The sequence below is a fragment of the Phaseolus vulgaris genome, chromosome 9 (assembly GCF_000499845.2).
Source record: "Phaseolus vulgaris cultivar G19833 chromosome 9, P. vulgaris v2.0, whole genome shotgun sequence".
Lineage (NCBI taxonomy): Eukaryota > Viridiplantae > Streptophyta > Magnoliopsida > Fabales > Fabaceae > Phaseolus > Phaseolus vulgaris.
In genome coordinates this window covers 24174780-24318958 of record NC_023751.2, presented here as the reverse complement: position 1 = coordinate 24318958, position 144179 = coordinate 24174780, and the positions used below count along the sequence as shown (strand labels likewise).

The following is a 144179-nucleotide window of genomic DNA, read 5'->3' as shown; positions in this document are numbered from 1 at the left end:
GTAAGTTATCAGGATCACACTTAAGTCCTCTCTAGTAAAGAAAAAAAAATTAAGATAAATAAAGAGTCAAAATAAAATAAAATAAAAGTTAAAATATTTAATTAAAAAATAAATATAGATAGTGTTCTCTCATTATCAAACAAAATAATTAAACTAAATATATATATATGTTATATTTATTATAAGGATTGAGAAAAAATAACTTTAGAATATAAGTGGTGTAATTTAAATGACACCTAAATATTTTATTATTAAAATAGAAATATTATAAATAGAAAATTTAGTTATTTATGATTCATTTTAAGAAAAATTATTATTTTTTAAAAATTTATTTTTTCCTTCACTCTCCTTTATCTTTAAGATTATGACCTTCTCGCTCATTACTTTGATTACCAGAGTATGTAATTAGACTCTAGTAGCAAAGACTACAAGATTGCTCAATCAGAATCCTGATAGAGTAAGTTTATTTTTGTTCTTCTATTTTAGTCAAATTTTGAACTTCTTAGATTTTTCTAATCTAGGTTTTTTCACTAGTGCAAATAATGCTTTCTACAACGACATATTAGATTGGTTGAATGAGAATCGGTGTAAAAACAAAAACGCAATGATATTTTTGTAAATATTGGAAATGTGGTTGTCACATGGTTGCACCTCAATGGAGAGAAATTATTTCCACTCATAAGCCACCACTTCCAATTATAGATATGAGTGGAGAGTATTTTCATATTTTTGACATCATTTAGGTTATAAATAGATGTGCTCAACCCATATATTTTCCAGCTTTGATTAACTAATGAATTGCTCCACAAATTCAGTCCAATTTATCTTTTAACTCCCTCCCAGTTAGTACTTTTTGAGTGTTTTAACAAAGATCCTCTTACAAATTTGTCTCACATCTTCTAAACATTTTTCTTCTACTTCATTTCACCTTCGTCCCCGATTTAAATTCATCTATAGAAGTCATAAATTTGCTTCATCTTCCATGACAGAACTAAAACAAAAGAAACAATACAAATCAAACTAGAAGTGTATCGCAAATAGTTTGGATGTGATTGACTAATACTCCAAGGATTAAGTCTAGCTTTTCATTACACGTATCCTTAATTTAGCTTGAAAAACTTCTAAATTTAAGTTTTCTTTATAGATGAATAGTATCTCCACCACCGAAAACATTCTTATTTTAGTAAATAAAATCAGGAAGCAACAAAGTCATGTCTTTGAGTATTTAAGTGACTACTAGTCATGTGAAAACAGTCTTTCTCAAACACTAGTGTAATTAACTTAGTTTAAATACATGGAACATAATAATAAATATAATGAGAAGTTATACATAGAGTAAGGAATGACTAAAAGGAAGACATATGATCGTAGAGTACTTACCAGGTTCAAATATAAGTTTTATCATATTATTATACCTTCTATGTCTCACTAGATAAAAAATATTGTACATACTTATTCCAATACCTATCAAGTACTCATTAAAAAAATTGCAAGTAGTTGTAAATATCATAAGTAATAAAAATAATTACTTTAACCAAAATTTACACCCTTTCTCTCTTAGTGGGTAGGATTTTTCTTTTTCAAAAAATAAATAAAATTATTGACAAATTGTTAAAAGAACACTATTTTAATATAAATTCAAATAAAACTATAATATATATATTATACTACACTACAACAAAATAATTAAATAACAACTAATTTTAAAGACAAAAAAATAATTAATTATTATATTGACTAAGTTAGATGTTATTTTATAAATTACAAAATTATTGATATATAAAGTAGTTTTTATTATTAATAAAAAATTATAAATTAATTTTTAAATTGATATCTAATATTAACTATCAAAGTTTTAGATACTAATTACTTTATATTCTAAATTAATCTTGACTAATTTAGAATATAAGGTAGTTAATTGTTAAAATCCTGTTAGTTAGTAGTAGATACTAATTCAGAAATTAATTTATTAATTTTTATTAATAATAGAGATTACTTTAGATTAACATTTTAGTTTATAAAATAATATCTAATTTAGTCAATATAGTAACTAATTATTAATTTTTTTTAAATTAGTAAATTAGTTATTATTTAATTATTTTCTTACAGTGATCTAACAAATACTTACTTTAATTTTTAATTAAATGCTAAGAAATCATGGTTTATTTATTAATTATGTGAGCATATTAGTGTCAAAGCTCCTCTTTATTATTTTAAGTTCAACCTACTTGTTCTAAGAATACAAAATATTTTTCTAAAATATAAATTCAAATAAAATTATGATCTAAAAGTGTAAATATATATATATAATATTGTAAAATAATAATTATTTTATTTATTAATTATGAAAAAGTCATCAGTCTCGAAGTCTTTTAGGTTTAATAGACTGATCTTCATATGGATTTTATATGTCTTAAAGATGAATCATCATCTGTCATCTTAATTGTATAATTTATAATTAAAGGAGTTAAAAGTTAATGTATTAGATCTGTTTGTTTTAAATGTTTTAAAAAATAAATATTTCTAAAGTTTTGGCGTATTTAAAAAAACCTCTAAATAGGAGGAGAAAATGTAATACCCCAATACTCAAAAGTAATATAGATTATCTCCAAATAAAATAATAATGTTATTGCATAGTGATGTCTAACACAAAAATTTTATAAAAAAATAATATAGATTATCTATTCAAAATTTCTACAATAATAATATTATTTAAGACCATTTTTATGGCTCTAAGTAAATCATTAAATAAACTAATGGTCATTTAGTACAGGAAGCAACTAAAAAAAGAAGCTTATGCAAAATGAAAACAAAAACCAAAAAAAGACAAGTCATAAGGACATGTCTTTTAGCATGAGGTATAAAAGGAAGTAAAAAAACACAAAAAGATGTGTTTTTTTTACTATTGAACATTACTATAAACCTTCAAGGGTATATATGTTCTAGAAGAATAAATACAATTTTTGATTTTTTTTTCTATTTTTAATCATATTTTTTTAATTAAGGGAGTTGAATTGTTAGTGGAAAGATTGAAAATCACAAAAAGAAGTGGATCATTCTTCTTTTCATGGTGTGAAATAATGACAGTTATAATGGGAATTATAATGGGAATGAATAGAAGTAAAAATTAGAAACTTAGTAGCCATTGTTTAGAGTGTCAAATAATGTAAATTTAGCCTATAAGGTGTATGTGTAATGTAACTATATATATATATATATACATGAATTTTAAAAGAAAATTAAAATGAATATGATCATAATTAGAAAATAAACTCATAATTAAATTTACTCCTTCTATATTATAACTCATGTCTAAGAAAAGATTGATATGCTATTTTATAAATAAAAAATGAACTTAATTCATTATCATCCTCGCCCTTGTTTATGAAAGAGTACAAAAAAGATTCAAATTATTTACAGAAATAGATTTTTTCTTGTCATTGTTGGTATCTACACAAAAAGAACATAATATGAAATTATTATTTATTATTGTGACATATAAAAATATGGAAAATTGGTTAAAGTGGGTTTTAATCCATACAATGAAGGTTCTTTAAAGTATTAATAAAAGAGTAAATTGAATGATATTTTAAAGGAAAACTAGAATTGATAGTGGAGAGAGAGAGAGAGCTTGATCAAAGTTTGCCTTAAAAAAAGCTCAAAAAATCAAAGTAATTTTCTCAGTATTAACTCTCTCTCAAAAAATGAATTCTCAAAATGATTTTTACTCTCTTTTTTAGTTACGAAAGCAGGAAAGATATCTATAGAATCTGAAGCTCATCTATTTCAATTTATTAAACTACTTTAATCAATCAAAATAAAACCTTTAAGTTTTAACAAACCAAACTATCGATTTAATAGTTAAAATAACTTGTAAGTGATCAATTAATTCATAGTTTTAATCAATTAAAAATAATGATTAAAAGAAGGATTGAGTCTTTAAAGATAGATGAAGTATTGAAGACAAAATGTAGAAAAGCTTTCTAAATGTAAAACAAGATCAAATTAAAAATACTTCACGTCTAGAGAAATTATTTTTCTTGGTAAAATCTTCAATAAAAAAATTGACTCATAAAATAATATGATCATTTATTCAAGAAGGAATACATTAAAGAAAAAGATGTAAGATGAAACCATGAAAAATAACATTATTCACATTATTTATTTTATATAATTTAATCATAATTTTTTTATTGAGCGTGCATAAATATTAAGGTTTAAGTATTTTTTTTCACCTATGAAATATTGTTATATTTTTAATTCCTAATTTTTTTTCCTGTTTTTATCCTTGTAAATTTTATTTTTTAGTTGGTCCTAATTATTTTGCTTTAGTCCTTTAAATATTATATATATATATATATATAATTTTTTAATCCTCTAAGTTCCTGTTATTTGGAGAAAAAAACATTTCATAAGGATTTAAAACAAATTATCGAGAACAAAATAAAAAGATAAACACATTAGACAGATTAAAACAAAACAAAGAGAAAAAAACTCTTTTAACTTTTATGCGAATAGAAACTATGTGTGGGTAGATAATTGGATCAAATCATTCTTATATCATTATTTACGAATATTACTTACAAAAATCCGTAGATAAATTCAGCAATACTTACAAAATAATACCATGAATCTAAATTTGTAAATAAATTCAATATTACTTACAAATTATTAGTCATGAATCTTTATCCATATGTCAATTTTACATTATCTACAAATTTTACTCAGGGGTCTATGTAGGTAAATTTAATATGATTATTAATATAAATATTTTTATTAACATTATTAATAATATTAATATTTATATTTATATTATTATTATAATATTAATAATATTACAAATATTAATATTATTAATAATTTTGACAATATTAGTAATATTAAGAATATAAATAATCTTAATAATATTAATTATATGCATAATATTAATAATATTATTATAATATCAATAATTACAAATAATAATCATAACTAATATTCATAAATAATAATAATAAATAATAATTGTAAATAATAAGAAAAGATAAAAATTAATGAAAAATAAAATGAAAAAAAAATAAAGAAAGATATGCAATATTATCTCTGGATTTATCAATGGACTAGAGTTGGTAGGTATTACCTACAGACTCAAGTGGATGGATATTACTTACAAATCTTAGTTGGTAGGTAATACCTACACACTGAAGTTAGTGGATATTACCTACGGACAAGAATTAGTAATTATTACCTATAGACTAAAATTAGTGAATATTATCTACGGACTATAGTTGGTAAGTATACATAATATTAACATTATAAAATTAATAATATTAATATAATAATATGAATAATATTATTAAGATTAGTAATATTATTTCTATCAGTTTGTTATATACAGTTTGTTTTTAACATTAATAATAATTATGATAACATGTAAAATAATTATAAATATATATATATTAATATTAATATTACATACGTCCACGTTACTTATGGAAAAAAATCCAATTCTTCTTGTAGTTTATTAAAATTTCAATTCTATATCACTTCTAAAATTTAATTTGATTCTGCAATAATTTAGTTCATGTAATTTTTCTAATTATACTTAGTTTAATATATACTATTTTTGTCCTATAGTAAAATAATAATGAAAACATTAAGTTAACTTTATAAACCCAATTCATATTCTATGTATAGACACGGTTCAAATAAAACGACAAATTTTTCATTCATCTTCGTATTTTCTCTTACACCTTCATATTTTAAAATTAACAAAACGTCTAATCTTCATTGACTTTCTTTTAATAAAAATATAAATAAATAAAAAAGACTAAAAACTCAAGATGTATCAAATAAAGTTTCTTATGAAAAACGAAGTTAGTAAAATATCATGTTTAAATTGATTCATTTTTATTTTAAAAAATCTATTTGATGTTGTATATTTTTAAATGCTAAGAAAAGCTAAATAAGAGTATTAAATTATTTGAGTTAATTTGTATAGTAAGAATATAAGTTAACAATGATTAAATTATTTTCCTTTGAATAATGAAAAAATTGATTTAAAGAAAAACTAATTTGTATTGTAAAAATATAAGTTAACAATGATTAAATTATTTCCCTTTGAATAATGAAAAATTTGAATCAAAGAAAACACAAAGATATTTAAAAAATATGTTTACTTTTATTTTATTATTAGTGAGTGAAAACAACATTTTTTCTTTTTCTAGTTTTTTAGTCATTCTTCCAAAAGCTACAAACCCCAGATAAAAAACAGTGAGGTGCAAGGATTACAAAACTCAAAAAAAAGAAGAAGAAAATTTCGCACTAGAGAACGTTGAATACAACAAATCTTCTCGTTAATCCTTTGACACATATTCAAATGATGTAACTGTTCTCTTAAACGTTGCGATTGGAGAAAAATGAAAGTGTTGTGGCTGGAAAAGAGGTATGCGGATGCGGGATGCAACTAAGGTTATTTAAAAAGGTGAGGTTATGTTTCATTTAAGATTATTTAAATTTTTTAAAATGGTTAAAATCGATTTTTCACTGTAAGAAGAAGATACGAGGTTGAGGGAGAATTTGCCAATAAAATACTCCACAAATTTAAATTGAAGTAAGACAAACCAACTAATTTTGAGCTTTTTACATTTGAAATAAGGTTTTTGCTTCTTGCATCCAACAAAATTTGAACCTCCATCCTACAGTAACATGAAATGACAAAAGTGTCCTGTTTAGTTTTTGAATAAGAGTAAGGATGCATGTCAAAATGTATTATGAATTTGGTATTCTAAAATACATTTCTTAATTTTGGTTTCTTGAACACTTTTTCAAATTAAGCTTTCCAAAACAGTTTTTTGGAATAACCTTTTCGAAATATGTTTTTGATTTTTGTTTTTTGAAATCTCTTTTCTGAAATATGTTTATGAATTTTGTTTTCTGGAATCTCTTTTCCAAAATGTATTATTTGTATTATGGATTTACTTTTTCAAAAAAATGGGATTTTGATTTTCCAATTTTATTTTGGAATTTCATTTTCAGAACACAAAATCTATTCCAGATTTATTTTTTCAAAATGTAATGAAGGGCATTTATGAAATCTCAAAAATTTATTGGGTGCATGTTAGAATTGGTTGGGTGCAGGAAGCAAAAGCCTTGACATAAAATGTAGAGTCTGCCCATTTTACTAAAACTATTCAAACTACAATTATTTCCAGTACTAGAGAATTTCAATGCAACCCAATATGTTTGTTTCAAATGTTGGTAAACAAATTTAAAAGCTTGTTAAGGATATAAGAAAATATGCGTTTTCTTTTATCAGCTATAGTAAGATTTTATGATCAGCTATATGCGTATAGTAAGATTTTATCTTATCTAATTTTTAATGAATTACATATATCTCTATAAATAGAAACAAATTTCACTAATGATGAAATTATTCTTATAAGATTCATGGTAAAAGTGGAGGTGATTTTAGTAGTTGTGAGTTACAATGTAATGTTAACATTCACAAAAATAAAAATAAATTATAGTATTCATGTCAATGTGATATCCATAGCATCAATAGTGAGGAAGACAATAATGCTGAAAATGTTGGTAATATCATACTAATCGCACTTAACAACTCACAGGGATTCAATTAACTGATAGATTCCATTGATATCTTCTTACTAATTTTGGATAGAGAGAGTTGGAACAGAGAAGATAAATGAAAAGAAACACAAGGAGAAAATCAACCAGTCCTTTCATGTCCAATAGTTGTTTCAATATTAACTATTTCCTAAGCATAAAGTTTTAGCCATAGAACCTGAAGCCTACTATTGTGCCATCTGAATGTGATGAAAAGTAGTAGGAGAGCATAAGCACACTCATGAAGGGTAAAAAAAAGTAGTACCTTGAATCAAATATGAACAGCTACAATACAAATTTACAAATTATTAGTTACATGGAGGCAAATGGCCCCAAAATAGAAAGAAATGAATTGTATGTGTACAATATGTACAACTACATATATACAAAAACCGTTGTGAGGGACAGAGGCATTTCAGCAGCTGATGTCGAAGTATTTTGGATTAGAAGGGAAGTGATATTCCACATGTAACTGCACACGAAATAGTTATTCGATGAGTCAGAAAGAGAAATGGAAAACCAGTAAGTGCCAAACTTTCAATAACTGATGCTTCTATACCTATATAATATATTCGAAAGCGTATTAATGTTCTTGAAGCGCAAGACTGTTAATTTAACGTGCATTAGTGAAGACATAGCAAGTATTTAACTACTCATTAAGCTTGCACATTGTTAAGTTCCACACTGAGTAGGATGAACAACTTAAAGCCTTGAGGTTTTCTCACCTAATGGACTAGATGAATTGAACTCTACTCTTGTAATTAAGCCTTGACAATTCTCATGATTAGAGTTATAAAGCAATATCTTGTCCACTCAGTCAAGGACAACATATTAAGCCACTCATGCAATGATCACTAGTTGAATCACAAATGTATATAGTTTTACCAGACTATAACACAAGCTCAAAACATAATTAAATAACCAATGTTTCTAATACAAGATCAGAGGTTCAATTACCCGTTTACAATACATATACAGCATACAGTTATACTAAAAAAAGTCAAAGTTGTGTCAAATTTAGGCCTTCTTTCTTCATCAAATAAGTGTGAAGCTTGCACTTTTTCTTGCTTCATTTAATATTTTGCTCTTCTTTTAGTTTTTGTTTTCAATTGTATTTTTCTTTCATTATAGGCAATATAATGACCAGCCCCAGTTCAACAGTGAAGTTGCAGTTAACCTGTTGGTCATGGATTTGAATCCAAAAATGATCTCTTTAAATGAGAGAGTAGAGTTGCGTACAATGACTCTCCTCCATACTTTTTGCATTGCGAGAAGCCTTCTAAGAATGGGATGCATAGGCTTTTTAATGAGCAAAATGCAGTAATTTCAAGTTCTTTTTTCTTTTTAATAGGGAAGACATGTTTAGTGACATGGTTACCCAAGAGGGATTTCTAAGGACACGAACATGTCCCATGAGGCACATACTTCCCAAGCTATTAGTGCACGAATGTATAAAAAAAACTTCAAATATATATATTTGCATACCTTGCCCTCATCAGAATCTGAATGACGATGAGGAAACACTACCCTCATGTCATCATACAAGTAGAAGCTTCTTTCAGGTTCAATGTCCACAATATTTCTCACTTCTGCGGAGAGAGTGTCAGATTTGCATTTATGAACAGACCTTGAACGCCTTTTTGGGAAAGGGCACATAAAGCGAAGGTGAAGAGCATAAAGCAAAATGCCTGTGTTAATAATAGCATTGTCAATGACCATGGAAGAAACATGTAAAAATTTGTCTTCATTAATGAGGAATGTGATTGAACTAAAGTATTCTTTCTTACCAGCCTTTGAACATGTAAGACTATCAAACTCTCCACATTTTGAGGTGAGAAGATCTTTATCTCTGTGACTGGCGACTGTGATCATCGGAGAGTTGGCATCAGCTCTGATATCAGAATCCTTTTGGCTTTCCTTACCAATCACAGACTTTGATCCAGACGCATTTAAAGTGACCTTTTGCCTCAAGAATGTCTACTTTAGAGGAATACAAGCAAAGCTCATTAAGCAAGGAATTGGTAAAATTTTTGGTATAAAACAGTGTATTGGAAGGGGAAGAAATAATGTGCGCATATTGTTCATATTTAACTACAACTCTACTTTCATACTTAAGCCCAAAAGATTTTGCAGGCTGACCATGCAAGGCATGATAAGGGCAGGTACATTTAATTTACTAAATCACACAGTCCATATAAGAACTTGTTCATCTCCATTCAGTATAGGAGGAGACACAAACAAAATTTATGCAATTACTTTCTGATATACATCCAAGCACACATTGAGGCCCTGGTATAATGCAGTCTAGTTACATCAAGTTGGAACAATTGGCCATTATACTCCTTATAACTCAGATTGTATCCCATATCATTTGCATCACTGTTTTCATTATGATTATACATCTCTGTTTCTATATAAAAGTACTTTTAAGAAGGTAATTATATATGAAGACAAGAAGGTCTGTTACATCAATATTCCAAGCTAAATATACATCTTTTTAATGTTCAGCTTAAAATTCTTAATAAAGTGTTGATATGTTGACAACAATGCACCAGATTACAATTGAAAAGAGAAACAAGTTTTTTTTGAAATAGAACAATTTTCAACGTCAAATCATAATTGTAAATTGGAGCATTTTAATTTGTAGTTATCAAAAGTAACATTTTTCTTTTTTAGTAAACACTGTCATGAACCAATTCTCCCAAAAAGCTTGACATAATCTCTTACACAAGAGTCATTAGGGCCTAAAGTATGCACAACCGTCCCCGTCCTAATATTCAATTTTTATTAGAGCAGGGTAGAAAGGATTGAACTGGATACCCTTTGATTAGATAGAGACTAGGATACCATAACATGAACCAAATAGTTTAAGATGTTGGGTGAGAATACATGAACAATCTTTTGTTTTTTATTTCTCTAAGCATATTAAGTAAAACTTGCAAGATGAAGATTATATAACATGCAAATCGATGGCTGCGTGGAGACAAAACTTTGAATGTGTTATATTCTAATGATCCTACCTTGGTACCAGCTGGCATGTCACTCAAATCATAATTGCAGAAGAAGGTATGGATAGGTGTCCTCTCTGGATTGCTGAGAACCTGCATTTGGGTCAGTAAATTTGTCACAAACAATTTGGTAAAATCATGTAGAATTCCACACGTTACATCTAGTTGTTTCCGCACAGCACCATGGCTATGAAACTCATGTTAAGCAAAGACCAAATTTTTGATTTACCACCATATCACCCTTTCTCAGGCAATTATGATCCTAGCTTAGAAACCATGAGTAGGTTACAGTATAAACCCAGAGTTCCGAGGGTACGAATTTAGTTTGGTTATTAGTATTTAGGAAGTGAATTGAGATGGCCAAATGATACTGTAACAATTAGCTACTAACTAATGATGCATCCAGAATCAGATCAAGGTGGCACTGGCGATGGCAAAGTCACTTTCATTCTGAAATCATTAATGACAAAAGTCACAATATATATTTTTATTACACACTGGTTTTTCTTGGTGTATATAGCTTATAATAAAATTTTCAACTTTATCATGTATCAGATGTGAATATAATTTAACATCAATCCAAGATTTGTGGTACACTAGTTACACTTACCTCTAAACACCATGTGTCAAGTAGTCCCTTCTTTTAATATCCAAATCAGAAAATGTATTTACCTTCAAAAGTCTAACTGATAAGTGGTATGATCATATAATGCTACCTTGTCATGTTTTATAACAGTATAAAAAATATTGAATAGATGATAGAGTATTCAAAACATTAATTAATGCATTAAGTCTTCAACGATCTGCATTACCATTTTCGTGTTACATATACATATAAATGCTTTCACAGAAAGAAGGAAGGGAATTTCGTTAACAACTAGAAAGGTCTAATAGTGAATTACCAGTTGAATACGTCCTTTCATAGGTATACGTATGCGGGGCTTTTCAGATCGTGATTCATCCATGCTAAGAGTTCTCTGAAATTTGGCAACTCTAGTCTTGCTTGATAATAGCTTTCCTAAAAGATTTATTGATGAATAATAAAGTAAGTACTTGTCACCATCCACGCTGGTTACTGCAAATGGTATTTTTTGTGACTGACGTGAGAAATTGCCTCCAGTTACATTAAGCATGGCAAGAAAGCCTTCAATTTTCTGCAAACAGAAAACACAAGAATTCATATAAAATAACAGAAAGGGAAGAAAAATTGTGCCAACTTCATTAGGAAATTAATTCATATAGTAGAGGCCTATATCTGAGAATAATACCAACCTGACTAAGTTTCCCAGATAGTAGGCGACCAGATAACAAAGATTCCTCAAATGAACCAACCAGGGACCTTCTAACTGGCACTCTACTCCCAGTTCCACATAATTTGGTATCCTGAGGAGGAAAGCTACCAGGATGAGTCCAATACTCCTTCAAATCTATTATGTTATCAGGAGTAAACAGGTCAGACTTTTGCTGCATATTGTTGGAATTGAGCTGTGATTTTCTTGGTATCTCCATTGCAGATAAACTGCCTTGACTAGTTCTATCAACCGATTGTTCCAAATTTTTAATAGGCAAATTGTCATCATCCAAGATAATATCAATATTTCTGCATCCCCCCAAATTTATATTTTTAGAAGATTTTTTACCTAGAGGAGACAAAGGGAAGGGAGGTGATGACACATTTTTTTGTGGTATAGACATTGCAGCTGTTTGAGACCTTGTTTTAATTGTTTCTTTAGAAACATTACGTACTGGAGATGATTTGAACTGCTTATAAGACCATGGTTCTGCATGTTCACAATGTGAATGGCGATTACTACTAGATACAATATGGTTTATACTAGAGTCATTACACGATGACTTAGTAAATTCCTGAAAACATGATGTAGACCAGATCATGGAGGGGATAAGATTGTTGTTTCCAATATGAACCTTCGTATAATCATGTGAACCAACAGAATTATCATCACCAACCGAACGAATTTGATAAATACCACCTCCAATGTCTAGTGTATCACCTTTAAAATGATCCGTAAGCAGCATCCCATTCAAAGGTGACAATAACCGCTTTCTGACTTGTGACTCAGAAGCTTCAGTTGCATCACTGGTGACATTAAACACAGTTGACGAATATCCATTTCCATCATAACCATTAACACCAGGTGTTGATGCTCTTATTTGAAAACCTACAGTCCTAGGTATAGGTTTCTGCATAGTTTCCCTTACATTAACAGATAACCTGCCAATTTGTTCTATGGGATTAATCTTCAACTTAGCATCTTTACACATACTTGAAATGTGTGATTCTTTTGAAAGCTCTGAGTCATTTTTTCTTTCAGATTTAAGCACATCAATGTGCATGCAATTACCCAGGTCTTCTCCAGTCAACAAGTTCACCCCATAGTTGCTCATGCAATAACCGCTTTCTGACTTGTGACTCAGAAGCTTCAGTTGCATCACTGGTGACATTAAACACAGTTGACGAATATCCATTTCCATCATAACCATTAACACCAGGTGTTGATGCTCTTATTTGAAAACCTACAGTCCTAGGTATAGGTTTCTGCATAGTTTCCCTTACATCAACAGATAACCTGCCAATTTGTTCTATGGGATTAATCTTCAACTTAGCATCTTTACACATACTTGAAATGTGTGATTCTTTTGAAAGCTCTGAGTCATTTTTTCTTTCAGATTTAAGCACATCAATGTGCATGCAATTACCCAGGTCTTCTCCAGTCAACAAGTTCACCCCATAGTTGCTCATGCTGGTTACTCTAGGCACAGTTTGCACAAATGTGCCTAGGGATAAGGCCACTTCCTCAGCAGTGCAGCCTGAAGACACCTGTGGCAACCCCATTTTTATTTTTCAGTCAGAGTTCTCCTAAATTTTCCAAAATGATTCACTTCTTCAATTACTATCTTTCATTCATCATCACCTTCTTCTAAGTGTATTCATGCATCAGCAATGGTACATTTATGTTTCAACTGTATTCTAAAACAACACAGCCAGTGCAGTTATATCTAAATTGATTTCCTCCAACGAAAAGTTCAAATCTTATAGATCAGACATTACAGCGTCATCACACTAGAAGGCACTCTCCTGTAGAAATAAAGTAATTATTGGTAAGTTCCTACAGATAACACAATGCATACACTTGCACTCACCTTAACACATTTCTTACAACTTTTTTTTTCTCAGGTATTAAAACTGCTGAAGCTTAGCCATAAATTAATCTCTGTTAGACAACAACAACAAGGAATATTAATTCAACACACCCTTTAAAACCCAATGATTCCCACTTTTCCCATAAACCCAGACAACCAATCTGATAGCAAGGGGGAAGATCACCAGTCCACAAGTATTATTTGCATGATCAGGATTAAAAATCACTAGACCTGAAGCACATAATTGTATTTATCCTTAAAACCAGACACGCAAAACACGGAATCCCCAAATGCAAGACCCTCATATGTTTCTCTAAGCCATCAAGAGTTTAAAGTACCAAAACAAGGAGCTGTGGGGTATGGGGAAAAGACCCACCACAACGTGCGGTTCAAACAACAATCAGAAAATCCATACGAATGCTCAAAATTCAATCTTGCTTCCACAATTCACTAACGGAACCAATGAAAGGAAGAAAATTAAGCAAACCCCACAACCTTAAAGGACTAATATGTCTAAGAATGTCCTTCTTCTTCATCATCCTTGAAGAGAGTTGGGTTGTTGAAACTGGGAGGCATTAGCATGTCTCACGTAAAAGGGGGTTGGGTGTTAGGCGTTGGTGGATGATGATACGATATGGATCATAGCAAGCGTTGGTAGAGCAAACAATTTGTGGGGCATGGCTTAGCCAGAATTTTCTGGCTGTCTGTGTTTGTACTTTGAAAACCACAACTTGCAAAAGGGAAACCTCAAGTTGGGTTTGGGAGTTTGAGTCAAGTTGCGGTTCTCTTTTTTTTTCTTTCTTTGTATCGCATCTCTGCCCGTGACATGTGTCAAACCATGTCAACAAATGCAAGAGCATATTTATATTTTTAGGACGATTTACCTTCATACCAACCCACATTCTTTGATAAAAATATATGCAACAATGTTTCTCATTATCAACTATATCTGCTGGCGTTACGTATTTAGCTTGGAAACGAACTTTATCCATTTGCTTATTATAACATCTTCATTTCGATTTCTCCATTTGGGATGTACCCGTGCCTTTCATTTCTTGAGATCAATTAATTCATTAACTTTAGCCCTTATCCTGCTCCTGCACGTAAATAAAAATTACAGAACTTAATGATGGGTAATCGGTATCCTTTCCAATGTACAACACTTTTCTCCATTTAACAATTCTCCTTCAAAATGCCTTTTATTTATTAATTCATTTTGTAGTCAATAAATACTAAATAGTAATATTAATTAATAAGAGAATTAATCCTCTCATAATTATGTCTAACATGAGTTTTATATAAAAAAAATACTAATTCTCTCTCTACTCACCTTAAACAATGAAAAATAATTGTGTAAATTATGAAATGATAAATCACAATAAATTTAAATATAGTTCTAGAAAAACAGCAAAATTTTACACTTGTAGAAAAGAAAAAAAATGTTTTTTTTAATTAAAATTAACTTGTGCGATAAAATTTTAGAAAAAATATATTAAATTTTAAATTAGTTCATATGTGGACAAGTTTATTTCATTTTATCTTATTTTGTCTTCTTAAGAAGATGTTTATAAAAAATGAAATTATATTTACCGGGACAAATTTATGTCCTTTGATCTTATTTTTCTCTCCTTAAGATACTTACAAAGAAACTTGTCTGCTTAGACCTTAACCAAAGCATCTTATACAGGGACGGAAATTTGAGTACTTGTCAAAAAAAATTTACTAGCTAAGTCGAAACATTTCGAAAGGTCCTGAAAAAGTCCTCCCAGAAACTGTACAGCAGAGAATTTAATCCTCTAAATATACAAATGTAGGGATCCCCGTTGTAATGTTGATTATACAACAACTTTATGCCAAATGAAATACAAAAAATAGGAGCGACGCGAAAAAAATTGAAAACCATAGCGATATGCAAAAAAGATGTATCAGGGCCTAAGTCATTGCTATCCTCACTCTAGGAAGCCAAAATCAAAAGAAACTGATTATTTGCTCCTAAATAACAAATCCATAGAAAGTCCAACTGTTGATGGCTTAAATGGACGCATAAATTTCCATGATGACGCCATCTGGGACTCTTCTTTTTTGGCTTTCCTCCCTCTGTGATGTCCTGCACCAGCATGACTTCTAACAGGTCCAGAAGGTTTTGAATTAAATATCCCTGAGGAAAACGAGGAGTCGGGGGCGCCAAACGAAACAGGCCCTTTGTTTGATGCATCCTGTGGATATCCAACAGCTCCATCTTGATGAGGAGGAGGAAATTTCTCACTCTTGCTTTTTGCATTTGCATGGGTCACAACTCTCCACCTCTGAAATTCAGTGAGAAACACATGTAATGTTGCTCAATGGAGCATGTAAGACACTAAGTGAGAAGCTCAATTTACCATTTTATCATCGAATCAAACAAAAGTTTCACAAAGTTTCATGTTCTCAAGGAATATAAAATATAATCACCAAAAACATTTTAAATAACAGGGTAGACATGATCAGAGAATCCCAAGTAAGAAAATGCTAAAGAATCTAGACAGCATTAGAATTTGAAAATATAACCCACCGCGCAAATGACAAGGTTTCATGAAAATATTATGTCAGCTTCAGTATGTAAAGGAAAAATATGGGAAGCTTAGGCCTAAAATAGTCATTAGTCTAAGAGTAGAGTACCTATGATATTTCAACTATTCACGGATGTGTATGACACATAAGAACAAACTTGGGTTTGAAGGAATAGGAAATTAAAACAAACACAGCAGAACCAAGTGCTGCGAAGAGGATATCAAACACAACTACTTATCTGACTTACATCTAAGTTTGTTTGGATCTCTGCATTCGCTTCAGGGGCTGGAACAGCCCGGCTGCGCTCGCGTGCTCTGCCTTTTTTGACACCATCAACTGTACCAGCTTTTCCAGTTAGAGCCTTTTGCCTGAGGATGAATAGAAAATCATCAGCAAAAAACTGGACAAAGACAGTTGAGAAGTTGATTATGAAACATGAGAAGAGAAGAAGGGAACCTTCTTGCTTCTTCATCTCTCAGCTTTACATCCAATTCTTTGCTGGGAGGATACTTTGGCAAACTCGATGGTTCACAAGCATAGGGCTCTGTGGTAAAGAACTGCAGATAGAAAACATATGAAATTTGTTACATCATTATTCATGAATGTAAGGTTAATTAACATGCGGTGGTCACTAACTTCAGTATTTAGTGCTGCTGAGGCAGTTCCACGATCATCAGGATCTATTGCAAGAAGAGTTTCAATTAAAGGTAGAGAAGATGGACGAAAGTCTTTGAATGTTTCTGAGATGCAACGTTTATATGGCTGCTGAGGCTTAAAGATTGTAGCATTTGGCAATCTATACTTTCTCCAATATTCCTCAGATGGAGAGCCACACAACTTAAATATTTTGTGCAGCTGTTCAACCTAGCCCCAAGCAACCCAAAAGTCAGTCATGTATCATCCTGAAAATGCTCATTTCAAAAGCCATGAAAGAGAGGATATTGGGATGCACAAAAAGATACATTATGTGAAAGTGAAATAGGTTGAATCAACTTCAAAACATTAGTACTATACTGCAAAGGCCACAAAGGATACAATTTTCACACAGAAAGGATACCTAAACTAAATACTCTGACCTTTCAGATGATAAACTAAAGTACTAAACGGTTCTCATTTTCTGTTGTTTCCCTTTCATCTAGCTTTTGTCCTTTAAGAAAGTTTTTGCTTTTAGTTGATATTCTATATCTGCTCCATCAAGATGGTAGATTATTGCCATAAACAAACAAACTAAAAGTTGATGACACTGTCAAACACAAGCCCTTTATCTTACCCAACTTGGGTATGTCCAAGAGAACTTCCCAATAAATTTGCCAGTACAAAAGGATGCTGCCAGTACACAAAGCCTCAAAAGTGACTCTGGGTAAGGGGCAAGATGAATTACAAACTACAGACCGGTACTAAAATATTTATTAACAGATTAGAAGCATCACAATGAGTATACAAAAATCAGAAGTTTACAGAACAGAACCTGTAAACAAGATGAAGAGCAATACCTCTGTTCGGCCAGGCATTATTGGCTTTCCAGCAAGCAGCTCTGCCAAGATGCAACCAGCACTCCAAAGGTCAATACCCACACCATATACTGTAGCTCCAAGAAGGAGCTCGGGAGGACGATACCAAAGGGTCACCACTCTGCTTGTCATTGCCTGTTTTATCTTAGGATCAAAAAAGGTAGCCAGTCCAAAATCTGCAATTCTAAGGATTCCTTCATTGTCTATAAGCAGGTTAGAACCCTTGATATCACGGTGCAACACACCTCGACTGTGGCAATGCTCAAGACCAGAGAGTAATTGCTTCATAAAGCATTTAACCTGTCATAGAGAATATACTGAGAGACAAATCAGCCTTTCAGTAAGAGTTTTCGTTTTGCTTTTGCTTTTTAATATGAATGAGTCTATCCTCCTCCTAGTCCGTCACTAATTAAAAAAGCACCACTGCTTCATACAACTCCACCAAGCACTAAATTCGACAATCACCATGAATCCAGAAATAAGCCTTTAGTGATTTAACAATCAGATTGCAACAGTTTGCAATTTTAACTGTTAATCCACCCATCTTATGTAACATGAAAACTCTGTTTTACATTTAAACTAGGGCTAGACTTCTAATAAAAATTATGATGTCTTCGTAATAATAAAATAATAAACTAGACATTTCTAAACATGCACAAATTTAACAATAGACTTTCTTCCTAAAAGTAAGATTTCTTTCCATAAGATGGAAAGCAAAAATATTCCTAATTAAACAATAACTTTACTTTATAGAGAGACAATAAATGAATTTTCAAAAACACCAACATCAAAAAAGGGTGAAATAAACAAGAAAGCAAACATGCTTAAAATTGTACACGAGACTCAGCATCACCTACAAAGCTATTGGACGAAGACCAAAGACCCAACTTTTGCTTTTAACCATAGAAAGGCCAAACAGAAAGCAATGTCTTGAAACAAAACACAAATCAAAATCAACAGCACCCAAGGTCGCAAACCCAGTTAAATCTCTCGTGCCCAACTTTTATCACAACAAAAGCACGTGCAAAAATGCATCTAACCAGTAGCAAACGGCAGCTTAAAATTGTGGTACCTGAGGTTCAGTGAACTTGACCCCTTGGCCAGCTGCAAGCCCTGCAAGATCATGCTCCATATACTCAAACACCAAATATAAACTGCACGACATTCTAGAAGTAACCAAACCCTCAAGCTTCACTACATTGGGGTGATCAAGCCTCCTCAAAACAAGTATCTCCCTCGCCATGAACTTCACACTCTCCGGCTCCAAATTATCAAATCTCACTTTCTTCAATGCCACAATCTTCCCCGTAACAAGGTCCCTAGCCTTATACACATTACTATACGTCCCTTGTCCAATCTGAACAACACATCACAAAAAATAACACACAAAACAACATTTACTAAAATAGATCCATTTTTCCTTGTTTTTATTATCTAATAAAACAAAACAAAAAATCACTTAACGCAAAGAGAAAAATAAAAATTAACAGTTTCGAAGAACCTTTGCGAGCTTCTCGAAAGTGTTGGCGCGACGAGGAGTCCAATCGCCGATTGCTTCGCCGGCGACGGCCATCAACCACGATGGCCATCCCTGCTGCGTGACAGCGCACGGATCGAGTCTAGGTTTGCGGCGCTCTGGCGCCGGAAGATTCCCCGGAAAATCGCCGGTGTGCCGGTTCCTCTCCTTATCTCGAACCCTAACGGCATTATTACCTTCGTCGGTAGCGACTTCCCGCTGCTCTCTCCGGCGACGGCGCTGATCTTCGGCACGGGCCGGCGTCCCGAGCACGCAACCCATCCCTCACGTGAGGCAGCTTACGGCGGCGGCAGAGCACGGAAAACGCATGGAATAAAAAAAAACAAACAAATAAATAAGCAGCGGAAATCCACGTGGCGATCGGCGGCGAGCTACGGCGGTTTCTTGGAAGAGCGAAAAGTGGGAAACGGAGAAGAAGGTTTAAGCTGGGTTGAAGTGTGTTGCGTTGATGTGTGTGTCGTTGGTGTGCGTGTGATGAAGGAGTAGTGAATAGGGTGCAGGCGAAGGGGTTTGATTGTGTGGAACGCATGCAGGTTGAATAAACGACACGGCGCGTGGAAGAAATAACGGAAATGCCACTTCGTCTGAAAGTCTGAGCTGGTATTGTCAGTTAAATGGTGGCTATGGAAGGAAGAGGCAGAAAGTCCAAAACGACACATCCTTGTGACGTCACTTATTTGGGACCGAAAAGGTCAAGGAGCTGCCATAAAAGTAAAAGGGGAAGAAATTTTTGCCATTCTCTACCGTGGAAAACAAGTTCCTCTTTTATTATCTTTTTCATTTCACTATTTTTTTTTTTTTTGCAGTTCTCATTATTTGACTTTCTGGTTGGGACCAGTTATTGCCATGTTTGAATTGATCTAAATTCCCAATTCAGATTTTAGGTGCAATGATTTGATGGCCTACAACCAATGGATGGTGGAGTTATTGGTTTCAATTCAATTCTCAATTTGAATTTTTTTGTCAAATCTTCTGACAAATGAAGTTACTTCCACCCACCCTGCCCAACGTAATAAATTGTGCCCTCGCATTCATTACACCAAACAGAGAAACAGAGAGAAAGAGGTAGAAAGAGGACCTGGTTCAAGAAATCAAGTGAAAGTTAAAATATAATTATGAATTAGTCAATATTTTAATATAATAATAATAATAATAATAGATTATTAAAGTAAATATTTTGAAATGTTTCCATTGTCTTTGACATTTTTAGTTCATATTGACACTTTCAATTTGCAGAACACGACTCCACGTACACAAGTAATTGCGTATCACTTTTCGGGGAACTAACTAATCACAATGCACTTTCTCTTTATTTTTGTTACTTCTCTTATACATTATTATAGGTGAAATGCATGATGTTAATAAATGTCTTTAAGAACTTTATTAAACCATAATTAATATGTCTAATTAAATATTATCATTTATTTGAAGATGTAGTTTTGTGTGTGAGAGCAACAAAAGTACATTGGAGCAATTTTTACAGGTTTCTTGCACTGGAAAGGAACACAAGTACATCACTACAATTAGCCACTTCGCTTAAAATATGCGTTTTGGTTATCTATTACAATTAAGAATGGTCAGGTAGAATAATTTAATGATCAAAGTTTAAATATATTTTTTATTTTATAAATATTAAAAAAATATTTTTATTTTTATTTTTCTCGTGCCTCAACTTTTTAAAATTCTTTTGTTTTAGTTTTATCATTAATCCACCTCTTTTAAGTGTTTATCTGGCCAACGAAATGTTATTATAACATCATTGTGACAGTATCTGTTTGAAGTGTAATTAGTTAAATCACTTGCTATAAAAAATGCAAGTATCAAATTTAAATTTTATGAATAAAAATAATGATGAAAAGCTCATTAATAATATGTTTGTTATTTAAGAAACTCACGGTAAAGAGGAAATTTTCCTCTTTTAGAATAGAAGAATGGTGAAGATAATTTTTAAAAATGTGTAAGTTTCACACTAAAATGCGAATAAAAATGTGGAAATCTTACTCTTAAACAGTAGATTAACTTTGATTTATTCTACGGTAAAATTAATTGTAAAAATACATGTGTCTGGTTGATTATAAATATTTATTGGTCATAAAAAACTTATTATTTTTTTGTTTTGTTTTTCATTTCATTTTAATTAAATATATTATTTTTCTTTTATTTCTATTCTCTTATCTTCCCTATCACTTCATTTGTTCTTTCACTATTTTCTATCAATTTTGAAGTATTAATACGAAAATGTCTTTTAAATTTTTCTCAATTTTATATTTGCTTCAAATAAGTTCTATCACTTAGAAGATAAGAATTTATAAACAATTAGTATTTGATTTGAATTTCATTTTTACTCTAAAGTCTATCTTTTATTCTCACTTTTCTATAAATGTTTTAAAGTTTTAAATGTATAATTAGTTGACAGAATTACTATCTCAAGTGGTTCAACTTCTTGTAAGTGTTTTAGTAGATTAGGTAATATTTTCTTAGATTCTTAGGGTTTTTTTTTATGTATCTCGACTCATTTTCAACCTTAGGATTGTTATTACTCTTTAAACAAGAAATCTTCAAGTAGGTAAAGTTGGACTAAGTTTATGATGCTTTTTAAGTTTTTTTTTTTATTGAAATTATATATGAATGCTTGAATAAATAAATTTTGGTATGGTGCTTGATTTCGAAAGAATGAGTATGTTTTACTAAATTTGAATGTTGAATATACATATAAGCAATGAATGGTATAGTTGTGGTGTTGATCATTTGTATTGGTTGTATATGAGATTTAAAATTTGGTAGAATGGATAAAAATTATTGAATTGGTATTGAAATATGTTTTGAAACTCAAGCGTAATGTTTGTGTTTCCTTTAACATTCCTTGTATGATATATGAATTATCCCAAATTGTTTAATTTAATTATTGATTAACCATTGTTTATATTTATGTTCTGAAGTGATTTAAAATGATCAAGGCGTGATGTTTGTAAGTAATAACTAAAGTGGTATTATTGTGATTAATATATATATATATATATATATATATATATATATATATATATATATATATATATGAGTTATGGATGTGGATCAAGGAATAATTTTTTCGTTATGATCAAGGAAAAATGGTTATGGATCTTAAGATGTACCATGAAACTGATAGTACTAATCAAGTTAAGGATTTCTCTATGAGTAGAGATGATATTCTAAGGTTTAAAGGCATTATATATACATGTAGTAAGGCACAATGAGTTGAAGAAATTTATTCTAAAAGAAAGGTACATAAGTATATTTAGTTTGCATCATAGCATGATTACGATGTATTCAGACTTAAAGAAGTCATTCTAATGGTCTATAATGAAAAGAGATATATATGAGTTAGCTTATAGCTTCCTGCTTGACTTGTCAGAAATCTAAAATTGAATATCAAAGACTTTTAGGAACGTTTTAACATAGTTATAGATTTTGTCACTCATCAACCTAAAACTTTAAAAGGTCATGACTTAGTGGGGGTTATTGAGGATCATTTGATGAAGGGTGTTCAATTCTTACTTGTGAATCTAAGGATATTTATGTAGAAATATGCTCGATTATACATCAAAGATACGACTACATGGTAACCTTCTAGTATAGTCTCCAAAAAAATATCCTAGACTCACCTCAAGGTTTTGAGAAACAATATAAAAGGCTTTAAGGGCTATGAATTCAAATTATCACTCTGATGTAAATGGTCAATCTAAAAGGATGATCTAGTCCTTGGAATATTTGTTGAGGGTGATAGTTATCATTTTGCAATCAAATTAAAAAGATTCCATTGTATACCGTCTAACATAGTGATGGATCGTTTAATGTCAAAGGGATAGTATAGACAAGTAAAATGATCCCAAGTCATCTTTCAACGAATCTAATAATGAGTCTAGTGAGCAGAATTTAAAACCTATCTGCAAGAAATAAAAATTAGTTAAAGTAAAGGGTGATGGAGATCAAGCCCAAGAGGACATGGAGGCCAATCAACAAGATCAAGAGGAGGTGGAGGCACAAATAGAAGACGCCCATGGAGGTCAAAGTCCACCTCAAAGGATTACAAGAAGCATGTTCAAAGCTTTGGGAGCTAGAGGACATTTATTTTCTCTTTTTGTAATTTCTTTAGTTGAAGGTGCTTAGAGGGAAACATTAGAAACCTCTTTTGTTTTAGCATCTTTTAGTCTTTAGTTAGGAGTCTTAGGGTGTGTGTGTTAGTAGATAGGTGTAGGAGTAGAAAAGGAGGTGCCAAAGTGAAGGAAGAGGTCACACCTTCCTCATGCTTTGTTTTAGGCGCAAATTTTCTAGAAGCTTTTCGGGAGGGAGTTTTTGAATTTGTGTAGCTTATATTTCAGCACCTTAGGCTATAAATAGAGGTGCTCTCTTTGTATTTTTCAGATTGGAATTAATCTAAGAAAACTCTACTCAAATTTTGAGTGAACTTTGGAGAGCTTTTGGAGCCTTCTTCTCTAGTCTTATCTTGATGGATCATTGGAGTCCTCAAGTGGCGGCATCACTCTCATCTAGGAGCATTCCACACTTCTAGTGGCGAGATCATCTAACATTCTTCCATCTTCATGAGCATTCTCTTCTCCTTCCTTTCTTCTCTTTCAATTGTTCATGTTGTCTTGTGTTCTTGAGTTGTTTGGTTCGGTTTTTCTGTTTTTCCAACACTTATATTCTGTTCTTGTCTTTTAATTTCACTTTTGTTCGGTTCATATGTTTGCTTAATCAATTCTGTTCGGTCCTTTCAATTTTACCTCTCTTTGTTGATTCAATTTGACAATATGTCGAGCATCCAAATGAGTTTGGGATTTGGTACTAGTTTTTGGTGAGTTCTTGTCTTAGAACAATGATCCAACTCTAAGAAAAGTGTCTCTATAATGTCCAGCTCAAGGTGATTCCTAAGAATGTCAAGAATCATTCTCTATATGGCTAGTGGAATCACATCATGTGGTATCATGAGTCTTAGGTTCATTCTTGTTTAATTGTTGAGCTGTGTGCACTTTATTTCAAGAGCTCTTTAATTTCTTGCAATTTAAGTTTCTGTTTTAGAATTTTAATTGAGTATTCTTGCTGTTTTTCTTTTACACCAAGTGCTTGTGAAAAGGTTTATGACACTCATAATTTTTATGAGTATGGTTGCTCTTTTGGAATGGCATTATCCTTCCTAAAGTTTACCTTAAGCTTCCTTTCACTTGTTGTTAAAATTTGTGATGTGTCTTTTAATTTTGTAATCATGTCAAGTTTTGTCTTAGTCATGTTATTCCATATTTGTCATTACTTCTAGTAGTACTTTTATTGTTTTGATTGTTTCTTGCTTTGGTGTCATATAATTTTCTGAATTGATGTTGATCCTTTGTGCATTTTCTTTTTAGAATTGAGATCATACTTGTATTCTAGACCTATACAAGTTCCAATACATCATTTTCTATTATGTCTTTGCTAGTTCATCATCCTGTTTTTTATTCCTATTAGGATTCCTCTGTTTCTGAAAAAAAGTGCTTACTGTTTTTCCTTATTGCAATTGATTTACTTACTGGAAAATTCTGAAATTCTGGATTTGAGATATTCAAAGTGTTAGAAAAGAATAGAAAAAAGAATCATTCAAAAATACGAAGTACACAAAAAATGATAAATAAAATAAAAAAAGTGTACAATTCTGCCGAAAAAAATACGGTAATCTGGCAGCGATTTTGAAAAATTTATTTCTCTCAATTGGCTTACTGTTTTTAATTGATTCCAGTGCCATTATTGAGTTAACATCTTGAAGTTTCTGTGGTTTAAATTTCATAATCCAGTTCGCTCTACATCATTCCAGTTAAATCAGTGAATATCAAGCACAATTTGCATTAAAAAAAAAATTAAAAAATTCCAGTAGCTAAATTTTTGTTTTCTTCATCTACTCTAGTGCTTTTCCTTAAGTATTCTTTTGTGTGCCTACTTTCTCATTGAGTTCTTTATTTTCTTGATTGTCTTTCATTCCTTACTCTTTGAGTTTGTCTTACATATAGTATTCCTTTTGCAAATACCTTTCTTTGCTTATACCTTTTCTTGTTTGTCTTTATTGATTCTTTGGTTTTGTGGTGGTTGCTTTTGAGATTGGTGTGCTTGCTTTGACATCTTTCATTTGAGGATTCCAAGGCCTCAAGATCAGATTGGTGCAAGAACATTATTTCTTTGAGAGTGACCTCTTTTTCTACCTCATTTCACTTCGGCAGTTTCAATTGCCAAACTCACTGTTTTTGCTAATTTTTTAACTTGTTTGCTGTTTTGTGTGTTTGCTGTTTTTAATTCCAAATGGCTGGATTTTCAAGTGATGCATCCTACAAGCAGAATTCTCCTTCCAAAGCTTCAATTCTTGGTGAATTACATGAAGCTCAAAGAACAATTAGACGGTTGGAGGAGAAAATGCAAAAGATGGAGGTCCAACAAGCTAGACCATCTCCTTCTATCCATGATGGACATCATTCTCATAAACCATCTTCAAGAGCTTCTTCAAATGATGTTGGCCGTGAAGATGAGCATAGGAGAAGGAGACCTCCACCCCAAGTCCATGGACAAAGACATCATCACCAAGGGGAAAGAATTCACTACGGCAATGGCTTCTATCATGATGCAAAGTCCAAGCTTCCTTCGGTCAAGCTACCTTGTTTTAATGGTTCTAGTGATCCAAATGTATATTTAGATTGGGAGGCTAAGTGTGAAAAAATTTTTGAGATCCATGAGATCCAAGATGAGCATAAGCTCAAGCTAGCCACCCTAGAGTTTAGTGATTATGCCATGAAATGGTGGCATGGAATTGTAAAGGACATTATCTATCACAAGGGTCCTCCCGTGGACTCTTGGAACTCTTTAAAGGATCATATGCGCGCTAGGTTTGTGCCCCCACATTTTAGGAAAGACCTCATGTTGAGACTCCAACGGTTTCAACAAGGCACGCTAAATGTGGATGAATATTATAAGGAGCTTGAGATGCTTGTGCTTAAAATTGAATTAGAAGAAAGTGAAGAAGCCATGGTTGCTAGGTTTGTAAGTGGTCTTAGGAAGGATATTCAAGACATTGTTGAGTTACAAGAGTATACATCATTGGGCTCTTTAGTTCATCTTGCAATGAAGGTGGAAGCCCAACTTGCTAAGAAAAACTCTTTTAAAAATGCTTCCAATGATGGATACTACTCCAAGTCTTGGAGAAACAAAACTTCTTTTTCTAAACATCCTTCCAAAGATTCTTCTTTCAAACCCAAGGAATCTAAGCCATCTACTTCTAGGCCTAAATCTCCCACTAGAACGTCTAATACTAAATGCTTTAAATGTATGGGTTATGGTCATATTGCTGCAAATTGTCCTTCCAAACGAAGTATGTACATGCATGAGGGCATTGTAGTTAGTGAGCATGATTTGGATTCTCCTAAGCATTCATTGCATTCTCATGCATCTAGTGAGGAAGAGAGTGAATGTCCACTTGAAGGGGACTTGTTAGTTGTGAGAAGACTTCTTGGACAAGTTTCACAACCTTTTGATGAAAGTCAAAGGGAAAATATTTTCCATACAAGATGTCTTATTCAAAACAACATTTGTTCCTTGATAGTGGATGGGGGTAGTTGTGCAAATGTGGCTAGTACAAGAGTAGTAGATAAGCTTTGATTGCCTACTATCTCTCATACAAAGCCCTACAAATTACAATGGCTTAGTGAAGTAGGAGAAATAATTGTTAATAAACAAGTCCTCATCCATTTCTCCATTGGAAAATACAAAGATGAGGTATTATGTGATGTTGTGCCCATGGAAGCCACTCATGTTCTTTTGGGAAGGCCTTGGCAATTTGATAGAAAAGTTTTACATAATGGCTTTACCAACAAACTATCTTTTAAATTCCATGGTCACAAGGTTATTTTAAAATCTCTCTCTCCAAGAGAAGTTCATGAGGACCAAGTTATTATGAAGAAAAAGAGGGAGAGTGAAAAAGATAAAAAAGATAAAAAAGATAAAAAAGATAAGAGTTCTAAGCTTATACTCCTTGTGTCTAGGCGTGACATTGAAAGGGAAATAGTGGCTCATCATCCTCTTTTCTTAGCCATCCCTAGAACTCTTAGAGTAGAATCACTTGTTAATAGTCCTCATTGCTTGGAAAATTTGGTAGAAGAGTTCCAAGATGTGTTTCAAGATCCTCCAAATGGACTTCCACCTTTGAGAGGGATTGAGCACCAAATTGATTTGATACCGGGCTCTTCTTTACCAAACCGTCCAGCATATAGGACCAATCCAAGTGAAACCAAGGAAATTCGCCAACAAGTTGAGGCTTTGATTGAGAAAGGGTGGGTGCAAGATAGCATGAGTCCTTGTGCTATGCCTATCATCTTAGTGCCAAAAAAGGATGGCACATGGCGAATGTGTTCGGATTGTAGGGCCATAAATAACATAACCATTAAGTATAGGCATCCCATACCTAGACTAGATGATTTGTTGGATGAATTACATGGTTCTAAAATTTTTTCAAAGATTGATCTTAAAAGCGGCTACAATCAAATCCGTATCAAACCGGGTGATGAATGGAAGACGGCTTTTAAGACCAACTTTGGTTTATATGAGTGGTTAGTTATGCCTTTTGGTTTAACTAATGCACCAAGTACCTTCATGCGCCTCATGCATCATGTTCTTAGACCTTTCATTGGTAAGTTTGTTGTGGTTTACTTTGATGACATTCTCATTTATAGCTTATCTTTGAATGACCATAGGTTGCATGTTAGGCAAGTTTTAGAAAACCCTTAGGAAGGAACATTTGTATGCTAACCTTGCTAAATGTATGTTTGCTCTTGATCATATAGAATTCCTAGGGTTTGTGGTGAGTTGTAAAGGGGTCCATGTGGACAAAACAAAGGTAGTGGCCATTCAAAATTGGCCTACACCGAAATCTTTGAATGAGGTCCAAAGTTTTCATGGACTTGCTTCTTTCTATAGAAGATTTGTCCCAAACTTTGGTACCATTGCCGCACCACTCAATGACATAGTGAAAAAGGATGTGGTCTTTCATTGGGGAGAAGCACAACAAAATGCTTTTGACACTTTGAAAGAAAAATTGACTAATGCTCCCATCTTGGCCCTTCCTAATTTCACTATGACATTTGAGATTGAGTGTGATGCTTCAAGCATAGGTATTGGGGCTGTTCTCCTTCAAGAGGGCCACCCCATAGCCTATTTTAGTGAGAAATTGAAGGGAAGTCATCTCAACTATTCCACCTATGATAAGGAATTATATGCACTTGTTAGGGCTTTGTTTACTTGACAACACTATCTTTTTCCCAAAAAGTTTGTGATACATAGTGATCATGAATCTCTTAAATATTTGAAAAGCCAAAACAAACTTAACAAGAGGCATGCTAAGTGGGTGAAATTCATTGAGCAATTTCCTTATGTGATCAAACACAAGCAAGGCAAAATAAATATTGTGGCGGATGCTCTTTCTAGAAGATACACCTTGCTAAATCTTTTAACCTCTCAATATCTTGGTTTTGATCACATTAAGGAACTTTATCATGATGACCTTGATTTTTCTCTCCTCTATCAAGAGTGTCTTAAGGGAGGACACAAAGACTTTTTTTATTCAAGATGGCTTTCTTTTTAAGGGAAAACGTCTTTGTGTTCCCCAATGCTCTATTAGATTATCTCTTGTTAGAGAAGCTCATGAGGGGGGTTTAATGGGACATTTTGGGGTTGCTAAAACTTTGGATGTGTTGCATGAACATTTCTTTTGGCCTCATATGCATAAACATGTTCATAGTTTGTGTGATAAATGCATAGCTTGCCGCAAAGCTAAGTCTAAGATGCATCCCCATGGTCTATATACTCCTCTTCCTATCCCTTCAATGCCTTGGGTAGATATATCTATGGATTTCATCTTAGGCTTACCCAAGACATCAAAGGGAAAGGACTCCATTTTTGTGGTAGTGGATCGTTTTTCAAAGATGGCTCACTTTATTCCTTGCCACAAAGTGGATGATGCATGCCACATTGCAAACCTCTTCTTCCAAGAAGTGGTTTGCTTACATGGGATTCCTAGGTCTATAGTGTCCGATAGAGATCCTAAATTCTTGAGTCACTTTTGGAAGACCTTGTGGGGCAAGCTTGGGACTAAGCTTTTATTTTCTACCACTTGCCACCCACAAATTGATGGTCAAACCGAGGTGGTGAATAGAACTTTAGGACAACTATTGAGATGTTTTATTTCGGGGAATCCTAGAGTGTGGGAGAATTTACTACCCCATGTTGAGTTTGCATATAATCGTGTAGTAAATTCTACCACCTCCCATTCTCCTTTTGAGGTGGTCTATGGGTTTAATCCCCTAACACCTCTTGATCTTCTTCCTATTCCCCTTCTTGGAGATGTCTTGTGCAAAGATGGAGATGAAAAAGCTTCTTTTGTGAAAACTTTGCATAAAGACATCAAGAAGAGAATTGAGAAGAAGGTTGGCAAGTATGCTGAACTTGCCAATAAAAGGAGAAAAGCATTGTTGTTTGATGAGGGCGATTGGGTTTGGCTTCACTTGAGGAAGGATCGTTTTCCTACTCAAAGGAAGTCCAAACTAATGCCTCGAGGGGATGGACCTTTCTAAGTCCTCAAGAGGATTAATGACAATGCTTATGAGTTAGATATGCCTGATACATTCTTAGGTAGTCATACTTTTAATGTCAGCGATCTAACTCCTTTTTCTGTAGGTCTCCAGAATTCGTGGTCGAATTCTCTCCAACTCGGGGAGTATGATGGAGATCAAGCCCAAGAGGACATGGAGGCCAATCAACAAGATCAAGAGGAGGTGGAGACACAAATAGAAGACGCCCATGGAGGTCAAAGTCCACCTCAAAGGATTACAAGAAGCATGTTCAAAGCTTTGGGAGCTAGAGGACATTTATTTTCTCTTTTTATAATTTCTTTAGTTGAAGGTGCTTAGAGGGAAACATTAGAAACCTCTTTTGTTTTAGCATCTTTTAGTCTTTAGTTAGGAGTCTTAGGGGGGGTGTGTTAGTAGATAGGTGTAGGAGTAGAAAAGGAGGTGCCAAAGTGAAGGAAGAGGTCACACCTTCCTCATGCTTTGTTTTAGGCGCAAATTCTAGAAGCTTTTTGGGAGGGAGTTTTTGAATTTGTGTAGCTTATATTTCAGCACCTTAGGCTATAAATAGAGGTGCTCTCTTTGTATTTTTCAGATTGGAATTAATCTAAGAAAACTCTACTCAAATTTTGAGTGAACTTTGGAGAGCTTTTGGAGCCTTCTTCTCTAGTCTTATCTTGATGGATCATTGGAGTCCTCAAGTGGCGGCATCACTCTCATCTAGGAGCATTCCACACTTCTAGTGGCAAGATCATCCAACATTCTTCCATCTTCATGAGCATTCTCTTCTCCTTCCTTTCTTCTCTTTCAATTGTTCATGTTGTCTTGTGTTCTTGAGTTGTTTGGTTCGGTTTTTCTGTTTTTCCAGCACTTATATTCTGTTCTTGTCTTTTAATTTCACTTTTGTTCGGTTCATATGTTTGCTTAATCAATTCTGTTCGGTCCTTTCAATTTTACCTCTCTTTGTTGATTCAATTTGACAATATGTCGAGCATCCAAATGAGTTTGGGATTTGGTACTAGTTTTTGGGGAGTTCTTGTCTTAGAACAATGATCCAACTCTAAGAAAAGTGCCTCTATAATGTCCAGCTCAAGGTGATTCCTAAGAATGTCAAGAATCATTCTCTATATGGCTAGTGGAATCACATCAAAGGGGGTTTGTGATTGTTTAGTAAGAAAATATAATAGAATATAAGATTAATGAAAAGCATGTGACTCCCAAGTTCTTCCACCGATAAATTCTTCACAAGTTATCTAAATATTATCATCCTTCAATTCTCACACAGGGTTAAATTAAATCAAACATGTGTTAATCCAATTCAACTAAATCTTGTCTGCAAAGTATGTGTCTACTAATGTATTCAATACCCCACTTATATCCATGTGTGTACTAATACCTCTTGAATCATGCGCACAAGAGATTAATTAGAACAATGTGAACTAACTAAGAAATCTAAATTAGAGAAAAGAATTGAACCTCAAACTATGTTCAAGAAAACGTTTCACAAAAACCATATTTCTAATAGAGGTTAAAACAAACTGCTACATATAATTGAAAAATGAAGCTTTTATTGATTAGAACATTAGAACTCAATGGGGAATTACAAGGGAATCAACCCATCAGGTTTAGCCTTCCATGCAGAAGACGAAAGTAAAAGAAAAATAAATTGAGGTCTAACAGTGTTATTTGGCTATGAAAACTCCATGCAAACACAATGAAATACCCTGAAATGCGATGTCATGTTCTTCCTTAGAAGTCACTTCTATAATCTTATTTTCTTTGCACAAAATCAAAACCAAAATCTGCCTCAGGATATTGTTTTTATAAGTATCAAATGTTTCCTTTCTCTATTTTTAATTATCAAGTAGATATCTTCTTTTTTTATTAGTTCTCATATCTCGTTTTCGCTTCTCTTCCAAATATTTTGTTTCTTCATATTTGTGCATTGATTATAATTAAACATAGCAGTGTTGTGAGAGATATTTGAAGAAGATTTACTTGAACAATATATTTGAAGGAGATTTACTCTATTTTTGGTGCATTTAACAAGGGATTTTTAATTTCCCAAATTCGATAGAATTCCCTATAAAGATTTCCAATTTGTTTATGACATATTGCATATTTAACTCTCTAATTCTTTAACTCAGATTTCGTTTCCCATTTTTTATTAAAAAAGAATCAATTTGAACTTTCGTATGATTCGACCCATTCGTAGTGGTAGACACTTTATTCAAATTGTTTAGTTAAATGCTTCTATCAGATCATCTGCAAAAATAAACTCAATTAGATGAATCTCAATTAAAAAAGTGAATTTATTTATGACTATAGTCCAAGAATCTATGATTAAAGCTTTAAAATGTCAATGAAATTATGCTCATCAAATACCCCCACACTTATCCTTTTGCACTCCTAGGAAAAATACTTTATTGTCTCACAACAAATCAAAGGAACAAAGTACAAGTGAATGAAAAAATTTACAGCAAATCCTATGAATGCATAATGGCTAGCATGAATGTAAGAAATCAAAGAATAAAAAAAACGTGAATGGAAATTCCTACATTTTAATACACAAACAGGTAATTGAAATTAAAGGTTGAATAAAAAATGTTAGACATGCAGACAAACACTACCACATGCTTAGTAAGACTATAATATTCACAAAAATCCAAAAACATGCAATAAGATATCAAGAGGACTCCATAAAGAATGCAATGAGGCCAAGGTAAAGGTAGGTAAAATAGGGGAAAATGCTTAAAAATCATAGAAAAACAAAGGAGCTATGAGGAATAGATCTAGAAACAAGTGTAATTATAATTGCAATTCAAATCCTTGATAGAACTATTAGTTGTGTCCAATCTCAATATAAAACCAAGTTCCCTCCATTGTAATATAGAGCCAACCTAGGTTGAACCCTCAAATAGATATGTGTAGCAATTGCAATTAGTTGTGTAAAATATTATGTATACAAATTAAAGGGGAAATTGGAATTGACATAAGAAATGTGAAAATGAAATAGATGCAAAATGTAACTACAATAGATCATCTAATATGCGATCGCGAATCAGATCCTCTAATGGAGTTTATGCATAATAAGTTATGCAAAAATTCTATAAATAAAAACGATAGATCATTTAGTATTCAATCACACTAGAATGTCTAATGAAATTGATGCATATGGATTAAGGATATTGATTTGCAATCTCTTAAAGATATAAAGAAATTTGATAAACTTTCTTTCTTTATTCTTCCTTGATGGAACATGTGGATTAGGTAAATCCAGAATTTGAACACTCTTTTTTAGTTTCTCGAGTTTTCTCTCTTTTTTTTTTCTTTTTTATATTTACACTTTTTTTCTTTTTCCTCCAAAATCTTATTCTTAACTTCCTCAATCTTATTTTTCTCTTCCTTAGTCTCACCTTTTCTTACTTCATCAGCAACTAAACTATCATTAATCCCCTTTCCTACTACTATACCACTTCTAGTGGTAATTACATTGCAATGTTTCTTGAGGTTGGTTTGTGTGTTAGCTGAAAACTAACTAATATGTCGTTCTGCCAACAATTTAGCAATTTATCCCACCTGTGTTTCTAAATTTCTGATTAACGTTTCATTCTTCTTTTGATTGTCCAGAGAAGTTTGCATTAATTTCTCCAAGGTGTCCTCAAATTTGCTTAGTCTTTCTTGAATTGAAAGATATAATGTTTGTTGTTAAAAAGAAACTTGCCTATTGGATGAACCAACATCTTGTTGCCATCAAAAATTTGATTCTAATTACTTCTCCAACCTTGAGACATATTATATTGATAATTATTATTATTGGATAAACCACCTTGTCTTTCTTGATTGCTCATGTAATTGACCTCTTATTCAAATGAATTATTATAAAAAGAACAATGACCATTTGGATGATGACCTCCACAAAAGTCACACTTCATGGATTGAGTATGGCTCTAATAAGTATGCACAACTTGTAATTGTTGCGACATCTTAGACATTTGCTTTTCCTGCCAATGAGAAAGGAAACAAACACAAATAAAGAGTTTCAATATCACCTGATTGAAAGCCGATTGTTTCCACCAATTCATAGAATGTAGATAAATGTGTATATGGATCCTCATGGTCCATTGCTTTAAATTGATGGGTACTAATTAGATTGAGGAATGTAGGTTTCATATTCAAGGTCTTAGTGGTAGCAAGTATTGCAATACTAGAAAAATGCCTTGGTTCCTGCTACATAATCTCTAAGTGTTCTTCTAGGTTTTGGTGGTTGCTCTTCAGCCGCAATGCTTTCTTGAAAAATTTCAATGGGAATGGGAGAAATAGTTGAAGATTCTTTCTAATTCTCCTTGATTTTCTTTTCTCTTCTTAACCCTATTATTCCAAGCTGCATTTTCAATCTCTGATTCAAATTGCAATTGGTCTTTGAAAACTTGTCCTCTTCATATCATATAAGACAACTCACTCAAGGATTAACACAAGGAGTAACTACAAAAAAAAAATAAAAAAATTTGAAATTATAAATTAAAAAAAAAATGAAAATAAAATAAAATTAAAAAATAAACGATTAAAATATTCACAATATTTAGGAATTTGTACTCTAAAATTAAAATTGTTCCCCGACAACGGTGCCAAAAACTTGTATCGTGTTAAAAGTAATAAATTGTCACTAAGGACGGATGTTGAACCCACAAGAAATAGATAAATTTTCAAGTATATTATTCACTAAAGATAAGACAATATGTAAAGAATAATTGAAACATTGTGTGTATGATGAATTTGTAAGAAATTACACAAAGCAAAGTAAATGATTTACATGAGTCAATTGGGAAAATTGAGATTGGGGTTCATCATTCTCACTTGTTTGTATTTTTAAAAGCATATAATATTTCATCTTGATTGATATTGATGCACATATAAATATCATTCAAATCTAAGGATCAAAATCATGAATAGTTCAAGCTTTGAGAATAAAATGACAATACCAATAATCAATCAAGAACAAAATATTATAGATAAATATCACCTCAATACATAAGAGTCTGAATATATTACTCCAATCCCAAAGGGAAGAATTAGCCACTCATGTTGGCCATTACAAGTAAGAAAAGAAGATTCAAGATGTTTTCCTTGACGGCTGCCTCCTCTAGAGTTTTCTATCTCTCTCTATTCTCCGAATGATGTATAAGGTTATGTCTCGCGTCCAAGCGAGTTATTGCTTGCATAAGCGAGTTTGACGAGAAAAAACCCAATTTCACTGGACTGAACTCGCTTGGACGAGCCTTGGGTGAGTTTTGGGAGAGTTCCTCTAAAGTGATCTTGCTTGAGCGGGTTTTGGGAGAGTTTCCAATGTTCCAAATTTCCCTTTTCATCTTGTTCATTCTTCTTTAACACTTTTATCTCTATATTCTCCTAGAATCCTGAAATTAAGACAAATTTAAGAATAAATTGTTCACATTCATCTTATAATAAAAAATATATAAAAAGTTTCAAATTCCTAAATTAGGGGTTGAATTATAAGTATTTTATCAATTAAAATCCATAAGTGTCTATCTTTATATATGTAATATTACTGAATTACGACACTTATCAGCAACCCACTTTTGTTGTAATCTCACTTCATTTTGAAAGTTATTACAACATTGGTAGTCTTTAGTCCCTATGGATACGAAAAACCTCAATTGCACTACAATTGACTTGGTCTACTTGTTGAGAAAAAGATTTAAATCCACCCCCATCAATCATGAAGACATCAACCATTGTAGTTCACATGTAATGGTGGCCAAAACACAATATTCTACTTTGGAGGAAGACTGAGATTCACTATATTTTTTTCTTGAATTTCTAATATATAAGATATGAGCCAAGAAAGATATGATATCTAGTAGTAGAACGAAAAGTTTCAGCACAAGCGGTCCAGACATAATCATTGAATCTTGTAAGTTGAATAATGGAGGTAGAAGAAAAAAATAAACCTTATGTAGGAGTGGATTTGATATATTTGTGAATCCATTGGAAGACATGAGGATGATGAATGGTAGGATGTAGAAACTAACTAAGGAATTGGACAACAAAACAAATATTAGGGTACGTGTTGGTGAGATATAAGAGATGTCTAGTAAGCCTTCGATAAGATTAAGCATCATGAGGGGATCATTTATGTTAGTTGATTTTAGCTTTGCACATGTTTTAAAGATTTTTAGTTGAATTAAGATTGTGATTGACAATAATAGATGAAACTCAATGAAGATTGCCATTGGACACGTACTTAATCAAATGGTTAAGTAAGTGTGAAATTTCTCTTCAAAAGATCAAAGGGAAAAACACAAGTATTGTAATGATGATGAGAAGGAATTAAAGACAAGATAACAAAGGGTGAAATTTAAAGAAACATAACCAAATAATGGAATGAAATATGTGAAAAGGGAAGGAAGAATAAAGGAAAGATTAAGATGAGAGGAAGCTTATGGATATGACGAAAGTGGAGGTGAATTATATCACTTGGGGAAGGGATCTCCAAGATGGTCCTTTGGGCTTGTGGTCATATTCTTGTAAAGTTAGGTCATATCAAGCATCAAAGAGGAGTTTCTTATTCCTATCCATGCGACTACTGTAGGGTTTTGCAACAAGCATCCCAAAGTTAGCAAGGATGTCCAAAGTATATTTCCTCTAACAAACGTGAATTTTTGCTCTGTGAACGAGCAATTTTGAGACCAAGAAAAAACTTCAAATGTCCAAGATCTTTTATGTGAAAATTGCTATCAAGGTATTCTTTTAATTTTTTTAATATCAATTAAGGAATCACATGCAAGGACAATATCATTAACATATACAAGCAAAACAATGAAACTAGATAAAGTTTTCTTGGTAAAAAATGTCAAATCGAGATTTAATTAATCCAAGAGATTGAAGAGAAGTAGAAAACTTAGAAAACCATTGTTTGCGAGCTTGTTTCAAACCATATAGGAACTTGGTGAATCTACACACTTGATTTGGTTTCGCATTTGTGAAACCATGAGGTAACATCTTATAGACCTCCTCATTCAAGTCTCCATGAAGAAATGCATTATGAACATCAAGTTGATGAAGGTGCCAGTTTTGAATAGTAACAAGTGAAAGAAGAAGATGTACGTTATTAAGTTTGTCAACAAGAGAAAAAGTATCAAGATAATCAACATTTTGCAATAAGGAGAGCTTTATGCCTTTCAATTCTCCCATAAGCTCTATATTTGATCTTATATACCCATTTGCACCCAATGGGTTTCTTATAAGGGGAAAGGTGTTTCGATACGTCTAATACAGTTTCACATCGCTTAGGAGTCGAGATCAAGGACAATTTAAATACACCTTCCTCCCTTAACCCATTGAGGCGCCTTTTAAGGACAAAATCGTGATGGAGCTTTGAGCTTCAAAGTGGACAACTCCTCGAATGCGGTGATTGACCCTAGCAAAGCTATCTCAACAAACTTGAGGTCGGAACATTGGTGCCGTCTGTGGGAACGAATGAGGTTCCAAAGATGAACTCGCGTTCTCTTAGCCCCTTAACTAGGGGGAATCCATTCCTCTTAGACCTCAATTGGGGGGCCTATTCTGGTATATGCCCAATATAGTTTCACGTCGCTTAAGAGTCAAGTTGAAAGGCAGTTTAAATACACTTTCCTCCCTTAACCCACCGAGACGTCTTTTTAAGATAAAACCGTGACGGAGTTCAAAAGTAGACAATACCTTGAATGCAGTGATTGACCCTACCGATAGTATCTTAACAGACTTGAGGTCGAAACATTGATGCCATCTGTGAGAACTAAATGAGGTTCCAAAGACGAACCCTCGTTCTCTTAGCCCCTCAACTAGGGGGAATCCGTTTCCCTTAGACCTTAACTGGGGGCTTATTTCGGTACGCCCAATATAGTCCCACGTCGCTTAGGAGTCAAGGTCAATGACAGTTTAAATATACCTTCCTCCCTTAACCTACCGAGGTGCCTTTTAAGGACAAAACTGACAGATCTATGAGCTCCAAAGCGGACAATACCCCAGATGCAGTGATTAACCCTAGCGATATTATCTCAACGAACTTGAGGTCGAAACAATCGGTTTATATACCCATTTGCACTCAATGGGTTTCTTGATGGCTAAGGCCCCAACTCAGGACCCATCACTAGAGTTATGACAAGAGGATACAAGAAGCTTGAGACTCTGCTATTGATGGCAAAGACACCCTTTTATATATGTTAAAAAATGTCATAACCTAGTGTAACTTTTTCCATAGTAGAATTTATTTTCTTGCTTTAAGTAGAGTAGGAAATTTACTTGTAAGTTTTCTTTAAGTGAATTAGGATTAAGATTAGGCATCTAAAACCTACATAGGGTATAATTAGGGCTTAATTACAACTCACATTTACCCTAGGCTGGTCATTTAGACCTAATTAGGTCACATGGAGCACACTTGATAATGCTTGCTACGTGACTTTAATTGGCGCCTAATTTCAAACATAATAGCATTTGAATTTCCCTATCATTTTTTGTAAGCAATGATCGACCCATAGACCTATAAATTGGGGTGCTTAACTCATGTTTTTCAAGATCAATTTTATGAGTGTTATGCTGCCAAATTTCTAGCCTAAGCATTCCCTTGTTTAAACCTCTCTAGGATAGAAATTTTTGGTCTTCTTCTTCACCTCTCCAAGTGATATGGTTGAACCAATCACTCTCCATACTCTTCATGCACCTACAAGGAAACCATAGCTTAATTGGAGCTTTCCTTGATCCATCTTTTCCACAAAGCTTCTGCAAATTTCATCCAAAATTCCAAGAGAAAGATGCAACTGGTTAGAAGGCACCTATCATTTCTTGTAAGGGGAAAGGTAAGTGAGGTACCAAGTGTTGTTATCTTGAAGAGCATCGAGTTCATTTTACATGGCTTGAGTTCGTTCAGGTGACCAAATACCTTTATTGTAGGATTAAGGTTCAATATGAGAGGAAATGTTGAGAGCGTAATGTAGATGCTTTGGTGACAAACTTTTATATAACATAAACAAACGATATGGGAAAATTTGTATTGATATAATTAAAATCAGTGTCGGTTTGTGTAGTAGTAGCAACTTAATGATGAAAGTCCTTTCAAAAAATAGGAGTCCTAGGAGTTCTAGTTTACCTTTGAAGACATTAATTTTCATTTATTATCTCACCTTCATTGTTATTATTGTGTTGAAGGATAGTATCATTATTTTGACAAAAAGAATCAAGATGAAAGAAGTCTTCTTAATGGGAAAATGATTTCATCTTGCACAATGTTAGAAGCCTTATATGAAAAAATATTTTCATAAAAAAATAATATTTCTTGACACAAATATTTCTTTGTTTGACATATAAAAATGATATAACTTTTAGTTCCAACTTTATATCGAAGGAAAACACATTTCCGGACTCTTGCATCAAGTTTAGATCCATTGTTCTCAATGGTAAAAGGAAAACAAAGAGAACCAAACACATGAAAATCATTCAGATTGGAAGACTGATCGTATAGCATTTTAAAGAAGTTTTATTATTCAAAATAGGTGTAGGCAGTCTATTTATAAGATAATCAACACGAGTAACAACATAAGACCAAAAAAATTTAGATATCTTAGACTGAAAAATCAAACTATGAGTGGTAGTGAGAGTGTGTTATTATTTTCTTTCAACAATAGAGTTTTATTGAGGGGTTTCAATACAAGTAGTTTACTAGTAGTGATTGTGTTTTTGTTTACTTATTATACAATCCAAAAATCACAAAACTCAAAAAAAGGTACAAAATGGAATAATCAACTAAAAAAAAATCTTAGAAGAAACTTTTGGTTTTAGGGGGTTCACAATTTCCTTTGGGTTGCAATAATCATGTAATTCATGGAACTATTACAAGTACAACAATAATTATATTCTTGATAGAATTTCTATGATGTTTGTCCAAAAAAAAATTTATAACTATATGAGACCCAAATCCTCAACTGTAGATTTATTTTATAGAGTAAATTAAAATATGTCAAATGATAAAACTACTCTCTCAAATATTACAGTTGGAGAAAAATGAAAGTGAAAGATATGATTATACAAGGGTCTAGGTGAAATCATTTAAAAAGGTAGGATTATAATTTATTTAGAAATATTTACATTTTCTAAAAAGATTAAAACTAACTTTTTATAATTAATATGAAAATGAATGAAGAAAATATGGAAGTAGATGGAGAATTTTCCTTCAAATTATATATTAGTGTGATCTAGATATAGAATAAAATTAAAAATAAAATAAAAATCAATGAGACACATATTGCCATGATTGTTATAAATAAGGGTGGGGATGGATTGGATCTTAAATCCAAATCCAAATAAATGGATTGGATTTAAAATCTATATTCACTTTAACTATATCAAATATATTTGAATTTTTTTTAAATCCATTTAAAGTGGATTGAATCTAGATTAAATCCACTTTGTTAATTATATGAAATTTACTTTGTCAATTACATTAAATTCATTTTGATATCGAGAGAGACTAACTTGACTCGAACTGGGCCTAAGCCGACTCAACCTTGATGCAGACCAACTCGGCTCTACATCGACCCAGACTCAGACGGCTTGACATCGACCTGGGCCCGGACAACTCAACATCGGTCCGGGCCCGAACGACTCGACATCGACCCATGCCCGAACGACTCGACATCGGCCCGGGCCAGCTCTGCTCAACATCGGCTCGAGCCCACTCAACTCGACATCAACCCGGGCCTGCTCGGCTCAACATCGGCTCAATCCCGCTAGCTTGACATCGACCCAGGCCCGCTCGGCTCAAAATCAGTCCGGGCCCGCTCGGCTCGACATCGGCCCGGGCCTGAACGACTCAAAATCGGCCCGGGTCCGCCCGAGTCAACATCGACCCGAGCCCGAATGGCTAGACATCGACCCAGGCCAGCTCGGCTCGACATCGACTCAGGCCCGCTTGGCTTGACATCAGTCCGGGGTCGCTCGGCTCGACATCGACCCGGCCTGAACGACTCGACATCGGCCCGAGTCCGCTCGGCTCGACATCGAACCGGGCCCGCTTGACTCGACATCAACTCGGGCCCGCTCGTCTCGACATCAATCTGGGCTCGCTCGACTCGATATAGGCCCAGGCGACTCGACATCGGCCTAGGCCTGGACGACTCGACATCGTCCCGACTTTGCTTGGCTTGACTTTTGCCCGGGCCTGCTCGGCTCGACATCGGCCCGGGCCCACTCAACTCGACATGGGCTCGGACCCACTCGACTCGACATCTGCCCGGGTCTGCTCGACATCTGCCCGGGCCCACTCAACATGACATCTGCTCGGGCCCACTCGACTCGACGTTAGCCCTGGTCCGGTCGTCTCGATATCGGCCCGTGTCCGCTCGACTCAATATCAGACCTGAAAGACTCAGCTCGACATGGGCCTGGATTGGCTCGACCAGACATTGGCATGGACTAACTCAGCTTAATATCGACCCGACCGACTCTGCTCAACTTGGCCCAGGGTTGACTCGGCTCGACTTTGGCCCGAAATGACTTGGCTCAACTTTGGTCCATATCGACTCAATTCAACTTGGGCCCGAACGACTCAGCTCGACGTTGACTTGGGTTGACTTTGCTCAACCTGGGCCTGAATTGTCTTGTCTCAACCTAGATCGGGCCAAGTCAAAATCCAACCCAAAATACAATTTGGATAATTCAAAAATGTATCCAATCTATATCTAATCCATATCCAATTAAATGGATTGGATTTAAAATCCAAAATTATGGATTTGGATTTGAGATAAATCCATTTAAATGGATCAAAACTAATATGGATTTGGAAAATTATGGATTGGATTTTGTAATTTGGATTTTTTTCCCACCCTTAGTTATAAAGAACAAATTAGTCATTTTTAAAAAGTGGGATGATGCAGTAAGAAATCAGAAGAGTGCAGGAAGCAAGTACGTTTTGTTACGGTATTGGGCCTTTGCCAACAATAATTTAATTGTGAAATGGGTTCCAATTCGTAAATCGTCAACACAGTAATTAAATAACTCTCCTATGAAGCAGAAACCTTTGCCAACAAGGTATGTAATTTCATTACTGATATATAATCATAAGAGATAGTCGAGAAGCGAAGTTTCCAAGGAAAAAAGAAGTCAAAAGGTGAACAAAAGGACTATACGATACGTCAAGTATAAATTTATAAGACTCTATAACCTTTTTGTCTATATGGTTCCATCATCTTATGTCACCATGTCATCCTAAACTTCACCATGACAGAACGCTTTAGAAGATACTTCAAACTTGGGACTACAGCAACCTTTCAAGAGCCAAGTTTTCATCACCACCAACAGCTTCCAGAATGTTCCTTACTTGAGCTTCTGGAAATCCCATCTCAACCAGTTTCTGTACCTGTACCAAATTAAAAAGAAATTGCAAGCGTTATAAAATTACCATATACAAGTATTGTCATAATAGATTCATTAACAATGGATATGAAAATAATTACCTAAGTAGCTTAGATATCATTATTTTGCACTATCCATGTGAAAAACACGTCTATATTCTTAAACAGGTTATACATGTAAAAAAAAAACAAGTAAATAATATAATAAAGTGAAGTATATATACATGAAAGTATATGCTTTTGTAAAACAATAAACTACACCACCAATTTATCCAAAACAAATCCATATAAGAAAGTAATAAAGAATGTCCTGCATATGAATGTTAAGACAATGTCACACGGTGGTCAGGACATGTAAATACGCTCAATAATGTGCATCCATATTCCAACAATAAAAAGGGACAACAAGCTTAGTACCTTGTCTTCAATCCCGCGTGTTGATGCCTTGGCAAAACTTTCAGTCCAGTAGCGGGCAGTGCTAACAAATGTCTGATAGTCTTTCAGATACTACATTATCCATAGATAGACAGGATTACAATCACAAAAGTTTATCTAGCATAACTACACATGCATATAATATTCAATATACTGTGCTATAGCATTTCACATAAGCAGAGACACAGCTTCACTACAGAATGAGTCATACCTGCTGTGCCACCACAGCATCTTGAGGATCATCAGGCTGAGGGGCGGAGAGAAGTGCTTGCACAGAAAGAAGTGCAGTCTTCAGAGTGAGTGCCGGGCTCCACTGGTCCTTCAAGATGTCCAGGCAAATAGCTCCACTTTGGCTGCTGATATTAGGGTGCCTTCAATGTTTAACAGAGACAATAAAATCCACACATTAATCAACCAAACATACTGTTTTCTGATAGTAATCCATTTAATGCTATATTTGCATAGCAAAAGAAATAGCTCATTTTATAGAGGCTGAGAGAAAAAATAAACTCAAAATATCAAAAGCTTCTTCGGAACTCCTGATGTGGGGCAACTTAAAACTCGAGTTTGCAACAAAACTTGTGGGGAACTCACTATTCTCCAAATTTGAATGAACACCAAAACAAGTGAGGTATATATTTTGTCAGTTTAAGAATCAATGAGAGAAGTCCGTTTATGTATCATAGCTGGTCTGGTCCCAAGCCCGGTTAATGGAGGAGGGTTGTGTTAGACCCTCGGCAGCCAACACATAAAACTCGTCAATTTACCTAACATAATAACATGAATCACTCACAACAGAAACTTAGCTTATATACACATGATGAAATACAGAACACATCATATCAAAAGATTGAGAGACAAAAAGTATCACACTACCATACTCTATCCTATGAAGAGGATCAGCCTATTGAGCTTCTCTAGTGGGTTAAAATGAACCTCAAGCACCATCAATGACAAAATCGAATCAGGAGGAACCCTAGCACAAAACCACACGACAATTACCTATATCGTCCATGAATATATATGACAACACATTGGTCTAGGAAAAGCTCACCTTCCAGTCCAAACCCCAAGCACATTCTTATATTACATTACAAACTATCAATTTCGCAAACAACAACCCACTTTTTCCCCTTTTCCATACCCACAGAGAGTTGCACATAGATGAAAACAAAAAATTTAACAATATCAGTTTCTTTAAGGACTCAATGCTCCACACCCCTAACATCAAATTTCAGCCCAAAAAAGAAGGATTTAAAAAAAAAGAAAACAGAACAGTAAATAACAATTTATTTTCGTACTGGAAGATGGTTTTGAACTGCATCATTGCATTAAATTAAAAATTGTCAATATATCCCAAACAACAAAGTGTAATAACTTTCCAAACTAGACCAAAACACTTTCTCCCCTTTCCCCTACCCATGGAGAGTTGCATATTTAACAATATCAGTTTGGTTAAGGACTCCGTGCTCCACACACTCACATCAAATTTCGCGAAAAAAAGAAAGAAAACAGAACAGTAAATAACAATTCATTCTCGTACCAAACTTTGGTCTTGAACTGCATCTTGGGGGGTTCAAACGGGTATCCCTCTGTAACGAAAGCAACGAAGCAATAATAAAAAGGCGAAGCGAAAGAAGGAGCCCAACAATTGAGGGGAATTGAAACCCTAGGACTAGGGAAAAACAAAAGACAATTTAGGGTAATGAAAGAAACAGGCAAAAGAAATAAGAAATTTTCGTACCTGGCAATGTGATATCAATCTGAAAAATGCCTCCTTCATAGGGTGTTCCAACAGGACCCGGAATGGTGCCGAATAACTGGACAAGATCGTCGCTTTTCGGACTCACTTTGATGCCCGATCCCTCTGAGTCCTTGCTGCATTCCACCAGCTCCTTCTGCACGCGCGCAAAGTCTATCATCTTCACTCTGTCACCACCAATAACAAAACCCTAGACAGTGAGTCACAGACGGGGAGAACCCAAAAACTCCTCTTATCACGGAAAACAAGAAGAAGAAGAAGAAGTGTACAGAAGAAGCGAGGGGAATAAAGGTCGTGTGGCTTTTTCACTAGCGAGCGAGTGAGTGAGTGAGTGATATATTTTTCCTTTCTCTTTCTTTTTATATATACTACTGTTTTCGGTGGTTACGGAAAACGCCGTTACAATTTCCTTTGGCCGTGCCGGACCGGTGCGGTGAACGAGGGGAGTGACGCGTATTCTCGTAATCTGGTTTTCTTTTAACACTTACATTTAATGTCGAAAAACATGACACCACTCTGAAATTTGTTACCGAACCAAGTGTTTGATTTGAAGGCCCCGTGAATTTCCATGGAATTTCTGTTCAACACTGCGACAAATAATTTTCTACTTAAAAATATTATTTCCATCTTATTCAAAAAATTATTTATTCAATCCATCTTAAACCAAATAAATCATGAGATATAATTCGATAATAAAGAATTCGTACCAATATAATAAATAAAAAATAGTGGTGGGTGGACTTTTTTTTTTTAATTTCTTGCAATGTTTTGTTAGACACTCTTTATAATATCTACTTTTCTCTACAAATACGTATAGAAAATTTGAATATTTTTTCTACAACAATAAATACTGTAACCTAATTTTTCGTATATCCATTGGATCTAATGCAATTTTATCTTAAAATTAAAAGACTCTCTATTAATAATCTTTAATTATTACATACATTTTAATGTACTAGTTAATATTAGTTAGTGTAGATATAAAAAGTATTTTTTAAACAATTTTAAGTATTGTATTTACGAAACCTAATAAATTATGAAATTAATAATTGAAATGTGAATTTATGTATCACTTTTCGTTAGAATCTCTATATATAAATATATTATCACATACAAAATAATATTTAAAAGCTTGATTCGTGTACATGTATATATATTGCAGTAATAATACATATTTTAAAACTAAAAGATGAAAGTAAAAGTCAAACATCAATTAATGAATAATATAAAATATTAATATTATATTAATACTTGTATTAAATTAGTTATTTAAAATATATTTTAAAAATATTTATATTATATGTAAGAATATATTTTTGAGTATTGGAAAATAAGATTTTGTTTAATGTTTGATGTTATGTATCACTATGACTCAGTAAGTATTATTAAAAGAAAAAAAATAAAGAGAATGCAAACTAGTATGGGTACTAGGCTAAGACCTATACTTAGTGAAGAAAAGAATCAAATTACATCAAGCAGAGAACTAGGAAATTTACACTTATTATGAAAAAATTCTAAAAAAAATGCTAGGAGGCAAGGTATTATGCCACACCTGTTCCTGTTCCTGGTGATGAATAGACCCTAGCAGTGGTGGTGGGTGAGTGTTGCTGAGGGGTTGGCACCGCTTGGTGCTTTGTGGGTTGGAAGACTCCGCTTGGCTAGGTGCTGCTGTGCGATTCACTCCTTCATTTGTTTGGGACGTGCAACTCTTGGATTCCAAGTGGCTCCATTATTGGAAGGTAGTGTTCTTTTGCTCTCCATAATCTTGTTGTCCATGATTTGGTATTGAGTTACGTTACATCCACGTTTGGGTTCTTGAGTGCGGGAGGTGTGTAGCCAAGGGTGTAGTTGGATTGCACCGCTGCTAGTGGGCCATTCACGTTAACAGGTGCGTGACCAAGGGTGCACTTGGTTTGAACCTTTGCTAGTGGGTCACATTTGCAGTTGGAGTCCCGTGTGATTCGCTTGGTGCGTGTAGAAAAATGGGGCTGGAGTTGGTGCCTGATCTACTGGGCAAAGGCTTTTTGGTGTTTAGCGTGGCCAAGATTCTTTCCAAGAATTGCTTGGTTTCTGTTCTTGTTGATCACGTTTTCTGGTGCAGAGTTGGTAGGCATGCTGTTGGTCAATTCTAAAGCGGTGGTGGGCTCCGCTTTCTTTTTGGTGCAACATGGCGGAGGAATCAACTGGTTTTCAGATACCATGGAGCTGTTTGAAAGAAAAAGAATTTGTGCCCAATATCAAAAGTCTAATTGCTGAAGAAGTTTACTCGGCCTATCTCGAAGAATGTAAGAATCACCTGAATGGTAGAGTGGTGTTTTCCAAAGGAGATCAACCCTTGACTCATCTCGAATTCACCAAGAAATTGTAAATAATATGGAAAGCAATTGGTTTGGTTGAGTTTGAATTTGCTTCTTTGGAAGAGATGAGGAGAGTTCTTGTTGTTGGCTTCTTGTGGTTGTTTAATCTACAATGAAAATACCAAAACTCAAGCATGGTTAGGTTTCATGGTTTGCCTCTTGAATATTGGCAACAATGGCTATCTTCTCTATTGCTAGAAGAATTGGTACACCCTTAGCTTTAGATGATTGTACTATGAAGAAAACCCGTGGCTTTTATGCTAGAGTTCTCATAGATATTGATTTACTCTCCTCTTTGCCTAATCAGCTATTGGTAGAAAGGCCTAGTTATGCTTTCATTGCTGTAGTATGAAAGATTGCCTCTTTTCTGCAAACATTGCAAGATGATAGGTCAAGACATTGGTAAGTGTAGAACTTTGCAGGTACAGAATTCAGCTGCTACTGCTAATGTTGTTGAATCTGTTATTCCATCTACGGATAAGACTACAGCAGAATCACAAACTCTTGAAGTGGTTGATATCATTGAAAAGGATAATCCTAACTTTGAAATTACTCCTATTATGAGCACTGATTTCTCTACAGAAAGGGTTGTTGTTGTTGCTACTAAGAGCAATGTTGTCTCTGTAGAAAAGAACTCTTCAACAAACCCTTCTACTACTGTCTCTATAGAAAAAATATCTACAACAAACTCTGTTGCTTCTGCCAACAAAAGAGTTGATGAAGCTGCTACAATAACCATGTCTCCAACCAGTTTTGCAGTGGACTCCTTAGCGAGAATGCCTTCTCTAGAAAGCATTGATCATCTTGATGAATCCCAGCAAAAAGTGGCAGATGTTGCTGATCTGATATTGGATCATGCCACTGCTACTTCATAGCAGCAAGTGCAAGACCAGTCTGCTGAAAATCTCTAGGTTCCTAAAAATATAATACCTTTACATAATCAATTTTCTTCTTTAGCAGGTATGGAAAATGAAGAAGCAGCAGAGGCTTTTTCTCCTCTTGGTCTGAATGCTGATACACAAAACTTCATTGAGGAAAGCAAATTGGCTTCTAAATTCTGGTCTAATCAGATTGAGGCAAAGGAAAAAGCTAGTGATAATGGGGATGATATTGTGTAGACCATAAGAAGACCTGGGCACCCTTCTAAGGTTGGTAACAAATGAAACAAAAAGACTCCTAAGGCAGTCTCAACTAAGAAGAAATGATGATGGTCCCTTGCTTTTTCTGGAATGGGGCTTGTTAATAAAAAATAAATGGATATGTTGTTTAATCTACTTGAACAACATAAGCCTATTCTTCGTTTTCAGTGATGAACCTATGATTGTCTACATCGATTCTCTTTTTAAAGTTGTGAACTTACAGTTGGTTGCTCACTCTCAAATCATGAATAAAGTAGCTAAGTTATTGTATTTTGTTGCCAACAACTTATTTCAAAGTTTCAAGGTTGGATCTCAATTCATTACTGTAAATTGCCTTTTGCATCTTAAAAGTTTCAATTTTGCAGGTGTTTATGGGCCAACACCTATACGGCCATAAAAACCTTATGGAGTGATCTTAATTGTCTTATTGTCCCTGATGCATCCTTAGTGATTTCAATGTTGTTCTTTCTAATGACGATTGTAAAGGTGGGATTTCCCTAATCAAGTATCTTGTATTGAGTTTCTTGATTGAATTAATTCTAATAATTTGTTAAACATGCCTTTTTCTGGTCCTTGTTTCACCTAGAGTAATGTCAAGGTCAGAATAAGATTGATAGAAGGTTGGATAGAGTCCTTTACAACCTTGATTGTCTTGATCAGTGGGTTTCTTGCAAGTACAAGGTGTTGTTTAAAAGTTGTTCATATCACTCTCCTCTTCTTGCTTGTCTCTCCTCTTCTACTGAGTAACTCAAGACTGCTTCTTTTTGGTTCTTCAAAATGTGGCTTGAAAACCCCAGTTGCTTGGAAACGGTTAAAAATTATTAGGATGAATAGATCAAAGGTGGTTGCCCTATGTTGACCCTCCACCTCAAGCTCAAAAGATTGAAAGTTTTGCTCAAAGGATGGAACAAAACTGTGTTTGGGAACATTCATTTTGTGGTGATTGAGAAACAACAATCCCTCCTGCCATGTAGAAAAACTTGGAAGATGCTACTAGAAGGAATAAAGAGTCTCTTACTGCTCAGGAATCTAAATCTCGTGAGAATTTAGACCATGTTCTTCACCGTGAAGACTTATTTTGGCAAGAAAAAGCTAGAATATTATAGTTTAAAGATGGACGATAGAAATACTTCTTTCTTTCATAATGTGGTGAAACGTAAGAATAATAATACTAAGATTAATAGACTAAGAGTAAATAATTCCTTTTTAATGACCCGCATATTGAGTATGGGTGTCATGAACTCAATTTTTCAAAATCCAATCTAATCCAATAAAATTAATTGGATTTAGAATCCATATCCATTTTAACTAGATTAAATTTATATGGATTTTTTCCAATCCATTTTAAATGGATTAAATCTAGATTAAATTCACTTTGTTAATTAGATTAAATTCACTTTGTCAATTAGATTAAATCCACTTTGTTAATTAGATTAAATCTATCTATATATGGGTCCTGACCGACTTAGCTTGAAAAGTTCTGGGTCCAATTGTCTCGACATGTACTTTGACCCACTCGACTCGACAAGGACTTTGGCCCACTCGACTCGACATGGAAACTATCTGACTCAATTTTACAATGACCAAGCCCGACTCGACCTGGGCCTAGCCCCACTCAGCCTTGGTCAACTTGACTCTATATGGGTTCGTTGGTGACTCAACTCGACATCGGCCCGGACCGGCTCTGGTCGACATCTGCCCGGGCGACTCTGATCGACATCAACCTAGGTTGACTCTGCTCGACATTGACCTGTGTTGACTCTGCTCGACATCGACCTAAGTTGACTCCCCTCAACATCACCCCAGGCTGACTCCGCTCGACATCGCCCTGGGCCGATTCCGCACGACATCGACAAATCCGAAAATCGACCTGAGCCGACACTGGTCGACTTTGGCCCAGGCCGACTACGCTCGACATCGGCCCGTGTCAACTACGCTCGACATCAACCCTAGCCGACTCCCCTCAACATCGGCCCAAGTCGACTCCGGTTGAAATTTGCTCGGGTCGACTTTGCTCGACATCGGCCTAGGCCGACATTGGTCGACTTCAGCCCGCGCCAACTCTTCTAGACATCGGCTTGTGCCGACTCCGCTCGAAACTGACCTGGGCCGACTCCACTCGAAACTGACCCTGACCGACTTCGCTCGACATCTTCTCGGGCTGACTCCGCTCGATAACGGCCCCGACCGACTCCGCTCGACATCGGCCTGTGCCGACTCTGTTCGAAACTGACCTGGATCGACTCTGCTCGACATCGGCCCAGACCGACTCCGATCGACATCGGCCCGGACCGACTCCGCTCGACATTGGTTCGGGCTGACTCTGCTAACCAACGGCCTAGGCCGACTCCGCTCGACATTAGCCCGGGCCAACTCTGCTTGACATCGACCAGGGCCAACTCCGATCAACATCTGCTTGTGCTGACTCCGCTCGACATCGACCTAGACCGACTCCAAAAATCGTCCTGGGTCGACGCTGGTCGATTTCGTCCCAGACCGTCTCTGGTCAATATTGTTTCCTGTCGACTTCGGTCAACATCAACCCGGGTCGACTTCGATTGACATCTGCCCAGGTCGATTGCGGTTGACATGGGTTCGCTCGGGCCATCTCAGCTCGGCATCGACCCAGGCCAACTCCCCTTAACATCGACCTGGGCCGAGTCCGTTCGACATCGACCTGGACCGACTTCGCTCGACATCTACCTGGGCCGACTCCGTTCTACATTGGCTCGGGCCGACTCTACTCGACATCGACTCAAGCCTACTCTGATCGACATCGGCCTAGATCCATTTCGCTCGACCTTAGTCGGTCTGGGCCGACTTTGCTCGACATTGGCCTAGGTTGATTCCACTTGAAATCGAACTGGGTCGACTCTGCTCGACATCGGTCAGGGCCGACCCCGTTCGACATCGATCCGGGCTGACTCTGCTTGACATCAGTCCGGGTCGACGATGCTTGACATTGTCCCGGGTCGATGTCGAACCAAGTCGGCCCGGGCCGACATCGCTCGACATGGGCTCTGATTGGCACTGCTTGACATGGACCTGGGTCGACGAGGCTCGACATTATTCTGGGTCAATGCTGCTCGACATCGGCCCCAACCGACTCACCTCGATATCGGTTTGGTCTGACTTGACCCTGACCAAATCGGCTCAACACCAGCCTTGGCCGACTCGGCTCGGCATTGTCCCTGGCTTACTCTGATCGACATCGGATCATGTTGAGCTAGCCTGGCAACAGCCTGGGCCGACGTAGCTCGACATCGCCTTGCTTGATTTGACTCGGCATCATCCCGGGTGGAGTTGGCTTGACAGGGACTTAGTCTGACTCGTCTCAGTATCAGATATGGGCCCGGGTTGACTTTGATTTGGGCCTACTCGATTCGACATGAGTTCAAGCCGACTTAGCTCAACATGGGCCCGTATTGACTCTGCTCAACCTGGGCTTGGGCCAAGTCAAAATCCAATTTGGATAATCTAAAAATGTATTCAATCTATATCTAATCCATATCCAATTAAATAGATTAGACTTAAATTCCAAAAATATAGATTTGGATTTGAGATAAATCCATTTAAATGGATTAAAAGTAATATGGATTTGGATCAATTATGGATTGGAATTTCCAATTTGGATTTTTTGCCCCCCCCTTAATATTGAGGATTATATTTTGGTTTTAGGGTTTAGGGTTTAATTCTTCTCCTACAGGGAACATGGAGGAGTTTATCAAATTTTATATTCCTACTGTTATTTCTACTGCAAATAATAATATGCTTATTAAATGCCTTGATGATGAGGATATCAAGGAAGTTGTTTTTAGTCTTAAGTCCAACAGTGTTTCTAGTCCTAATGGTTTTGGGGTACTTTCCATCACTCTAGTTGGGATATTTTTAATATTGATGTTCAGAGTTGTTTGTCAATTTTCTATACAGAATTGGATTCTCTCTCGTATGAACAATAATGTGGTCTCCTTGATTCCTAAAATTAATGAGGCTGACTCCATCAAAGACTTAAGACCTATTTGTTGTGGCCAACTTTATATTCAAATTCATTTATAAGGTCCTTAATGATAGGCTTGTGGTGGTTATTTCTGATATTGTTTATCCTAATCAGCTTGAGTTTGTTAAAAGGAGACATATACATAATTGTATCAACACTGCTCTTGAAGTTGTTAATCTTCTTTCCAGAAAGGCTAGAGGTGTGAATGTGACTTACAAAATTGATATCTATAAGGCTTTTCATACCCTCCTTTGGTCCTTTCTCTTGCAAAGTCTTGAAAGGATTTGGTTTTCACCATTCTTTTATTACTTGGATCCATGTTGAAGGAGGACCATCCAACACCATTCACATATCTAACTCGGGCTATGATTAGAAGAATAGAGAAAGGTGACAATAGTCAGAAGACTCTCCTTATGTGCTCCATTATATGTCATAGTCATACAATTAGATAAGTAATAGAATATACTTGTATATTAATTTATTAATATTATTTATATTATTAATGTTATTATTACAAGTATTATTTATTTTATTATATTAATAATATTACTAATATTATTATTATTATTAATATTATTCATATTATTAATAATATTATTTATATTATTAATTTTATAATATTAATAAAATGTATTATTAGTTATGATTATTATTATTTTAAAAATATTAGTTATGATTTTATAATTATTTATATTATAATAATATTTTTAATATTATGTATATAATTATTATGACGATAGTAGATAGGTAATAAAGATTCGTGGATAATAGTTTGTCGGTAATAATTAGTAGGTAATAAAGATTTGTAGGTAAATAATTGGTAGGTAACAAAGATCCATGGGTAATAGCTGGTAGGTAACAAAGATCTGTGGGTAATAGTTGGAAGGTAATAGAGATCCGTGAGTAAAAGTTGGTAGGTAATAAGATCTGTGGGTAATAGTTGGCAGGTAATGCTGAATTTACCTACGGATTCAGATTTGTGGGTAATATCCGTAGGTAATATTGTCCATGGGTAATATCTGTAGGTAATGTTTTTCGTGGGTAATATCCGTAAGTAAAGCTGAATTTTCCTACAAATTCAAATCCTTGGGTAAAAATTCGTAGATAATACTGATTTTTTTTGTAGTGATAGCACCACTCATGCCGACCATATTCACCATCTTTGCCCATGTTTTTTCCTTACTTCGCGAGCATCATCTTTTTGCTAATCTCAATAAATGTACGTTTTGTCAAGATACTTTCATTTTTCTCGTTTTCCTTATCAGGAAAAATGGGGTTCAAGTTGACCCCACCAAAATCCAAGCCATCCAGGATTGGACCACTCCACAAACAAGTCAATGATATTTAAAGTTTTCACGGTTTCATTGGGTTTTATCACTGTTTTGTTCCTAATTTCTTTACCATTGTTGCTCCCCTTAACAATATTGTCAAAAAGGATGTTCCTTTTCAATGGGGACCTAAATAAGACGCTGCCTTCCAAACTCTCAAAACTTGCTTAACTCAAGCACTTGTTTTAGCTCTCCCTGATTTTTCCTCTACCGTAGAAATCAAATGTGATGCTTCCATTATCGGAATCGATGTTGTCTTAACTCAGCATGGTCATCCTAAAAATTCAAAGGTGCAACTTTGAGTTATCCTACATATGATAAAGAACTATATGCGTTTATCCATGCTCTTCATACTTAGCACCATTACTTAGTCACCAAAGAGTTCATTATCCATACCGACCATGAATCTTCAAAATATCTTCGGGGTCAGCATACACTCAATAAAAGACATGCCAAATGGGTCAAATTTTTGGAACAATTTCATGTCATTAAACACAAACAAAGCTCCCAAAATATCATGGTTGATACTTTGTCTCGCCATCATTTATTACTCAATGTCCTCGGGGCTCAAGTTTTAGGCTTTGATCACATTAAGAAATTATACCATTCTGATGACCATTTTTCTGTCATCTTTTCTAAATGTCTTCAGAAACCATTTGATGGTTTCTCTCTCTCCAATGGGTATCTCCTTTCCAAAGGAATCCTCTGTATTCCTAATAGCTCCATTCGTCGGTTACTAGTTACAATGAGTCAATAAGGTGGTTTGATGGGTCACCATGAGGTTGATAAAACGCTCTCCATTTTAATTTTATTTTTTTTTTGGCCTCATATGCTGGTTGATGTTTAAAAACATTGTTCTAAATGCATTGCTTGTTTACAAGTTAAATCTAAACTCAAACCCTATGGCCTTTACATTCTTTTACCCATTGGGAAGATATTAGTATGGACTTCATCCTCGGTTTACCTCACACACCTCAGGGTTTTGATTCTAATTTTATCGTCGTTGATCGTTTTAGCAAAATAGCTCATATTATTGCATGTCATAAGGTTGATGATCCTAGCTTCTTTTGGAAAAATCTTCTTCAAAGAAATTATTTGATTGCATGGTTTACCCAAAACCATTGTGTTTGACCATGATGTTAAATTCCTTAGTCACTTTTGGAAAACCTAATGGTCTAGAGTCAGCACAAAGCTAGATTTCTCCACCATTTGTCGTCTCTAAACTGATGGACAAGCTGAGGTGGTTAATCGTTCTCTCTCTACCTTGTTACGAGCCCTTTTACATGATCAAAAAACCACCTGGGATGACCTTCTTTCTCACGTTGAATTTGCATACAACTATGTTATCCATCACACCACTAATCTTTCTCATTTTCAAGTTGTGTATGAGTTTAATCCTCGCACACCCCTCAATATCCTCTCTTTGCCAGATACTCAGTCTTTTCTACACACTAACGGTATTTCCAAAGCTGAGTTCATAAAACAATGTCATGCCAAGGTTAAGCGTCGTATTGAGGAACAAACACAAAAATATGAGATATACCATAATAAAGGCCACAAGAAAATCTTTTTTGAAGAAGATGATTGGGTTTGGCTACACTTATGGAAATATTGTTTTCCCTCCCAACGCTAATCCAAACTTAGTCCCAAAGGAGATGGTCCCTTTCAAGTTTTGAAACGCATCAATGACAATGCTTACCAGTTGGATCTTCCCGATACTTATGGTGTTTGTCCTACTTTTAATATTACTGATCTTTCTCCTTTTTCAGGTGACATTCCCACAAATCATTAACCGGATCTGAGGATAGATCCTTTTCAAGGGGGAGAGCCTGATGGAGGACCATCCAACACCATTTACATATGACCTCTAACTCGGACTATGACTAGAAGAATAAAGAAAGGTGACAATAGTTAGAAAACTCTTCTCGTTATATCTCCTAGTCATACAATTATATAAATACTAGAATATACTTGTGTAGGATTTACATTTCACTTTTCCTTAGAGTATTTTATAGATGAAATAAGGATACTCTAGAAACCTTAACTTGTCACACAAGTAAGGGCTTCTAGAGCACCTTAAAAGAATGCATAGGGCTTTCTTAAGCCACCATACTCACCATAGTTAACTCTACTTAACTAGAGTTATGGTAGCTTAAGGAACAAGTCACCTTCATCTATAAACACTCTAAGATTCATACATGTATTCAAATTTGCAATTAATTGAATTAAGTATTCTGAAATGAAGCTCATTCTCTCTCAAATCTCTCTTTGCTAGTGAGTCTTTTATGGCCTAGCCATCCTTAAAAGGTTGGCCAAACCTCATTTCCCTTCATTGCACCTTCAACCACCGAAAGCCTAACACCTTCATTGCCATTCGGTGCTCCTCTCTTTAAATCCTTTCGCTGCATTGCTCCATTCAATCCCACAATCAAGAACTTGGATTGCATCACATGTTATCCTTCATTCAACTATGCTCTCCATTAGGATTAATGGAAACCTAGTTGGTCTCTTCCCTTGTAACTGTGTATATGTTAAAATGTTCATAATTAAAGTCTTAAAGGACAACAGTCTTAAAGGACCACAATCTTAAAGGAGAACATTCTTAAAGGACTGTAATCTTAAAAGAACGCAATGAATATTTTAATCGATTAAATTATCGAATTAATTTGTTAAAATTACTTTAAACCTTAAGTAAATATGTCTAAGTGTTTCTAGTTTGTTAAATGATATTTTAAATAGATTGAAATTACTTATGTTATTAGAATGTTTTATCAATCTGTTTTTAACAAGTTGAAATAATGATTTGATTTGTTGATTTCACTAGTAAGTGAATTTAACAAATTATTTTGAAGTTTTAATATATTTAAACTGACATCATAACTCTCATTTATGAAACATTTAAAAAGAGAGGAGAAATTTTGAGCGAAAAGTGAGAGAATAAATTTTACATCTAAGAGTTATATATTTTGAGATCAAAATTGTGTTATTGAGAATTCTTTGCAAGTCTTGAGATCATCTTGAATAAGTGAATTCGTTTTATTGTATTTGTTTGTGAGTTAATTACAAGATGTTTTGCTGAATAGGGTGCTCAGTTTTGAAGAACTGTAATAGAGTTTTATAGGGTCTCTTTATAATATGTTCTTAAGGTGCAAGAAGTAATTCTTGATCACATGTAATCTAAATTTTGTTGAATTTAATCTGAACTATGAACCAATATAAATATGTTGTATCTTTCTTCCTCCTTTGTTACATTCGTTGTTTTACATTACTGTTAATTGTTCAAAAAAATGAATCTGTTAAAATGACATACTATATAATCCTTTACTATGTTGATTTAACATAATTTTCAACTGACCAAAAGATTCTTTGTTTTACATTACTGTTAATTGTTCAAAAAATGAATCTGTTAAAATGACATACTATATAATCCTTTACTATGTTGATTTAACATAATTTTCAACTAACCAGAAGAGGTTTCACAAGTTCCCCCTTCCTTAAACTTGGTCATATTTTATTGGTTTCTTCGGTTAAGCTTTAGTAGGTGAGTTGGAGAGTATATTGTGACTAAAAATCCAAGATTAACAATAATAACATATGAAGTCCAAATAAACTTAATTAAATGAACTTAAAATAGTAAATTTATTCATAATTATAGTTAAAGAAAACTATGATTAAAATTTTTATAAGTATAAATAAAATTTTCATTAGGTTTTGGCTATTGATGTCTCATCTTCCCTCCTCGCCAAAAATCCAAACAAAATAGTTGGAAATATATCAAGTTTCATTTGATTCATAGCTTATCTTTGTTGACCTCATTCTTTTCTAAGCCTGCAGTTTGATCATGTGTTTTTCTTTACAAAGGAATTGCTCTCCAGCATTGGAATGCTAAGTAAATATTTGGGAACCCATAGATTGTGTTTGATTCAGTTTTTGTTTAGTAGATTTTAAGAACACCTTTATAAGTCAAAATTTTAAAGCTAAAGTTTAGAAAATGAAAATAACTAAAATTGATTTACACACGAGTAGTAATATCATTATACAGACCTGAGAAAAAACTTAAAGTAAAAAAGAAATTAATTAACACACCGGACATTAGTCACATAGATGAATAAACTAAAGAAACAGATATTATTACGTGGTACTTTTCAGAGGCAGGCAGGTATATCACCTATCAGTATATGATGATTAATAAGAACTTAAGAACATTCAACAGCCCAAGAAAAAAAAAAAAAAACATAGGTATTATAAATAAATTTTAATTTTTGTTTTCACCTAAGTGCAGTAATCATTAATCATTAATTACTAATTAGTGATATGTAAGAAGATGTCTTCCGTCAACAGTGCCTGTGCAAACCAACACTGGTGGCTTCTTTCGGTTCATATGCTTAACGTAGAGTAGATTCTTCTTCATTGCCTGTTTCATTTTTCCTTTTCTACTCGAAGCTGATTTGATCTTAACAATCTGAAGCATCTAATAATGAGAGACTCTCAGATTAAACTCAAATTAATGGTTTTACAATTATGTTAATACAACTACACTAATTAGATAACCAATTCACAAAATACTGAAAACAGCTTATATATATACCTCGTTGGAGTTTCCTGTGTTCCCAGCTGAAACCAATACTAAGTTTTCCATACTATTACTGAGTGACTTTTGGAGTTGGTTCTCATCATCAGCTGCATTTGACAAAATGAAAGAAAATTATAACAGAGTTGGAGATCATTATGTTTATGATCTTTTCATTGTTTTTCCATATATAACTAAGTATTTTTAATAAAAAAACTAGACTATTTGTCACATACAAATTGACCAGCAACATAATGCACACAACATGCAATAGTTTCTTTTAATAAAAGTTGTTAAATGAAAACGTAGCACCGATCCATTTCAAAAGAAACGGTCAAAAACATAATAAAAAAGATGATGTTAACAACCTATAAGATTAGAATTAGAAAGATAAACAACATTTTACTGAAATATATATAGAACAATTTTGAAATTCTCAAATCACAATTATAAAATGATAGTTTTTAAAAATTATACCTAGATCCTTTGACTCAGGAAATTCTTCCTCCTTCTTGTTCTTGGATTCTATGCAATAAATTTTGAAACTGGGAGATGATGGACCTATATTTCTTCCACTTTCAATGTCGTCGTCATCTTCATCTTCGTCCTCTTCGTCATCACTGCCATACGTTGCATTCCCTTGCTGCAGCCATGCACTCTTCACGTTCTCATCCTTCTTTCCAACATCTCTCCCTTTTTCTTCATTGTATAACTCATTATGCTGTTTCCCGGGTTCAGAAACTGGCACTGGAACCACTTTGGAGACTCTTTCAACATGTTTGTCTTTTCTAATGTCATTCAGAGAACCCTTATTACTGTCGCCACCATAATTTTCTTCATAATATTGAGACTTTCCACCATCTACACTACCATCAAAATTCAGCTCCTTCTTTTCACTCCTGCGTCTCAACTCTTCAATTCTGCTACGGACCCTAGCAGGCAACACCTCCCCTCCTTTTCCATTCAACCTTGAATTGTTGGACCCCATTTGGATCAGAAGAATTAATTCTGATCTGCCACGGTTCACACTTGGAACAAGGTGAAGGATTATGAGGGCGTTGTGTGCATGTTGCAATTGAATAACAACATACAGTCTGTGTATACAGTTGTTAATTTATTGGTGATCAAATATAGTACAAAAAACGATTGGATATTGTGCATCTACGTTGTCTGTCGCATAGCATTATATGATAAGGCACACACACACTAACGTAACCTCAACATACTAACGTTACGGATTTGAAACATAAAACCTGGATCTTCAAACTGGGTTCTGTGGCGTAACTGGTTCTGCTATTTTTGATCAACACAATCATACTTTCTAAACGTGGAAATTCAGGACAAGACAACTTTTGGGCACACACAAAAATCTCATGTAAAAATTGAATTTCTATTTCAACTTCCTACTATATATATTTAACCTTTATATACAAATAGTTTTATTTAACTATTTTTTAACTTCGAGTGCCTATAAATTTTAAATTTTTATCATCACAAAATGATTTTTTAATGCTGGAACCATGGCAAATTCTATCACATAATCACTAAGTGGGGATAAAAACGTTTTTTTAAAATAAAATTTATCAAAATGAAATTATTATTTAACGTTTTTAATCATTGGTTTTTTTAACTGAAATCTCCAATATTTTATTTTTAATTATTTGATATAATAAGAAGCTATTTATTTGATCCCATTCTAATTCTAATGGTTTATTTTGGAGTAATGATACCTCCATTCACAAATAACAACTGTATACACTCAAGTCAGCATCTAACCTTAATTTTATTCATTAATTTTTGCATTCTCTTTCAATTGAAATAATCTTGTACCTGTGTCACCCAACGAGTCAAATTACTCGATTACGGTAGAATTATTCAATTACGGTGACCGACCGATCGTAAAACATTTAAAGTAGTTAGAGTTAAAATAATTGTAAAGACTCTTTGAGAATCAGAGACACGTCCCATCAAATCTGGGTAATGCCTCAAAAAATCAGGAAATTCCCTTAAAAATAAGCTAACATTCATATATGATTGATTCATTCCATTACAACAAATAGTCCATGATCAAACACTATAAATAAATTCTCTTTAGAGGACTAAGGTACACTTTGAATCAGTTCTTAATATATACTCTAAATACTGAGTACTTACTTGATCGTCGGAGTACCTTTTGCAAGTCAACCCTGACCGAGCACCAAAAAATTAAGGAAAAAGACTTAGAGTGAGGAGTCAACAATTGAATAGTTAGTTCCAGGTACTATCTAAACCCACTTTGTCTACACAAGTACAAATCTTTTATAGAATCACTATAAAGATAATGAGGTTTAGTTGTCATGCACATGCATTGGACATGCCCCACGTTAATAATTTTTAAAAATAACAAAGTAATATTAATTAATTTGTATCGACCAAATAAACACTAAATAAAATAGTAAATTTATGGAGGATGCATTTGATCATGATAGATTCTCGTCTCGACAAAATTTGTCAAACACCCTTTTTGACCATGCCTAGGTTTTAGAATAGCCTATTGCAGAAGATTATCCGCTTTCACAGGTTGCTACGACTGCTATTGATAAGGTTCCTGCTTTCCAATCTGTTTTGTTGTTGTTCCATCTCCGCCAAGGAAGAGTTCTCCTATGAATGAAAAATCACTTGTTGTTGCCAAAACTCTACTTCCTAATAATAGTATGTTGGCTCTGCAAAATCCTTTTTCATCCTTTGTTGGTTTAGAAATTGCAGATGCGACAGGTGGCCCGAATACTGGAAAGCCAATTATCCCGACTCCAATTGTTGATTTACATCATAGTGAGCAAATAACTGTAGAAAAACATGTGGCATCTAAATTTTTGGTTTATGATAGTGAGGCTGAGGAAAATGTTAGTGATAATAGGGAGGATATTGTACGCACCACTAGGAAACCAGGGAGACCGCCCTAAAGGGGCTAGTAAATAAATAAAAAAAGGTGTTAAGACAGTTCCATCCAAAAAGTTGCAATGAAGTTTTCTTGTTTTTTTTAATGCCAAAGGCCTGACAAACCAAAAAACTGTGGAGATGTTGTTTAATTTACTTAAACAACATAAACATCTTCTTGTTTTTATTGTTGAACTCATGACGTCTTACACTAATGCTTTGGATGTTCTTTTCTGTACCGCCCTGGTAGTCGGAAGTGATGACGTGGCATCCAGCTACAGTATAGGCGTGTTGACAAGGCGCCAGGTTGGCAGAAGGGAAGGAAGTCGGGGGGCTCGTGAAGTCGCCAGTTATTAAGTTGGCGTGTTCCGATCTCCAGCATACCAGAATCGGCGATCACCGGGTTAAAGATGAAGTCGCCAGATGTAAACTCAGGCGACCTAGTGATTGGAGATCGGAAGAGCAAGCACATCGCCAGAGATGAAGGTGGTGCAGATTATGAAGGCGGCCGGCGAGACCACAGGGAAGGTGTACGAAGGCACCCTAACTCGCCAATTCCAGTAGAGATCGCACTCCCAAGTTAGCTATGCACTGGGCAGTACCATGCATAAATAACTTAGCCAAAATGAGAGTAGAAGCAGCGCCCAAGTCAAGGAGGCTCCAGATGATGGCACGTGTACAGTTGGATGCGAGCCACGTGTCTAAATCTGTAAGTACCAGGAGAGAGAAAGTGACCAAGTATATAAGAGTTCTCAACGAACTTTCTGGGGTACGCACGTTCAGATTATACTCTTTACGCTTGCGAGTTCTAGAGCACACTGTGAGAGAGAACATTGCACGGTTCCTTGAGATTTTTGGAGCGTTCTTGCTCTCAGTATTCTGTGGTTCGGTCACTGACTTGGGCGTTGGAGTGCGATCGGCCGCAGGGGCGCCGCTCTGTTCTTTTGCAGGTTCTTGAGGTGGATCTTGGAGAAGGACGGACGTTTGAAGCGGTGCGCAAGTCGATCCTTTGACGAGGCAGGTTTCAACGCTCTGGTCAACAGGCAGGATCATCAGGCGCCCACCGTGGGGCCGTGTAAAACTTGTTCCCATCCGCAGCGAGAGTCTTGGAGGTTTTCGTAGCTTTCTGTGTGGTTGTGTGCTGGTGCAACTGTTGTTCGCTGTTCATCTAGCTTTTGTTCAGTGTTTCTCACGTTTTCCACCGTTCGTTTGAGGTTTTGTTCGGTGAAGTGAGGTTTTCTGCTGTTTACGCGTGATTTGTTCGGTGGAATTCGAGCTCTTCGATTTGTTCGATTTTTTTTTTCGTGGAAGAAGCGGTGGTTTCTGGTGGAGTTCCAAGTTTTTTTGAAGGTTTGCGGTGTTCTTGAGTTTTCTTGCGGAGTTTCGCACAGTTTCTTCCGATTGATCGCTGAATCAATCGTAGCTGAAGTAAGTGTTGTTCGCTGCATTCTGTGATTCGCTAAGTTCATGAGAAAAATGAGAAGCAATCGTTCAAGCCCCGTGGCGCCTGTCGCTGCTGAAGGCGACGCCGCCATGACCATGGCGCAGATGGTAGATATTATGCGCTCCACGAAGTGCACGAGAATCATGGCGAGAAGTGCACGAGAATCATGGCGGAGCTCCACGAAGGTATATGCGGAAGCCACGTCGGGGGTCGAGCTCTGGCCGCGAGGACTCTCCGTGCAGGCTACTACTGGCCAACGATGAGAGAAGACTGCAAGAAGTATGCGCAGTGTTGCAAACAGTGCCAACAGCACACCGATTGGCACAAGGCGCCTCCCGAGGAGTTGAAGTCGATTTACAGCCCTTGGCCGTTTCATACGTGGGGAATCGACATCCTGGGACCTTTCCCGCTGGCGATCAGGCAGATGAAGTACTTGGTGGTGGCAATTGAGTATTTCACCAAGTGGATCGAAGCAGAACCAGTGGCCCAGATCACCGCACACAAGATCGAAGGTTTCGTGTGGAAGAACATTGTGTGCCGGTTTGGTGTGCCCAAGCGCCTGGTGTCGGACAATGGGATTCAGTTTGCAAGTCACCTGTTGAAGAAGCTTTGCGAAGGGGTGGGAATTCAACAAGTGTTTGCATCCGTCGAGCACCCTCAGACGAATGGCCAGGTGGAGTCAGCCAATCGAGTGTTGCTGAGAGGATTGAAGAGGAGGCTCGGGAAAGCCAAGGGAAGCTGGGCTGAGGAGGTACCCCGTATAGTCTGGGCGTACCACACCACTGAATAGTCAGGAACCCATGAGACCCCGTTCAGCTTGGTCTATGGGTGTGATGCAATGATTCCAGTGGAGATCTAGGAAAGTTCGCCGAGATTCCAGAACTTCGTAGAGGAAGACTCGAATGAAGAGAGAAGGCTGAACCTGGATCTACTGGATGAGGTCAGGGAAGAGGCGAGACTAAAAGCTGAGGCGGTGAAGAGAAGGATTGAACGAAGGTACAACTCGAAGGTGATGTCAAGGCAGTTCAGAGAAGGCGACCTGGTGATGAGGAAAGCCCACCAGTACGAGATGGAGAATAAGCTGTCGCCTAAGTGGACGGGACCGTTCAGAATAACCGAGGCGCTCGGGAACGGCGCCTACCGCTTAGAGACGCTGGAAGGAGGGGTGATTCCTCGCACCTGGAACGCCACGCACCTGAAGTTGTACTATAGTTAAGAGCTTTGTAAGTAAAGACAAACACAAAAGTTATATTACAATGTCTCTGATAAAACAGTTTGAAGGGGGGCACTCTTTTTTTCCTAAGGAGGGTTTTTAATGAGGCCACCCAATAAAAGAAGAGTTTTCGAAGTATAAGGCGTTCTCAGATTGCATGCTTGCTGTTTTCCAAAAAGTTTTGAAGAAAGACCTTGTCACTTATACGTGATTTAAGGCAAGTAAAGATATATTGCATGCTTTCTAAAAAAGTTTTAAGCCCTCATCGTCCTTCGGCGATCGGAGGCACCAGTTAAAGCTAAAGTCCTCATCGTCTTTCGGCGATCGGAGGCACCAGTTAAAAGACCTCAACGCCCGCGCGCGTTCCGAGGCAGGTTGAAGACCTCCTCGCCGTCGAGCGAGTGCAGGCGAGTAAAAGTCCTCAGTGTTTCTGGGGGCGAGAAGATGTAACCCCTGGGGCAATGTAGAGGCACCAGTAAAAGTCCTCAGTGTTTCTGGGGGCGAGAAGATGTAACCCCTGGGGCAGTGTAGAGGCACCAGTGAAAAGTACTCAGTGTTTCTGGGGGGGGGAGGAGATGTAACCCCTGGGGCAATGTAGAGGCACGATTTAAAGACCTTCTCGCCTATGAGCGAGTTCAGACGAGTTAAAGACCTTCTCGCCTATGAGCGAGTTCAGGAGTTCAGGCGAGTTAAAGACCTTCTCGCCTATGAGCGAGTTCAGGCAAGATAAAATCCTTCTCGTCTCGAACGAGTTCAGGTATGGTGTAGAGGGTGGAAGAAGTTCTGAGGATGGCTAAGGTAGGTTCGAAGAGAACGCCTAGCCAACCGGTCTCTTACTCTGAAGCACAAGGAGGTAGAGAAGGATCCGAAAGGCGCCTCTACCCCCAGATGAAAGAGCAATGGCCAAGTTGTGAAGGCAGGAAGAAGCTGGTGTTGCCAAGAGTCTCTGGCGACCAGGAAACGTTCAAGCAATGGCGAGAAGTCAAGGACCCATTTTGATGAAGCAGATCGGGTGTAGCGACGTTATAAAGCCAGGGGTTGAGTTAAAGTCCATTGCTTGAAGTATCATTTTATGCTAAGGTTCATTGCCTTAAGTTTACGAGTTGATAAATGTGATTATTATTCGGAGTTGAGATGGTTCGAAACAGCTAAGTACAAGATCGTGCCTACGAGATTACTAAGTTATTTCTTTGAAGTAAATCACGCAAGGAAAGTTAAAGATAGACGAAGAGGTTACAAGAAGAAATGCAAAAGTAATTTCATTAAGTAAAGTATTAGCTCAAAAATACATGTACAAGAAAATACGAGTTCATTACAGAATTATGTACAAGGGAAAGGCACAAAGGTAGCAGATGGAGAGAATCGATTAGTCTTCAGCGGGAACCACTTTTCCATCCACTACCTCGTTATCAAGAGACACCATGCTGAAGTCCAGGTCGGGGAACAAGCAGGCAAATTGTTCCCGCGCAGCTTCGAATCCAGCAGCCAGAATTTGAGCAGAATTCAGCTTGAGTTCTTCAATCTGCTTCTGAAGTTCCTCAATCCGTTTCTTGAGATCTTCAGTTTGTTCTTTCAGCTCCTTATTCTGCTGCTCCAGCTCTTCAACTTGCTTCTTGAGTTGTTCATTGGTTTCTTGAGCCTGGAGAAGGTCTTCAGCAACCTTCTTGGATTCTGCTTGCACTTGTCCCAATTCGGCAGCGAGCTCTCCTTTTTCCTTGTTGGCTTCGGCGAGCTCAGCCATGGCGTCATCCCTCGCCTTTTCCACCTTTCCAAGGAGGGTCTCTCGGTCGGCTGACCTTTGCTCCAATTTCTTCACCTTGGCGGCGTCAGTTTTTATGAGAGCCTCCAGGTCAGCCACCTTGACGCGATAAGGCACAATCTTGCTCTCCAGTTCAATCTTTTCTTGAGCCAATTGCTGCACCTTATGGCGGAGATCAGTGGCCTCCTTGCGCGCCAATCTGAGCTCGGTGCTCATTGCGTCTTCTACTCGGGAGTGTTCAATCTCCGCGAGTGTCAAGTTGAAGGACAACTTCTCCACCTCAACCTTCATGGTGCTGTTCTCTGTTTTAAGGTTGAAGAGGTCGTCCTGGAGCTTCCTGGTGGAGCTCTGCACCGCCCTAGTTATGATGGCAGGGATGTTTTCTGCTATCGTCTTCAGCTTAGCAGATAAAGGCTCCCACATCCTCGTGACCTCAAGAGGGAGGTTTGCTGCTTGGAGAGGCGCTGGTGGGGCCTGTTGTTGGTTTCCGTCGCCACCCTCTTTAGTTGGTTCTTCAGGGTGCTTTTGCTCGTGGTGGCGACATCGGGGACTCTCGGTGATCAGAATCGGAGAGGTGTGGGCAACCTCATCCCCGATTGGAGCGACATCTGCGACTGAGGCGTTAGAAGGAGGACCCCCTCCAGCTGATACATATGGCGTGGAGGCGTTTGGGGGGTCCTCCAAGAAATTGTCTTCGACGGCCTCGACCGCAGGTGGCGCAGTTGCCAATGGAATGGCTTGGATTGGGGAAGCGGGAGCTAGTGGAGATGGCATTGTTGGAGGCGGAGCAGGCGTGGATGGCGGTGTTGAGATTGGAAGAGGGGGTGGGGCAGGTGGTGAAGAAGGTGCCACCCTCTTCCTCTTTGTAACGAGGCCATCTTCGGTGACCTCGTCATCTTCTTCCTCCTCCTCGTGTACTATCTGGGGAGCTTTCCCCTTGGGCCTTTTGAGGACAAGTTTTTTACGCTGGGCGGCGGGTTGGACGTCGGAGGGAGCTGGGCCCTTAGGTGGCGATCGGCCCTGAGTGGCGGCGATCTCCACCACGGAATTTGGCACTGTTTGAGAGCCCGTCGCCAACCCGTGGGTTCGGGCGAGCGCCCTCAATTCAGCGAGCATGCCCTTGCCCAGCATGTTATCTGCATAAGAGCGAAAATGCATGGGTTAACTCAGAGAGAAAATAAGTGCATAAGGCAGGATGCAGCAAAGCAGATGATCGGTGGGCTTAAATAAAACCAAAGTCTTGCGCATAACGCACAAGACGCTCAGAAACAGTTAAACGGAGGCAGTACTAAAACAACAGTTTAAACGTTCTAACCTATTCGAATTTCGAGTTGGTCCTCGTAGAACTCGAAGCAGATCAATGTGGTGGTGAGGAAAGTGATGTTGGCATCCGCCACCCTTTTCCAAAAGAGGCAGAGATCTCTGTCCAACACTCCCATGCTATCAGGACTTCTGGGTCTCCTGAAGCAGCTCTTGGACTCTTCTTTCCCCTTGTCCACCCAGTACAAGGGGAAGCCGTCGAGAAGGGAGACGTCTTTGTCGTTAGGGCGCACTTGGACGAACTTCCCTTTCCAGTCTTTATAAGACTGCTGGAAGATGGAGAAGATCGACCTCCCAGCAATCCCATTCAAGCTAACCCACAGGCGGTCTCCTGGGTGCTTGGCTTCGAAGAGAAACAGAAATACATCTACGGATGCGGGCAACCCCAGATGGTCGCACATCACTTGGAACGCTCACACAAACGCCCAGCTGTTGGGATGGAGCTGGGCGGCGGCGATGTTGAGCTCGGTAAGGAGCTCCCTTTCGAAACGGGTGAAAGGAAACTTGAGCTTCACCTTCTTGAATAAGGTTGTGTAGACGAAGCAGAAGGGCTCGTCAGCGCTCACCTTATCGTCGGCACAAACGGGCAGATCGGGGGGGCAAGGTAGCACTATCATCTTTTCATCGTGCTCCTTATGAAATGTTTGGTGAGGCTCATCCCCCTTAGTCAATCGCAAGACTGCTCCAGCAGTGTTCACGGAAGACGTTTCCCTCAACAGGGTCGAGTTGGCCCAGGGGTAGAGTTTTTCGAAGTCTGGCAGGGGAACGGGGGTTCCTCCGGCGATAGGTGGAGTCGCTTGGGCCAGGTTGGGGCGGGAAGGTGCAGGCCTCTCAGCCTGGGAAGATGAAGCACCGCGTGCTCGCGGTGGGATGAGTGCTTGAGAAGAGGGGTGTCGCGATGAAAGAGGAGGATTCGGGGTGATCTTTGAGCGGGTCATTCTCGAAGCTGCAAAGGAAGAAGAAAAGGAAAAATGATCAGGGTTCGCAGAGGCTGACTCGATCGTGGGAGAAGGGTGAAAAGCGAACGAACGAAGGTTCGTTGCGACGATTAACGAAGCCCTAAGTTGCGTAGAAGGAGAAATGGAAAAAGCAACCCACAGCGTATGCACCAGACAGTTACAGGATGATGCGAATCGGTTAAAATGCAAGAAAAACCAGCAGGAGAAGGAAAGTAGGTACCTTTTGATGATCAGGAAGACGATGAAGGATGATGGTGATTCAGAATGTTGGAGAGCGCTGAGAGGTTTTTGCAGGAGGGAGTTAGAGCGTTTGTGAATACGAAGAAAAGTGATGGAACAGTGTGGAGTGAAGATGGGTTTAAGAGTTTTTTCGAAATGGGTTTGGGAAGCGCAAACGGTAACTGAAGGTAACCGTTGATGAAGCCACGTGTCGAGTGATGGGCGAGGGGTTTGGTGGAGCGTCAGAGAAGCAGAAGGTACAACCGCTTGGAATTCTGCGTCAGTGCCACGTAGACCGGTATTGACGTGACTCTTCTAGTCTTTTCGCTGGACAAGTCTTCGCTTAAGACTGGGGGGCTTGTGTACCGCCCTGGTAGTCGGAAGTGATGACGTGGCATCCAGCTACAGTATAGGCGTGTTGACAAGGCGCCAGGTTGGCAGAAGGGAAGGAAGTCGGGGGGCTCGTGAAGTCACCAGTTATTAAGTTGGCGTGTTCCGATCTCCAGCATACCAGAATCGGCGATCACCGGGTTAAAGATGAAGTCGCCAGATGTAAACTCAGGCGACCTAGTGATTGGAGATCGGAAGAGCAAGCACATCGCCAGAGATGAAGGTGGTGCAGATTATGAAGGCGGCCGGCGAGACCACAGGGAAGGTGTACGAAGGCACCCTAACTCGCCAATTCCAGTAGAGATCGCGCTCCCAAGTTAGCTATGCACTGGGCAGTACCATGCATAAATAACTTAGCCAAAATGAGAGTAGAAGCAGCTCCCAAGTCAAGGAGGCTCCAGATGATGGCACGTGTACAGTTGGATGCGAGCCACGTGTCTAAATCTGTAACTGCCAGGAAAGAGAAAGTGACCAGGTATATAAGAGTTCTCAACGAACTTTCTGGGGTACGCACGTTCAGATTATACTCTTTACGCTTGCGAGTTCTAGAGCACACTGTGAGAGAGAACATTGCACGGTTCCTTGAGATTTCTGGAGCGTTCTTGCTCTCAGTATTCGGTGGTTCAGTCACTGACTTGGGCGTTGGAGTGCGATCGGCCGCAGGGGCGTCGCTCTGTTCTTTTGCAGGTTCTTGAGGTGGATCTTGGAGAAGGACGGACGTTTGAAGCGGTGCGCAAGTCGATCCTTTGACGAGGCAGGTTTCAACGCTCTGGTCAACAGGCAGGATCATTTTCAAAACCATTAATCTACATTTGGTTGTTAATTCTCCTATCGTTAATAAAGTTGCTAAGCTTTGGTGTTTGGCAGTCCCAAATCTTGTCCAAAATTCCTTGGTTAGTTCTTAGTTTATTTTTTTAAATTGTCTTTTTCATGATAAATGCTTTAGCTTTGCAAGGGTTTATGGAGCTAACACATACTCGGTTAGAAGACTTTTGTGGAGGGATCTTAGCTTCTTCACTAGTCTGTCATCGTCTGGTGAGTTCGACCCCGAAAACAAGGTGTTTGAGGGTCAGATCTTGCTAAGGGCCGAGGTGAGGGCCTTGGAGAGCATCAACCGAAGGTGTTCAAGTCGATGATCAGTAAGTTTTAGGTTTAAATTTCTTGCTTCCTTCGACCAGGATGTGGCATTTTACTGCTTTACATTCGAGGTCGGGGTGTGGCCTCCTTCTTGCTTTCTTCATTTATGAAATGGTCGTTTCTTCGTATATTGTAGCCTTATTTGAACAAGTTAAGTTCCTTGATCGTAATTGAACAAGTTAAGTTCATTAGTCGGATAACTTAGTTGAACAAAGAAAATTGAACTAGTTAAGTTCATTAGTCAGTTGAATGAAGAAAAATGAACAAGTTAAGTAATCGATCCGATTGTGCTTGTAATGCGTTTTAAGATTTCAGTAGGGTATGCCAGTTAAGGCTTCATCTAGGCCAAACGTGAGTCTTTTGGGTGTCAATAGGGTAAGTCGGTTAAGGTTACGTCCTTGATTGCATCCAACTTTTACGGTATCGGCAGGGTATGCCGATTAAGGCTTCGTCTAGACCGACACTAGGTTTTGCAATATCAATAGGGTATGCCTATTAGGGCTTCATCTAGACCGATCTAGGGTTTTACGGTATCAGTAGGGTATGCTGATTAAGGCTTCATCCAGACCGATCCGAGGATTTTGTAGTATCGGCAGGGTATGTCGATTAAGGCTTCATCCAAACCGATCCGAGGATTTTGCGATATCGACAAGGTATGTCGGTTAAGGCTTCATCCAGACTAAACCGAGCGCAGAAAGATGCGTGAACTTGACTTTAAATGGCAAACAATTAGAGAGAAACGCCTCGTTAAAATCCGCATGACCGAAAACCCTCCTTAAGGAAAAAATGGTTGGATGAGGAAAGAGTGCATAAAGTTTATTAATTAACCATAATAAAATTTTAGATACGTGGCATTCCACGTCCTCTTGCCCTTGGAGGGGAGTAGTTCCTTCGCTTCGCGGGCTCGTCCCGCCTAGGGGATCTTCTTATGCCTTAGCCACCTTGGACGAATCGTTGCAGGTGCCCAGCCTAGATAAGTTTCTCTATCTTATCCTTGAGGGCCTAAGATTCCTTGGTGGAATGTTCACTGTTCTTGTGATACCGACACCGTTTCCTACGGTCGACATTCTTTGGGCTTGATGCTTTCCTGGATGGAGGGATCAACTCAGCACTAAGAGGGGTCTAGGATCCTCCCCCTCTCGGTCGTCAAGGAGGTATATCTTGAGAACCAGCTGCTATGGTAATCCCTGCGCGAGTCTCCCCGATTGGCCGATCAGCCCTGATGTTCCTTCTCCTCCTTCCCTTCTCGTTGATGGCCTCCGCCCAGGTTTGGTTATGGAACTCTCTTAGTTCCTCCAATTGCATATACTTGGCAGCTCTCTTCCTGATCTTGTCCAAGCTATTGGTCGGCTGCTTGCAGAGGCTGTCGGCAAATGGTCCCGGCCGTAAGGCCGTCAGCATGTGATGCATGGTCACATCTGGGCTGAGGTTCTGAATGCTCATTGCTACCTTGCCGAATCTATCGAAAGAGGTCCTCAAGGACTCTCCCTTCTCCTAGCGGATGCCAACCAGGGCAATGGAGGTCAGGTGGTGCGGTCGGCTTGTGGCAAACTGCGTCTCAAACTTGGACATCAATGTCGTGAAGATGTCGACAGAGTTGGGAGAGAGCTTTGTGAACCGGTTGAAAGTTCCTCCCTTCAACAACGTCAGAAACACTCAGCACAAGACCGCATCGTCTGAGGTGTATAGGCTCATGCGCGTAGAGTACGCATCCATGTGTTCATCTGGATTGGTCGTGCCATCATAGCAATCCCTGTTGAAGCCTTTCCACTTGTCCGGTAGTGGAACTCCGATGATAGAATCGGTGAAAGGGTGTCGAAGCACTGAATCCATGGTACCGATCGTGCGGACTGACTTGTTAGGACAAGATTCACCATCCATCTCTTGAGTGGGGGCCTTGTCCTGGGGAGGTGAATGACCTACCGACAAGGTTAGTCGGCACAATGGATGGTCCTCCCTCGACCAACTTCTTCTTCATATCTTCGTTCTCCCTACGAAGAGCTTGGATCTCCTGCTCGTTCTTCCTGCTCACTTCTTCATTTCTCCTCCTTAGCTTAGCCATCTCCTCTCTGTAGAGACAATAACAACGTCATCTGGTCAACTTTGGTCATCCTCTCACTTGTCATGTTGCGGGTTGATACCATCTACTAGCATTCTTTACTCAATTTCTCTCGATCCCACGGTGCGTGCCAATTGTTCTTGTATGAGGGTTGGGGCCTAGAGAACTATTTAAAGGGTCGGTTGTCTATCCTTTAGCTCCCTTCCTTCCAGGCCTCAATCTTCTCGTAATCCAGACTCAGAGGGTACCTGCAGAAGGCACTCCGATGCTAAAGTCAGCAAAGACGTTCAGTACTCGATTCTCAGAGCACTGTATATGATGATGTACCTGATTCTTGGAATATGCGCTATTTATATTATCTTTGGTGACCTTCCTTATTGTGTCAGGTTAAAAAGTTGGACCGCGTTTATGACTGCATTACCTAGTTCTTAATCGCGGATTAGCTTTATTGATTGAGCGTAATTGGACTTTTGTAATCGGTCGGTCCTACGGACGTGAACCTTTACTTCGATCGGCCAGTGATAAGAGCCGAGCCGTGACATTAGTCGTACGATCCTCCCCAAGACAATATTGTATTTTCATTTGCATTTGAAACAAATTAATTTGAAGATTTGTTTGGCATTATAATTGTTAACAAATTTTCATTTCTCATTCATGTTCTAATTTCTTGATGTTATCAATTTCCTAGGATTTGCATTGAAATTGAACATAAATTTTATAAGCAAATCTTAATTTTATAATTGCATATTCGAGTCAAATTGGAATTTGAATTAAAAAAATTGAATTAGTTATAAATCGGTGTTGTTATAAATTTATTTGTACTAATCAATTGCCAAGTCTTTTATTCAATTTCAAATTATAATTTCTTGTAATGAGTATGATTAGTGAATAATATTTATTCTTTCTTTGTAAGTAATGCATAAAAGGTTCTTGAAACTTATTTTATCTGTTTAAAAAACAATAACTCAGTTACCTTTACGGCCCTATCAACTTTTGCTTTCTAAAAGCAGCGATTCTTTTATTCCTCGTCACTGTTTTGTCTACATTATGGAATTACAAAGAAAAAATATTATGGAATTACAAGATAAAATTGGACTTATTATACAATACACATTTTTGCTTAGTAAAAAATAACCTTAGATGTTTGAACCGATTACAAAATATCTATTATTTTCCGTTAATTATTATAGATTTTAATAAATTAGTCATTAAATTTAAAAAGTTTATCTGTTACAAAAATACTAAGACAAATTAGTAGATGCTGTGATTAAATGATAAGATTCATTTTGCAATTCTCTCTTCTTTCTTTCTCTCTCTCTTTATATAATATATATATATATATATATATATAACTTATTCAATAAGAAATTTTAATCCCACAGTTAAATTATTAAGATTTAATACTAATATTTGATCTGTACTTTGACTATAGCTAACGTTTCAGTAGTGAGACCATTCATTAAGATAGGAATTTTTTTAAACGTAATTAGGAGAAGGAATTTAGTTTATAAAGATACTCTATGACTTTTAAAATAATTAGCATATATATAACTTATATATATATATATAAACCTTAAAATTTTGAAGCGAATAATTATTAGATAGACAATCTAAAAATTAATATTGTTTATACTTTGATTCTTTTCTACATAACTTATAACTCAAAAAATTTATTATAATATTAAAATATAATATTTTATTAAAAAATAGATGGATGTAATTTTCAGCAATGGTGTGAAAGAATATTTATTAAAATTAACATTTAACAAATAATAAAAATATAAAAAAAGTTAGTTTGACAATAAAAGAGCAAACTACACTCACTTCACAACCCTTACTATATTGAGTGTTAAAGTACTATATCATCCTAAAAATATATAGTGTTAATGTATTTTTTTTTTTAATTTAAGTCAATCATTCCTGCTGGTGAGACACCTCCAATAATGTGTTCCTTTAGCTCTTTAGCTCCAAATCAGCGTGAATATTCTCTTTAATAATTTTCCTTAATGAAAATTTGCAAATGAGCATTGCATTTTTAAAGGAAAATGTTATTTTGAGAATAACAAATAAAAGACAATATTTTATAATTATAATGTGGTACAATTTTAACATTATTCCATTTTGAAAAAAAAATTATTTCTCTCTCCAACTATATATGCATTACAGAATTATCAACGAGCTCATTTATAAATTAGCCTAGTCGCTTGTTTGTTCGTGGTTAGGAGAAGAGACCTCTTCAACGTTATTGGAACTTGAACAAGATGAGAGTGTAGAAGAATGTATAGGAGCGGGAACTGAATTGTGATGAACACTAAAAAACTCAAAGAATCTTGGCTCAGCCACCTCAACATTATTCGTCACTGCATTCTTCTGTCTGGGAGGAGTAGTGTTGTTATCACTTTCTATGCTTCTTTTCTTGATGAATATGCGACACAGAACCCAATCCCCTATCTCCTGTGAATAGTTATGAACCCCAAAGCAGTTAACAAATAGATATAATTTGTCATAAGCAATACTGGTGTTTTTTTTTTTTTCTTCCAATGGTTTTTAGATAATAAACATACTTGGATTGGTTTGGAAGCACTAGTTTCCACACTGAGGAGTCGATATTCATGCATGAGCCATTCAGTTCTGGAGCCGTTTGGAGATTTTCCTTCATAAAATACAAGAGTCTTTCTTAACCCGGAAATGCCATTATTTATTGACGATGAAACCTTTTTGTCTGATCCCGTTGCCTTCCAATAGCCAGAGTTTGTGGTTCGGTTCATACGATTTCCATTTCGGTACTTGGCCTCCTTGGAGCTGAAAAAGTACCTCTCTTTTTCATCATCACAATTTCCTAATTAAATACATAAACAAGATTGGAACAGTTAAGTTATAATCATGCACTAATCTACTATTGTAATAAGCTCATTTTCGTTGATTAGGTCTTGCATGCTGATGATTCATTTTCTATTTCGTTTGGTTTTTCTTTATTTGTATTTTTTTTTAGCTGGCTTAATACTTTAATTAACTTGATACTTATTGTACTACTGGATGGCCGAGAGGCTGAAAGGTCGATAAGGTTGAATAAACTTAATAACATGCAATAAACTTGTGATTATCTGTAATTAAACCCTATAAATTATGATTAAGACATAATTAGGCTCCATCTAAATCCAAGAGTAGGCCCATGATAGTTGAGGTTCATTCCAAAGATATAAATATCAGAGGAGACCTAGCGTCAGGTAATCTTTTACTCTTAACTCACCTGCATATTGTACTTGGACTAACTTGAGCGTTGGAGCGCCTTCATAGGTACCCACCCCGCTCATCTCAGAGAAAGGAAGTACACACTAAGCCTAGAAGTCGTGAGGACGAGAAGACAAAGACAAAGGAGTCACTCTAAGAGAATCTCGACCTTGTAAGAACATTTTTTGCGTCCACCGTGGGGTCGAGGAGGCTCCTTAGTGGGAATCTACTTCCGTTAGACCTCAACTGGGGGCTTGTTCCCGTACGTCAATATAGTCCCACATCACTCAAGAGTCGAGACCAATGACAATTTATATACTTCCTCATCCTTCAACCCATCGATACGCTTTTTAAGAACAAAACCGTGACGGAACACCGACCTCCAAAGCGGACAATATCAAATTTGCTAACTTGAGATCGAAATACTTATGTATAATTAATATAAAATTATTTTATAGTATGAACTAAACAGAAATATAATACATGAATATTGTGACTGGACTAGACTGAAAAACTTGATAGTCTGTGTACTCTACTTTAATCCCATATCATGAGTCAGCCATGTTTTGTTAAAACTTAGACGTTAAGTAAAAGAAGTATAAACTTAGATTTTGTTAGCTGCACTGCTTTTTGTGTTCTGTTTTGTAGTTACGAACTTATGTAGCCAATTGTTTTAGCATTAGTTGTCAATTTTATGTAAGTTAGGGTTTTTTTTTGGCTCTGTTGCAGTTGTTGTACAAGGTTAGAATTAACTTTTATGAATGTATGGGGGAATGTTTTCCTTTTATTCATATTATATTCTTTGCTGATATGATAAAAAAAATAAAAAGTATAAACGATTTTGTGGTACACCTTTAGAATCTTGTTCATTGGTAGAAAAAAATAAGCACGTATAGAAGAAGAAATTGGTTGTACCTGGCAAATCCCAGGGATCATACTTGCTGACATTGATCTCAGGAATGATTGAAGCAGGCAACTGGCAGGAGAAGATCTTACATTTCAAGTACTGAAACACAAGTTCTTCATCTGTTGGCTGGAAACGAAAACCTGGAGGCAAACTACTCACTCCATTTTTTATAAAATTTAGCCTTTCCATTGGGTTAAGTTTTCTGTATGAAGTGGTGATGGTGGTGGCAAGCACATGAATGAATGAATGCTTGCGTACGTATTATATAGCCTCTGCGTGGGAATGAGAAAGCAAACAAAGGTGATTGTTGACGAGGGAAGAGGCGAGAAGAAAGATGTAAAACCCCATGATACTTAACTAACTAACTTTATGCTAAACAAAAGTTCTTATCAGTGTTAGAACATCTTTTTCTTTGCCTTTTCTATCAATATATGCCTAACCTTTCTACATCTTGATAAACTGATTATCCATCTGTCTTTTTTTCTTTTTTTAACTTTAAATTCACTCTGTTTAAATCAGAGTACCAAGCTAGATTGTGATAATTGTAAAATAATTATAATAATAATAATAATAGTGATAACCTTAGTGATATTCATTGTGATAGCATAAAAAAAATACGGTTTAATAAATAAAAAATAGTAATAACTATTTTTCTCTTTTAAATATTTATACATGAAATAAAATAAATTGTACCATTTAATTAAGAGTTATGATTTTTTTTTTCAAATCAAACGTGTAAAAATACCATTTACTTTTCAACAAATTATAGGAAGCTGAGTGAGATTTCTTTATTGTAAAAAAAATTGTGAAATTTTCTTGACATGGGATTGAATAAGTTATGTTATTTTCAACTTATTTGTTTTGCTTTATTTTTATTTTTTATAAAAGGCATCACTCTATAAAGTTATAAAGTTATTTTTCTCTTTTAAATATTTTATACATGAAATAAAAAAAATTGTACCATTTAATTAAGAGTTATGATTTTTTTTTCAAATCAAACGTCTAAAAATACCATTTACTTTTCAACAAATTATAGGAAGCTGAGTGAGATTTCTTGATTGTAAAAAAAAATTGCGAAATTTTCTTGACATGGGATTGAATAAGTTATGTTATTTTCAACTTATTTGTTTTGCTTTATTTTTATTTTTTATAAAAGGCTTCACTCTATAAAGTTATAACTACAATATTATGAATTACAATTAGACTATCACTTCATATTTCAACAATAATTTACTTTCTAGAAAATAAGAATATTTAAAAAGAAAAAATAAATCATATAAACCCAACAAAAACCAATGATAATTAAAAAAAAATCTATAATTTTGCAAACCAAACCTATTATGAAAAAAAAATCAAAACTTATTAACCGTGTAAAAAGAAAGAACCATACATTGTTTTAATTAATCAACATTGAAACCATAGTTCACAACAAAACAACAAGAAATCTAATTCTATTTACTTTTTACTAGTAATATAATATTGATTGTGTCAGTCAATGAGGTTTGGAAACATAAAATTAAAAACATAAAAATAGTGTAATCTTTTAGGGGGTGTAGTTGATGTTTTGGAAGTGTTTGTCTTGGTTCAATTAAAGGCTTGATCTTGAGTTACGTTTAAGTTACATTCTGTGTATTTCTCCTTTTCAGATTGATGTCTTCATCCTCTGGTTGTATGAGGATGATGTAAGGTTGTACTCTATTAGGTGTTCAATCAAAGTATCTTAGGTGTTTGTATTCTGGATTCTATTGGAAGTGGTCTTTATAGATATATGTGGGTGTATGTCTAGAGGGGCTTGCTAAGGAGGAATTTCTTTATAAGGGTTAGACCACCCCTAAAGTGGTTCACATTTATTCATTTTTTATTGTCGATAAAAAAAAGTAATATAAAGACTTTGTTTAATTAAAAATAATTGTTAATATATGTGTCTAGAACTTATGGATAAATCTGATTCAAGGTCAAAAAATAAATTTTATAATAGATTAAAAAATTGGATTCAAAGGACATTCGAGTTAAATCCATGATGGATCAGGTTGACAACAATCTACCTAAAAATACCTCTAAAACAATGTTAAATTAAAGTAATTTTTTAATTCATTATGTATTAAGTTTTGTTAAATATATACAAAATAAATAAATAAATATTCGTGTTTTCCTACTTAAAAGGAACTATATAAAATTTAGGCAAATCGACATATTTAACTTACCAATTTGTTGTGGGTGAAGTCGGAATGATAAGTTGAGTCAAGGTAAATTAGATTTCATAAACCAAATTATAAATTATTAAATTTAGTTTAATATATATCAAAAACAAAATAACAAAAAGAAATGTAAAACCACTAGTGTAAATAATATTTTTTACAACGACATATTAGGCCAGTTAAATGAGAACCGGTGTAAACAAAAATATGATGATATTTTTGTAAAATTTAGCACATATTGCACCTCTTGGACTATCCAACCGGTGTAATATGTGATGCTCAGAGCAAAAAGAAAGGGCTTTAAAAATTTTATCTCTGGGATTACATATAACACCGATTGGATAGAGGAACCAGTGTTATATGCCATTCCTAGATTAAAAAAAATTAAAAGTTTTTAAAAATGACCATAACACTGATTCCTCTATACAATCAATGTTATATGTCATTCCTAGAGTTTAAAAACAAATTGAAAAATTTAATTCTAGGCACTACATATAACACCGATTGGATAGAGTAACTGGTTTATATGTAATTTTCAAATTAAAAAAAAAAGCTTTTAAAGTTTTAAAAATTACATATAACACCGTTTGGGCTACACAACCGGTATTATATGTCATCTCAGAGTAAAAAACAAGTTTGTTAATAAAAAGGTATATTACACCGGTTATTACTCATAATCGGTGTAATATATGTTTTTACCTTATTTTCTTGCTTCGTACCCTCACTCTCCATTCGCGCTATTCTAAGTTTTCTTACTCAAGAGTTCATTTTGCTTTTGCTAAAATTGCTGCCTCCACTGCTCCCCCCGCTCACCCCCCCCCCCCCCCCCCCCCCCCCGCTGCTTCTCTCTTATGATGTATTATGTTTGAAATATAATGTATTATATTTTACTTTTTAAATTGTTGTTTTGATTTTTATATATTGAACACTTTGGTATTGGGTTTAGGGTTTGTATGTGACTCTAGAGCACATATAACACCGATTGGGAGACACAATCGGTGTTATATATGCCTTCTAGAGTACATATATTTTTTAATATTTTATTCAGATTTTGGTACATATTACATCAGTTTTTACAATCGGTGTTATATGTAATTGATATTTTACATCGCTAAGATCTAAATCGATAATGGAACCAGTGTTATATATCTCATAGAACCAATGTTATAAGTGTTTTCTGCACTAATGGACACTCAATTTGTTCAATGTGGAGATATATCACCTGCAACACCATCTGCTCACATGCACTACAAGAAATTAATTATTTACTGATAGAAAATTATTAATGACTTTGTGTCAATCAGTAATTTTTTAATTAACAAGAAATTTTAAAGACAAATTTTTATCAACCGAAATAAAAGTTTGTTTATAATTGAGCGTTATTCAATATTTGTTGTCAATAATTGAGTGCGAAATAGTATCCATCGATAATATCTATCGCCAAAATCCGTCAATAATTAAGTGCGAAATAGTATCCATCGATAATATCTATTGGTATCTAGATGCAAATATTATTTGTCGGTAAAATCCATTAGTATATTTCACAATATAAATATATTTGTTATAATTTTCTTTTGTAAAAAATGTTAGGCATCATTATGCAACTTGGCATCTTAGCTTAGCTGACACTTCAAGTAACAACAATCATCTTCCATCACATGAAAAAGTTATTAAAAAAAGAAAAAAGAAAGAAAATACAAAAGAAAAATATGGAAGGACTAGACCAAAACTCATATGTTAACAAAAACGATACATAGGTATACTATACCTATTCATAAAGAATTCTAAGAACAAACTAGATGGAAGCCTATTATATCAATGAAATGATTCTCTATAAATAAATCCTAAATTAGCCAACTTATCACCACACGCATTCCCATGAGTAACCCTAAACCTGATTTTCCCACAGTAATTAAGACAAGTATTTCATCGATTAGGAAGCATCCACTGAACATTAGTCCTAGCAATAAATGCAGCACAAACCAAGACAAAATCATATTCAAGTCATACATTAGTAATCCCCATCTTTTGAGCTTCCTTCATAGCATATATAACTCCATAAAACTCAACAATCATAGCAGTTTGAACTTCAAGAAACGCAAAGAAAGCGCTAATAAACTCCCATACCTCCACAAGTATCAAGACCAGGATATCCCCTAGCAGCCCCATCAGTGTTAATTTTAACCCAGCCTGGTGAAGGGAACTCCTATCTAACAGGAAGAGGATGAATAACTTTACCAGTACAAGTATTAATACCAAAAAACTTAATCACGTTGGAATCCAACATATCTTCTTTATTGAAGCTTTAGACGAATTTCCCACTAGACAAGTTAAATCTCTAATTACCGAAATACCCTTAAAACATCAATCTTATCCTAAAATCTAACCTAATTTCTCATATGTCATATCATCCAAATAGAAAAAGTTATCACAACAAGCTTAATCAATTTAAGCAAAGGACTACCATCACTCTTAATAAAAGAAAGAAGATCATCCTTATTAGAGAAACGAGAAGTAAGAAAAATCTGTTGAACCCAACTCCAAATATACAAAGCATTAGAACATTCAAAAAATAAATGTTGAATAGATTTCTCATGCTTTTCACAAAGCATACACATAGAAATTATATGCAAACCTTTATGATGAATATGTTGATATGTAGGAAGCCGCCATGAATAACTTTCCAGAGTACTAGAGTTTTGGAAGGCAGAATATATGAAGACCAAATGAGTTTACCCCAACCATAGAGAAGTTTTGATTCCAAGAAAAAAGTCCTAGCTGATTTAAGAGTGAAACGACCAGACTCATCTAGAATCCAATTAGGGAGATATTGTTCCACCTAACCATGATATGATTAAAAAAATATTTGTTATAATATTTTTAATTAGGGTTAGTAAAAATAAAAATAATTATTCTAATAATAATTATAATTTTCTTATGATAATTTTTATAATAGTAATACAAATGATTTTATTTTATAAGTATATATAAAAAAAATGAAAATATTAAATTAATAAATAGATGTAATAATTTAAAATATAATAATAACAACAACAACAAAAATGTAATAATAATAATATTAAAAATAATTATGATAATGATTATATTAATAATAATATTAATAATAATTTTGGTAATTGTGATGTAAATAATTTTATTTTATATTAAAATATAATAAATTAATAAATTAATTTAATAATTTATAGTAATAAAGATAATAATAATGAAGATAATAATTCATTACTAGAAAATCATTAAATAGAAACCAATTTTAGGGAACAAAAATAATTACTTGCTATATTGACTAAATTAGATAGTATTTTAGAGACTAAAAGTATTATTTATATCCAAATTAGTTTGTATTATAGATAATTTTTTATAAATTGATATTTAATTAGTTACAAAGATTTTAGCTACCAAGTATTTAGATTTTAAAGTTGATAGTTAAAATATTGGTAGCTAATTAGATATCAATTTAAAAAATATTTATCAATAGTAGAAATTAATTTGCATACCAATAATTTTTTAGTCTATAAAGTAATATCTAACTTAGTCCATATAGCAATTAATTATTTTTTTGTCTCTAAAATTGATTTATATTTAATGATTTTTGTTCTCACCGGTTGACTTGCTTGCCTGTTGAATGGGGTGACCAACTCCAGCGTTGTTTGTCTCTTGTTGTTCTGAAACGTAGCTCCGTTGAAACAGAGGGGTCCTACCTGTTGATTGCACTCCGATGATCAAGTTAGTACAAGGCTTATAAGAGTTTAAGAAGTAGTAAGTTTCAGTCTTAGAAACAGCGTACCTTAACCCAGGGTCTCAAGCCCCTTTCTCTCACGAGAATCTAATCTCAACTGAAAGCATACTCAACAGGAAAATATTTTGTTCAAGAGCACACTCTTTCGGTGTTGCAACAGAATGAAATCTTTCCTCTAGGGAGTGCATAAAATAATAACAAAATAACCACCAGGGCACCAACTCATGTACCAACATCAGGAGTCCATTCTGCTTACATAGGCACCCTACTCATGTTTCGTTATACATGCAACCTAACCACTATGTGCCCTAAAACACATGGGTTTATGTTAAAAGAAAACATTTACATGACCTAGACAGCACATGTACTAAACGTACCCCTAGCTTCACAAATACCCTCTACTAGTAGTCTTATGCTTACCTATAAAAGGTTATTTCAATTATGTCAAGATGGGTTTACTGACCAAACTGGGCCCAACCACATGGCTCATTTTACTGGCCCAACAGCCTAGCTGACCTGTCTTCGCCATGCACCGAGATCCGACCCCCCGAACACTGAGCCCTAAGCACTTTGTCCAATACAATTTTTTTTTAGTGATTATGATAATAATATAAGAAAAATAATTATGATAATAAATACAATAATAATAACATTAATAATTTAATAAAAATAATAATGATATTATTATTATTAAAAATAAATATCATAATAATTATAATACTATTAGTAATTTTCTTATTATTCACAATAATGATATTAATACTTATCAATAATAATTATTATAATATTAATAATAGTATTAGTAATAATAATATTAGTTATAACAATAATAATGTTAATATTAATAATAATAAGATTAATAATAAAAATATTAATTATAATAATGACATTAATAATAAAAATATTAATTATAATAATAATAACATAATAAAAATAATATCAACCATGGCATGACCATTAAATAATATTGGTTTGGTTACATATTCCCATGTGTACATAGTGGACCTCTAAGGACGTAGAAAATAGCTTTAGAATAAAAGTGATATAAATGACACATGAATATTGAATTACTAAAGTAAAAACGTATATAAATAGAAAAATAAGTTATTCAGGTTTCGTTTTAAAAGAACCATCATCTCTCTAAACTTTTCATTTTTCCTTCCTCTGCCTTCTCTTTAACTTTCTGAACCCCTCTGTCATCAGAATGACGATCAGAGTCCACCATTGGATTCCTAGCAGCAAATACTACAAGATTACTCAATCAGAATCTCTGATGGAGTAAGTTCATTTTTACTATTATCTTTGAGTCAAATTTTGAACTTGTTATAGGTAGGTTTGCTTTGCATGTATCACTTTTAGCTTCAGGGTTAGTTCATGTTAGCTTAGAGTCCTATTGATATAATTAGATTCTTAATCAAGATTATGTGGTTCAAGTTAAGTTTTCCTTAGGCCCTGTAGGAGTTGGAACTCTTAGTGAGCACTTGCTCAAACTCAGGTAAGGGAAACTAGTTTAAATTTTTAATGGAATCCTAGATTAGAAGATTTGGATGTCGGGATGATATGATCACCAGTTCCAAACTTGACCTTACAGGATTGTTTGATTTCGAGTAAAGTAGTGTTTTGGTTGAACTTAAACTATGAAATAGTTAATTTTGTATAGTATATGTTGTTTTTTATAAGAGTAAATATTGAATGTGTTTTGTTTGGTATTGTTCTCACCGGTGACTTCACTACAAGAAAATCATGAAATAGAAACCAATTTGTAGAAACCAAAATAATTAGTTGCAATAGTAACTAAATTAGAGACCATTTTAGAAACTAAAAATAAATTTGGTTTCTAAATTAGTTTCTATTATTTTTTATTATTGTTAAATAGTTTCTAAATTGGTATCTAATTAGCAACCAAACTTTTTGCTACCAAATTTAGAAACTAAATAATTGGTAGTTAAAACATTAGTTGCTAATTAGATACCAATTTAGAAACTATTTAACCATAATAGAAAATAATTTAGAAACCATTTTTTTTAGTTTCTAAAATGGTCTCTATTTTAGTTCCTATTGTAACTAATTATTTTGGTCTCTACAAATTGGTTTCTATTTCATGATTTTCTTGTAGTGCTTGGTTGAACGCCTTCTCTTGGATCTGCCAAAGTTGAGTATTGACTTGTGTCTCTCTGTTGAACTAAAACGTGACTTCGTTATGATAGAGGGCGCCCTACCTATTGATTGCACTCTGACCCTCAAGTCAGTAAGGGCTCACAAAAAGTAAACGGTTTTCAGTCTAGTATGCAAAAACAACGTACCTTCATCTAGGGTCTTAGGCCCCTTTTATAACCGCACATGCAACAGTTTCTCGCTTGAGAAAATAAAATCTTAACTGAAAATATACTAAGCACATTAGTCTTTGATCTCTAACAGAAAAATCACCTGCCACGGGCACCAATGATCTTCAGGTGCTAAACCGCAGGCCAACATTCTGCTTTAACTGCACGTCCCTATCTTTTAGGGTTAACAACAACTATCAATAGGTATTTTACATGTGCACCATTATTCTCGGGTGCTCCTCTTTCATTCTCAACAACTATTAATTATTATGCAACTAACATGCATATTATCACAAGAGATAACAATTATATCTTTTATCTATAGAATAATATCATAGGAGATAAAATATATCTTTATCTTTTATCTATAGAATAATATCACAACATATAAAATATCTCTTTATATTTTATCTTCAGAATAATATGATAATAACAATTATATAGTTTATCTTAATTACCTTTTCTGGGTTGACCAACATCTAAGCCAAACTCGTGACCCACCCTTTGGGCCTAATAGCGAGGTCTCGAGCCCTCGAGCACTCTTATCCAGTATAGGTATTAAGAGTAAGAGTAAGAGTAAATTGAATTGTATGATGATATAAGTGATGTGCAAGCAATATTAATTTTTAGTTGTTTGTGAATGATTTTGATTTAGAGATGTTAAATATATATAGGTATTATGGATTTAAAGAGTAACTATCCAATTGTAGCAAGGAATTACTTCTTTAGTTTGATATGTTTGTAATATATCAAATTCTAAAAACTGGTTTCTGCATATCTCGCTCAGATGACATAATTCTCGCTCTAGCAAGAATATAGTGAAAAATAGGGTGCTCTAAGGTCTATTTTCGCTCAAGCTAAATCAAGACTAAATTTTTGTTTGGCCTACAGAAGCCTGATTTATTATATTTTTCTTTTATTGTATAATTTTTTTATTTAATTATATGATAAAAAGTAAGTATTTATGCATTTATGTGAGATTTGTGATATATATTGAATTGTTTATAAATTTAAACTTTGATGTGATTTAATGGTATATTGATATGTTAAATGAAGTATGCAATGAACTAAAAATGTGATTTATTACTTTCTACACATTACTATATGCAGTTGCAGTTGAAAAGAAAAACGAGCTATATGATTTATATACGATCAAACACATATCTAAAGTTTTCAATACATTACAGTTTTATCACATAGTTTTTATGGAATGAAGCTTCATCCAAGGTTGCCACCCTTTTTATATGAAAATCTTGACTGGACAAAGGGTTTTGAACTAAGTGTCCACGTGTTATAATTTTCTTGTTTAGTTTATTTAAGGGGAAAACAATTTCTTATAGTCTATAGTCATATAAATTTTGTCTTTATTACAATTTTTGAAAGTTATCTATTATAATGATATATATATATATATATATATTAGTTTTTAACCGTCTAAAAATAAAAAATTTAAAATAACATCTAATATAAATAAACATGATTTTTTTCTTTTTAATAAATTATTTAATATGGTTATATTTTTTTAAGTCTGATACATGATATCTAACATGAATTTTATATAAAAGAAAATTAAATTTAAAATAATAGTTTTAAATATAGAATTAAAAGCAAGGTTTGTTTAATTATAAAGCATAAAACAAATAATTAATTTTATACATTTCGAAAGAAACACAATACAAAGGTTAGTGATAATATCTTGTGTGATTATGTCCAGGAATCTGTGTAGAACTGACTCAGCTTTTTCTTGTTTTTCCTTGACATGTGGGGCTACAAAGCTTCATAACCAAGAACAAATTAAATCATTACATTGATTTGCATTTTGAAAAAAAAAAATGAAATTCGAAATTTACTAGTTATAAAGTTATCTTAGTGACAAGGAGGATTTGATATTTAAGTTTAATTTTTATTTACGAATTTTAATTATTGGTGGATAGATGAGTCATCCACTCAGACTTTATGTCCCCTGCAGGTGTTTCTAAAGAAAAATTTCTTTATTTCCTTTTTAATAGTTTTCTTCACCAAGATTTAGTTTAATTAATTTGGCTCGGTATATGAGGTTAATTTGTCGTTTGCAAAGTTTTTGGAGAATCTAAGTTAGACATACAAAGAATGGAAAATCAAAGAAGGGCCAATCTTTGAGTAAAGAAAGCAAAGCCACAACTGGCAGAGTCAACTACACTAGAAAGGTATATAATAAAACACAAGATTGGTACTGTGAGTATGCTAAAGATTGGTACTTTACTTCACTGAGAAGATGTTGCTTACATGTACTTGCTTTGAATAGTTAACCTTTTTCCACGTAGCTAAAGATTTAGTAAGATTGAGTCCCAGGGTAGAAAAATGTAAAGAAAATAAAAGCCCCTATGGCATATTTGGAAGGTTGAATCCCTTTGCACACAGCAGCATCAAAGCAATGCACTTTGTGTAGGTGATAACCCTTTAAACCCTTTAGAAGCAGTGTCTTTTAGTGGGGTCTAACTTCTTTTTTTAATGCAACTTTTTGAATAATGTTATTCATCGTATGAAGATTTTATTTAAGAAAAATGCTCTATTTAGAGTAACCACTTATCACTTTTTTGTTGATATATTTAAACAATGATTATTTCCATTTGAACTGGTTTTGCAGTTTCCTTTTGTGTGCGTGCGTAAGTGGAGTCTCCAACCAATAATTAATCATGTGTTGCATGATCTCCTCCTAAATGTAGCACAAAAGGCAAGTTATGCTTAACGCATAAGAAACTTGGCTAGTCTATTTCCCATGGTACGTACTTCATATGGCCAACTAAATTTGAGAGTGCACTCATTATATAGACCCATCAGAAGAAGCATAATGAACTTGGAAATTATCTGAGGGAAACACCTAACACCTAACACCAAACATATATTATTCAACGTTTGATTATATATTCATTGTAAGATAAAGTTCATGACTGAAAAAACGTTTCTAATATTTAAACATGATCAAAGATTATATAAAAAAACACATTCAAATTATATAAATGTGGAAGTTAAAAAGAAATTAACCTCTCCTCATTGTCATTGTAACTAATTGCTTCTACGTTTTGAACTCTTACTCTCTATATACGATAATGTTGTATAATAAAGAGGAGAGTAAGCTCACTAAAGTGTAGAGCAAAGGCAGTTCTATCTATCATAGAGTTTTGACCGTTTTCGAAATAATGCAAAAGGCATGTATCAAATAATCCACAAGATATTTGATAATGGATTGAATAAGTATTCTAAAAAAAATAATTTACGAAGATTTGCTAACATTCTCTCACTTGGTCCATTTATTTAATTATCAATAAAAAAAACTAAATACATGTTGTTTCTATAATTAATTTCCTATAATTGTCTTTCTAGTGTCGGGTTATGTTCATTAAGTTTACCATGAACACTAGACTGGTGAGATGGATCACTAATTGTTGAATTCGAAAAGAGAAAATAGTTTTCACAAAAGGTTTGAATCCAACTTTGAGTGATAAAATTTTTACAAAAATAATTTTGTTTTGGTGAAGTTAATCCAAGATATTGTATTTGGAGAGGTTAGAATACTCGGTGCACCTAGAGATGTTAGAACACTTGGAGAACCTATAGAGGTTGAGAATACTAGGAGAACCTAAAGAGGTCGATAATACTTGTGTAACCTAATAAGGTGTAAGAATACTATGATAGGGAAAAACTATTGAGTGAGTTGCTCAATGGGACTAGACGTATGGTGGTCACATTCTTCTGATTATTCTCCTTCATTGTTGGTAAAATATTTCTAGGCTTTACTAAACTCTTTGTCATGTCCATAAGCATAAACTTCTCATTAGCTATTAACCTACCAACATATGGATAACCTACCAATGTATCTGTCAAGTCATGGTTATAAGACCCACAAAGTAATTCTACCATCCATCCTTCATTACCTTTAACCGATTTCTCACACAATCTAAAAGGACAATCAAATTTCTTAATTCCACTTCGAGTAACCTCTAAGTCCTTTTATATCATTTGTATTTATCTCCTCTCTCACAACTTAATAATTCATACATATTTTTTTCTCATTGGTCATTCCATGTATTTGATCTTAATATAACAATAACAAAACCAAAATCATAGACAACCTTTCTGACTCACTTCAACATGTCATCCGACTACCAAATACCTATAAAAGTTATCACAACTTCATATTTAATTCACCAAATAATACATAATATCAAAATACTTTTCTACCTTGACCTTAACCCCACATATACGGACATCAACCTCCTGGATAACCATGTGTAAATCCTAGGATATTCATCATACTCCTGCAACAATTAAATACACATTAAACATAAAAAAAACATGTTAAAATTCTCAAGCCAACTCTCATTCTACCTTCCAAAATAACAAATCTAAGAAGAGGAAAAAACATTTTAGTATTCATGCAAATTGTTTAATAGAATGCATATAAAACAATTCCAAAATTTCCCTCCGTGAATATAATATTCAAACGAAATAAAGTTTTCAAATTACCTATTCGGGAACGTACCACTCAATTATAGAAATTCAAGTATGGAATGCAAATACAACACCTCAAACACATTTTACATTACCTATCTTGAAAGTGTTTTCTCGACTCCGAATTTAGGAAAGCCAATTTTCACCATTTCACCTAAAATCACTACAAAACAACCCATTCTTACCTAAATCACTAACCAAAAGTTCTAAACACCACCACGATCTCAGCCGAGCTCAACCTTGCCAGCAGTACCTCCATAAGCCACCAACACTGAACATGCTGCTATGGAAGCAGCGTGTTTGAAATAAAAGGCTCAAGGACAATTTCGGAATTCGGAAGAATGATGAGGTGCATTTTCAAATTAATTGGGTGCAGGAAGCAAAAGCCTACCAATTATTGGATTGGGCCTTGAAAACGATTGTTTGGTTCATCTATCATTTCGGCTGTGCTAAGGGTTTTGAAAAGGTTTGCGACCAAAGGCCAAGGGTTTTACTGTTTTAGGTTTAAGTTGAAATCCCAGTTTGGTTCGCTTGTGGCATTAGGGTTTTTGTGAGATTTGGTTGAAGAGTTCTCTCTACTATCGCCATGGATCTTTCAGACCTTAACACAGCTGAAATGCAGAAATTCTACTCTGTAAGTTTAATTTCTTCAAACCTCTTGTTAGAATACTGTGATTTTACGGTTTTTTATTTCTTTAAATGAACATATCCACTCCGATTTAAGCAAATATTCGTTGATATCGGTACACACGTATATTCGTCTTTTATACTTGTTAATTATGAATTATGCGAAGGTTGATTCTGTTGTTTTAGCTATAAAAGTCATCTGAATTGTTATGCTAGCTACGAAATAAAAAATGTCTACCTTATATTGATTAGTGGAAGCATGTATTACGTTTTGCAATGTGTGATGATGTTTTGGCAGTGCTATTTAATGATTCGTTAGTTTTCAGTATTTGAGGAAGTACAGGTGTGTCGATTTTCTTTTCTGACTGAGTTTTGGGAAGTTATGCTTGACTTTACTTTCAGTTGCTTAAATCTTACTTTTACCTATCATCATATTCTTCGAATACAGTCTAAAGAAATCGGAAGATGGATGAGAAAAGCTGCATTTATAAGCTACACATATCTGTTTGTGTTCTGTTCTGTGTTCAATTATATTTTAGCGATTGTTGTATGTATACCTGACAATGAGGAAAGTTGTGAATCGAGTAAGAGTGGATCTAATCACTAGATACACTGTCACAAATAAACCAGAGATGTGACTAAAATACAAAAGATAAACTTAGATTATAAGAGTGATATGAAAAATAATTTTAGTTTGTAAATTAAGTAGTTTAAGTGTGTAACCTTGCTGTTACTGTTTCAAGCCATATTCTGAGATGGTTTTTGTTCTTCTATGCTTCTTTTTGTATGCTGTTATTGTGAGGATTATGATACTTAAGTATCATTAGTTGGCCACATTCCGTTATTTATTGCTTGGAGAATGTTAATGGTACTCCAGGATGTACTACTACTTATAAGTAGGCTATCCCTTCTCTTTTAGTATTTTTTTTGTATCTGCCTTCAGTATCAGAATAAACACAAGTTTTGCCTATGCAATTCATTAAAGTAGTATGCCCTTAACTATCCCTCTAAATTCAGGAAGAACAGCAAAGAGCCATGGTTAATGAAATGGTGGCAAAGCTAACGAGTGAATGCTGGGACAAATGCATCACAGGTACACCTGGGAATAAATTCAGTTCCAGTGAATCTAATTGTCTTTCAAACTGTGCACACCGTTACTTGGAGATGAGCATGCTTATCATGAAAAGGTTTCAGAGTATGCAATGAAGATCAAGTGTTATCATGGTGAAATTTCTCTTTTGCATGATCATCAATATTGGAGTCTTATTATCTGGCAGCTATGTTTCTTTGGATTAATTTATATTTGTTGAGAGTGTTGTGTCCAAATATCTAGTTTACATTTTGGCGTTCCTGAAATTTATAGAGGGAAACAAACTCGGCCTATTTGTGAATTACATATAGCTTGCGTGACTGATTATAAACGATTTGCTAATTCAAAACAGATAAGCATGTACGAAAAATTATATGATTTGTTAATGTCTGGAACCTTTAAATTAAGAGTTTGCATAGAACAACAGTATATAGTAATCTTAGCGGGGTCTTACTGGAGGCATTTCTTTGATTAAAACAATATATCTGTTTGGACAAGAAATCTTAATAGATCAGATTTACAATCGTAGCATCCTATCCTCTATACATCCCAGGAGAGCCAACTCAACGCTCAGCCCGATCATATGGCTTCAAAGTCTTCCCACTTTGTTTTCTCTTCACCCATTTTCATGATTTTAGGTATCCATGTATTTGAACTAACCCACGTCATGTAGATAACATCTAATAACCACAATAAAATACTAATGGAAACTAAATAATGTATAAATATAAATGTATAGTAAATTATCATTCTCTTTGATAAATTAATCCTCATATATTAATATAAAAGATAGAAAGTTGTAATTTTTCTATATGCAAACAATAAAATACATTATGAAATAAAATTTTAGTAACTGCTTTTAATTTAACCATAAGAATATAAAAGTTATTTTAAAACCACTTTAGATGCACTTTTAATTTGATATTTTAATATTTTAAAGTTATTTTAGATGACATTAAAATTTTGCTACCTACAAATATGTTTCTTACAAAAGAACTAAGCATTTTTGTTTCTCCATTGTACCTGGAGATATGTAAGAGCAGGACACCATCTCTATCAAGCCAAAATAATAAAAATAATATTACTCTTTAATAATAATAATAATAATTTTAAAATTTTATCGGCAAAAGAACTATACTAAATAAATGATAAATCATCATTTCATTTGTTTTAGGGGTAAAATAAATATTTTTAAGTTAGGTAAATATCCACATTTAATTAGAGACAATCATCTTTTTATTCTAAAGTTTTTCCTACATATATATTTTTGTGGTTCCGTATTAACCCCAATTGCGATAATTTATATGATGATGCAATTTAAATTAGACAATCTTATCTGATTTCTATTGATATCTTATTGCTTCACAGAAGCCTTATCTTAAATGAGGAGCTTGTAATGGTTCCTCAAATGCAATCATGATATGTTTTTCCTTATCAAACATTGGGTTGAATTGTAGTTGATGATACCTGTGAAATAGGAAATTAGTATTTTTAATCAGTCTTACGTTTCTTGTCTTTTTGATGAAGGGACGAAAGGTCCTGATAAAACTTCAAGTTTGTTGGCAAGAGTGAATGTGTGGCGAAGTCTTGATTTGGTTTTTTTGAACTTGGAGAATGATTGAAAGGATGCAGTTTGATAAGAGGTAGCCATAAATGGTTGATATTAATAATGTTGTATGGTTAAGGCATGGGTTCGGTTGGTTAACTTTCGTTGGAAATAGACTATACCACAAATACGAGGGAGACCAAGGGTGTGTGTCCAATATGTTGTTTGGAAGAATGGGCTGTTGATTATGTGATTGGATTGTTTGTTGAGGGTGCTAAAACGTGGAAGCACTTCTGGAGGGAGGCGAAGAAAGATTTCGAAGAGGGCATCATTGCACAGTTCCACGGATGCAGAGGCACAGGGACAAGATGTTCGATGGAAGGATTGCATGAATTTCACAATCCATTTCAAGCATTTGGATAATGTCATTTTCCTCTGCTATTCTATTGCTCAATTGGAGGATTCTCTGCTACAACTACAAAAATCTTGGACGTCAATCTCAATATTCTCCAAAAACATTTCATCTTATTACTTTCTATATTATACAACAATGTCATACGTTTGGTACAGAGACTAATAAGGCACGCCTTTTAATTTGTAGCGTCACAAAAAAAATCTCTTAATTTTTTGTTCTCTTCTTAATAAGGTCACAATGACCTACAATGGCTCAAATTCATGGACATATCACCTATTCCATTACCCTCAAATTTCCACGTCATTGGCAAACTCATCTGCATAATCGCTGTCCTCCTCCTCAACTTCATTCTACAAAGAAGGGTTGCATAGAAAACAAAGATGTAGTAGAACCTGTAATTTCGCTGCCGCCATATATGTTAAAGCAAAGAAGCAACAAAAAAATCCGGACGGACTTAACAAGTGGCCAAAATAATCCAAATTCTCAAATCCAATTTATAATCATCCAAATTCATATTACTTTTAATCCATTTAAATGGATTTATCTCAAATTCAAATCCATATTTTTGGATTTTAAGTTCAATCCATTTAATTGGATATGGATTATATATAAATTGGATACATTTTTGGATTATCCAAAATGAATTTTGGGTTAGATTTTGACTTGGTTCGGGCTGAGGTTAAGTCGAGTCAATCTGGGACGATGTCGAGCTAAGTCAGCCCGAACCCATGTCGAATTGAGGCGGCCTGGGTCCAACTCGACTCAACTCAATCCGGGTCAAAGTCGAGCTAAGTCAGTCTGGGCCAAAGTCGAGTTGAGTCGATTCGGGCCCAAGTCGAACCGAGTCGGCTCAAACCAAAGTTGAGCCGAGTTAACCCGAACCCAAGTCAAGTCGAATCAATCCAGGCCAAAGTCAAGTAGACTGAGCCAGAGCCCAAGTTGAGTCGACACTTGAACAAGGTCGAGTCCACGTTGGGCCCATGTCAAACTAAGTCGGCCCAAGCCAAGTCCGTCTGGTCCAGGTCGAGACGAGTCAGTCTAAGCCCATATCAATCTAACTCGACCCACATCCATGTTGAGTCAGATCGGCCTAGGCCTGTGTCGATTCAAGTTGACCCGGGCCCATGTCGAGCAAAGTTGGCCCAGGTCCATGTCGATTCGAGTAGGCCCGGGACCATGTCGAGCAAAGTTGGCCCGGGACCATGTCGATACGAGTCATATTGGGTCAATGTCGAGCTGAGTCAACCTGGACCCCTATCGAGGCCTGAGACAACGACGAACCGAGTCGGCCCGGGCCCGTGTCAAGCGAAGTTGGATCGAGCTGACGTAGAGCCAAGTCGGCCCAGGCCCATGTCGAGTCAGATCGGGCCCATGTCGAGCCGAGTCGATCCAGACCCATGTCAAGCGGAGTTGGATCGGGACGATGTCGAGCCGAGTCGGCTTGGGCCTACATTGAGCTGAATCGGCCCAGGTTGATATGTTAACCTGGGTCAATGTCTTGTCGATGTTGAGCCGAGTAGACCCAGGCTGATGTCGACCCGAGTTGGCCCGTGCCGATGTCTAACCGAGTCGATCAGGGCAATTGTTTAGCCGAGTCGGTCTGGGCCCATGTCGAGCCAAGCTATCCCGGACCCATGTCGAGCAGAGTCAACCCAGGACGATGTCGACCTGGTCCCATGTCGAGCTGATGTCGAACGAAGTTGGGTCGGGCTGATGTCGAGCGGAGTCAGCCTGAGCCGATGTCGGATTGAGTCAGCCTGAATCGATGTCGGATCGAGTAAGCCTGGGTCGGTGTCGAGCCGAGTCGACCTGGGTCGATGTCGAGTCTACCCAGACCCATGTCGATGAAGTAGACCCGAGACTATGTCGATACGAGTCAACCAAACTGATGTCGAGTGGAATCGGCCCAGGTCGATGTCGAGCCGAGTCGGCCTGGGATGATGTCGAGCCGAGTCAGCTTGGGACGATGTCGAGTCGAGTCATCAAATCTTACAATATTAAGCCCAAATTCATATTCCAATTATTCTACACTACTTTTTCTAATAAATGGTCTTATGAAATCCTAATGTACACTATACAATTAATCAAACTAAAGCATGGTTCAAAATGATGACTTGAGCTTGCTGAAACCAACTAAGTCTCGGTCTTCTTGGAATATGTTGTTCAATGCTCTAGTTATTCTTCTATGGTGTGAAGATCTTCTTGGATATACTCTATACATGTTTTCATCCTAGAGGTTTTCTCTTTATTGGACCTAAAAATGATAAATAAAGCCCAAATTTAAAATCTAAATAATTGGTAACAAAAATCTTGGTTGCTAATTTGACACTAATTTAGAAACCATTTAACAATAATAGAAACTAATTTAGAAAGCAAAATTTTTTTTAGTATCTAAAATAGTCTCTAATTTAGTCACTATAGCAACTAACTATTTTTTGTTTCTAAAAATTGGTTTTTATTTCATAATTTTCTTGTAGTTGTAGTTTTCTTCTACATGTAGTGTAATAAAAGAAAACAATCAGAAAAAATTTCTATATTGCAATGCTAGATGCAACCAAGAGCGCAAGTTTCCAAGATAATGTTGAATACTGGTCAGCGGGTTTGTATATAATTTTTTCTAGTACATTTATGCATCTAAAATTTGAATCACAAGTAGCCAAGACACAAAGGAATGAGTGTGCCAAATTTTAGGTCCTGACCAAATTTTAACAATAACAAAACAAAGAACAATTTGTCTACGGTGGTCACCAAACGCTTAGCGAAAGGATGTGAACTTGTAAAATTTGTCAAAAATTGTGTAGTTGGAATTTGAGTCCCAATTTTTTTCATCACAAATGCGCAAGACAATAAGGAAGAGTTAGTCAAAGTTTTAGGTAAAAATGTGCACTAAAAAATTTAAACAATTAGTAAACTGAGAGCATACAACTCAATCGTGCACTGAACACAATCATACTAAGCATCAAGCTTTTACAAATTATATTTTTTTTTAGAATGAATTTTGATGTGCCTTTTTAACGCAGTGTTACTAATATCATGAAGAATTGTGTTCAAAATTTCGCAACAAAATTCAATGTAACTTGACCTAGACAAATTTTTCAAATCAGCATACTTACAACTCTAGGTTTCAAGAAAGAAAGTCTAAGGAATCCAATCAATTAGAGAGTAGGACTTGCCAGACAAATAGAATTTATGAAATTTGAGAACTTTCTATGATCTAAAATAAGTTAGAAGTGAAAGCACACAAAACACAATAGGCACCATTATAAAAAACACAAAACCCAAAATAAATAAATAAACAAACACTTATTATTATATAATGTTATTATTTAGGGTTTACTTAAACTACCTTTAATAATTAACTGATTAAGTTCTTATAAAGAAACATAAGCATATAGTTTGTATATTTAATTAGAGAGTACACTATAACTAATATAAGATAATTAATTAATTCAACACAATAATTCAAACACAATTTATCTTCTCATTATTTTCTTTCACTCAGTGACACATTATAGAAAAAAAAAATATTAACTCGATAGATTTATATAATGATTAAATATTTTATGTTCACACGTTAATTTCAAAATCACAAGTGAATGAAAAGGGGTAAATATTATAATAATTTTATTTTTAATTTATACATCATATTCAAGGTTTAAATATTTGTTCATGTCACTTTTTTATTCGTAAGTAATATTAAGATTTTCAAGTTTGATAATATGAACTAAAAATATAAAAAAATATGGACGAAAAATATATCTAAGTTAAATAAATTATTGATTTTACTATTTTATTAGTTACTTTAAAAGAAATAAAAAATGAAAATGAAAATAATTGTACTAGTTTTTAAAATTTTACGAATTTAAATTATTCCTGAAAGTAATTTTAATCATCGCAGTTTTAAAGATACAAAAAAAATATTTGAAAATAAAATCTGTATCTAGGATCACCTTCTGTATTTTGTATTTTGCTTCAATAAATAAAGGTTTATTTTCTTCTGTGAAATCTATGATTTTTTTTTTCATATTTTCTATAAGAAGTAATTTTGTTCAAACAAAAAGTACTAAAAAACCCCAACAACCTTTTAGTATAAATTTATTTAATATAAATTTTATTTTTTGAAAACTGCAAACATAAATTTGCATTGAATTTCAAGGATATTGGAGCAATTAAATATTTTTGTTGTTGTTGTTGGGCCAACAGATGTGGATAGAAGGCTGAGAAGGGAACAAGAAATGAAAAAGAGAAAAATGGCCCACGAAATGACCCAGTTACAACGATCTCAACAACCCTAACTCGAAAATGAAAACGAAATCCATGCAAAATTTGAGAATGCAGATAACGTAAACGTTTCTGGAATTCTCATACGGATCTAAAATATAAGATTAAAAGATAAGAAAATGAAATGGAAGTATGTAATCATGGTGGAACTGCGACTGAAAGAAAAGAAAAGAAAATGTGAAGAAATTGTCTGGATTCAGAGTTTGCCATTATTATGCCGGAAGTCTACAGTGACATGGAATTTTCTTGTTCTGAAATTTCAAGGCTGAGCTAGCCACGAAAACCATGAGACACGAGTCTTTGTGGTTTGAAGTTCATTACGTTTTGTTGCCTCGTCAGGTACACGATAATTAGATAAGACCTAATAAAATTTCACCATCTTTGCGCACATGGCATGACAGGTTCATGGGACCTTCATTAATTTTGTTCAATCTGAATGATGCTCTCACGAACTTCCATTACCTATGTGCAAGAAAAAGAGTCCACAATAGCTGCAGGAGATCTTGTTATGTCGTGGCCAAGATCCAAAAACAATGTGTCACTTAAATGACTTGGTTTCAAGTGGATGAATTAGAGGTTATAGTAAATTGCCTTAGCCTTCCGCCAAAGTAATCTATTTCATAGCCTCACGTTTAGGGCATTAACGCCACCAACACTCTCGCTCCAACAACACCACATTAACTCACTCATAAAAGCACCTAGCCAACCCAATTAACTCTATAATAATAACAATAATAATAATAATACAAAACTTTCCTTTCGCCATTTTAGTAGTAAAGACTACTAATACAATAGTCCATTGGTTTTCAATGGTGAATGATTACACTTTAATTAGAATAGGTTTTGGTTAATATTAACTCATGAAAGAATATTTTCTTTAAGATTTTATATCAACTAGAAATGTAAATTGTGTTTATAAAGTTGATTTCAACTTAAATTTAATATACTTTATTAGCTTAACTGACAACATATTGATTCTGCAGAACCAACGTCCACACCAGTTTAAGTTGCTGATCCCCGAATTTGCGAAGTGGCACCATGTGAATGGTTTTGGTAGCTTCCAATTACTTCATGACATTGAAGTGTTACCAAGAATCATGTTTAGGAATAGTTATGCTTGAAGCCAGGTTAATTATCTCAAATGCAAGTGAATGTAAACTCAAACTGCTAATAATTTAATGAAAATATTTTGTGGGTGTAACTGTAAACTATTTCTAATTATTTTAACCCTATTAAAAGAAATCATTCAAACATAATCATCAATTTTTATTTTCAATAACTTATTTTTATTTCACGTTTATTTTTAACTGTGGTTAGTAAAATTAATTAATTTGATATACATTTGAATAGAGAGAAAATGTGAGTACTGGGATTGGCAGAAGACTGATAAAATGTGACAGGTGTGTAACAGACTTTGACTGGTAGGAGACAAGACTTATTCTCTGGGCCTGCTAGAAGGAAATGACATTACTTCAAACTGGTTTGTAACATTAATATTGTTATTCGATCCAATAATGAAACTGAAAAGATTATGAGACTAATTTCTTGTCAAATTGGTCCAACAATCCGATTGAGCCTTGTTAAATAAAAACACTGGTATTATCAGTAAATCCGAAAAAAAAAGTATATAAAAAAACACTTTTACTTTATTAATGTGTTAATTAAAGGGTACTTATCAGTGTTAAATATTAATTTAATTCGTAACTGATATATTTATTATCTGTCATTTTTGTGAAAACAAAAAAAAAAACATAAAAATTAATATAGAAGTGATGGATCCTATTATTATTATTTCTAAGATGGATATCTTAAAATAAGAAAAATCCACCTCAGTCCTACGTGTAGTTGACAATAACATTTCCAGGATATGATTAGGTAATGACTGCCATCCGCATACAAATTAGTTTTTTTTATAAGACTGTGATATATAAATTAATAAACATTAATTCTGTGTGTTTGATTACTGAATTTAAGTTGTTTGTCAACTATTTTTGTTTTTATTTAATTAATTTAAATTTATGTATTTATTATACAATATAAATAAAAGGAATAAAATAAGAAATATTGTAACTATTTTATTAGGATTCAATTTTTATATATTTTTTATTTGCACATAAAAGCCTGAAAAGGTAGATAGAAGAGAAGGAATACTCTACTTATCCTATTTACAATAAACAAATTAGATCTCCTGCTTCTTCTTTTGATATAAAAATCATGTCTCAAAATCTAATAATCTAATAAGCAGAATACTTTAATGTCTTTAATTCAAGAATATAATTTTGTTTGTAGTGGATACGGATTACAAGGAAAATGCACGTTTGATTATCTCATCTATATTTTTTTCCAAGTATAAATTTACGTATACATTCTTATACTTAATTGGTATGAATTTTTTTTGTCTTATCCTTATTTTTATGAAAGAATGGGTATATTTATATTAATGTTTGTATTTTTTTTATTATTTTAAATATTAATTAAATAATTTTATTAAGTATTCAATGTTAAAAATGATACACATTTTTTCCTTCAATATCAAATATCAAGAAAGAAATTATAGTTATATAAATATTAAATAAGACTATGAAATAAGAATTAGATAAAGATCAAATAATTATAAAAAAAATAAAAATAATCAAATATATGACATCTATAAAAAGAAAGACGGGTATAAATTTTTAAAATAAAATACAATATTTTTTAGTTACTATTGTCATAAATTATTTTGTAAATTTTCATACATTTTAACTAGTAACAATAATGAATAAAAGTGAATAATGATATCAAATAAGAAGAAATAAAAAGTTTATTGACTCATATTTTGTTAATGTTTTTATTAGCTTATTTTCTTAGTCATATTTACACTTTTGTTTTTCATAATTTGGTGTGGTTAAGGATGGAAGGGAGTGGATTTTAAGTAACCTTTTATTTTCACATTAATGTGTGAAGAGATGAGATAAGAAGATGAAGGAAGTTGACACAGACTCCATTTTCACATGTTAAAAACAGAAGAAAGACAAATTACATGAGTGGAAAGGCTTGTCCATTCATTCCTTCATCAAATGTCACCTTTTAAGTTAAATATGTGCTAAAATTATCACTTAATCATAAACTATTATGAAGGTTAGAACTGGTTAAATATGAACCTATTTGGTGCCTTACGTACATTTTTTAATTCACGTAATATTTCATTATAAAAACATTTTGGTTGTTTACAAAAAATTCAACTCTCATATCTTATATTCTCTCAAATTAATCACATAAATTTATAAAATATTTCACTTGTTTATCTTTTTTATAATATTTTACAGACACAATGCATTAGAATTACATTATTTATAAATATTTTTTAAGACTTAAATAAAAATAATAATAATAAGTATAAATTTTAAAATAAATAATAAAAATAAAATATATTAATTTTAAAGGGAAAATAATAATAATAATAATAATAATAATAATAAGTATTACTTTTAAAATAATAATAATTATTATTAATTAATTTTAAAATAATAAATAAAAATAACAATAGAAATTATGAATTGAATAATAATAATAATAATAGTAATAAAAAATTAAAAAATATATTTTACTATTTTTAAATATTTTTAAAAAATATTTAAAAATAAATAAATTTAACGACAAATTTTTATTCACATATCTGAATCCGTTGATAAATTTAACATTACCTACACATATTATCCACGAAATTGTATCTGTAGGTAAATTCAACATTACCTACATAGTATTACCCACAGTAAATTTTACATTGTTCACAAATTTTACCCATGAATCTATATTCATAAGTAAATTCAATATTATTATTAATATAAGTTATTCGTAAGTAAGCAAGATTACTTCTGAATTTATCCACGAACTAGAGTGGGTACCTACAGACTCAAGTTGGTGAGTATTATCTACGGACTCAAGTTGGTCGGTATTACCTACGGACCCCAGTTAATAGAAAATATTTACACACTAAAGTTGGTGGTATTACCTACGGACTAGAGTTAGTGGATATTACCTACAAACTGAAATTGATACATATTAATTATTTACAAACTAGAGTTGTCGGTGTAAGCATAATATTAACATTATAAATTAATTAATAAAATTAAAAATAAAAAAAATATTAATAATAATAATATAAATAATATTATTTTTAATAATATTAATAGTATTAATGGTATTGATAATATTAATAGTATTAATGATATTGATAATATCAATAATATTGAAAATACTAGTAATATATGAAAATATCACATAGATGGAGGCTCCCAATTATCTCAACTCATTGTCATCACTACAGTGATGAAGGTCTGTATTGTGAGCTGATGGAAGTCTGTATTGTAAATGCAAAGAGCTATTTTTAAAGAGTCACCTCCTAGGTTAGGATCAATGCAAGTTACAAGTAGTAGATATGAAGTCAAACAACTTGTGCTACGGATGATGTTTAATGTTCTTATTATGAAGGAGATGGTATTTTTTTCCTTCGCTAAGTCTTTTTATATATCATAGGTATTTAATCTTGGGTGACTTTATTGTTACCTTATATGTTTGATATTACATGAATAAAATGTGACGGAGAAGTTTGTAGGTTTATGGTGATATTGGATGGATTTTTTGGTGTGATTTGTGTATAAATTGACTATTTGTAGATAGATTGGGATACCTCAAGTACTCTTTTATTTATTTATATATATATTTTTTTCTGATAAAAAAACTGTCATTGCTGTAGTTTTCAAAAAACCAATTAGAATACTAACGTTTAGTTATCATTTGTATTCACACTAACATTCATAATAGATATGGATACTCTGATCATTCTAGAAAAATCTATTGTGGTTACTTTTTGTGTGCCGCCAACTCTTCATATTAATCCTTTAATATCATTGCGAAATAACATAATAATATTATAAAAAAATATATATATATATATAAATAAAACTCTTCATTTTTCCTTAAGAAATAATAAAATAAATATGTAAAATAGGAGAAAAAAATCCAATATAAAAATTGTAACATATATACATATATAATCTATTCATAAGATCGATTATATTAATATGTTAAAAAATATTAAAAAAATTACAATTTTACTATTTTCTCTAATTCTTTTTCTTTTATTTTTCAGTCTCCCATTTTCCGTGTCTCAACTAATGCCCATTAAAAAAAATTAAAAAACAGAAAGGGCTAGGATTTTAAAACAAAAAGTTAAAACAGTATTAAGGAGAGGGAGCAGGCAAAGATGATGCAATTAATTGTATGAAAGGCATTTGCGTGGTTGACATTTGAGATGAGGTTTGTTCCATTTCATGTACAGCTTCTCCTCTGCTGGGTCCCTCTCCCATCATTGAGGAAACAGAGATAGATTCCGAACTCATCATATTCACATCTCATCTAACCTAATACTTATATAACACTAATAATAATCATCATCATCATCAAATCTAACCTCAATACAAAATTCAGATGATTTAAACTCTAGTACTCTGTTTTCGTTAGTGAAAAAAAGACCAATGACATCTTTGACGGCCAAATTTCAACGTGAGTCACACGACAGCAATGGGTAAACCCTACGTTTAGAAATTTCCATATGCAAAATATTTTGATTTTGGAGAAAGGTGATATGATAGGATGGAACTAGTCTTTTATCTTTTGACCCAAAAAATTATTTATTAAAATTTTATGTATTTTTTATCAGCATTAAAATTTTATGTATGTTCATTCTAATTCCTAACCGATGTTGTGAGTTACCATATTTTATGGAAAAAAAATTAGATTTGACAATTGATAATAATTATTATGGTGACCCTTAATTTTAAATATTTTGAAGCTCTCTATCCAAACATAAAATAAAATAAATCTACTAAAATAAAACTCATGGCTACTGCAAATGACACTTTATGACATTGGTTATTATCATATTAGTGATGACATTATTTTCCTCTGAAGGTCAATGAGTAAATTCAGGAGCTTATGTTTAACTAATGAATATTAAAATAATTTATTTTAAATGATTATTTAATTAAGATTTAATTCAAGTTATTAATAAATTTGAATATTTTTAATTTGGTTTTTTTATTAAAAAAAATGTTTATTGTGTACTTAAAAAATTTTATATTTTTCAATCATATTTTTGTATTTATTTTTATGTTAGTTGAATGACGTGATTATTATCTGCTTCATTACTATACTTATTTTTTTATCAGTAAAAAATAAAATAGAATAAAAGAGATACTTAGTTGTTTCTACATATTATTTTATGTTATTAAATAATACAGTTTTGTTGTTAACATAAAATGTGATTTTTATTGTTGATTAAGATAAACGAAAATAAAAACAAAAATCTAAATATGATGTTGAAAAACTATAACATAAGTTATATGACATATAGTTTTGTATCCTTTTATTTTGTTTTAACAATGTTCCCCAAATTACAGTGACATAAGTTACTCTTTCAGTGTTACTCAAATAATTATGACTTTGGATGTTAATTGAAGCATTGTGATTTTTATTATGTCCAAATTTCAAGCTTGTTGATTATTGAATCATGTGGTTAAGAAATAAGTTAATGAGTGGGTATTTGGACTTATGATCAAGTACCCTTATTGTTCTGTTATTTTTTATGACATGTCTTATTTGGATTTCTTCTTTTAAAAATTACACAAAATAATGTGTAATGTGACATGGGAAAGTGATTAGAGTGCATGATGAGAAACATAAAAATGATGAGTTACCTTGAATAAAAACTTAGGACATTTATTATTCACCTAATCTTATCTTCCATTTTCCATTTCACTTTCGATTTGTATTTATGGTGTTATTTTATTTTATTTTTTCGAAAGAAATTGTTTGATGTTTGGATGAATTTTAGTACTTCGTCATAACTTTTAGAAAAACAAAATGTAACAGAGAAATTATATAAATGGAACTTTAATACAACCCAACATTTAGCTTTTTGTGCTACATGTTTAAGGATCGATGTATGTGATTTTTTTTTAGATAATATCTTAGTATGACTTTGTGGAAGATGTTGAATTGAAATGTTTTGGGAGATACACGAACAAATGTATATGTTTTGATACATATGCATTAAACTTGCATTTTGTGAGGGGGCAAGTATGAGAATTAAATTCAAAACTTATATATATATATATATATATATATATATATATATATATATATATATATATGTGTGTGTGTGTGTATCGTAGATGTGTTATAGAATACCTCAAGTGTTCTGCTTTATTTATAATCTGAATTCATCTCATCCTTTAAAAAATTATCAAATTTAAATTTTTTGAGTAATAACTTAATTTATTTTATAAAAAAAAATATCTTAGTACACCTTTATCTTATTAACTAAAACTAGAAGCGTTATAAAATCATTAAAGAAAAGTTAATATTTATTTATACAGAAACACAAGCTAATAATTGTTTCTTTTATTATTTGAAAGAAAAGTAATAAAGCATTAAATATTCACAATAATTAACTTGTATTTTTTTTTTCAATCTCAAAGGTAAATAATAATGTAAAATTTGGAAGATTTTTCATATTTTTTGGGTGAAATTCTCTCCTTTTGATTTTGTTATGATGAGGAAGAGAGAAAAATGATTAGGTGAATTTTGTTTGCATGTTTTGAATTGGGAAGGAAAAATGAGAACACTTTTTATAGGTTATTTACCTAACTTGTTTATTTCTGATTTCCTTGTCGAATTCAATGATTTAAGGTGGCATAGGTGGGCGAATCTGAACTAGGAACGTGAAGTGATTAGTTGATAGAGAAAGAAAAAAAATCTGAGTATATATGCATGGCCTCCATTGCTTTTTCCCCTGATCTGTCTCCATACGTGCACAAGCTTCCAAAAATAATTAATCTAATTTTGCTTGCATTCATCTTCAAGGAAGTGTCTCATTCTTGCAATATATTCCAAAACAAAACACGATGCATGCAGGAGAAGAGAAGTTACGATAGTTCGAGTATTAGCTAGCACCATGGCATTGGTCAATCTTCAATTCAATCAACTCATCATCAGTAATTTCCAGCTTCTTCCAGGTGTCCCTCCACGTACACCCACCTACCATCACCCACACAAAAGAACCTTTATTAGCCACACAATCACAAAAGCCAAAATCATTACCACAATTATATATTCACTTCTACATACACACAAAAATCAATCAATCATATATATCTTCTCTAACGCAAAAATGATACAACCACCTTATAAGCCACATAACCATGTACACGTATGAATTTTAATCATAAATTATTTCGTCAGGTAATGTATCACTTACAAAAATAAGGACCCTACCAAACTCCTTTCTTCAAGCAGTTCATGTTTTGTGGCCAAACCCTCCCCAGTGCATGATTGGTTGGTAGACGTACATTTTACTCATCATAAATTTATTAATATCTAATTTGCATCACTAAACACATCAAGTTTATTTGCAAAATCTGAAATTTTTATCAAATCAATTTGTAGATATTTCATCAAAATTAGTATGTTATTGAAAATCAAGTTGCGCATTGTGGTTTGAGTTGAATAAACACGTAGGTGGTGGTTGGCGTAAGGAATCAAAATTTTCCGTACGAATTAGAACACGTGCATGCACTTGACGATGAAACAATGCCGCAAATGTCGATTATGAAATACACACACACACACACATATATATATATATATATATATATATATATATATTACGTCTGATATTTGTTCTTTATAAACATGGAACACTACACTAAAGACTACTTAAGATGTGGAACACTTCTCTAAGCATAATATATCTATGTAGAGGTTTTAGGCTGAAAGGATAATTCCTTTAATAAACTCAAACATCAGACAAAAAATTATCTAATTTCACTCATTCTAATCAATTAAATGATGGATATACTAGTAAGTAAGTTGATGTTAAAGACATTTTAAATAATTATATACTATGGTGGGTTTGCCTAAAAAAAATTATGGTGAATATGAGTGCTGAAAAACTTAGTGTATATCCATATATATATATATATATATATATATATATATATGAGTACGATCTGTTTGACAAACCTATTTTAACCTATCTTAGTATGAAATTTTTTTGAGATCAGAAGAGATTGATATTGTAATATATGATGACTATTCTATGTATAACGATTGATAATATACATATTGTTTTAGTAATAATAAATATTTAAAAAAAGTATACTTAGAATTTATCATTAAACGGAAACTTCTTTATTTGTGGCTGTAACGCACTTTTAACCTTTCAACTTTGTCAACTTTCAAAAGTGGACGATGTTGAATCCAGCTTAGTCACACTGTTAATCAATAATTGCTTTCAATTAATCTATTCTAATCGCGAAGCCCAAATGTATGTTAGTAACATTTTTTTTTTTATCAGCAAAAATTACTAACATTACTTATATACCCATGCATGAAAAATATTACATTATTCAATAAATATTTTTTAAAATTATAATGATTTCACAATTTGCTCTTGTCTTAAGTGCATTAAGAGTTGGTAAAAGTTACTATAATAACAACCAAGTATTTTCTCAATGAGGAAGACCGTTTATCACATGCAAAATGTTATGGGAAAAAGAAAAAATTAACCTTCTAAATCAGGTTTTTCTCAACAAGTAGGTATAATTGTTTTAACATTTATTTAAAAATATATATTTTTTTAAAAAGTCATAAATAAGGAAATTGTGTTTTTAAAATATAACTTCTGTATTAAAAAATATCGTGCTTTAAATATACAGTTTTATTTCTATTTTTTCTATTTATTTTGAATGAAGTCGTATTATACTACATCACTTTTGATCAAATTTTTGTAATTAATTATTTTAAAAACTTTTATTTAGTTATTTAATTAATAAATAAAAATTGAAATATTAAAATATTATCATATAGTTTTAAATATTCATATATATATATATATATATATATATATATAATAAAGAAAAATCACATATAAATTTTAATAATCAAATTATCTAAATATAATTTAAAATAAAAATATTTCTATAAATGGTTAATAAAAGCAAAAGAAAATTAAAAACAGTTTTAATTTATTAATCGAATTATTAAAAAATATGCCAAAAAAAAGACTTTTTTAAAGTATATAAAAAATGTCATAAATTAAATTATTAAAATGGCATTTGAAAATCCAGAAGATATTCATATAAAAGTTGAAAAACATAAAAATTGAAAAAATTAAAATGAAGGAGAAGTCGTACTTGTGGACGAAGTTGTCTTTAAGTGAAGAGTTTAAGTAAAAAAGTGAAGTTGTCTTTAAGTAAGAGTTTTTGTAAAAATAAATAAATTAAAAGACTGTTTTTAAAGTATATTTTTTTTTACAAACGATTTTATAATTTTAAAATTAGAAAGTAGGACTTGTCTATTTATATAATTTTTTTTTAAAAATATTTATTTATATAATTTTGAAAAAAAATTATACCCGTACGTTTTGTGAAAAAACCTCTAAATCACTATTAATCATATTGCTTCCCTTTTTTCTAGAGTTGGGTTACATTCCATTTACTCTGCTTTTGTGGTCAAGCATTCTAAAATCACCACCAAAACAGATTTTTTTTACCATATTTTTTATCGATAAAAAATTAATTAAAGTAAAATGGGTGCTCCAACCTTTTAAATCTTCTTATCATAAATATTGCCAGTTTTACTATATTTTACTTTTTTAAAGTGTAATAAAAATTGATTTTAAGATTTTTGAAAAGAATTTGGTCACTGTAAAGAGAACGCGTATACAACAACTCTGTAGTGTAATCATCTAAAGGTTTGCTTCTTAGCCTATAATATCTCAGTATAATTCTAATTTGAATTGATTGCTGAAATCCACAATTAATGCGATAGGCTACGCTATAGCTTAATTGTTGGGGGAAGAATCTTTGCAAAAATTTTACACGATTTTCTAATTAATTTATTAATTATATAGTATTCATTTTTTAGAAGAATTAAATAAGTACAAACTTATATCATTCATAAGATGCTGGATTATTTATGTAGTATATAAATGTACGGAAACGAATAGGGTTTAAACATTTTTTTTATATACACCCGTCAAATATTTTAATTTATTTATTTTATTCTTTATCAATAATAAAAAAAAATCTTATAAAGTTTATAATCATTATTAAAAAATATATAAAAACACAATTTTTTCAGATGAAATTATTTTAAAATTTTCTTTTATTTTGTGCTTCGTACACAATTCTTGTATAGCAGTAAGACCTACGTTTTTTCTTATATCATGAAAATAATACACTTAAATTCAAACCTTGATAAAAGATTACGTATTTATTTCTTATAAGAATAGATTGAGAAAAACTTTGGAATTTTGGCCTTGAGATTTGTATTTCCAACCCAATTGTCCTCCCATAACCTTATCTCTCTTCCATTCCCGACATATAATATGCAATTGTCCTCAAACTTTCCTTTCCAACCCTTAAGCGCTCACACTTCCTTCCAAATCCTCCACCAAAGCGAATCTAATATACTATTCATTTGATTTCTAAGATCCCTCCAGCCTCCATATTTTTATTCCAGCACTTCTTTCCACATGCCCTTCTTCTCATACCCCAAACGCCATATCCACTTTCCTAACAAAGCAACGTTGAATCGTCTAATCTTTATCATTTACAATCCTCCATCTTCCTTCGAATCACATACCTTTTTCCATGGAGCCCACACTATTTTCCTTCCATTCGAGCCGTAGCCCCTACAAGAAATTTCTCTGTAACTTCGGTACTTCCTTTACCACCATAGCCGACATTTTATACAAAGACAAATAAAACAGGGGAGAGAGGATAACACAAACTTTATCAAACAGAGTCTTACTACCATAGAAATAAACTTGCCTTTCCATCTTCCTAATTTGTTCCTCACGCTTTCCACTATCCCTTCCCAAAACTTGCTTCTTTTGTAACATTCTCCTACAAGCATGCCCAAATACTTAAACGAAATCTTCATCATATTGCAATTCAAGATAGTCGGACATCGTTGTAACATATTTAAGCTGCTTCCCACCCTACCAATATTACTCTTCTGAAAATTAACCTTTAAACCTGAAACTAATTCAAAACAATTTAAAATAGCCTTGATGACAAACACACTTTTCACTTTCACTTTGCAAAAAAATAACGTATTATCCGCGTATTGAATCATATTAACCTTTATGGAGCTATCTTCGATATCCAAACTTTCTAACAACTCTTTCTTAATCGCCTTCCTTACTACCCCAACTAACCCTTCTGTCACAATGAGAAAAAAAAGGTGCTAGAGGATCTTCTTATCTCAACTTCTTTCGTGGTTTGAATTCTTGAGTAGCAAGGAACACATATTAAAAGATGTCTTGCTCTAGTTCCACATTTTATCAAGGTCCTATGCATTAAATATGACTTGAAAAGCATTGTCAGTTTGTCTTTAGGCAGTTAGGTTATAGGTATTTATGTTATTGCTTTGGGAAGAAGCGAGTTCAAGCTTTTTTTTGTCAATGCATTATAGACTGAAAAATCTCCAGTGTGTAAAATAAGAATTCTATTTGAGAAAAATGTGAAGTTGGAAAATCAAGGTATCATTACAAGAAAATCATGAAATAGAAACCAATTTTAAAGACAAAAAATAATTAGTTGTTATAGTAATTAAATTAGAGAACATTTTAGAAACTAAACAAAACTTTTGGTTTTTAAATTAGTTTCTATTATTGTTAAATGATTTTTAAATTGGTATCTAATTAGCTACAGAGATTTTTGTTACCAAATTTAAAATCTAAATAATTGGTTGTTAAAACCGTGGTAGCTAATTGGATACCAATTTAAAAATTATTTAATAATAATAGAAACCAACAATATTTTTAGTCTCTTAAATGGTCTCTAGTTTAGTCATTATAGGAACTAATTATTTTTTTTTTCTAAAATTGATTTCTATTTCATAATTTTCTTGTAGTGTATATATACAAGGTTGCGTAGTAATCATGTCTCATTGGTTAGGAGTTTTTATATATACGGGTTGGAGTATTCCTATTTATAATTTTTTTATTATTGATAAATTTTTTAGGCAATTATAAATTTATTAATTTAGGTGAAACAGATACTTTAATAACCTTATGTATCGTGTCTGAACTTATGCAATATTTAAAACTTACACAATTAAAATAAATAATTCATATAATCAATTATATAAAATTAAAAATATTCTAGATTGAGTAATTTATTTATATGTTGAGATCATGCGACCATTACATTAAAAAGCCTCTTATAACTATTATAATATCAACGCCGATAGATTTTCAAAATCTTAAAAATGTTAACCACCTTGTTAATTATGCCTCTTATTTTAATAATCACCCACCACTTTGGAGTTCAATTATACCTACTAAAGTTAGCCGTCACTAATCGCAATTAATTTATAAATCCCATATTCAGGGAGTTATTCTGCTATCGTGTATCATGAAGTACATGCTACAACATAAAAAATAATGTGTACTATTTTCGTTAAACTATCGTAATCATTTTAACAAATGTGTTATATACTTATATTTTGACAAGAAGTATATGACTTTATTTCTTGGAATAAATATTATGCATTAACAACATAAATATTTTTACACATATTATCATTCAATTACAACATTATCAAATATCTTTTTATTTTATAATGATTAGTTAAAAATATATTCTGATATCTAATTAGTGAGGCTTAAACATTTTTTTTAAATGACGTGTCTGTGTCAGATACACGTATCGGACATCGACACTCAAAAAAACACTTGTAGGACACTTATAAGTAAAGTGTCTGATTCAAAAAATATTTATTGGGTTACTGACAATTCTAGCATGATTTTAACACAATTTTAAAAAGAAGAAACACATTAATTTTTTAAAAATTTAAACTTATTGTATGAATTTTTAGTATGATAAATAAGGAACAAATCTTTTTGAACTAACAATGAAAAATATCTTTCTGCTAAAAAACACGAAAACATACTTATACACATAAATCTTTATTATCAATTTATATAATTCATAATTATATAATATATAAATTCATGTCTCCGTATCCTACATTTTAAAAATTATACATATATTTATGTCTGTGTCGTATCAGTGTCCATGTGAGTGTCTATGCTATAGGTAGTTTGTGATACATAGATTGTTAGCATCAAACCTTAAACTAACTATATATTAAAAAAATGAACTCGAGTAACTAACGACATGCACTATATATGATACCCTTTAAATATGTTTCTTTTTGCTTACTTTAAAAAATCTGGCTTTTCATCTGAAATTTTGTATTCATCGGAAAACACATGCTTTATGTAATCTCCATCAAAACCAGGTGCAAAGCAAGTGATTTTCCTCTATAATATTATGAAACTAGTAGATACATATAAGTGTCATCGGATGAGAGGTACCACTTGGTTAATCGTCGAGAGGACTTTGAATTCCACTGTTTCACGCGTGACAGTCCAAAGCTATGAGATAGAACGCAATAGCACAATAAGTTTCATCAAGATATGTATTAAATATATGAATCATAAACCATTCAGCCAAAAAAATTAAAAAAAGTGTATCCCAAACTCCTAAAGCAATAGTACAATGACTATAATATTATTAATCACATTTTTTTTACGCGTGTCCTGTTTTCATCTCTAAATCATGAAATTATGTTGACCTAATGGGTTACCTTTTGATAATAGTGCAGGTGATTCGCCTGTAGGAGAGTTTGGTGGCCATGTGTACATTGAAGTACCACCAAGATATTATATAAAAATTAAAAGGGAGATTATAACCAATAAACAAAATGGACTTCTCCAATTTACTTTAAATAAAAATAAGTTATACAGCTCATGATAAATGATTGGTATAATTTTCTGTGTTTACACATTATAGGAATAACATAAACAATTTTAAGTTATCTGGGCAGACAATGCCCAAAATAAAAATAAGAGAAATCAAATATATTATATTTTAACTTTTATACTTATTTTTTTTTATAAAATATTATTAATATTTTTTATTGTCAATTCAGAGATTCATATCTTTGTTTATTGACATCATTTTATTTAATAGAACACATAAAACAATATTTTAATAAGAATAATGAAAAGAAAAGTTACATCCTTGAAAAAATGTCTAAAGAAGAATGTTTTGAGTGATGAAGGAAATGCAAATAATGGAGATGTGTCTCACTAGGAAGGGAGAGGTGGTGTTCAAGGCTGCGAAAAGAAAGGACTTCAAAGAAGACATATTAGGTACGTAAGTGGTATTGAGTAAAGGGTTGGCCCATGTATTAAATGAAGAACGACACATCAACTACACTTACAATAACAACAATAACATATTGAGTTGGCAAAATCATCGTATTCATCATTGTTATTTATCATTTACTACTTTAGTTATATTGATTCATCATTATTATTTCTCGTTTTAAGAACGATTTTAATGTAATATATGAGAAGTAGTAATGATATAGAATATTAATTGTCTATTGGTCGGTTTTAAAAAAAATTAAATAGCCTCTCTATTTTAATTTAGGGAGTTATTATTAAATATTTTTTCTTAGAAGTTTATTTTAAAAAAAAACTTATTTATTTAAGAAAATAATCTTAGTTTTGAAACATAAAATAATAACCTTAAAAAATATATAATACTCTTTTTTTTTCAGAAAAAAACATCAAATTTTGTTCTGGCTTCTGTGTGGCTTTCAAAACAATGTGTTGAAAAGCAATCATTCATAGTTTCATACTGTCCATGCAAAGTTTACATGCCCATCCATTCCCTCGTGCATGAGCCAGCCACATCCTTATATATATATATAGTGCCTCGTTCTCCTCAATACTCGTGGCAGTTGTGAGACACAGAAATTAAGCTATAGCTACTTAGTTTCTTCTTTTCTAACCTTCCAACCTTCTCTCCCTTCAGACAAGGAACGAAAAATCAGAGAGAGAAATCCAAGGCCATGTCTCACAGTCCTTTGAGTTTCCTCTTTGGGGTTCTAGGTATCTATCCACACACAAGTTTTATATTTTCACTCTCTTCTTATTCTGCACATATATAAACGCACACACACATACCTGTGAAGTTTACAGAAGATGTGACATTCTTCTGATTTTCTTGTAAATGTTGCAGGTAATGTTGCCTCCTTCGTGTGCTTTTTGGCACCACTGTAAGTCTGAATGCTCATTCAATCTACTTTTGATTCATATTTGTCTGACATATGTAAACTATATAATAATATACCGACATTTTACTGATGAAAATAAAAATAAACACATGTTGCAGACCAACATTTTATAGAGTTTGTAAGAAGAAATCAACCGAAGGGTTCCAATCAGTTCCATATGTTGCTGCACTCTTCAGTGCAATGCTTTGGATCTTCTATGCCTATGTGAAGACCGGAGAAACGCTTCTTATCACCATCAATTCATTCGGTTGTGTGATTGAGACAATTTACCTTGCCATATTTCTCACTTACTGCCCCAAGAAAGCTCGGGTAAACATATACAATTAGTACATCTTAGACAAGGGTTAAATATTATGACTTTTCCCACTTTGTATTCCTCATTGGTTATAGATGGTTTGTAACATTATCTGAGACTGTTTCTGAACTTTCAGATGTCGACATTGAGGATGATTGTTTTGTTCAATTTTGGAGGATTTTGCACGATTGTCCTCCTAACCCACTTACTAGCAAAAGGGGCAGGCCGTGTCAAGCTTCTAGGATGGATTTGCGTGGTCTTTGCTACTAGTGTTTTTGCAGCACCTTTAAGCATTATTGTGAGTTATATATTACTTCAAACTAGAACCTTCTTTCTTTTTTTAATCTCATCATGTCACGTGTTATTAAATTAAGAATAAATGGTCTAAGAAAAAACAGTAGGACGCACTTTTCTTTTACTAAAAACTGTATAAGAAATTTGATTATGTTTATAATAATAATTACTTCAAAATTCATTCAATCTACGATTTGATTTGTACCCCACATGCATAAAAATGAAGCTCTTAAATTAATTAGTCTTCCTGTTGATATATTTTAAAGTATATTCTTCGTAAATATCTAGACTAATCACGAGCGCATGGTTAATTCAATTTGTTTTACATTTTCAGAGGGTGGTTATTCGGACCAAAAGCGTAGAGTTCCTTCCCTTCCCTCTTTCAATGCTCCTTCTGTTGAGCGCAATCATGTGGCTGTTATATGGTATTTCGTTGAAGGATATCTATGTGACGGTAATGTGTTCATGTTCATGTTCATACACGAGCTATTATGTGTTTTCCAGTACCTGCTATTTTGTCTTTTAGGATAATTCATGTGCACACATATGACACTGTCTTCTGGTTTTTTCTTGGACAGTTGCCGAACGTTGTGGGGTTAACATTTGGAGTCATTCAGATCGTTCTCTACATGATGTACAGAAACAACAAGACCCTAAAGAACGAGAAGCTACCAGAACATAAAGGGGATATCGACAACAATGAAAACGTTGCTCCAACGGTGTCTGCTGAGAATCAAGAACAAGAAGTGAACCCTCAAGCTGGAGTTGTAGAGATTGGGGAGAAGAAGGAAGACCAACTAGATGAGGAGAAGCCTGACAAAACGGAACTCAACAACAACAACAGTAACAACAAGAAAACAGAGGAGGAGAGTTCCGAAGTTTGATGGAAGATCAGTGTTGTTGCCTTAATTTCTATTTCTCTCTATTTTACGTGTAAACTTAGTAAATGGTGAAAAAGGGGCAGAGAGACTGTGTAGATATCGATGCCTATTACAGTTATATTTAACTTATTTGGTTCACTATTTATGTAATTTCTGTTTTCTTTACTCAAGCTAATTAATTGTGCCCCAAAATATAGGGAAGGTCATGCATTATTATTATTATTATTTGTTTTTGCTATGCAAAATTTTATGAAAAAATAAACTGTACAGTAATCCTATAAAATAGTTTTATATATTAATTATAAATTATTATATGATAAATTTACTAATTATTGTAACGAAATCGTAAGAAAAATATCACAGTAACCTCTAATTTGTTAACCAGATAGGTCTTAAATTACGATAACGATGTGGGGACAAAATTTTAGCAAATTTGAAAGAGACAGAAACCACTCGAACGACCCATTCGCTGCAAATGTCGAATCAAAGAGAGCAAAATTATTGTGTTTTGTTCTGTTCTACTTCTTCTTAGACCTTTGTTTTCCCAGAGTGATTTGTTAATTATGCTGTTCACCAGAAATAAACAATAATAAAAGTTAATTGATACGAGATTTAGTCACTAGCAGGATATGGTTACTTTTTACCTTTAATTAAATTTCCATGAAAGATGGGTAAGCGTATTTTTCTTGATAAAGATCTCCGCTTAAGGATTGTATAGTTGTACTTGAGATCTTCCAAAGATAGTAACTAGATAAGGGCAAGGATTACAACTGAGAAAATGCAAGATTGAGATTAGATATGAATATCTAGAGTCATATATGAGTTATGGTGTGGGCTTGTTAGAATTTTCAATTGATTGGCCTTTTTTTATTCAAAAATATTTGTTCGAAAAACTATTGATGACTCATAATATAAAAGAATTAACCTGCTTCAATTGATATAATATTTAGATATTATTATTCCCTTTTGTATTATATCTTTATATATTTATATATGAGATATCTTGACATGTATCAACATAATATTAAATTAAATCGCATAACATCGGGTGCACTCATACAATGAATATGTGTATATATGTTTAAGTGATCAAATATTCATTAATTAATCGTATTTTTTTTTAATATTTTAAATTAGATCTAAAAGTTTATGAATATATATCAATTTTATAGAAAATATTCACTCAACTCTCTTACACTAGCACATTGACGTAAATTTATGTTTGAACCAACCTTCGACGTAAAAACTTTTCATTTAAGATAAACCACAACACAACAAACATAATTTTGTAATAGAAAAAGAGGTAAAAATGTACAAAATTTACGCCAGACCATGTACTACTCGACATAAATTTACGTCGAACATGATAAGCATGGAACCACAACTGACTACAGAAGGAGCATCTCTCCCTCTTGCATTCCTTGGAGTTCCAAAAATGAATTCAAGGAAGTGTGCATATTAAAGACTACAAAGGGAATATAGGATTCTCTAGTGGTTAACTATGAAGGAAATGAAGAAGTTCATATTTGAAAAATGGTCACTCTTACTCGAATATGAATCTTTCATTACGAAGGCAATAAAACCTAGATGACATGTTTTGAAGAATGCAATTTCTTATAATGGATTAGAAGTCCTTAGGCATCCTTGGGTAAAGCTTCTCCAAAGTGCAAATAAATCTGAAGTTGGGCAACATGGCCAAGATTTAGGAACCCAAAATAATAGCCATTACTGAGGCTAGAGACCTCGACGTGGGATGAGCTTCTTGGGATTATAAGAGTTCATAAAGTTCACATATAGGACAAAGAACATTGGGTAGAGAGGATACTAGTAAACTAAAAACAAAACTTGGTTAAGAAAATCTTACACTTCAAACACAAAGAAATCAGATGACCATTTTACCTTGACACAAAAATTAACTGCATACTTGTATCACCTAATCGAGGTAATTCTTCTTCTTCTTCTTCTTCTTCTTATATTTATTTTTATTCTACAAGGTTTTCTCCATTCTCTATGGTATTTTATTTTCCTACCTTAGGAAATAAAAACCCCCATAAAGGTACCTACCATATACATTGTTTGTTTTATATTTCCATATCCATCAACTTCTAGTCTTTTGCATTCTGCTTATGTTTGCTATCTTTATGAGGTAAGTTCATGAATAAGGAGGATCTTAAAATCATTCATTTCAGATAAGGTGACACTTCAAACCAATCCTTTTGAAGGAAGGGTGAATGATGGAGGACCATCCAAGCCACCATACTCAAGAATAAAGATAAAATAATTTTCTGTATATATAGTAGAATACTCATGTATAAGACCTGTATTGTCATTTACTTTCAAGAGTATTTTATAGATGAATCTAATATACTCTAGAAACCCTCACTTGTCACACAAGCAAGGGTCTCTAGAGCATCTTTAGAGGACATATACGCCCCTCCTTAAGCCACCAAACTTGACCATAGTTAAGCTGGCTTAACTAGGATTATGGTAGCTTAAGAAGAAAGCTACCTTCACCCTCTTCATCTATAAATACCTCAAATAAACCTCATGTAGGATGATTTGCCATATATTGAATGAAGTATTTTGAAATAGAAACTCATTCTCTCCCAAATCTCTATTTGCTAGTAAGCCTCCTTTGGTCTAGTGAACCTGGGAAGGTTGGCCACACCTCCTTCCCATTCATTGCACTCACCACTACCACACCTAGCTCCCTCAATTCCATTAGCTTCTCTTCATCATCAAAGCATTCTGTTGCCTCATTCCATTCCAATCAATAATCAAGAACTTGGATTGCATCATCCTTCCTTTTTGGATTAATCTCTTTTAGGATTTCTTCTGTTAATTCCAGATTAATGTGAATCTGCCTTCTTATAGCTGTTGCATCATAGCAAACATGCACTCCCCTTAGCCAAGATATTATTGTTGCTTCATTAAAGCTCGCAATGTAAGCATTTGCATAAAACTCTCCAACTATGTCCTCAAGGAAGTAAGTACAAGGAGTGATAATCTTATCCCACTACCTCTTATGGATTTCTGCTTTTAAATCCTAAAATACTCTTGGAAGCAATTCTACCCTTCTTTCAGCTTTGATGGTTCTTGATTCTAGCTGATAAAATATGTCTTGCTTGCTCTTTTTCAAGAACCTGGTTGTGTCCCACTGTTCTTCTTCCCTTATCCTCTGAGCTTCTTCTATTTCTTTGAAAAATGTGAAATTAATGCACATTTTCCTAAGGAATTGATAATCTTTTTTCTCTTCCTTGAAGGGCGGATATTGTGAGTGAACTTGTTTTGATATTCCATATGCATATTCTTTTCAGAAATTTCAGAAACACAGATTGATTATTCTTTCCCTTCCTATTGAATCCTAGACGCATGCATGCTTCACTACAAGAAAACGGTGATTTAGCTTCCATGTGTGTGTGTGGGCTAAGTGTAGACGCAAAAGTCATTTTTTTTGGCAATCCGACGCATAATGGACGCATGTATAGATTTAAATAAATAAATAAAAATTCCAGTTTGCGTGGGCTACGACCGACGCAAAGCTGATGCAAATAATAGGAAGCGTGAGCTATAGTCCACGCATAATTAGAGTTTATTGATTTTATATTTATTTAATGTATAACATGATAATAAATATTATAATTTTTACTTGTTTATTGTATTTATTTTAATTTTTTTAATATTATAATAATTTTTTGATTTTAATAATTTTGATATATGTTAGTTAAATTAAGTTGATTACGTGTTTATTTTTAAATTATTTAAAAAAATTATCTTAAACAATTTAAAAAGAATTGAAAAATATTAAAAAATAATAATTGAGTAAAAGAAAAAATGTAATTAAATTTATAAATGTTATATAAAATACTTATTTTTTTTTTAAAATTAATTATTTTAATTTAATTTAATTTATAATATTATAATAAATATTTAGATATAAATTAGTTAAATTAAATTTATTAAATTGATTAAGTGTTTAATTTAAATTATTTAAAGAAATTATCTTATAAAGTTTATAAAGAATTTAAAGATGTAGAAAAATAATAATTGGGTAAGAAAAATACATATTTAAATTTTAAAAATATTATGTATTTATTTTTTGTTGTATAAATTAAATATATGTTTTGTTCTATAAATGAAATTAAGTTTTTGTTGTATAAATTAAAATAACTTTTTGTTGTATAAATGAAATGAATTATTTTTGTTGTATAAATTGAATTTAATTGTTTTGTATAAATTAAAAAAAGTTTTTTTATAAATTATATTTTTTTTTATACATTAAGTTTATTTATTTGTTATATAAATTTAAAATAAAATGAATTAAATTTTTGCAAGTTTTAATATAATTTTTATTAAATTATATTTAAATTACATACTTATGAAAATTTTCACGTGACTTACATTAATAATATTAATAATAATAATAAATATAATAAAAATCATCATAAGACAAAAGAACTTATTACACTATGTAATGGTTAAAATTTGATCAATGAAAGTTCGAACTCTCCTCCGTCTACGCCTCATTGCACTTTTTATAAGAAATTTCAATAAAACCGTGTGCTACCTACATTTAGGATGCTTATGCAAATTCAAAAGCTGACTGATTAAAGTTAAAGTAACATAATGGTTTGAATGTATAAGTTTGAGTGCCTTTCATAATGCTCGAACAGTGCACTGAGTGAACATCCTTTTTGCTCGGCAGATTCTTTCAAGTTTTTAAACATAACTACTTTTCAATTTCCCTCAGCCCATTCATATTCACTCCAGCTAATGTTAACCCGAGGGAGCCAATTATTGCTTTTTAATCTTGGCTTGAGCGAATTGAAATAATTACATTTTAAGCACAAATTTCCAGAGAGCAAGCCTTTGTTCCAGTGATAATTTCGCTTGGGCACACTGAGATTGGCTAAGCGAAGTTGTTCTTCATCATAGGTCTTCATTTTTGGCAAGAGATTTGGTTTAAGCGTTTTATCCTGGGCTCATCGAATTGTCTTATTTGCATCAAAAGCCTTTTTGACCAATTTGTCCGAGCTCTTTGGAATAGGCTGAGCGAATTATAAGTTTAAAAAATTTCTCAAACTTTTTAAATAATTAAATGCATAATTGCTTGGCCTATGTCCTTTTTGTTGTGCCAATTTTCTCTTTCTAATGCCAAGGTCTTCGAGCTCTCATTTTTTTGTTGTAATCTGTGATTGGTTGCATAGTGAATTCTCAGTGATTTGACTGAGGACTGGATGTAACTCTTGGATAGAGTGATCCAGTATAATGTGTGATTATCTTTATCTATTCTCTCATTATCTGTTTGATATTTTCCGTTGTCATAAACAACCATTTGAAACGTATTTTTAACCGATTAAATTTTTGCTATATGTTTCTGTTTGGTATTTTGATTAACTTTCTGAATTGCTTTTCTGAGTTGATTGTTAAAGTTTCATTCTAAACAAAGTATTTTAGAAAATCTTTTAAAAACAATTCACCCCCCTCTTGTTCTAGCCATCAAACCTAACATTAAGGGTTTGGATGATGTAGATTGTTTTAAAGGCATTAGAAAAGCAATTCAGAAAGTTAATCAAAATACCATAACCTCATTTTGCAGTTACAGCTTGAGCCTTCCTTGGTCAAAATCAATGACACTTTTTGCTATATTTAGGAAAGGCCTCCATAAGTTTAAAGGGACTTCTTTTCATTCTTCCATTTCCATGACGACAAAGTTAGTAGGGAATGTAAACTTATAATTTCTTAATAACACATCTTCAATGATTCCAAATGGTTGTTGTACACTTCCATTAGCCATTATTATGTCATGCCAGTTGGCTTCATGGTCACTTTTCCTATTTTTTTTTTCATGAGAGAGAAAAGTATAAGATTTATACTAGCCCCTAGATCTAATAGTGTGTTATGTACCTGCAAGTTTCCTAAAACTATTGGGATAATAAAGCTTCCCAGGATCCTTCATTTTTCTTGGTAGGGATGGATGTATCCTTTTGTTGCACTCCTCTCTCATATCTCCTATTTTTCTAAAGAAAATCATTTTTTCGTGATTTATTTCTTTTTAAAAGGAATTTCTTTTCTTTACTTCCCCCTTCTTTTACTTCATCTTTTTTTGTCCTTTTTCTTTATTTTCTATTTTATGCACTTCATCTCCATGTCCTTAGGTTCTATGATGGAAACTGTCCACCACACAAAAAATCATAGAATAAGGAGGATGAAGACCTAGAGTTTATTTATAGACTTATTTGCAAATATAAGCTTAATTAGGCTTTGTTTATCTTTGTAGGCACAATCAAGAGGACAACTCTAGTATGAAGGAATGTACAAAGCATATCCAAGAAGACCTCAAAGTCATCAAATCTTTAACTAGGGCTTTGGTCAGAAGAACACAAGAAGATTGAGTTTTGGTTGACTTCAGAAGAGACTAGTCAACATTATTTTTGGGTCAAGTTTTAGCTTAAATAAATTGTATAAAGATGCTTAGGATTTCATGGGCCATGTATTGGGCCTAGTAGCATAAAATATTTGGGCCAAGTAGCATAAATTTTTGGGCTTGTATTTGGGCCAATAGTAGAATATGTACAGTTAGGGTAAAAATTGGGCTTCTTTGAGCGTAATGTAACCCTAGAATATCTAGGGTATAATATGGACGAAAATTACCTTGGCAAGGAGCACATGGACATCTACATGGCAACCTAGGAGTGGAGAGGATTTAGCATGGAAGGTGTAAGCTACACATGAAAAGCATGAGTCCACATGACACCTTCTCATTTGAGAGTTTATTTTTGAATTTTCAAATTTTGGTTCCAAATTGTTCAGCCCCTTACACTATAAATAAGCTGTAAAATAAATTTCAAATATTATGCTGCCAAAAAGTAGCCAAAACACTTGCCTAAGCTCTCTCCAGGGTTGCCTTCCTCTTAACCTTCCCTAGAATCTTTCCTAGTGAATTGGCCTAACCTTTCACTAGTCTTTTCCCACCGTTTTCCACTTTAATTTTAGAACTCCTATTGTGTTGAAGCAAGCTTTCGCAACTCACTTCCATTCCATCATCCATTAATAGCCAAGAAACTACACAAGCATTGAGAAGAATTCCATCATTCTAGGACATTGCAATGTTCCTTAGGGTTTACTAGTGTGTTGGCCATAAATCGCTTGTCTTGATTTTCTGATAGTTTCTTAGCCGAATGCTCCATCCGTGTTTCCATATTTTTGATAGAGGCTTCAATATTCTTTGGATTCATCAAGGAGGCTTGTATGCATTTTTCCAGCATATCCTCTAATTTTTATATTCTTTCACGTAATGGAGGATATCGTTGTTGTTGTTACTGGTAAGGTTGGGGTATAAGTCGTAGTAGTATGTTTATTTATTTATTCCATTAAATTAATGGGGGGAAAGTTCTTGTATAAGTTATGTGCCACTTCCAAAGTATGCTATGCTAATTTTGTTAAGAATAATTATTCATTGGATTGTTACATTCTTGTATTGTTAGTAATCGGAATTGGGAATGCTTTTTCAAGAAACTTGAAAGTTGGTGAGGGTGGTTGTCCGAGCATGCAACCTTATTTTAAAGAATATGCAAACTGAAAGTTGAAAGTTGGTTTGACCGTGGCTTGCATATGGGAAAATAAAAAATAGTGAAAGAAGATAAAGTGAAAGGTTGACGAAGAATAACCAAAAAGACGTGGACCATGGTGGCTTGTGTCCACCTCGTATCCCTGCAAGCAATTGCGCTTTATTCTAATTATGTTTTCTAATTTATAAAAAAAAAGTCTTATTCAACAGTTTGTTAAATTAGACTGAGTCACAATAAAGATGCAATTTTGAACATTCAATATATATTGGAGTAATCAATCAAATTCATTCCATCAATAAGTTAGATAGTTATATTAGTTTAAATTCTTTAGTCATTTGACTTGATTGTTAATAGTTTGCACAATATTGTAGGATTAGGTAATGGCTAATTAATTTGGTGAAGAAAAAATATGGAATGTGTATGTATTTTATATGATCATGTTGTAGAACTAAATAAATAAAAGGGTAATGAAAAATAATGTGAATGTTCTCTTGGTATTAATGTGTAGTAATTTTAAACCTGGTCCCAGTTATGTTACTGTGTTCATTGAAATTCTCCTATGTTGGTTGGTGCATGTAATAATGGCAATATGCTTTCTTTTTTTTGCAAATTCATTAAATTTTACAATTTTCTTGTTGGTTTTGTTAACATCTTAAATTATTATGTGTTGAAGTTCATTCCTCTTGAATTTTGAGTATTTATAAACAGGTTTGAAAATTATTTATAAACACGTCAAAATGATTTTTGAAGAATATTTTTATCCTATTTCTCATGTTACATACGAATTTCTCAGTATGTAATACACTGCTAATTACATATGGAAAATTTCCGTATGTAACTTCCTGGTGAAATTACATACAGATTTTGAATATGTATCTAATTACATACGAATTTTGAATCTATATGTAAAAGTTATCTACGATAGTTTTAAATACGAATTTATTTTCATATGTAATTTGTATATAACTATAATTTACATATGAATTTGGTCTTTTAGATACAGATTGGTGTTGTATGTAATACCAAATTTTCTTGTAGTGTATATGGGTTGAAGTACCTTTAGTACTCCATTTATTATATTCTTTTTTGTGGATAAAAAAATAATAAGTTGATTGAGAATTACTCATCTTTCTACATTCCTTGATGTGAGTGTAATTTAAGTTTACTACTTGGTGCACTTTTAGTTTGTGAGTCTAAGACTAATTTGGATAGTTATTCGATTTAATTTATATCATATTTTTTACTTAATTTACTTTGTTTCTAACATTCTTTTATAAACACAAAAGATTATATTTATGTTAACACATCATATTTATGTTGACACGTCAGCTTTATTTGGACATAGAGAGAATGTCTCTTGAAAAAAAGGTGATTTGTTCACATATAAGAGGTGAAGTACAAAATTTATTAAAGGAAGAAGAGAACTTACTTATTTTCGATGAGATGGTGTTAATTTTGCAGCAAGACTACCAAGAATGGAAGGCATTGCGCAGGGCTTTTGGAGCATTGTTTGACAATAGCAACCAACCAAGTGGTCAAATGTACTTGAGGTTCCAAGTTAGTGACAGTGTATGAATTTATTGGGTTTAGTCCAAGAATGTTATCTCTAGTCCATGCAATCCATTGTTCCTTGATAAGTTCATAATTGTAATAGAATTCATAGGGAAAAAGGCATGTAAATTAGGAAGAATTTGTATAAATATCAGTAAGAAGCATGCCAAAATACTCCAACCACTATTGCACATGAAGAACATGAAGAGAAGAAGGAATTTGTAGAAAATTTTGTAGAAAAGTGCAAAAAAGCAAGCAAAGAGGGAATGAAGCATCAGAGTCAATTTGCCCAGCGCATGAAGAATGGCTCAGCAGATTGAAATTTTCCAAAGTTTTGAGCACATCTACATCTGCTGAGTGAATTCAAGCCAACACAAGTAAAGAATTCCAGAGAAAAAGGGTTGAGCAAAACCATAAGGGCTAAGCGAATATAATCCTTAACCATGAAGAAAGTTAAATTTCACTTAAAATCTCAAGCCAAAGTAAATCAAAGTTAGGATCAAGAGGATTTCGCTTGGAGCCTAAGGCAAGCCAAACCTACCTCGTGATCAAGATTTGACAGTGATTGATAGGATCTGTTTAAGGATGAAGAAAGTCAATATGTCGAGCAGATTGGCCTGCATTGAGCGAATCACTAATATCCTCGAGTCTCTTTGAATCCTTCTTTCTAAAATGTATAAATAGGGACCTTGGGGGAGAGTTTTAAGCATCAAGATGGAAAAAGAGAATTTGAGAGGTACCAAAGAGTATAAAGATTTAGTGAGAAGTAAGGTTTAAAAGGATCCAGTGAGATTCTTAAAGAGGCTTAGATAGCGAGGTTCTGGTCATTCAGGCTAGAGAGCTTGAACTTATGAATCCAATAAGGTCAAGAAGGCCAAAGCCTCAACATGAGTGAAGGCCAATCTCTAGAGAGCGAATCTATATGTTAAGCTTGATATAGCATTCCAGGATTCGTGTTTGTTGTAATTTAGACTCTCATCGTGAACATATAAAAATTTACAAAGAACTACATGGATTCAACATAAGATTGCATCATTTGGTATCAGAGCTTTGGTCACGGTCAATATAAGTGTTCATCCTTTTGTTCTTTCAATTTCCATATTGTTTCATGTTATTTTTCATGTCTTGATGATGTTTTACTTCCATAGTTTAGATGTTGTGTTTTATTTTAAAACAATTCAATTTCTTTGCTTCTTCTTCACCTAAAAAAAAAATTATGTTAGAAATTCCATTTGATTTGGTTTGTGTGTTTTTAATTTTTCTTGAGTCTTCATTCATTTTTATTTTGGCCAATACAATATATTGTTGTTTTGTTTTCATTTTATAATCAATTCCTAGTTGTCTAAAATCATGTTATTTTCATATATGTTACAAATTTTAAATAATATTTTATTTTATTTTTTTTATTTGCAATTAGTAATAGTTTGAGTTGAATATTTTTATACCTTTGTGTGCTTTTTCTTTTTTAAATTTGAGTTTTCTGTCTTATTATTAGATCATTAACAAATTCATCAGAGTTAGTTTCATAATTTAGTGAGTTTCAATTCATTTTATTCAAATTCCTTAAATCAACTCACAATAGGTATTTATACAACACAAGATCAAATTCAATCCTTAATCACACAACCAAGAAAACTACGTTGATGCACGAGTATAAGGATGTGTTTATAATCTCTATTTTTCTATTATTATTCTTTTATAAGTCTTTCAAGGTTTAATTTCAAGTATATTTTTTACAAGTTTCTTCAAAGCTTCACAAAAGTATCTTCTTCTAATTAAATTTATTAAATTTCATCAAGCTCAAGTTAAGTATTTTCTCTTAAGTCTTTCCAAAATTAAAATCAAATATATATTTTTTACAAGTCTGTCGGTCTTCAAGCTCAAATCTAAGTATTTTGTTGACCACGATTATTCGAGATTCTAAGTTTTTTTTTACTGAAAATGTATAACAAAGCATCTAGAAATAATGTTAATGAGATAGTTGAAATAGGAGTAAAATACAATTTGACATAATAGCTAAACTTAATTTCTTTCACTATCAATCCTAGCAGAGAGGTACCATATAATTGTTAACTTTTTAGATGCAATACTTATAAAGTCAAATATATGCCAACATATGTCATTGTCTTTTCACATTATTAAGATATTTCATGAATAACTAGCTAATTATTGTTTCATATTTACATTATTAAATTTGATTTATGAACTAAGCAGGTACTTTTTTTTTTTTTTAATTTAGATTCTAATAATGTTTTATCAGCTTGTGTGCACGTCCATATATTTTGTTATTATTCTTCTTCTACACTATCGATGTATAAAATTTAAAATTTAAAGAACCAAAATTTAACTTATCATAAATTTAAAAGATTATAAACATATTTAAGCAAATAATTTATTTTCAGTATAACAACACTAAAATAATTCAAAATGGTGGAAATAATATCGACATGTTATGACTTGTAGGAAAAATACTTAAAAAATAGTTATAAATCTTTCAATGCAATCTTCTTACTTATCACTCATTAAATATTTTTTTAAGTTGCTAACATTAAATATATATTTTATTTAAAAGTATTTACAAATTTTTTATGAAGATTTATATGCATTAAGGCTATTACGCCCCCTCCCACCCTTTGATTAAATTATATACTGTAATCCTTTATCTTTTCTGTTTTATTTAGTTTGAGCTCTTAAAAGAGATACAATTTAGTTATTCATATTTTAAAAGGGGTTTAAACTAATTTATTTTGTCAACTTAAACTAAACTTTGTTAATAATTAACCTTCCGTTTCCTCTTTTTTTTTCCTTCTTCATTACACTCAACTTTTTCTTCTCCCTCCCCCCACCTTACTTTCGGTCACACTCACTTCCGCAACACTTACTTCAACCTTTTAATAAATGAACTATAAATCTACTTTAATCTAAAAAAAAATAACTATATAAGATTAAGTTTATACCCCAAATATACACATATATTTATTTATTAAGCAATAACCAACGGGAAATTAAATAGATATGAGTAGTATGACAAGAATTTGATAATGATAATCTAATAACATTAAATCTTGATAAAATAAGCTATAATATTATATTAGTGAATGTATGTGTAATTTAATTTTTCAAAACTAATTTATAAAATAAGATTTTTACTCCACTATAACTATAAGTAGATAAGATTTACACTTCACTTATATATTATGATTTGTTCTAAATAACAAAAATAAAAAATAATGAAAGAAAAATAACAACAACAAAAAAGAATAAAAGAGATTTAGAACAAAAATAAAAAATAATGAAAGAAAAATAACAACAACAAAAAAGAATAAAAGAGATTATCTTGCAATATAAAATAGATTAAGTTGGAGTGACATTTTAGAATATGCTCCAGCTTTAAAGTAATATTTTGATTGTCTAGAAAGGGGAAGAATAAAGATGAAGGATGAGATAACAAAATACTAAATCGAATTTTAAAAATTAAGAGATCGAGCTAAATAAAACATAATTTAGCCTCAAATTTTATATTAAAATTTAATTAAGTAAGATATCGATTACAAGAAAATCATAAAATAGAAACTAATTTTTAGAGACCAAAATAATTAGTTGCAATAGTAACTAAATTAAAGACCATTTTAGAAACTAAAATAAAATTAGTTTCTAAATTAGTTTCAATTAGTGTTAAATAGTTTCTAAATTGCTATCTAATTAGCAACCAAGGTTTTAACTACCAATTATCTAGTTTCTAAATTTGGTCTCTAAAACCTTGGTTGTTAATTAGATACCAATTTAGAAACTATTTAACAATAATAGAAACTAATTTAGAAACCAAAATTTTGTTTAGTTTCTAAAATGATCTCTAATTTAGTTACTATTGCAACTAATTATTTTGGCCTCTAACCATTGGTTTCTATATCGTGATTTTTTTTAGTGATCATGGTAAAGTTATTAAATTTTCATAATTATTTAGAAAAAGATATTTAAAATGATTAATATATAGTGATTTTTTTGTCAAAAGAGAAGGACGTAAAGTGTATTAAAATTTAACTGTTAATATTCTCAAAATCCCCACTTCAATATTAGTTGCTTTTCTTTAATTACTTGGCCCACAGAAAAGTTTATAAACATGATTGAAAAAGAACATGTAATTCCTACCGGGGCGGGATTGGTGATGCTACTATAGAGGATTTTTTTTTTTTATCTTTAAGTAAATATGTCATATCTAGATTTTATTTTTAAATTTCAAATATTAAGTTATTCAAAAATCTCATCCTAAACTTAATAAATAAGTCTATTTAAATAAATATAAATAATATTTTTGGACGATCTCGGATCTCAAGTCGACTTATATCTGACCAAGTACGTAGAGAGACACTTCATGGAAGCGAGATATAAAGTTTGAACAGCAGTGACAATAAATCAACCTTTGAGCGATAAATAAGTCGATCATGGGACGTCACTCTTTAGAAAGACCAATTTTAGATACCAAAACTAATTAGTCACTATATATATTGACTAAATTAGATACTATTTTAGAGACTACAAATATTATTGGTATTTAAAATAGTGTCTATTATTAGTAAAATTTATAAACTAGTTTCTAAGTTGGTATCTAATTAGCTAATTAGGATTTAATTAGTTACCAAAGTTTTAGTTACCAACTACTTTAGATTTTAAAATTGGTAGCTAAAATATTGGTAGCAATTAGATACCAATTTAGAAACTAGTTTATAAATTTTATTAATAATAAAAAATACTTTAGATACCAATAATTTTTTTAGTTTCTAAAATAGTATCTAATTTAGTCAATATAGTGACTAATTATTTTTTGTCTCTAAGACTGATTTTTATTTAATTATTTTCTTGTAGTAAAGGTCAAGGACTAAGTACATGGAAAAAACATTTCATGGAAGCGAGATATAAAGTTTTAGTGTCAGGTAATGGTAAGTCATCCTTTGGTGATAAATAAGTCCATCATGCGGTGTCACTATTTAGAAGGCCTAACAAATTTAGTGAAAATGAAGATTTTATTATCTATATTTTAGGAAGCTCGAATAAGAAACTCGTTAGATTTTTCCAATACCATGAAGTCTCCTACCTCTTAAATTAGTTTTCTTGTAACAAAAATTACCTTCCGAAAATATTTGAGAATTAGACCCCTATAGAACACTTTCTAACTTAAAAGGGATACTTGAATTGATTGTCTTAAAGTAATTACTTTGAACCACAAGCATGCAACAACCAACCAACAAGAGTTGAAAGTGATATTGAGTTATTGTCTAAAGAAATTAAATAACCCCAAAGATGATGTTATAGAAATGAAAGCAGTAACATTTATGTGGTGAAGGAGGTGTTAGTGAGGCAGAGGAGTCATAATCAGCCCTTGAGAGCAACAAGAAGGTAATTAAAGAAATTAATAAGTTTCTATACAATTGGCAAGTTTCACTCCACTTAGCCACACAAACATAATGAGATGAAAGGCTTAAACTACATCGTGCAAAAGTCATAAAAGTTCTGAGTGGACCCCAGCAATTTTGTGCATGCAGCAGTTGACACGAGCTATCGATTGTGAGGGTTTCATCTATTAAAGAGATTTCAATAAGTTTTAGAGTGAACAAGGCAGGAGTTGAGCAGATTTGTTGTCACTTTTTTTTTTTATAAAAATTAAGACATATCTAAAGTGTTTATGTAAGAGTTAGAACATTTTTTAAAATGTTTCGTTGATAAAGTGACAAAACAATAGACAAAGCACAAGTTTGATTAGATTTATAACTAAGATTATAAGTTTAATAACTCGATTTTGTGAGATATTTTTATAGAAATAGGTGTCATGAGAAAGTTATAAAATTTAGAAGTTTGAGTCTTAAATAATACTATATGAATCGTAAAAACAAAACAAAAACTTTTTAATCTTAATAAAATATTTTTAATTGATTAATTTATTGGGTTCATCAATCTCTTCATTTAATTATGATATAATTTTTTATTTACTCATAATAATATTTATTTAAATATAATAATTAATTATTTTCTTAAATTTTAAAAATTAAAATAGAAATAAAAAATTATTAAAGTTTGAATCTTATAAATCATTATATTGAAACAAAAGTTAAAAAAAAAATGTCGTGAAATTAGAAATATAACTCTTGTATTAAGAATGAGAATAGATTACAATTTTCGATTATAATATGAATTGGGTTGTATTGAGTTTAATATAAAAAGTACATAAACTCAACCAAACCCACCCAACAATCTTTTAGTTGTTTGGTAATAAATTTACCCAAAATGCTACCCAATCTAATCTACAAACAACTGCCATATACGCGTCAAAAAAATTCCTTTGTATGAAATTTAGGGGGGGAAGGGGGGTTGGGGTTGGACTTGATATTTTAAAGCTAAACACCTAATTATTATAGAACTAATGACATTTTAAACGTTTATTAATCTTCTCTTCTAATCATATTTTCCAGGTTCTCTATTTTTAGTTTTCATGTGTCAAATACTATTTTAATTATTGAAAATGATTTTTACTCCAGTCCACACCTTTCTCTCTCCATTTCATTTTTTTCCATGATATCACTTATTTCTTATTTTTATCTTGATTGTAATTTCACGCTTATATTAAAAAAATCATACAATTTTAGTTATTAATATTTTTCTAATTTTAGTCCTTTAATTTTTTATTTTAAGAAAATACTACCTTATATAATTAAAGTTGAATAATTCAATGTGTTGACTTAATAATTTTAAAATTAAACTAAAAGACAAATATTTGTTTTGTCCATGATAAAAATCATTTTTCTCATTAAACCATAGCAAGTTTTGATGAACCAACGAATCATTGAAGAAAGACATGGATGGTGAGATTGAAGATGAATATAACCTTATTTTAAGGGGATTTTCTTTCCATATAAGTGAAGTAAATACAATGAAAAGAAAGGATATGTGAATAGTTCGTTTTACAGATAAAAGTTCAAATAGTGGTTTTGTGAACCCCTCCTCCGACGCGTCAAACCACAGCGCACGCATCTATACAAAGCCAACCCTTCACCTCAATGACAAGAAGGACCTGTGCCGGTGGCAGTGGAGAGAAGGAGTGGGTAGCGAGAGAAAAAAGAAGGAAGTGGGTGTGCGCAACTGGAGAAAGAAACAAAAAGGCGCAAGTGAATATGTGATGTGGCGCGCGCGGGAGTTAAAAAAGGATACAAATAACGACGGTTCCAGAGCAACAATCATTATATACCCTTCAGAAGTACATATAACGGCAATTCAGAGAAAAATCATTGTTACTTCATGGCCAAATTGATATATTGCGATGATTCACAGAACAACTGTTGTTAAAAGAGAAAACTAATTACAAGTTTTCCACCGCCTTTTTTTTAACTATGGTTTTATAAAAACCGTCTTTATTTAAACTAATTGTTAGACTATTTGTTCTTTTAGTCAACATAGTTTCCTACTAGCATTAGTACTGAGGATGATAAAGTGGGTCGAGTCCAGCAGACCGCCCTGGCAGCTTGCTATCATTTTAGGTGAAACAAGTCAACTTCTTTGAACCCACCAGTCCATATTAGCTTGATCCACCTAACCCGCCAACCCCCCTTTATTTTTGAAATTTTTAAAGAGAAATCTCATACTTTTGGAATTAAAACTGGTGGTCGTCAATAATTCATATAAAAATTTATTTACATTAATTTCTTTATACATCATTTGATTCATTGAGATATTGTTGGTATTTACTTTATTTTGCGAGGCATTAAACCTTCTTTGGTTAGAATATTAAAGTTTGATTCAATTTTATTGCTCTTTTTTACATTTTTCTAGTCCAAAAAGTGATATCAATTAGTATAACGAAGTAAATAGATCCAAAAAAAAAAATTACAAAAAAAAAAATTGAAAAAATATTAACAAATGGCAAGTCACCTCACCATCTCACCCTCTAATCAAACAAATTACTAATTTTAATTCATATAACATTGACAGGACAACTTGCTTTTGGCAGGCTAGTGGTGGGTTAAGCCAAAATGGACTGGGTGGACATTTTACCACCCTTAGTTAGTACACCAAATGATCACCTAAAAAGTAAATAGTATTGGAAACATTTTCTCGCATTAATTATATATTAACAATAAACTAAAATTCTTTAAGTTTAAAGAATTAAAGAATTAAATATAAAATTAATTTTTTATATAAATTAAAATGACAATTTATATAAGAAGATAGGGAATAAAATAAATTTAAAATGGACATTAAAGATTGATATATACTTTCACTGCTAGAGACTCCAAGCTGCAAGTAGTCTTTGTTTTCTGCAGTGATTGCAAAGTTGTAGAATAGGATGATGGTAGCTTGGTTTAACTTGGGAGTGATCTATCCCACAAGAGCTTTAGCCACAGAAACAACACCTGTTTTGATGCATCTTGCATAGTTTGGTTTTGTTGGAAAATTATGCAGGTTTGCTGCATAATTCGCTTATGTGTATGGGCAATGGGTGCTTCACTAAAAGCTTAGGAATTTTTTCAAGCTTTAAATATAGTTTACATAGCATCTAATGCTATTCTGAATTAAGAATCACAGTTATATTTTGGTTAAAATATTTCTGAAATGTCTTTTTAATTTTATTAATTTTTTTATTGAAAACAAAATTACTAAAAAAATTATATATATAAAGTAACAATAATAATAATTAATAATTTCACATAATAAGAAAATAAAGATAAAAAATAATTAAAGGTTTGTGCGTTCACTCTCACATTTTTCTAAAACCATTTAATAGTACACTGCACAACAATAATGTTTATCCAAAATATATTTGAAAAATATTTTATAAAATAAGCGTTTTAAATATATAAAAAAAAATGTTTTGAATGTGTACGAGCTGTACAAATTTTTAGTGGTAGATTTGTTTATCTATCTATTTATTGATTTGAGAGACAAAAATTGTCTCATATTTTATGTATAAGGGTTGAACCACTCCTAAGTGGTTCCTTTTAAATGATTGCTGGTAAATAAATATATATATATATAAAGAAAATTGAAGACATCATGTTTTCTTCTCCAGTTTTCAACTTGTGCAACCCATCCTTCCATTTATATTCTAACTGCGTGTTTTGGGATTTTGTTTATCAATTTTAATTTTTTTAATGAAAAATTCTTTTAAGAATGTTTTAATAAATTATAAGTATATAGTTTAAGATCGTTTTCTAATAACTTTTTCTCTTTTAACTTCATACATACTAATTTTATTGTTTAAAACTTGTACTCTACATTCCCACATCATCTTAAAACTACATCTCAACACAATTACCTAAGCAAAAACTAATTTTAATTATAGTGAATAAAATAATTTAATTTTTGCATGTAAACATATCTAATATGGTAATCTTATTTTTGAAATCTAAAAATAATTAAAAAAAATGCCAAGTATTGATAAAATATTTAAAATGATTTAAGTGTTGTCATATTTCACTCCTCTTAGCAACTTGACCTACATTACCTCTCTTTTGCACACTATAAATAGACTCCCACTCTTACCCTAATTAGTGAGTGCAATTGAAAGTGAGAAGAGATAAGTTTAAGTGAGGGAGGGTTTGCACTTTGAGAGAATCTTATCTACACCTTTTGGTGACCACTCAGAAAGATAGTAAACTCATTTTAAGAGAGACTCCAATTAGATTCAACAGAGATGGCCATTCATCACCAAACTTTGGCTTTCATTTTCGGCCTTCTAGGTACATACTAATACTATACCTCTCTATATCATATTCCCACTTTATTATTTTCATTTGCATAGTTCTCTCTATATCACCTACTGTCATATTTTTCATCTGCTTTAAGCATAGTGCTTTCAACAAACTTCTTGCAGGGAAACGCGTAAAATTATATCTTAGAAGTTTGAGTTACTGTCTTTATATCTTTATGAGATAAAAAAAATATGCACTAGTTGAAAGTCTATTAATCTCTATAATAATTATTTAAAAATTATATCAACAATAATTTGTAACTGGACATCCGGCTAAAATAGTTTTATATAATACATTAAGACGATATGAAGATTTTTCACTTAAAAATTACATATATATATTAAAAAATTCCAAACCCAGCACAAGAGGTGCTGAATGTTAACAGAATTACACCATCCACTGCATAAAAAGAGATTACAAGAGAAATAAGCTTCTCCAACTTAGTAACACCACCACACACTGAACTGCAAGGTAGCAGACCACTTGAAATATAATGTTGCATCTTCTCTTGATCCCAAAATGGCAATATCATTATGACCATAGAATAATAGATTACTCCAATTATCAATTTTCACCTTAATTGTCCCAGTGACTCTCAAAATAACGTTCAAACATGTTATTCACCAATTCATTGTCCTACAACAAACCAGCACCAGTTTATTAGGTAACTTTACTTTCCACTTTGGTATCACGCTTCACCTCATAAATGTAGATCTAAAGATGCATGTCCGAAAATACACTATTTGCACACGAGATATATGTCAGACATTACTACCAACATAATAACTTGAACCATTTGTGGTAGGAACATTGCATGGGATTGTTCTAGTTTCGAAAGAATGATAAATCATAACACTTGAAAGCAATTCTATTGCATTATGCAAATCAATGGATCTCTGTTTCTTTCTAGCTGTTATATTTTGGTTTCCTCTACAGAAGTTTGTCTCACTTCTTTCGGAGTGGCGAAGGGATACGTAGGAGAGTCATTAGAACAAAGTTATATATTAATCATCCTGAAATCGGATCTTGTTTTTGAAAGGGTTGAGGCATACCATTTGTGCTTCTAGATTTTTTTTTTCTGATAAAAAAAGCACTATTGCATTAGGGCAGCACCTTGGTAGAAATAATAAGAATAATAATAGTTGTAGGTTATTGTAGTAATATAATTTTTTTATCAGCGATATTGATTATAATAATAATCACAATTTGTTCATGAGTATACTGATGTTTTTTTTGCTGTGTTGGTAGGCAACATCATCTCCTTTATGGTGTTCCTTGCTCCATTGTAAGTGATTTTCTAGCTAGCATACTCATTGTAATTAAGGTGAAGCCCTTTTTCTAATACGTTGATTATATCTGATCAATGCAGACCAACATTTTACAAAATCTACAAGAAGAAATCTACGGAAGGGTTTCAATCACTACCTTATATTGTTGCACTGTTCAGTTCAATGCTCTGGATTTATTACGCACTCGTAAAAAGGGAGGGTACCCTCCTTCTGATTACTATTAACTCCTTTGGATGTTTGATAGAGACAATCTACCTTGCCATCTTCTTAGTTTACGCCGCAAATAAAACCAGGGTTTTCCTTCTTATAACTCCTTTATATTCCTGCTAATTTTTCTCTTCCTTTTCTATTTAATTTCAAGAATAACTAGTTTTCCTTCTATCAAATTGCACAGCTTTCGACCATCAAGATTATTCTCTTTTTGAACGTTTTTGGGTTCGGAGCCATGCTTCTTTTAACCCTCTTCCTAACAAAAGGATCCAAACGTATTTCTGCGATTGGATGGATTTCTCTGGTTTTCAACATAAGCGTGTTCGCTGCTCCTCTCGGCATTATGGTGAGAATTCAGAAGACCATTATTTAAATCATAAACAAAATCATTATGTATAGGGTGTTCAAATCCAAATCGATCTAAAGAAAACAAAATTGAAAATCAATCTAATAATTGAAAACCAAAGTAAATAGTTTTTTTTTTTTTGTTAAAATCGATTTACTTTTGTAAAATAGACGGTTTGATTTAGTTTAATGTCTCTAGAGCCAAACAAGTAAACTATAAAATTATCAGATTGTTTTTTTTATCAGTAAAAGGATTAAATAGCAGGAACCCTAATTGGTTCAACCCTTATACATACCTAAAAAATATCACATTGTTATTTATTATGAATTTTAGATGTGTATATAACTAATATTTACTATTTTTTTTCTTTTTTTTTTTATCTCGATCATTTTATGAAGTTATATCCATTAATTTATTTCAGGTCCTCTTCCTTATCACTTTGTTTATTTATTCATATTTTTATTACTGTTTTGCAATAGGAAAAAGAAAGAAAAACGATAAGGAATGGAATTGTATGTGTGCAATGTATTTGTATTTCTTGTATACAATTTGATTTCCATACCCATAAGTGAATATGGTGTTAATATACACATTTAGATATAATATTAATTCATTTAAAGGATTGTTAGAAATAATGGTAAGTTTCTCATGTGACTTTTGTCAAATTTTCCTTTATAATATTTTTAAGTACATAAATAATGTCATTTCATTTTAATAGAGATAGACCGTATAAAACTCATTAAGACACCACAAATGTAAATAAAGTGCAAAAACAAAATATTTTTTTAAAATTAAATTTGACGTGCAAGACAATATGTCTACTATGAATAGATTTAAAAGAGCATAAACAAACTGCAAACATCTTATTTTGATTATTTTTTATCAAATTCCTACTGTTATTTTACCTAGTTATATTGGTAATTTTTCTTTTGATTCATGTGAGCAGAGAACAATTAAGAAAAGAGAATATGGAAATTAGAAAATTAAGAAAACAACAACGAGAACGATGTGTTGATAATAACCATAAATATATGTAAATTAAACCACTAAAAATTAATTTAATTTAGATTTAGATTTAATACTACTACTTGTTAACACAATCGTATATCAATTTTATGTTTTTTTATATGATATTTAATTAAAATTTTATTCAAATCGCCATGAAAAAACTTAATTATGTGCACCTTACTTTTCAAAAGTTGTTTCTTTATTAGTAAAATAAAAATGATAATTTCACAACCTATGGAATTGTATACAATTTTTTATATGATGAGTTTACAGATAAATATATATAATAAAGGATAAGCTTAGAATTAAATGATATGAAAAAATATTAAAATAATAATATTGGAAGTTATAATGTGGTTGTATGAAAAATGTGGGTTGTCAATATATCATTACTCTTATACATATATACAAAATACTAACTATAATATATCTTAGCTAGTTTTTCCTTATGAAAAAAATGTCGAGTTTATCCTTGACATTAATGGTATGTTTGGATTGAGAAAGGAAGGAAGTGGATTTGTGAGAATTAGAGATGATATGTGAGGTTGTTTGAATTTATAAATGATAAAGTGGATTTGTGAAGATAGTTTATTGAAATTTGTGAGTGATGTGATAAATGAGAGGAAATTTAGAAATTATTTTAAAGGTGTAAAATGTAAGTTTACAAATTTATCCTTGTTATTAAAAAATATTTGAATAATAAATTATGATATATTTTTTTTGTGTGTAGGTTTGAGTTAATTAAATTTGTCTAATATATAATATCCATAATTACTTGTATTTTTAATAAAATATTAAAAAATATAATACAAAATAATTTTGTGTTAAATTGAAATAAATTTATTAGATATATTAAAATTTATGAAAATAATATTTATTATATTATACATTTGTTATTTTATATAACTATATAGTTATATGTTTTGTTGATATTATAATTTTATTTTATTATTTTCATTATTTATAATTATATGTTGTTATTAATAGTATAATTAAATATTTTAAAAATTGTTAAATAAATTTATGTAATATTTAATTTCGTATATTGTATATATAATTATATTAATAATTATAATAATAATAAAATAATTAATATTACTAATAGTTTGAATAATTTATATTATTAATAGTTTGAAAATGCATGTATAGGGTATTTGAGTAAAATGTAAGAATTTTATGTGAAATCACCGCAAAACTTTTCATTTGTGTGAAGAATAAAAACATGTTCTCACTCTCTTCTTCCCTGTCCGCCCCCCACTCTCCAAACTACTCAAACAAACACAAGAAGTACTCACTTGCCTCTCCCTCCTCATTGCATATTCTTGAAAACAAACACAATATAAGAAAAAAATACGAAAATATTGGTTATCATTTTCAGCAAAATCTAATATAGATTGTCACATAGTAACTTCCTTGGACCCAAATACACTTAGGAATGGGATTATATTCCTTGCGTTGTTACCTCTTTGAAATAATTTCCATAACTGCTTACCGTATGTTCACTTCATTTCACCTTCCTTTAGCTTTACAGGCTCTACCCAACAAGGTCCCTTTGACTTCCTTTAGCTTTACCTTAATTTTCGACATATTGTTGGGTTACTTCTGATCTCTCTAGAAAAAATGTCTAGACATTTTTGCACCTTTAAGCCAACTTAAATACCTAGTCCTTATCTTGTTTATGCCTTATAATTACACTACCTTGCTTTCCCCTTCTCACTCCAATTCCTCATTCCCGAATCTCTCCCCTTAATGCTCCTTAATGTGCCCCTAATCAACAGGGTCTTAAACCACCACCAATGACACTTGTACTTGTATAGACTGATAGGATCTAGATAGTACCTAGTACTAGCTGGAACAATTGTCTTGGTCGCTCCTCCTTCTAGTACTCGCTCCTTAATGCTTGGTCGCTTGTCCTTATTCTATACTCACTCTTTCATACTCGATAAAATGTTATCTGTATAAGAATGAATGATGTATTATAAAAATGTACATTACTCTAATGTGACAATATTTATTTATAATGCTCATAAATATATTTTCTAAAGCACCATATTTGATTTATTGAGTGTTGCAGAATTTATAACCTGATTTATAACGTATTTCTTTATTTTATCTTAATCACAGAAAACCCCCCCCCCCATTTAGTTGACCACTGAAAACACCTTTTTATTAACTTTCTATTTTACCCTTACGAAATAAAAAAAAAGGTATATTTGTGATCACCGGGTTAATGAGACATAAAAACCCTAATTTTTCATCTTGCTAGATTCTTTTTTATTTTTACTAAAATTAGTTTCCAAAAGTTGAGTTTCCTCATATTTCCTCCCACTTTCTTTCCTAAATATGTAAACAAAATTGACATTACACTACAATTTAGAATTTGAACATATGTATCTAGTTGACTATTATCCACACATATTCTCCCCACTTTACTCTTAGTTAAATTTAATTTGAGTCCAGTGACTAACTCGAAGCACCATCCACACCTATTCTCCTCACTTTACTGTTAGTTAAATTTGAGTCCAGTGACTAACTCGAAGCACCTTAGTATGCTTTTTGTGACAATGATATTCTGAACATTATTTGCAATAGAAAAAACAATGTCATTCACAAACTAGAATAAAGTAACTCCTTTCGATTTTTCAGTCACCCTTTCTAGAATTTGCTTATTAGTTTCCTGTCTCACTACTCATATCAAGCCCTCAACAACTATCAAATAAAGAAAATATGATACTTTTCCTTAGCCCTTTAAATGAATGAAAGTCCCTAGAAGTTGTTCAACACTATAAAAGACATAACATTAAGACAGGAACAAGTTATCCAGCTAGAGATGGCTACCTTAAAATGTTCTTCAAAATCATTCTGTTTTGCACATATGCTTCACCTACGAATATTAAAGTGTCGTGCACAAATTATATAACGTGCTTAGCTCATTGTCTCCCACTTTTATCACAACAAACAAATGTGTTTCGACAACCTTTTACCAATCTAACTAAGATTTCTATTGCACTTAAGAATTAGAATGGAGCTAGTTGGTCTCATCTCAAAGTTTTGGTTAATTAAACTATCTTTAACCAAAATTAAAATAGTTTGTTGATTTCAAAACACTCTCTCACAAAACTCTAACTTATTATGCATTATTAAGTACACAAAATTTCATCTAAAATTTTCCATAAACCTTTTTCATAATCCACCTTCAAGAAGATATTTTTTTACTTTTACTTTTCACTTCATCTACCACTTTCTTTGCAACTAATACCCATCCAACAAGTTTCTCCTACCAAGAAACACACATTGAATATCATCTATTACCCTAGCTAATACCTTCTTTCTATTTGATAGTACTTTTAACACTATTTTGTACAAACAACCTATTACGGATATATGTTTGTACTAATTCAATACAAGGGAATTGTCTTAGGAACCAAGGTAGGTTTAAGTTGTGACTTTAAGTTTAAGTCAAACAACCTTTCATTACGTCCCATTTCTCGAATCCAACAGCTAGGTTTAAGTTATGACTTTATAATTTGGATGAAAGAATTCACCATCGAGGTAGGGTTATTGCCACCCTTCTCAAATAAACTATTTTGAAAGAATTGCCTTATCATCTCCTTAACCCTCCTCTACTTCTCACCATTCACATTGAATGGTCAAGCTCATGATATTATTTCTTGTCATTTTGTAGTTTATTGCTAAGCCAACTTTTTTATCAATAAATTCTAAAATAAATTAATTGGGACAATTAAAAAATATCTCAACCCAAATAGAAAGAAAAGATGAGCTAATCCTCTTTGCTCTCCAGACACCTACCCATCACCAAAGACTAGTCCGATACGAAATATCAGAGAACCAGCCCATACGTCAAATTCGTATATAGCAACAGAACACTCGTAAAGACTCTAGCATACTCTAACCAAACTTCTATATTGGTATTTTTTCAATCGTAATTAAAATTTCATCTATTATCGAGATAAAACTTTGATCTTTTATTGTTATACAAAACCAAGTAGTGTTTTTAGAAACACATTTTTTAGAAGTTATTTTTTTATGCAGTAACAAGGATGTTATGCTCCCATCAAAATTGAACACGAATAATAAAAAATTTCATTATTCAGGTGAAACTCAAATGTAATTGGAAAATAACATCCACACACTATGAAATTGCATATAAGTTTTTTCCAACGAAGAGCATATAATTTCTAATTTTAATTGACTATTTTTTTTTCTTGAAAGACATTCTTTTAAAATAAATAAAAAAACAAAGTTCCTTAATGAAATTAGGGAAATATTCTTTTTTTCAATTACAAATTTTCAATTTCTTTATTCATGTAGGTGTAGAGGAATTTTCATATTCAACCAGTTTGCACTATTAGTGGTCAAAAGATAAATTAATTCTTATGATTGATGCATGCAGAAACGTGTGATAATGACGAAAAGCGTGGAATTCATGCCTTTAAGTTTGTCCTTCTTTTTGACCTTAAATGCTATCATGTGGTTCTTCTATGGCCTTCTCCTCAACGACTACTACATTGCTGTAAGTTGAATTCAATCATGCTACGTGCGTTTATTAGGAGTATTTATTCATATTATAATGACCATTAAAGTTTTGTCTTATTCTGACTAAGTCTTTTCCTTTATCACTTTTTTCATTTCCTTTAATTTCTAGATCCCATAACTTTTCCTTGTGCTTTAATAAGTGATAATGTCAATTTAATCATAACAATTTATTACCTGTACGCACTCTATTAATATTGAGTCACATCTGAAAAAAAAAAGTCAAATGGAAACAACGGTTCCCCTATTCTCTAGTTATTTAATTAGAAAAATCTTATCTCATGCTTATATATTAAACATTTTAATTTGCTTTCTTTCGATTTTTTTATCGATTTTTTTTCATTCAATAAAGAAGAAAATTAAATTAAAAAACACATTTAAGAGATGTTCCAATTTTTCTACAACATCAGAATATATGAAACTAATTAGAATACGTATTTAGGTTGCTTCCTTTTGATTTGATATAACCTACCAAAAGAAAATATAATTTAATTTTGAAGAAAATAATTTAACGGTTCCATTTGGATGATGCAGCTCCCAAATACATTAGGTTTTCTATTCGGCATAATTCAGATGGTGATGTATTTGATTTATAGAAACGCCAAGACAAACGAGCCAACGCAATTGAAAGAGATTGTTGTGGTTGGGAAGATGAGCACAATGGAACCCTCTGAGCTGAATCATGTAACCAGTGGTGCTGTGACTGAGATTGCTATTGAGGATCCAAATGGACAAGAAGGACATGGAAACCCTAAGAACATCATGGATTCCCATAACAATAACCAAATAGGTTCAAAGAGGAAATAAGCAAAAGTACAAAAATTGAGCTACAAAAAGATTTATCCTAGAAGTATAATAATCACTCTACTTGGTCAAGTGGGTCTCTTCTCAACGCAAGATCTGCGTTTTGGAGTTTAGGGTTCTTCTTTTGGCCATTTATGTTATTGTATCATTTTCATACTGTAATAAATCTTTAATAAGATTTGGTTTCTGGACTTTGTATTTTTAAATTATTGAATATAGTCTTATACTTTTACAATGTGTATTTTTCTTTTTTACATTCATCAAATTAAAGTGAAAGTTGAAAGACAATAATGTGGGGGAATTAATTATTATTTTAGTAATGAGCACACTTTTGTATATTTTCATATGCTGCAATCATCATCATCCTAATGTTAAGTTTTATATGGTTTATAGTGGCATGGGGTCTTCTCTTCTTTTATGATGTAATGGAGAAGGAGACAGATATAAAGTCCAACCTAAAAAAGTAAAATAAAATGTATATCTTCATGACGGAACCTAACAATCATTGGCAGAGACCCGACACAACGACTGTATAGATCACAATCAGGAGTCATTACAGTCTTCTACGTATCATTATAGTGTTCTCGTAGCAAAAACAAAATGGAAAGGTGATAAAAATCTTTGTAAATTAATTATTTGATATTAAATTACTTTACCGTACTAAAAACAAAATTATATATATATATATAAAAGATTCATTTACTCTAAGAATAAATAAAAAGAATTACTCTTAATCTAAATGTTTTATTTAATTTAAAATTAACAGCTCAACTTAATTAACAATTAGAACAAGTAGAATATGAGAGTTCTATTGGGTTTACTTCCTAGGTAGATGCCCGTCCAATATAAACTTTTAGGTTTTTTTCGATCAAAGAGACAACAGTCAGCAGAATATACAGATAGAGAGAAAAGAAAGAAAAGAGTAAAGAGAGAAAGTTTCATTCAGTAAAGAGAGAAATTTTGTCAGCATGTTCATACTTTGTGTGATTTCAATCTGATCATTCGGATCTTGCAAAAGTTGTTTGAGCAGAGAGAAATTCATCTCACACTGCAGCAGCGTTCTCAACGTTTCTATTGAAGACGAAACTTTTCGGATTGCTGTTGTTGTTTCCTCCACCGTTGGATCGAACTGAAATTTTGTCAACAAGTTCATACTTCGTGGTGCTTCAATTGGACTGTTCGGATTGTTAAAATGTCACTGGAACAGTGATATTTGTTCTCTGTTTCATCTCTGTTGTATTGCTATTTAGCTGGTTATTGAGCATAATTTGTGTTGTGATTTGTTACTCTTTTGTAACCATAACTTTGATCATATTAATATTTTGACATACTTTCATATCCATGCGCTTTTGCAAAACACTCAGCTCCCACATCACGAATCATGTCCTCCGTGTACTGCTTCATCCATGGTAGAACCCACATATTCTTCAGTTACGGAAACACGTGGTAAATTTAATAATTCACCATGCCATGTCCAAGTTGTATAAGATCGAAGAAACCCATCACATAGCAGGTGTTCCCTCATGATATTCACATCCAGTATCCTTCCATTCAAACAGTTAACGCACGAACACCTGATCTTTGCTCCATCATGACCACTAATAATCGTGTTACGCTGCGCAAATTGTATAAATTCCTCTACTCCCCTTTCGTACTCATCACTTATACGAACAACATTAATCCAACCTCGATCCATTATATATTCTGGAATAGTTAGGATTTTCTAATAATTAGTATTCTATTCTATCTCACACATTTGCCGAGGGTCGAACACCCCCGAACTCAATCCAAACACGATAATTCTATTCTAAAAGTAACAATAACTAACATAACATAAAACTTTTATTAAAATGTAATTAACAACTAACTAAATATATATAATATAAATTTAAGAAAATACAAATTATATAATACAAATTTATATATAATAATATATAAATTAATTGTTTTCGTAACTAATTTATTAAATTATATATAAATTTTAATAAACAAAAATTCAAAATACACAGAAATATATAAATTATTAGTTATTAGTTATAAATTCCAAGTTGTATTAGTTATTAATTAAATATATATTATAATACAAAAAAATAAAAATTCAAAATATTAAATAAAAATTCAAAATATTAAATATAAATTCAAAATATTAAATATAAATTCAAAATATTAAATAAATATTAAATACAAAACCAACCTGTCCGTCGTGAAGAAGCTTGATGGTGATCGGAGTGGAAGACAAAGACGAAGGCGGCGGCGAAAGCTGTGGCGGTGGCGGAGCAGGAAAACAGCAGCGAACACCAATGGAACAGTAACCTAAGTGCCACAAACGAAGTAAGGAAACGAAAATGACAATGGCAACGAAGTGAATAATGAATGATGCGAAAACGAAAACGAAAACGAATGAGTGAAACTGAAACTTACAAAACGCAGAGAGAAGAAACTGAACTGAGCGCAAAACGTTGAAACGAAGAGCGGAGAAGAGGAAAGTGAAAGTGAAAGTGAAACTAGTGGCGCGCTTCAAATTTTTAGGGTAAAATTGTTTTACAAATGCGGTTGTAGGGTAAGACCGCATTTGTAAATCAATTCAATTTCAAAAATGTCACCGCGTTTTTTACAAATGCGTTTAAGCGCAAAGCCGCACTAAATAAAGGGTCGTTGCTTTACATTTCTGCACTAGTGATTATTGCTCTTCACATATTCTTGCAAGTTGGGAAAATGATTATTTGCTGCTTATTGCTCTTGTTGAGATATTATTTTTATTGTGTTGAATTTCCCATCAAGTTCTAGTCAAGTTTTATTATTGGTAGATATGGGATAGAAAGTAAGAGGTCTTTTTGGTTGAGATGTAGATGAAAAGGTACTTTGTGAACTTCTTTTTACTGTATATGGGTTGAACCACCTCTGAAGTGGTCTTATTTAATTTTATTATTATTTGCTGACAAAAAAAGAAGAAGAAGAAAGTGAATAAGATTATTGCTTAGGACCCGATCTATGTACTTGTATAAATTGCAAGAGTATAAATATGTTAACTAAAGATCAAACAACTGTTTTAATATCAATAATAGATTATTACAATTAAATAATTTAGTAAAACGAAGTGAAGAATGATCCTAACAAAAAGTAGAACCCATATATATGAAAGATATCTATAATAGATTTAAACAACACCATC

General features: G+C 32.9%; 8 protein-coding genes and 1 long non-coding RNA gene across 10 annotated transcripts; 4 read left to right on the top strand and 5 right to left on the bottom strand.

The window, feature by feature from the left end:
• Positions 1-7847: 7847 nt before the first annotated feature.
• On the bottom strand, positions 7848-14608 carry LOC137823196 (uncharacterized). Its single transcript, XM_068628361.1, has 7 exons — positions 14271-14608; positions 11886-13710; positions 11516-11767; positions 10626-10706; positions 9393-9582; positions 9091-9293; positions 7848-8077 (listed from the first exon to the last, which is right to left on the bottom strand). The coding sequence occupies exons 2-7, from the start codon at positions 13113-13115 to the stop codon at positions 8021-8023; spliced, it is 2013 nt and encodes a 670-aa protein (XP_068484462.1). The 5' UTR covers positions 13116-13710; positions 14271-14608; the 3' UTR covers positions 7848-8020.
• Positions 14609-15471: 863 nt separating this feature from the next.
• Positions 15472-20187, bottom strand: LOC137823197 (probable serine/threonine-protein kinase At1g54610). The gene is made up of 7 exons (XM_068628362.1): positions 19338-20187; positions 18909-19193; positions 17819-18136; positions 16962-17189; positions 16782-16882; positions 16573-16693; positions 15472-16081 (listed from the first exon to the last, which is right to left on the bottom strand). The coding sequence occupies exons 1-7, from the start codon at positions 19632-19634 to the stop codon at positions 15758-15760; spliced, it is 1674 nt and encodes a 557-aa protein (XP_068484463.1). The 5' UTR covers positions 19635-20187; the 3' UTR covers positions 15472-15757.
• Positions 20188-42055: 21868 nt separating this feature from the next.
• Positions 42056-45217, bottom strand: LOC137820806 (ubiquitin-conjugating enzyme E2 27). Of its 2 annotated transcripts, none has more exons than XM_068625061.1 (6): positions 44857-45217; positions 44570-44754; positions 44369-44417; positions 43037-43196; positions 42808-42897; positions 42056-42395 (listed from the first exon to the last, which is right to left on the bottom strand). In XM_068625061.1, exons 2-6 carry the CDS (start codon positions 44745-44747, stop codon positions 42294-42296), a joined length of 579 nt encoding a protein of 192 aa, XP_068481162.1. In that variant the 5' UTR covers positions 44748-44754; positions 44857-45217; the 3' UTR covers positions 42056-42293. The 2 variants fall into 2 exon arrangements, with proteins under 2 accessions (XP_068481162.1, XP_068481163.1); XM_068625062.1 differs by having other exon boundaries at positions 45076-45150.
• An 806-nt stretch (positions 45218-46023) lies between these two features.
• On the top strand, positions 46024-48353 carry LOC137820805 (uncharacterized). The gene is made up of 2 exons (XR_011082695.1): positions 46024-46326; positions 47905-48353. It is a non-coding gene; the product is annotated as an uncharacterized lncRNA (long non-coding RNA).
• A 9985-nt stretch (positions 48354-58338) lies between these two features.
• Positions 58339-58966, bottom strand: LOC137822317 (uncharacterized). The gene is made up of 2 exons (XM_068627202.1): positions 58456-58966; positions 58339-58346 (listed from the first exon to the last, which is right to left on the bottom strand). The coding sequence occupies exons 1-2, from the start codon at positions 58964-58966 to the stop codon at positions 58339-58341; spliced, it is 519 nt and encodes a 172-aa protein (XP_068483303.1).
• A 14491-nt stretch (positions 58967-73457) lies between these two features.
• On the bottom strand, positions 73458-75934 carry LOC137821040 (NAC domain-containing protein 83-like). The gene is made up of 3 exons (XM_068625452.1): positions 75541-75934; positions 73959-74233; positions 73458-73848 (listed from the first exon to the last, which is right to left on the bottom strand). The coding sequence occupies exons 1-3, from the start codon at positions 75719-75721 to the stop codon at positions 73591-73593; spliced, it is 714 nt and encodes a 237-aa protein (XP_068481553.1). The 5' UTR covers positions 75722-75934; the 3' UTR covers positions 73458-73590.
• Positions 75935-88758: 12824 nt separating this feature from the next.
• Positions 88759-90323, top strand: LOC137821757 (mitochondrial import inner membrane translocase subunit TIM8). The gene is made up of 2 exons (XM_068626505.1): positions 88759-88936; positions 89947-90323. Exons 1-2 carry the CDS (start codon positions 88889-88891, stop codon positions 90133-90135), a joined length of 237 nt encoding a protein of 78 aa, XP_068482606.1. The 5' UTR covers positions 88759-88888; the 3' UTR covers positions 90136-90323.
• A 21633-nt stretch (positions 90324-111956) lies between these two features.
• LOC137821103 (bidirectional sugar transporter SWEET12-like) lies at positions 111957-114129 on the top strand. The gene is made up of 6 exons (XM_068625530.1): positions 111957-112282; positions 112413-112449; positions 112566-112776; positions 112899-113060; positions 113391-113510; positions 113635-114129. The coding sequence occupies exons 1-6, from the start codon at positions 112243-112245 to the stop codon at positions 113938-113940; spliced, it is 876 nt and encodes a 291-aa protein (XP_068481631.1). The 5' UTR covers positions 111957-112242; the 3' UTR covers positions 113941-114129.
• Positions 114130-132738: 18609 nt separating this feature from the next.
• Positions 132739-141190, top strand: LOC137821192 (bidirectional sugar transporter N3-like). Its single transcript, XM_068625666.1, has 6 exons — positions 132739-132784; positions 134045-134081; positions 134166-134379; positions 134480-134641; positions 140064-140183; positions 140738-141190. Exons 1-6 carry the CDS (start codon positions 132739-132741, stop codon positions 141008-141010), a joined length of 852 nt encoding a protein of 283 aa, XP_068481767.1. The 3' UTR covers positions 141011-141190.
• Positions 141191-144179: the final 2989 nt, after the last annotated feature.

What these genes read in the sequence shown, in the direction of transcription:
- LOC137821103 (XM_068625530.1), top strand. Translation starts at nt 112,243, where the DNA reads ATGTCTCACAGTCCTTTGAGTTTCCTCTTTGGGGTTCTAG. An exon ending in TTTCCTCTTTGGGGTTCTAG is followed by an intron (nt 112,283 to 112,412) that starts GTATCTATCCAC and finishes TAAATGTTGCAG; the next exon opens with GTAATGTTGCCTCCTTCGTG. An exon ending in GTGTGCTTTTTGGCACCACT is followed by an intron (nt 112,450 to 112,565) that starts GTAAGTCTGAAT and finishes CACATGTTGCAG; the next exon opens with ACCAACATTTTATAGAGTTT.
- LOC137823196 (XM_068628361.1), bottom strand. Translation starts at nt 13,115, where the DNA reads ATGGTTATGATGGAAATGGATATTCGTCAACTGTGTTTAATGTCACCA. An exon ending in TATCTGGGAAACTTAGTCAG is followed by an intron (nt 11,768 to 11,885) that starts GTTGGTATTATT and finishes TTCTGTTTGCAG; the next exon opens with AAAATTGAAGGCTTTCTTGC. An exon ending in TGAAAGGACGTATTCAACTG is followed by an intron (nt 10,707 to 11,515) that starts GTAATTCACTAT and finishes ACCCAAATGCAG; the next exon opens with GTTCTCAGCAATCCAGAGAG.
- LOC137821757 (XM_068626505.1), top strand. Translation starts at nt 88,889, where the DNA reads ATGGATCTTTCAGACCTTAACACAGCTGAAATGCAGAAATTCTACTCT. An exon ending in AAATGCAGAAATTCTACTCT is followed by an intron (nt 88,937 to 89,946) that starts GTAAGTTTAATT and finishes CTCTAAATTCAG; the next exon opens with GAAGAACAGCAAAGAGCCAT.
- LOC137821040 (XM_068625452.1), bottom strand. Translation starts at nt 75,721, where the DNA reads ATGGAAAGGCTAAATTTTATAAAAAATGGAGTGAGTAGTTTGCCTCCA. An exon ending in TGATCCCTGGGATTTGCCAG is followed by an intron (nt 74,234 to 75,540) that starts GTACAACCAATT and finishes GTATTTAATTAG; the next exon opens with GAAATTGTGATGATGAAAAA. An exon ending in GTGCTTCCAAACCAATCCAA is followed by an intron (nt 73,849 to 73,958) that starts GTATGTTTATTA and finishes AACTATTCACAG; the next exon opens with GAGATAGGGGATTGGGTTCT.
- LOC137820806 (XM_068625061.1), bottom strand. Translation starts at nt 44,747, where the DNA reads ATGATAGACTTTGCGCGCGTGCAGAAGGAGCTGGTGGAATGCAGCAAG. An exon ending in GATTGATATCACATTGCCAG is followed by an intron (nt 44,418 to 44,569) that starts GTACGAAAATTT and finishes CTTTCGTTACAG; the next exon opens with AGGGATACCCGTTTGAACCC. An exon ending in CACGCGGGATTGAAGACAAG is followed by an intron (nt 42,396 to 42,807) that starts GTACTAAGCTTG and finishes AATTTGGTACAG; the next exon opens with GTACAGAAACTGGTTGAGAT.
- LOC137822317 (XM_068627202.1), bottom strand. Translation starts at nt 58,966, where the DNA reads ATGGGGTCCAACAATTCAAGGTTGAATGGAAAAGGAGGGGAGGTGTTG.
- LOC137823197 (XM_068628362.1), bottom strand. Translation starts at nt 19,634, where the DNA reads ATGGGTTGCGTGCTCGGGACGCCGGCCCGTGCCGAAGATCAGCGCCGT. An exon ending in CTTTCGAGAAGCTCGCAAAG is followed by an intron (nt 19,194 to 19,337) that starts GTTCTTCGAAAC and finishes TGTGTTGTTCAG; the next exon opens with ATTGGACAAGGGACGTATAG. An exon ending in TAATGCCTGGCCGAACAGAG is followed by an intron (nt 17,190 to 17,818) that starts GTATTGCTCTTC and finishes GCTTGGGGCTAG; the next exon opens with GTTGAACAGCTGCACAAAAT.
- LOC137821192 (XM_068625666.1), top strand. Translation starts at nt 132,739, where the DNA reads ATGGCCATTCATCACCAAACTTTGGCTTTCATTTTCGGCCTTCTAG. An exon ending in ATGGTGTTCCTTGCTCCATT is followed by an intron (nt 134,082 to 134,165) that starts GTAAGTGATTTT and finishes TGATCAATGCAG; the next exon opens with ACCAACATTTTACAAAATCT. An exon ending in ACGCCGCAAATAAAACCAGG is followed by an intron (nt 134,380 to 134,479) that starts GTTTTCCTTCTT and finishes CAAATTGCACAG; the next exon opens with CTTTCGACCATCAAGATTAT.